General features: G+C 35.2%; 1 pseudogene; it reads right to left on the bottom strand.

The window, feature by feature from the left end:
• Positions 1-69039: 69039 nt before the first annotated feature.
• Positions 69040-70916, bottom strand: LOC137223074 (transcriptional enhancer factor TEF-1 pseudogene; annotated as a pseudogene).
• Positions 70917-144179: the final 73263 nt, after the last annotated feature.

Here is a 144179-nt window from a genome sequence, read left to right as displayed (position 1 = left end):
CTCCTAAGTTGAGAAAACTCCACTCAATTTTGATAAGCCTTCACACTGCTGATGGGTGTCTTACAATATGAGCATGTAAAAGAAGAAGAGACACAGTAACGCTGAGAATACAGCAGCTATGATTCCTACTTCTTGGTGTGGCAAGGGTACATGCGTTTTTCTGAGGGGCAGAGGGGGTGAATGAGCACTGTGCACCTGCAGCAGGTAGGTATGAAATAGAAGAAAAGTTATGAGAAGGGGGTCAGAAAAGCATCTCCACCTTGATAGGCACAACAAAATTAGAGAACTCTGTGGTGGGGGTGGGGCAGTATTGGGAGACAGCCTAAAAAACAACAAATGCACCACATGGGAGAAAGCCTTTGGATACCAACAGCACTCTGAAAGCCAATGGCAAGGCAGTTTGAAGAAGAATATACCTATCCCCAACAAGGAAGGGGCCCAAAAATTTGCAATCAATGTGTTTTTCTTATCTAGGCGAATATTTTCTCTGTCATTTCCCCTCAATTCCCTGCTTCTGCAGACACCAGGTACATGGGGAAAAAAAGTGGAGATGAGAATCAAGAAAGAAAGTAGGTCTGACCATACTCCCCATCTTTGCCCTTTTAGTAGCTTATTGAAGCTAACAATAAATAAACTGTCTCGTGGAAAAGAGTTCAATGTGACAGAGGCAAGAGATAATATTTAAAATTTACTGAATATCCAAAATGAGAGTGTTTTAAAATCTGAAAAATTCCTGGAGATAGCTATATTTTTTTGTTACATAATGAGATTCCATTAGTTAGCACACTGAAGTTCCTTTGTACCTACTACATAATCAATGAAGTTTCAAATATTAAAATTGATCACAGCTACTGGTTTAAGTACAATGGCATCACTGAATTGAAATTACTTAATTCGTATCTGTTAGTTCTTCTTCAAAAAAGCCAATGTATGTGATTCACCCCCTTGCTTAAACGTCTTCAATGGCTTTCTACTGAAGTTATGATAAAATCTAAGGCTCTTTTGTCTTAAAAGCCCCTCCACAGTTTATCCCATGCCTTCTTCATTAGCTTCATCTTCCCATATCTCCTACTTGCCTGTGTGTTCTAACTTTACTGGTTTCTAGTGCCTTGAATATGCCTTCTCCTCTTGCCAGCAGCTATCACACACTTCTTCCTTTCGCTTAGAATACCACTTTTTATCTAGCCTACTCTTTTCCAATTTAAAGGTCTTTCCTTATTTTCACTTATACAAGAAGGACTTCCCTGAAACTCCAGGCTAGTTTAATTTCTCCTTTTAAGTGCCCCTATAGAATGAAGCACATCCCTATTTGTAAAATTCATCATATTTGAAATTATTACAGTGTCTTTCTTCCCAACCAAAGAATGAAGCAAAGGAATAGTGTCAGCCTTCTTTATTATTAAATGCCCACTGTCTAGCACAGTTTCTAGTAGATATTAAGCATTTAATTAATCTTCTATTTAAAAAATTCATTAACTGTGGGTACTTGAACAGTACTACTCAACTTGGGCTATCAAAGATCATGCAACATACAAGCTGAGACAGAAAACAAAGCAAAACAATCAAACACAACCATTGGAGGTTCACTAATGAGGAGTTGCCCAGTGAATATACATTAAAGCAAACTTGTAGAGGAAGATTGACCATATTTCTTAACAAAGTGTCACTTATCTTCTCAAAATGAAGGTATACAGAGTCGCTAGCATTCCTATTGTTGTTTTAAAGGATTGACAGGAAAATGTCCAAGTCATACTAAAAAGAAATAACTAAAATTTTCCTAGATGTTTGTACACACATACATAACAGAGATTTGTGGATTTTTTCTCTCAAGTCTCTTTATTTCTAGGGGTTCCAAGTTTTGACTGTGCATGAATAGTCCCTATACATTATTTTGCTTAAGTCTACCTGACTGATGTCTCTTTATCCATGAGGCCATCTGAGAACAGAGCTTATATAGCTACAGGGGACTAACTCCTCCATGGGAAATAGTGGAACCAGTCCCTTTAGCTCTTCCCTTAAGACGCTTTTTCTAAAGGAATACATATAGATATATATAGATATAGACATAGGTATAGAGAAATATATATGATTTTGGCAGCAAATATATATGCATATATATTTGCATACACACACACACACACACACACACACACACACACACACACACACGATTTGGAAAGCAACATCACAATGCCTCTCTAGTTCTCTGTATTTGCCCTGTTTGCCAGAATATACAATCCTCTAAAAGGTCACTTCTTCTCAAGCCTATTATATGGATATCTAGAGCTGCTTATTGTGATAACTCACCTAACAAACTAGGACACAACTGAATCTTAGTTTTACTCAACTGTAACTACCTACCACATTAGAAGTGTTAAATTCATAAACTGCACACAATCATAGAGATAGAATTGAAAAATAAATATCCAAAATCTATTTATTGAACCTTGATTTAATGCAAAAAATACCTTCACTGAAAATAAATATCAAAGGAAATATTAGCTGAACATTATTTTTTATATTGGATATTGGGTCTAATCAATCTATTTTTCCTTTCTGACATGTGACATTCATGTAGCTTTTCGATCTTGAAGATACTACATCAAAAGTTGAGATAAAAAGCAAACGTCCTCTACCACAAAGTGGAATTACCAGTTACCAAGTATCACTCAGCCTTAAGTATTCTGATGGGTACTTTTCACAACAATACAATGAAATAAATGTTATTCCATTTTAAAATGAAGAAACTGAAGCACAAGAGTTTTAAAACCCCGATATAGAGTGAGCTAATTCTCCAGGAAAATCTTTCCTACGGTTTATCTTCTCAAGCTACAGTTTTAGGACAACTTTTGATTAAAGTTCATTTTTCCATACATCAGAGGAGCAGGTGGGAGAAAGCTTATATATACTGAGACTATATTACACTTCTTTTGAGACATGGGTGGAAGCGGTTTTAAGCTTGGTTGATTTCAGGATATACTGTTCAACGCTCTGACCCAGGGTCCGCTCCACTTAATCATAAGTATCCCTATTTCTTGAGGGATTTGACTTTTTTCCCTTAATGAGTACTGCTCCTGGGAAAATGGCAAGGTCAGAAACTACTTGCCCTTTAAAGGTCCAATAAGGTTGTATACTTTATGACCTGTAATGTGAAACTTCACATCCCAAGAGATTTTACTGTTTTTTTTTTGTTGTTGTTGCTCTACTTTATAACCCCCTCATATCACTTTTATAAAATTTTGAGTTATTAATGATAACACTCAAGATTTGGTTTATTCTTCCTTATCATGCATGTGTGTGTCTATTTGTGTGCATGTGTGTGTGTGTGTGTGTGTGTGTGTATGTAGGCATGAACAGGAAGGAGGACCTCTGTGTCTTACATTGTTACAACTTTTCAAAGTATATGGTATAAAGATGTCCCTCTTTCTGTATTTGTAATTATAGATTTTATGCTTTCTGTTTTATTTTGTTTTGTTTTTACCTTTATTGGTGTGTGTTTGTGTGTGTGTGTCTGTTTTATTATGTATTATGGAAGAATGATTCAGTTCACTATCTTCACATTTATTGAAATTACATAGAAGACAAAAAATAGAAGAAATAGAAAAAAATTCAGAAATAACCTTGTGGAAGAGGAAAGAGGGGAAGGAGAGTGGGAGTGAGGGGGAGAAAGTAAAGAATTCCTTGTATAACCAGTTTAAAACCAATTTATGTTCTGGAAAAAAGTCACTATTGAATTGGCCAATAAAATAGAGGAAAGGAAAAGGCTAAGAGCCTTGAAGCTATTGTTAAATAACTGCAAGTTATATTAACATCTGAAGAGAGGTAAAAACCCCTTGATTCTGGATGTGAACAATTAGACTTAAAGGAGACTTTCCTATTAAAAGGGCCATCAAAAGGGAGATTTACCGGTAACACACAAACGTACATGGGAATAATCTCTGTCCCAGCTTGTTTCTAAAAGTCAGTTTTTCCTTTAGGCAAAAGAAGAAAAGAAACAGAACTGGAGAGTTGATTTTCAAGTTTAAATTAAGGATGGTCCAAGTTCAACGCAATGCCTTCCCTCAGTAAATTGTATGCAGACTGTTTAAACAGTTTTCTAAAAGCTTAAAACATTTTTAAATCATTTAATATATGAAGCTTTCCTGAAACACCACCACTGCCTCTATCCAAGATCCATGTAGGTACTTGTTATATTTGTGAAACCAAGGAGACATTTAAGAATACTGAATTTTTTTAATTTTAAGACTTGAACCTGGAAGGATACAAGAGTTAGATTAACTACTCAAATGGTTTTGCTTTTGCTAGCTGCATATATTCAATTCCATTCAATCATGAATTCCAATGACATGAAAAGCATTCTGTTCCATACTTTAGAGGAAAAACAGACATGGTAGGGGTATTTAAAAAGGAATTATATGAATCAAATGCCATTGTGTGTCATCTTCACAAATATCTTGTTTAATATCCTCATATTATCTTTTTTTTCTTGAGTCGTCCAGCACCTACAACCAAAAGTCCTTCCTGAAATTTGTAGAGAAAATTGGGAAGGGTGTAGAAAACATGAATAGTTAGGTTAAATATGAAACTCTACATTTTCTTTGCCTCTTTGTTACATTAATTGTTGATATCATGGTGTGCTCCTACTTTGTAGATTTCTACTCCATTTGAGATGATACCAGAATAAACATCTTCATTCTGGGGAGAATTTTTTTCAAATCCAAATCTCTTGCATGACATTTTGATAATGATAACAACAATAATGATAATAAAAGTAATAAAACTAACCTTTATTGTGTGCTTATTATGTACTAGGACTGTACATATTATGTCTTTGGATCGCCACAGAAACCTCATAGAAGACAGTTCTACTACCATCATTTTAGAAATAAGGAAACAGACTCAGGGAAGTTGTCATGCTTCCCTATATTAACCAGCCCTGACACACTTTTCTAATGTGTTTTTAACATTGCCAATCACAGAATTCTCAGTCTAGAACTTTACCAAGATCTCTTTATACCGACCTGCTGAGACCTTTTGACCATGTTACCCTTCCTTTCCTTCTTCTCATTATCAGTCATATGTAAACAACATATCCTGAAAGTCTCTTATTCCACTAACATGGACCAAAATATTAAGTTACATAAAACCTTCCCTTCCCCCATCTGATCCTGTAGATTCAATATTTTGATAATTTACCTGCAATAAAACACAGGGGATACTTATCACTATAAATACTAAAGGTATTTTGATATTAGACAGTTTATTTTTAGATGAAAACATTAATGTATGACTATGTATCCTTATTTTAAAGATTCAGCTTCTAAATACAACCACGCAGTATTTGCATTTGTATTTCAGATGAGTAGATCACATTACTGTTACATGAGAAGTTAGTAAGGTAACATAAACTTTGTCTTAAACTTTCATTATTTAATAAAGAGTTGAGAATTGGTAGCATTGAAGCAGCCCTTAACATATGGGCTTGAATAATAACTTTCTTCCTTTATTTATAGAAAATGTCCATTCAACTGCTATTGCATTAAACTTCTAAAGCGTGAACCCAATATGAAGCATTATGGCTTATTAATTTTAATTCAATCTCTTTCACTTTTGATGAATAATACAACTTCTTGTCTACTCTAATACACTTAAAAGAGAATCTGAAAATATTACAACAGTGAAGTTTAATTCTTTTACTTTATCAGATATTTTCCTAATTTGTATTTCCCTTTCATTTATTTTTCTTTGTTCATTTATCTTTCTAATACTGCTGAATGGAGTTTTAAAGTATTCCAAAATTGGTGCTTCAGTCAAAATCTGTTCTTCTTTCAGCTAATGCTTCACACGTACAACTTTCTAAACCAGCGTCCTTTTGCTTCAACTGTCACATTTTAAAATAAATTAGAGACTCACCACTCACTGGCTATTGAAGTTCATGAATTAATTGACTTGACTGTTTTGGCTTACTTTGATCTAAGCTATTTTCTCAGTAATACTGTGATTTACCTGACATTAAAGGGCAAACTGAGCAATGAGTTTCTGGAACTACATTCCTATAAAAACAGCACCAGTATACCAATGAATGGCATTAATTGCACTTGGGATATTTACATAGAAGGAGGATGCTAATATAACATTTCTACTATATATCAAATGTCAGATATTATAATCAGTGTTATTCCAATGGAAGACACAATCATTTGGTTCTATTCAGCAATATGTAGTTAACACCTACTATCTGCAGGCATTTTGGAGGATATCAGGAAGAGTCCATTAATTATACTTAAAGAAGATGAAGGTGAATACAGTCTGATTTTAAAATGTATCCCTTCCCATGCCCAAGCTCATTCAGGTTGCTGGCTGAATCCGGTCGGTTATAGAATAGTGATCACCATTTTCTTCTTGGCTGTCAACTGGGGGCTCACTCAATTCCTAGAGGCCTCTCTCTGGTACTTGCAAACAGGACCCCACATCTCAGAACCAACAAAGGCAGGTCTTATCTTTTTCAAGGAGATTCCCTTCAGCTAGAGAAAGTTCTCTGATTTTAAAGGCCCATGTAATTAGCTTGGAGCCACCTGGATAATTCAAGCTACTCTCCCTATTTTAAGGTCTGTAACCTAAATTACATCTACAAAGTCCCTTTTGCCATGTAATGTAATATATTCACAGGTTACATGAATTAAGGCATGGACATTTTGGGGGGATCATTTTGTCCACCACACTAGGTAATCTTCAGTTTTTTCTCTAACTCATACATTGCCAGAAGAATTTTTTTGAATGAGCATTGAAGCTATAACACTAGAGTACCTGGAAGTGAAAGTAGCTGTTGGTAAAGAATATATATAATATCTCTACTATGGGTTCAACTTTTTAAAAAACATTTCTGAGAAAAAGGTATGCCATTTCAACTGAAAAATAAAACTTGTTAATACACTAGAAAGATATTCTCTTTGTGAAGAAATAATGCCAAGTGGTTAATGGTATTTTAAGAAATTTTTCTAAAGATCTTCTTCTCAAAGTAAAAACTTACAGAATTAACCCTATAAACAGAGCTCGGTTTATTTTGACCAACATTTATTAAATGCCCTGACCATAGGGAAGAAAATACTAACATTCAGAGACATTGTTCTCAGTGAACACAATCTAATTATAATATAAATAGTTACAAAGGAAGTCAAGCAAAACGCCATTAGGGCCTTAATACCAAACAAAGGATAAAATATTCTTTATGCCTTTTTACATTTCCCTAAGCTTTCCTTTTCCTTCCTTAGAAGTACATTTATCATCCTCCTCTCCCATCTTTTATTTATTTTTTTTTCGGTACGCGGGCCTCTCACTGCCGTGGCCTCTCCCATTGCAGAGCACAGGCTCCGGACGCGCAGGCTCAGCGGCCATGGCTCACGGGCCTAGCTGCTCCGCGGCACGTAGGATCCTCCCGGACCGGGGCACGAACCTGTGTCCCCTGCATTGGCAGGTGGACTCTCAACCACTGCGCCACCAGGGAAGCCCCTCCATCTTTCATAAGTCCACTACTGACCACTGCTATGTTAAGAGCAGAGGATCTTAGTCAGCAGAGACTTTAGATCCTGTAGGTCCAACCCCTCAATTTAGAGGGCATGACTGAAACTTTTTCTAGCTTTTAAGTTCTTTAAAGAAAAAGTATCTAAGAACAAAAGATTTGCCCAACCTAGTCAGATTCAAGAGCTTTTGAACACATTATAACATCTCTGAAAAGGCAGTTTAAAAAGAACCTGAGCGCATTTCACAATTTCTGTATCAAAATACAGTCATGCCTATATTTCATGTTCCCTTAGTTATCCACTAAGTTTCTAAATTTCAAAACTTTGGGAAGATGTTACTTAGGGTACCATATTTTTTCATTTTAATTCAGCATATAATTCAACACTTAATATGCTTTAGGTGGATTTTAGTCTTATGGGGCTTCCATCTGAATTAAGGAAATTAAGAGAAATTGGGAAATTAAAATTGAGAAGGCAATTTTTCCTTATATTTTTTGTACATTTAATAAAATATTTAGCTTCCCTGAATCCCATCCAATAAATGTCACTAAATACACAAAAAGAAAAAAAAAGGGGGGAAAGAAATAAAAAAGAAATAGTGACCTATATATTTTTCCAAAAGTCCACAGGTAGATGGATGCTAATAATATCGATTGAGAATGACTGGAAAAGAATTTGTCTGTGTTTTACTATTAATGATTGAGAATATTTGGCATGAATAGAGAAAAATCTAACTGGGGTTCTCCAATATTTATTTAAATATGTCACTGAGAACAGAAACTAATAAATAAGCATTAAAGGGGGTGCATGTGACTAGTATTAATGAACTCAGGTTTAAGCTGGGCAAAACACTTTACTTAAAGTCGCAATGTGACTATACAATAGTCATTCCCCACTCCAGAAAGATACTTCAAGGATGCCAAATGTCTCCCCAAATATTATTTTGATATTCTTTTTTATCTACTCCTTTCTTACAAATTAACAGTGAGGAAAGAGCAGTAGTTTCTAGAGGTGAGATAGTTTAGTTTTGTTTTTTAAGGCAAGCATATATGATTTTTTGTTTCATGGCTTTTATTCACATCAAGTAGGTGCTTGCTGACTTGACAGACCATTCTAGCATAGCAGCCTATTCACAACACATGATTTTGAGAATCAAGATTCAAGATCAGAATGAAATCAATCATAAGGCTGCCTTTCTATTGAACCACCAAGCTGGTAGCCTAGGGCAAATAAAAGCCTAGTAAATGGACTAATTTCAGAGCTTGCTCTAAAGGCTGAATTAGCAGGTGGAAGCTTTTTGCTTTGTCTTGTTTATTTTTGTTGTTTTTATCTCAGCAGCAAGATTGGAAGTTTAGGGCATAGTGGCAGCCAATGTATTACAGCACTTGATTTTTCTTACAGTTGTTTCAGCTCTGTATGCATGTGTGTGGGCACACGTGTGTGTGTAGCTGAATATTTTGAAGTTTAATTTCCTTTAAGACTTAAGTCTCCAGCTTGAAGATCAATTTTCTTAATGGAGATGAAAGACCCTAAAACTCTGCTCTGTCAGTCATCTCTTAACAAAACAATATCTAGGCAGAGAACCTTCTTTCTCCAATCATCAAATAAAAGGAAACCAACACAACAAAACAACTCTCTGTTTTTGTTGGCATTTGTTGCAAACCCCAGTCAATTCTATGTCTCCTTCTTACCATTATTCTCTGGAGCTCATATAAAACCTTGGATTTTTTTTTTTTTATTTCTCTGTGTTTATGAATCTCCCCTTCTATAAGTCTTATTTAAAAAATCCACACTCACCTAAAAACCTCTCTTCCTTTTCCTTCTCATTGCATTAATGTTGTCAAGATTAATTTGTAAAAAAAACCTTACATTCCCATGAGTCACAGTGTAAAATGGCTTTTATTTTTAACTTAATTCCATCCAACAAGAAAATAATTGGTGGGTGAGAGTTTTTAGTGTTTGAATGAAGCTTTGATATTATCTAGTTGAATCCGAACATCTTATACATAAGAAAACTGAAGTTCAGAGATTAAGTGACTTGTATCAAATCACGTAGATAACATATGGACTTACACTCAGTTGTCTGGTTCAACATTTAATATTTCTGGTGAAAAAATTGTTATGATTGAGTCTCTAATAGAGATCGAAGGAAATACTAGTCAGAGTCAGAATTTAGAAAATCATATTTTACAAACTTGGGAAAACCTATATAAATATATAGATCTTATGTTTACAAATGAAAGTAAATATGGCAACTATTAGGTGGTCATTTTTAAGAATTATGGGAGAAATTTAAAATATTTTAAGAAATGGGGAAAGCGGTTAAGTACACTGGATTGAAAAAGAAAAAAGAGAGAGAAAATAGCATGGTTTTTACAAGTCAATAAAAACAAGTCTGAAGATCTATTATAGAGTTAATTCCACAAAAACTAACTATTCTCAAGACCATTTTGTGTAGACATATCTATAGTTTGATATAATTTTGCAGGCTGGGATTGTGTCTTTAAAGCACTTAAGCCAAACTAGAAAATTTCATACACTTGCATACTTGATTAAATGAAATTCCCATTTGCTTCTCATTAGCTCTGACATGAGCACACACAGCTACAGGATGTCTATTGTAATTATGATGAGAGTCTCAAAAATAAACAGGAAAAATTTCCATACTAACCAGGAAATGTTGAAAAACCATATGCTACAAAATTTGAGATATTTACCATTTAACAAAATTATATTGAAAACTCAATCCCAAAAGCTGTATTTGAGACAAAGATTGGTCCAAAATATGAGAAAAAGCCCTCTTTAGAAACCAAGTAAACAGGTCATAAAGTACTTTTAGAGCACACATGGACTCTAGTATGAACTTTAAGAACCTCTTGAGACCCCAAAAACTACACAGAGGGGCGAAGCCACGGAAAATTTACTCCAAGTTTATAGTTCACTTGGACAGCTACACAAGAATAGAACTGGAACATTGCTATACTCATTCTGAGCTTGGAAAAGTGAGCCAGGAGAAGAATTGGACCACTGTTTCACTTAATTGGTGGGATTCATACAAACAAATAACAAAGATGTTAAAATCAGGTACTGACTGACTTCAGCTCTGACTCATTCTTTGATCATCTGCAGGTTAATGGGTACCTGGGTTAACAAAGTATAATCTAGTAAATGTAAACATCATTTCTCTTTCTTTGATTGAAATGAAGTCTCAGAATAAAATCCAAAAATCTTAGATTGCATTCCAAATCCTAATACTGAACTATTTACAGAAAACAGAAAAAAATTCATACCAACTATATGAAAAAAAGTATTTCAGATGGAAGAGTCACTCTGAAGTCTCTAGATGTATTTTAAAAATAAAAATAAAAAACAGTGAAATAATAGAAGAAAGTTTCTATGACCTGAAGAAAGACTTAAGTATTCAGACCAATAGTATTCAAGCAATGCAAGAAAAATATAATTAAGAGAGTCACAAAATCATCCATTGTGTACTCATTCATTCAACTAATATCCTAGTTATTGAAAATATGTCAATGAACAAAATGGATCAAATTTCCTACCTCCATGGAGTTTAAATTCTAGTAAAGGCAGACATAATATATTAGTAAATTACATATTAGAAGATAATAAATGCTAAGGAGAAGAACAAATAAAATGCTGGAAGGGGAAAAGGTTGGTTTCTACTTTTAATAATATGGTTAGGGAAGATCTCCTTAAAAATGCAGTATTGGCACAGTGGTTGAGAGTCCGCCTGCCGATGCAGGGGACACGGGTTCGTGCCCCGGTCCGGGAAGATCCCACATGCCACAGAGCAGCTGGGCCCGTGAGCCATGGCCGCTGAGCCTGCGCGTCCGGAGCCTGTGCTCCGCAACGGGAGAGGCCACAACAGTGAGAGGCCCGCGTGCTGCAAACAAAACAAAACAAAACAAAAACAAAACCCCCACAAATTTATTATCTTTAAGGCATCTTAGTGGCTTAAAACAACACAATCTAAATGACTCTGCAAGGATGCAATCACTCTCAAGGCTCCAGGAGAGAATCCATTTCCTTATATTAATACTTCTAGCTTCTAGAGGTTGCCTAAATTCCTTGCCACGTGCTCCCTCTACCATATTTGAAGCCAGCAGCATAGCATCTTGAAACTCTCTCTGACTCTGCTTCCATCATCATACCTCCTTCTCTGACACTCATGGCTCCCTTTATAAAGACTCTTGATTACAATGTGCCCATCCAAATAATCCAGGATAATCAAAATCCTTAATTTAGTTATACATGCAAAATCCTTTTGCCATGTAAGCTAATATGTGTTCACAGGTTATGGAGATTAGGACATGGACTTTTGGGGCCATTATTCAGCCTAATATGTGTATGTGTTTGTGTGTACATGTGTATCAAATTATCCTAGCTGCAGCACGAAAATTCATCATTTAAGTCCTTTCTTCGTTTTTTTTTTTTTTTTACCATTATGCTATAGTCTATTTTACAGATTAATAAATGAACATTGATTTCTTGTTATCTTGGAAAGAACTGCCACTAGAAAATTCATATGGACAATTACTCAATGAATATGGGCAATTAGCTATTTTATACAGGATGCAACAGTTTTACAAATTTCTATTCTTGGAGTTAATTAATGTAGATGCATACAATACTCCAACTTTTATCTATGAAAGTAAAAACACATCTAAGCAATAAAAATCACCGAGAGCTTAGAAACGAATTTATCTGAGAGAGAAGATATAAAAATTTCAGAAGAGATTTTAGGATTTCTTTAGCTTTTAGAACCTCCAAATCCGATTCCAGCATGCAGAAAGTGCTCCTTGAGCAATTTCAACCTCTCAGATGCTTTCATCCAAGAGAATTTTGGGGAAATTTTTGCTTGTTGTCATTAAAAACACTAAATCCTTAGTACAAAATACAACTTAGGCTTCTGAGCTTTTCACCACTGTATTCAGGAAGCTCTCTCATTGAGTAGCGTTCTAAAATAACTTTAGGCAGGATGAGATATTATTCAAATACATATAGAAATTGCTGTTTTGTAAAGCTTTCAAAAGCAGCTAACTCTAATTACTAACACCAACAAAGTAAATATTACCTATAATCATGGGGATGTTTGGTAAAAGGAAATAGGTACCAAGACAAATACTGCTGTAACACCAAGGGGAAGCAGACTACAGAGCAAAGGAAGATGTGGTTTAGCTCGATATCCTCAAACACATATAGATTATTATTGTCATCATTAGGATTGGTGGTGATATTACAGATCAATTTCCTGAATGACAATTACAGACAATCATGAGCTAGAGCCTGAAAGCTTGAAACCTCTCCACAGGCATGTGTAGTGAATTGTGGAGAGAGGATATTACACCAATAGCCTGCATTGTTAGGGCAACACTGCAGCATTTTCTGTATTAACATAAGCTGAAAGTGGTTACAAGTAGAGACTGGAGTGCAGGTACTGGAGGAAAAATAAAATGAAAAGAATGCGTTCTAAGCACACAGTATGTCTGCATTATGTGCAAAACTGAGGAAAAGGCAGAAGCTTAGAAAATAGCAGTAAATGTGTACATGTAGAGTTTTCTTTATGTTTGGGGAAAGGAATCTTTTCTTTCTTTTTATATTTTGTAGAATATATGAGGGAAAAAAGCCCAAGGGCAGGTAGAATAAATGAGAAAAATGAAATGACAGAAAGAATTAAGTCTCAAGTGGCTTGGCTAAGCAAATTTAAACGCCTGGCTGTGTTCTTGAAAAATATAGGTTTGTTTTGTGTTTGTTTCCTCTCCTTGGGATTTTGATCACTACTTGCTGCTTATTTCCTACTACTGAGCACAGTTTTTCTTTGCTTATTTTTATTTAAATGAGTGAATCATTTTAGGGTCAACCTTCAGACATTTACATTCATATGTCCAGTGATGCACCGATGACTTTTTCCTAACTCATACTGCCAGATGAGCATTTTCTTTTCCTTTAGGTCATTTAATAGTTACCTTGTAGAATTAGATAGTTCTTAACACATTGTTTGGCTCTCACAATGTAACATAGTAAGATTTGGGATCATTCACTAAGAAAACTGACTGTCAAATTACATTCTCCTATGATGTCCCTTATTCATTTTACAATTTTTGTGCTGAATTTTTTAGCACAACCTTTTCTAGTACTGGTGAGCTTGGACATGAGAATAATCTGACTTCCTACTTGTATGCATACCATCTGACATCTGATTTTCCTAAGGGGATTCAAGATTGCACAAAGCTGCCATGTTATTACAGTCCTTAATGAAAGATTGCCTGAAGTAATGTCACAACATCAGACATTCAGCTCTAGTTGACACTGAAACTTCACCTACAGAAAACAGTTGCTTTAGGCATATTTTTATTTGAGCTGTGACAACTCCATATAATCATCTAAATAACATACCTGTGGAAATAACATCAATCAATATCTTAGTCTATTACTCTTGCTATTTATGTAATTATTCATTGCCTATCGACTTTTCTACTTCATTTTTCAGATCGCCACTTTTGGTATTTATATTGAAAACTGATACAGAATGATTTCATTCCTTACCTTCAATTGCAGAGTAATAAAAGAGTCTTCGTTTTCAAGATCAACATAAATACCATATGAGAGAATTTCAAAAGCTTCTTATACCTATTATAGTTTAAATCAACGTGTATAACAAAAAAAAAACTAGCATACATTTCAATGATCAAAAATAAACGTTTGCAAGAGCAATATAAAGGATTAAAGAGGAAATTTAGAGGAAACAAATCAAGACATAGATGAAGAGAAATAAAATTTTAAATGTAGCATATTTATTTATATACTGCGATAACCGCATTTGCATTTCTTGTCATTACTGTAAGACACAAGGAATGTCGAGGCAATACTCATGAAATACTGGCCTCCCAAACCATTTCTTACCGGCTTTGCTTTGTCTTTGCTTCCTTCAAAAAGCTATTTTTAAACAACTCAGAAGTGTACTGCTGTACCAGTTCTTACTAAACAAATTTTAAGAATATTCCATGCAGTATTGTTCCTTATGATTGTATTATACATCTTCTAGGTGAAAAGCCCTCAACTACATCATTCTAAGGAAGAGAAAAAAATTTCTGACATCCCCATCACTATCTCTCTTTCTGACAGTCCCAATAGAGCCTCACACTGCTGCCTGATTTTCTCTCCTGACAGCAAGCCAAGCCAGCCACCTAGTCAAGTGACAGAGAAAGAGGTGGAATGGGGGAGGGGGAGTGGAATGAAAGGTAGATTTAAATAGTAGCTTGAAAATATTTCTCATAGCATAAAATAAATCATAGATCAAAACAACATATTCTAAATGGTTTGGCTAAAATTTCCAATTCTAGTCAACCTTAATCTAATTCTAATTATTATTCCTCCATGGAACCTCAGATTATCTCTTTTTCCACTGTCTTATATAATTCTACCTATTATTATTTGACATTACAGGTATCATCACTTCATTTCAGGAAGAAATAAATTACAGAATGTACCCATAGGATTTTAATTTATGGAGGTGACTGAGTGATGACATGGAGAGGCCAATGCCATTGAAAGCTTTTTATTTATCACGTACATTCCCTGAGAAAAGGAGGCATGCTACACCATGCAGGGTCACATAGAGATTCACTGACTTTAGTCAGGAGGCAGAAGGAGGAGCAAGGGGGAAGATGAGGTCAAAACTTTCAGTACTGGGGTTTCTGTGGAAATGCAAGGCAGAACAGAGTATACAGTTTGGGGTTGGCTAGTTTGAATAATTCCTTCTGGCTTTGGGCTAGAGGGGTGGTCTCTAGTTGCCTGGTACCTGGCCCTCTAATGATTTAGGGCTGGGTATAGTATACTGACTCATGTATGAAAGTTAGATAAGGAGTTGGTTGGGGCTATGGACTCAGGATTGACAGGTTTGTATACGAACAGCTTGCTCACAGACAAGTTGTTACTATCTTTAGGAATTACCTAGCCCTAGGACGGGCATCTCTCCCTGGGTCTATAAGGTTCCCAAATGCCAGAGTATCAAGAATACAGAAACAAAAAACAAAAAAATTGTTAATATAATTGACTCTGTGATGAATGGATGTAAAATAGGTAAGTACTGAATGTAAGAAATCATAGAAGACAGGACTAAGGAAAAATCAGACATTGAAAAGATCTCTATGAAAGGCAGGTTTTTGATTGGTTATTAAAGCCAGAGTTTGTGGCTTCTACAGTGATCAACATATCAGGCAAAATAAGGATTTTTTTTTTCTTTTTCACATTTAAAGGAGGCATAACTAAAATAAGAGAGTAAGTTACCTAAAAATATTTGCCTATGTTAAATGGTTACAATTGGAAAGCATATGTATTTCACTTCATGAGTATTTTTTTTATTTGCATCTTTACTGGAGTATAATTGCTTTACAATGTTGTGTTACTTTCTGCTGTACAACAAAGCAAATCAGCTATATGTATACATATATCCCCATATCCCCTCCCTCTTGAGCCTCCCTCCCACCCTTCATGAGTATATTGAATAAAGTCATGGATGCAGGAACACTCATTTCCAGGTCTTAAAAAAAGAATAATATAAACAAAAATCTTTACACTAATCTCCGAGTTTAGAACTGTTAATATACATTAGGGAAAATTTTTCATTTAATTTTATAATTTTAAAGTACTAAGTCCCTCAGCTTTCTGTTTTTCCAGTGTCATACCTACAAATACCTGCACATACCCACTGGTTCTTTTTTATTCTCTTCCCTCTTAGAGAAAGAGGTAAACCTTCATTCCAAAGCAACCTTCACTATCTGTGCTCTAGATCTCATCAGGATTTTCTCTGGTGGTAACTTCCCCTCTATTCTGAGTCTCATGTATCATTCATATATTCTGCAAATATTTATTCAGTGCCTACTCTGTTATTGGCTCTGTCTAGGCTTTGGGAACATGGCATCTGTAAATATGACCTTGTTTGGAAAAAGTGTCTTTGCAGATATAATTAAATTAAGGATGTCAAAATGAGATTATCCTAGATCACCAGGGTGGGTCTTAAATCAGATAACAATTGTCTTTACAAGAAGAGAAGACACAGGGGAGGAAGGAAAGACGAAATGAAGAAGGAGGCAGAGATTAGAGCTATGCTGCTATAAACCAAAGAATATCTGGAGTCACCAAAAGCTAGAAGGGGCAAAGGAGGATTCTCTCCAAGAGTCTTTGGAAGGGGGTGCATATCTTTAGATTGAACCATACGAATATGCTGATTTTATCATTTTTTGTCTATAGAAATGGCAATTTCTTATTGCTTGAACACAATACAGGCTTGCATTAGATTTGTCTAGATATATAAAATTTTTGAATCATCAGACTGTCTAAATTATTTAAACACAAAGGGAAAAATTCATAAAGTGAGAAGAGGGTTGGAAAACACAGATATTTAAGGTGCAAGTAGAGGAAGAGATAGAGCTACCTGGGAGGCTGAGAAGGAGAGTCAACATCATGAGCCAAAACAGAAATATAAGTGACTTAACCAGTCCCACAGATAGGTTAAAATAACATGGATTGTGAATATTCTAGGTGTCAACAACTTATCTGCATTATACAAGGAAGTGAATGCATTTAACTTATTATGAACCAAAGACAAATTATAACAACAGAAAATAGACCATTTTGCCAACTTACAAAGGAAAAAAATCTGTGCATAAAATCTTTACATTTGGGCTTCCCTGGTGGCGCAGTGGTTGGGAGTCCACCTGCCGATGCAGGGGACACGGGTTCGTGCCCCGGTCCGGGAGGACCCCATATGCCGCGGAGTGGCTGGGTCCGTGAGCCATGGCTGCTGAGCCTGCGCATCTGGAGCCTGTGCTCTGCGGCGGGTGAGGCCACAGCAGTGAGAGGCCCGCGTACCACACACACACACAAAAATAAATAAATAAAAATAAAAAAAATCTTTACATTTTACAAAATTAAAGATTTATATTTAGAAGATATTAGCTATTTTAGGCAATACACACATTCTTTTAAGATATAGACCACCATATGCCTAGTAGTGTGCTATCTCATATATGGTTATGCTATTGATATATATCAATATAGATATGCATCAATATAGATGGTAGCTAGAAGTTATTCTTTCAGCAAGTTCTGTTACCCATCCCCTTATTCTTTTCCATCTCCATCTGATAACCATTCACCTTCTCTATGATCAACTTACCTACTAAGGAATACAATTCATTTAGCCAAGTAATGGAATAAAAATGTAAAATCATGAAAGGAGATTTTAACATATAAGGTTCTACAGTATTTGTGGGAATACTTTCTTAAAGAAACCAGAAGTCTTCAAAGTAAAAATGATCAAGTACTTTTTACATATTTTATTTAAAATATACTTGAATTATTTATTTTTATAATATAATAACTACATTTTAAAGATCTTATGCTTTTTAACAAAGAAAAAAGTTTTGAATTATGTATTGCTGTAAGAGCTGATGTTAATGTAATTCCATCAAGGTTACTGGTGTTCAGCTTTTGCAATGGGAATCTGAAAAGCTGAAGGATTAACAAAGAACATTTAAGAACAAGTTGTCAGAGATCACCTGAAAGCAGGTGGAAAAAGATCTCAGAGAGAGTCACAGCTTTAAAGCAAGGGTTAATAAAACAAACAAGCAACAAAAAATGTCCCTTATAAGCTCAGAAATCAGAAAGGAATTAAGGTGAGAGGAAACCCACCTCACCACCAACTGGGAACCAGAAAAATCACAGAATTGATTAGGTTACAGGTTCAAATTTTATGTCCAGACATTTTGCCTCTAATTTGTGGATTTCTCTAGTGTGGATTTCAGATGAATTGAGCCCTATATTATGTGGTATTCTGTGACTGGCTTCTTTCACTATGCATAGCGTTTTCAAGGTTCATTCATGTTGTAGCATTTATCAGTATTTTATTCCTTTTTATGTACAAATAATACTCTATCATAAGGACACACCACATTTTTCTATCCATTCTTCTGTCAATGGACACTTTGGTTGTCTTCACCCTTGCCTATTGTAAATACTGCAACCATAAACATTCACACACAAGTTTTTGTTTGGAAACATGGTTTCATTTTTCCTGGGCATATACCTAGCAGTAGAATTGTTGAGTCATATGGTTATATCTAGGGTTAATAATTTGAGAAACTGCCAGACTGTTTTCCAAAGCAGTTATACCATTTTACATTCCTACCAGCAGAACACAAGGGTTCTGATTTTTCCATATCTTTGCCAATATTCTTGTTTGTGACTTTTTGATTCTAACCATCCTAGTGGGTGTGAAGTGGCACTACACTGTGATTTTTATTTGCATTTCCTGCTGACCAACGATCATGAATATCTCTTCCCAAGCACACTGACCATTTATATATTTTTCATGTAAAAATGCCTACTCAGATCCCCTGCCCATTTTTTAATTGGGTTATTTATCTTTTGATTATTGTGCTATAGGAGTTCTTTATATATTCTAGATACAAATACCTTATCATATATACAATTGACAAATATTCTCTCCTATTCTGTGGGTTGTCTTTTCACTTTCTTGATGGTGTCATTTGAAGCTCAAAACTGAAATTTTTATTAAGTTCAATTTATCTATTTTTTCATTTGTTGCTAATTCTTTCAGTGTCATAGCTAGGATACTTTTGCCAAATTCAATGTCATGAGTTTTACCCCTATTTATTTCTAAAAAGCTTACAGTCTTTGCTATTACATTTGGGTATTTGATTCCTTTCGAGCTATTTTTTTGTATGTGGTGTAAGGTAAGGGACCAATGTCATTCTTTTACATGTCTATCCAGTGTCCCAGCACCATTTGTTGAAAAGAATATTTTTCCCCATTGGATGGTCTTGGTACTCTTGTGCACTTGAAAAAAATGTATATTCTGCTGTTTTGAGATGGAATGTTCTATAGATATCTATTAAGTCAATCTGGTCTAATATGTCATTTAAGGCCAGTGTTTCCTTATTGATTTTCTGTCTGGATGACCTAACCATTGATGTTACTGGGATATCAAAGTCACCTATTATTACTGTATTATGCTCAATTACTCCCTTTATGTCTGTTAATACTTGCTTTATATATTTAGGTGCTCCTATGGTAGGTGCATATATTTACGAATGTTATATCCTCTTCTTGGATTGACCCCTTATCATTATGTATTGCCTTTCTTTGTGTTTTGTTATAATCTGTTTTAAAGTCTATTTTGTCTGATATGAGTATTGCTACCCAGCTTTCTTTTGGTTTACACTTGTATAAAATATCTTATTTCATTCCTTCACTTTCAGCCTGTATGCATCCTTAGCTCCAAAGTAAGTTTCCTATAGGCAGAATATAGCTGAGTCTTATTTTTTTTAATCCATTCAGCCACACTATTTTTTATTTTTTTGATTGGGGCATTTAGTCCCTTTACATTTAAAATGATTTTTGATAGGTATGTACCTATTCCATCTTGTTACTTGTTTACTGGCTGCTTTTCCAGTTCTTCTTTGTTCTTTTCTGCTTCTCTTGATCTCTTCCCTTGTGGTTTGATGATTTTTTTTAGTGTTATGTTTCGATTCCTTTCTCTTTGCTTTTCTGTGTATCTAATGTAGATTTTTGGTTTGATGTTACCATAAGGTATATCTATATCTATAGCTGGATTTATATCTATATCCATGTTCTGAACTGATAGTCATTTAAGTTCAAACACATTCTAAAAACTCTATATTTCTTACCCATACCCCTATGTTTTGTGTTTTGACATTATATTTTACATCTTTTTTGTATCCCTAACAACTTACTGTACTTATAATTTATTTTACAACTTTTTTCTTTTACCTCGTACTAGCTTTTTTTTTTTTTTTTTTTGCAGTACGCGGGCCTTTCACTGTTGTGGCATCTCCCCCTGCGGAGCACAGGCTCCGGACGCGCAGGCCCAGCGGCCACAGCTCACAGGCCCAGCCGCTCTGTGGCATGCGGGATCCTCCCGGACCGGGGCACGAACCAACGTCCCCTACATCGGCAGGTGGACTCTCAACCACTGCACCACCAGGGAAGCCCTCATACTAGCTTTTTAAGTGGTGATCCACCACCTTTACTCTATAAAGGGCAGCTAGAGCACCAGGTGCTTTTCAAACTGCTGCCTCTTGTACTGGGACTCAGGTGAGTAAATTTGTGCCTTTTAAGAGCAGAGCCTTAGGTTTCCTACAGCCCTCCAGCTCTCTTGGTCATAAGCCCCACTGGTTTGCAAATCAGTAAGGAGGTTCATCTTCTTGGGGCCAGGGCCCAGGGCTGGGTTGCCCAATGTGGGGCTTGGACCCTTGCTTCTTAGGGAGGATCTCCAAGTCTGTGATATCCCCTTCCTCTTTTAGGTCACCCAACAGGGGTGTGTCCTGACTAGATCACTCCTCTTCCCCTCCTACCTGTCTTAGCATGGCTTTGTTTTATATCCTTAACTGTAGAACAACTGTTCTACTAGTCTTCAGGTCATTCTCAGAGAGGGTTGTTCTCTATGTAGCTGTAGTTTTGGTGTGCTCATGAGAGGAGATGAGCTCAGTCTTCCTACTCTGCTATCTTGATTCCACCTTTCTATCCTTTCATCTGTTGCACAATGACCTAATTTTAAAGCACAAACCCACACTCAGCTCTCTTGATCCCCCTTTTTTCTCCATATCATTTTGCTGCATATAACACACTGGTTTATTATGCTATTACTAGTTTATTATGCTATTACTGATTTTATTTGTTTCTTTACCATTTCCATCAATAGAATAAAACTCCTTCTGTTTTTTAACTTTTATATCTGAAATGCCTAGAACAGACCCTGATGCAATAATCCTTACATATCTAATGACATAATAAATGGAGTAGTAAGATCTATCCCTCTACCTTTGCTCACAATTCCATTTATCTTATCTCCCACTGTGACTGTATTACACTTTGTACTAAATTTTGTACCTGTCCCATTCTGTAGCTTCTATTTCTCCCTTTGTGCTCATTCTCATAACTATTCACAGCTCAAGTGTTCATGATCTTAAAAATAACTCAACCGTGACCTTAAGCCAACTTTATCTTCAGCATTAGCATTTTCCTATACTCTGATATCAAATTTTTTTAGAGAAATATCAATAATTGTTGACTCCATTTCCTCATCCTTAAACCTCTATTCCCACTACTTGCACTGAACTTCCTCACATTTACTTGGAACACTTTTTCCCATGACTTCTAAACCACAGGTTCTCTTGAGTTTCCTACTACTGCACTCTCATCCTGTTCAGGAAAAACTTCCTATACTTGAGCCCTTCAAAAACCTTTCCTAGACCCTCTCACATTATCACTCCTCACTTTCTCCCTAGACATCTTGTCCACCCCTATACCTTCAATTGTTAGCAGATGCCAACAACTTCTGAATTTGTATCTCCAGCCCAGACCTCTCTCCTGAGGTCTGAAACCACACTTTCCACATAAATGCACCAAGGTTATCTAAAAATATGTTACACTAATTATTCATCTTCTCTTGCAAACTTCTGCTCCTTCTTCCATGTTTCCTATCATAATGTACCATATAGTGAATCACTGGCTCTAACGTTCAATCAGTGAGAACTGTCAATTCTACATGTTTAATTACCTTGTGACACTACTCTTTTATTTCCCAATCTTCATTACCACTATCTTTCTCTGTGACTAGCATCTCCTGACTGGATAATTTTTAGGTTTTTCTCACTATAATTCATTTTACAACTCTATAAAGAGCTATCTTAAACATCCAAATCTTATCATTATATTCTCCAATTAAATTCTTTTAGTGACTCCATATTCCCCACTTGGTGCAGTGTAAAGGACCATTTAGATTAGAATCTGTTCTCTGCTTCAGTTTCAAGCATCATTTTTCTTAATTACCTATACTCCTCCCTACAGTGTTTCTCTCACACTGAACTACTTGCAGTTCCCTGGATGTAATAGATTTCCTCACTCTCAACTCTGGTCCTTAGCACATAATCTTGCCTCTTATGGAATACACTTCCCTCAACATTTGAACTCCCCTAGTACTCTCCATCTACATTTTTATTGAATTGACACATTTTCCTTCATGTCTTAGATAAGGCATCATTTTACTTGTGATTGTACCACATTGTACCAATGCTATTGTACCACATTGTACCAATAATCTATCACTTTTCACATTAATTATAATCATTTTATGAGATGTGTTCTTTCTCTACCTGACAAAGCAAACAGAAAATGTATACGTATGTAGAGTGCCTAATATATTACCTGGTACATTTACTTTTTGTTTATTCATTAAAAAATTTTAGTATGGTGATTATTATGCTTCAAGTATAGTAAATTAATCATCATAAAAATACTATGAGTTAGGTAGCATTATTATTGTAATTTCATAGGTGAGCAACCTGAGGCTGAGAAAGGTTAAGGAACTATAAAAGATCAAACAATTATTAAATGATAGAGCTAAGATTAAATATTATTGGCTTGCAATTGTTACTCAATAAATGAAAATATAGATAACTTAGGGAATAAGGGCATAAATTTCCCTTTTCCCAGATCACTAAATATTTGTTACCAGTGACTGGGGTACACTTTTTATAACTCAGTCTCTCTTCCCTTTGGATGATTTTTTTTTTTTTCCCAGGAAGTTAGTCTCTCAGGCAAATATATTTCTGGCAGCCCATCTGCCAGTGTGTGTCTTAATTTGAACAGTACACACAATAGGCAAAACTGAGACATTGGTTACATTAAGTTGAAGAGACCCCTTAATTACTTTAAGAGATTTTTTTCCTGTGAATAGTTGTGCAGATTGTGTCCACAACAAGGGCCTCTGGCCAAGGGGGCTAAAATCCAGCCCAGAATGTACTGTCATTTTGGAGGAAAAAATGACATTTTAACTAATTAATTTTCCCAGCAAGCAGGGCCATATTTTCCAATTAGTCTGCCAGATTGTGTGATCCTTTTTTTTTTTTCCTAATTCTAATTTTTTTCTACTTTTGTATTTTTTTTTAACAAAGTCACAACATATGCTAGCAGACAGCCTACCCAGGAGGGTCTAGATATTGAGGTATATATTCTTTTCCTAGCCACATGATCTTGGAAAATTTCCTCAACATCAATTTTCTCATTTGTAGAATGAAGGTAATATAATATCTAACTCAAAGTATTGTTAAGAATATTGAATGATATAATTCATACAAATCACCAATACTTTGTGTTGCGTATAGTAACTACTCCATAAATATTGGCTTTTTTTGTTATTATTTTTATTCCAATTAATATCATCATTATTATTTTCTTCTAAAAATTTTCTTATAGTGATTGCATCTTAGCTTTGGATTCTAATAACTAAGGAAACTTAATGAGATAAAACAACCTCTGAAGTTTTGATAGACCAAATGTTAAGACGACAATCTCTCTAACACCATTCCCTAAATACTAGAACAATACAAGAAAAACTGGTTTTGCCTGTCCATTTTCTACTCAAAATTACCAGAATTACTATGAAACTATCATACAAAATCAAAGATTTTTTAGCATGGACTGTAGTAAAAAGTGAAGGTAATTTCTGTTCCCAAACTTGCAAATTTAGATAAATTTCTGAACAATACGTCATAGACCGTTCTAGACCAAGGGTAGTTATCAAGATGAATCTGTAACAAAGTCTCGGTGTAGGTAATTTATTCATGACATGTGGTAAACTGAATATTCCTCAAAAATGTCTAAGACTTAGTTCTTGGAATATATGAGTATGTTACTTTATGTGGTAAAAGACACTGGCAGTTTTGAGTAAATTAAGTATCACAGGATAAGGAGATTATCCTGGATTATCTGGGTGGGCCAAATACAGTCACAAAAGTCCTTACAAGTAGGAGTCAATGGAAGAAGATATGGCAATGAAATCAAGAGGATAGAGTGATGCTAGTTAGAATATCACCAGTCAAGGAATGAAGATGACCTCTAGACAGTAGAAAAGACAAAGAGGGCTTCCCTGGTGGTGCAGTGGTTAAGAATCCGCCTGCCAATGCAGGGAACATGGGTTCGATCCCTGGCCTGGGAAGATCCCACATGCTGCGGAGCAACTAAGCCTGTGTGCCACAACTACTGAGCATGCGCTATAGAGCCTGCGTGCCACAACTACTGAAGCCCATGTGCCTAGAGCCCGTGCTCTGTGACAAAAGAAGCCACCATAATGAGAAGCCCGTGCACTGCAACGAAGAGTAGCCCCTAATCTCTGCAATTAGAGAAAGCCCGCGCACAGCAACAAAGACCCAACACAGCCAAAAATAAAAATTAATTAATTAATTAAAAAAAAAAAGGCAAGGAAACATATCTCCCCTAGAGCCCCCAGATGGAACAGACCTGCCAACACCTTGAGTTTAGTCCAGCAAAACTAATTTTGGATTTCTGACTTCCTGACCTATAAGATAATAAGTCTGTATTGTTTTAAGTAACTAAATTTATGATAAGTTGTTATAGCAGCAATAAGAAACTAATATAAGCAGGTGATCCTAGACAGAACAGTAAGTGAGTGGGGAAGTGAGATAGGAAAAGAAGAAAAATCGGTATCATCATCAATTAAATATATAGATAAATATATATATATATAAACATATATATATTCTTTTGGATAAATTTGGGAGCAGTGTAGAATATATACATACCTCTAAATTTTCTACTCCCACCAAGCTATGAAAAAGCTAGGTTTTATCTAGCAATTTCCATCAGTCATCTGTTGAGGGCTGATTCTGAAAGTATTAGTTTCCTGTCACTTCTGGACTGCCATGTGGGCAAGCAAAGAAGACTCTAGTGGGTAGAGAAAGCCCATGGGCAAAGAACTGCAGTGCTGATGTTTGGAAGTCTACCTGTTGTACACTGAAGCATAACTGAGAGGATGTGAGCAGGAAACTGACAGCATCTGCAGAGGTTTCCAATCTGTGTTTACTCATAGTGAGCCAATAAACTCAATGAAATTAGGAACTGCTTATATATTTTAGTGTTGCTTACACACATATAGACATTACACACACACACACACACACACACACACACACCACACACACACATATCTTTGAAATATAACACAATGTATGGAGGGAACTCCTTATGAATTTACCAAGGAGAAAAAGTTCTCATCAATTGATGAAGTAAAGCACACAAAAATAATTGTATAATGTTATGTCTTTTATCCTTACAAATAAATGGTAATAGGGTATGTCTACCTCTATTTACTCCAAAGGTAATAAGTTTTGTATAGGAGGTAATGTTATTTAAAAAAAAAAAATATGAAATTCTAAACTTATGATTAGTGGAATATGAAACATGACTTGTGAAAAATCAATGACTCATGTAGGCAATATATGAAGGCAATATGATGAACTAAAAGTAAGCTGAATGATTCGTTTCAAAATTAGTAACCTAAAGGGAAAAGTGAAATATTCATCATTAGTAAAACTGAACACAATCTAATCAATCTGAAATGTAAACATTCAAAGACTGGCCAAACATATAGTCATGTACACCTTATTGAAACATGATCCTAAACTCAGAATATTTTAATATTAAACTTTTCCCAAAGTACCTCACAGAAAGAAATTAAATTACCAGCTTAACAAATAATATTTTAAATATTAGATAAATATGTTGTGGTAAATTATGTGCATTAATAATATACCTATTCAACAAATATGGGTTTTGATCCCACAGCTGAATGATTTATTAATCACTCATTAATTTTATATTCAAGAAACATTTTTTGAACACATCTTATATACCAGACACAACTCTGGGTGCTGGAGATTTAGAGCTTACATTATAGAACAGACAGACAATAAAGAAATAAATAATTAAACAAATAACATGTAAAACAGTGATGAGTTTCATAGAGAAATTTCATGTCCACAACAGTGGACATAATGTTCCAGGGGCAGGAGGAGATATAAAAATTTTATGTGCTGTTCAGGGAAGCTTTTAATGAGTGTAGTTCAGGGGAAAATTTGAGATTGGACTTAACACATTTGATATTTGTCAGTGAATAAGTTTTATTGAAAGCCACAGACTGTAGGAAATCAGCATATATATGAGTGTATATAGAATATGATATCCTAGGACTGAACTCTGCAGCAACCAAGATTTTGTATGTCGGGGGAAATGAAGAAAGCAGTGAGATGGAGAAGCAGCAGTCACAGAGGTAGGAGGAAAACCAACAAATTGAGGTATCCTTAAAGTCAAATTAAAAATGAAAAGCCCCGGTCTGGGAAGATCCCACATGCCGGGGAGCGGCTGGGCCCATGAGCCATGGCCGCTGAGCCTGCGCATCCGGAGCCTGTGCTCAGCAACGGGAGAGGCCACAACAGTGAGAGGCCCGCGTACCGCAAAAAAAAAAAAAATGAAAAGAGTCTCATGGAGAAGTGAGAGACCGCTCGCATGAAATGCTGATTTCTTCCAAGGGATGAAGACTATTCAATGGATTTACCAATATACATTTTAACAGTGCTCTTGAGAAGAGCTGTTTGGTTGGAAATAGTAGAGGCACAGCCTTACTGGAGAGGATTTCTTAGAGCGCCAGGAAAGGAACTATACTTCAGTTCTATTTCGTATATTCTTTACTGTAATTTCACTCATAAAACTCTTCTCCATTGGACACCATGTAGTTCAGACCTCTTTTTGCAGACAATTTTGTCTTTTTCATCCATTTCTTTTCTGAGATCCATCAGCTATCTTTTCATATCTTTCTGATCGTCATATCTATTTTGAAATTATGAATTTCTGATTTCAGTGTTCTTTCCTATCTTTGGCATTGGTTAAATTCCTTTGGATTCAAGCTGGGGTGAAGATTCCATTTTCCTCTCCTTCATGCCTTCGTGTATGCATGTATGTATGTTGGAGCAGGAATATATTCATTAACTAAAAAGTTTTAATTCTTTTTTCTTTTTACACTATTTTTTAAATGAGAGCTGTGTTCTTTTTTTTTTTTTTTGCGGTAAGTGGGCCTCTCACTGTTGTGGCCTCTCCTGTTGTGGAGCACAGGCTCCAGACGCACAGGCTCAGTGGCCATGGCTCACGGGCCTAGCCGCTCCATGGCTCACGGGCCTAGCTGCTCCATGGCATGTGGGATCTTCCCAGACCGGGGCACGAACCCGTGTCCCCTCCATTTGCAGGCAGACTCTTAACCACTGCGCCACCAGGGAAGCCCGAGAGCTGTGTTCTTTTAATTCATGTTTATTTACACTGAATTGTCCTAAAACAGTAGGCAATTCAAAATAGAGGGAAGTGTAGAAGTTTTGGGTAATTAATTTGGTTTTTAGTTTGTGTATGTTTTATTTTATTTCCACCTCTATGTACATTTCATTAAAATATGATTTCACTTTGGTAGTACATTATATATTATGCACGTTTCTTCTGAATCTCCGATATTATCATTCTTTAGTAGCATTCATACTTTACTGCTACAATGCTTATGAGGAACACCTTGCCCTCTATGTTTCTACTTCCTTTTCCAGAAATAGTGCCTATCTAAGAATGACAATAGTCTATTGTCCACCAGATCTCAGAACTATTTTTAATATTTTGATCCACCAGATCTCAGAACTATTTTTAATATTTTACAATCAATGTGGATTGATCCACCAGATCTCAGAACTATTTTTAATATTTTACAATCAATGTGGAAACTCTCTCTTGGGATAACCCTGGTTAAAGTTTTCTGTTTTCATCCACCATCAGGATTCTGCTCCCCTCTCTCCTGCCCAATCCCTGCCTAATTCTCCACTCTGGCTTAGACTCAACAGAGAACTCTGCTGATCAGAGATCTGCATTTCCCCCCACACACAGAAATTAAAATTTGTTGTGTTCTCTGTTTTGTTGATAGGGGAGAGTATAGGCTATAGTTGGTTTGATTTTGTTTCCTGTTTTGATTTGTATGTGGGTTGTTTTATTTTTCTTTGATTTGTTGTTTGTTTGAGAATGTGTGGAGAAATTTGTTAATTTCCATAATCCCCAGAGTAGTTAAAACTTCCTCTTAATGTAGTACTGTTGGTCCTTCCTCCTATTGCTATATATTAATGTAGATAAAAACTTTGTTGAAAAACTGGGAGGACATTACTGTGGTTTATTAATGATCATATTCAATTGTAAATAAACAGAACTTGAGATTGGTGTTCCAATTATAGTCTACGAATCTAAAGGATTCAAGGGAAAAGTAACAAACTAAAACAAACAACTTCTATGTAGAAATGTAAAGAAACAACTCTTACTTTGTTCAGAAAAATGAGGATTTTCCGAACAACTGATACTTCAAGGATATATTAAAGGATGCTACAAAGAATTCAAGTTAACTTTCACAATGATAAATTTTAATAATCTGCACAAATATACAATTTATACATTTGGATAAATGACTGTGGGGAGCAATGTGGAAGCTCCATTTCTAGAAATCATCAGAAGATAAAGTAGTTCTTGTTTGTTTGTTTTTACGGGAGACTTAAATGATGTATTTCTTAACCAAGAAGAAATGAGATATTTTACTGCTCAGTGTTCTTTTCAGCCATAACATCAGTTACTATGATCCAACTGTATTTCTCACCTATTACCTTGCTACCTTTATCTTTTTTGGTATAATGTCCCTTTCCTTTTTCTACAGTGTGAGAAGAAAGGTACAACTTGGAGTGCTTACACCTTCCCATGCACTACATTTGCCTCCCCCACCCGCCCAAAAAAGCTGAAGGAGTGGAGGAAATACTATAGAAGTGTTGAGCAGCTGGAAATATAAGAACAAAATTTCCTGCAAATGTTCACGGCTTCAATTTCATACTTAATTTATCTATATGATTCAACAAAATCACTTAACCACAGAAAAATACTTAACATTTGAAATTGGAAAATTACTGCACTAATATCATTAGTAAGAACTATCATCAGCAACATAGAAAACACTCAAATATCTCTAATCCAGAAAATTTTAATTACCTAGACATGCTAAAAGTAACAAAATCATTTTCCCAGCTGCTTTTCTATTGCTTATAAAATAAGCCCTTGAGTACAATGATAAGTTAAATGCTACTTTTGTATTCATTAAAAAGGAAGCAGACTGAAAAGAGTGCAGCTGCCCCAATACTTTCAAGAAAACATTTTATCTTTTGCAGAATCACACACACATTCATATGCATGCAAGCGCATGTGTGTATGCACACACACACAGATCTCCACAAATTTGAGGAGGTAAGAAAAATTTTTATCCTGTTTTACATTCTATCCACTAAAATACTTTGGTGTATCAATTGATGATAAGTAAATTGACAGATGGAACAGAAATACAATTTTGGAATAAAAAACATCCTTTTCTAGTGATTACATAATTTTAATATTTGACCTCATTTTTAGGATATTCAAAAGACAGCAGATATTTTTATTATATTTTTTATATTTTATTATTATTTTTATTATAAGTATCATGAGGTGCTATGAATGTAGTATTTTAAAAGTCTCATCTAAGTTGCACTAATATTTTCACTGCACTCAACCGAAAACAATCACTTATCATTAGAAGCCAATTTATATTCATCTGTGTCAAGGTTTATAAAAAGAAAGAAATATTGCTAAAGTTGTTGCTGTCCAAGTCTACAAAAATATCCCAACTTTCAGCTATAAAGTTAGGGACAATGTGTTTTAAGTATGTTACTTTTTGTGATTCCTTGTCTAGGAAATTTTCCCAATGTCTTGCCCCAGAATAGAATTCATCTGTCAGACAGCTTTTTATTTTTATTTAAAAATAATAACTAATTTTCATCTCTTCTTGCAACAACTTATTTATATACAAGCAAAACATATGTAAGAAATTACTTGCAACTAAAAAATTACATAGCTTTAAAGTTCTATAATATTTAATATATTATGAACATTCATAATTTCATTCCTATGAAATCCTCTCCTTACTTGAATTACTTGTTTTATTTCCTCTTTAATGGCTTTTCCCAGTGTTTTACTTCAGCGCCTTTATTCTGGTTACTCTTGAGGTGTTTGTATTCTTTCTGCCTCCTACCTTTCTAGAACCTAAGTATTTTTATCTTAGGTTCCATAGCTTTGTTTTGCCCCCAACATCTCCTGCTCATAAATATAGTTACTAGGGCATTAATAAAGTTTAAGCTTCAGAAATCATTTATAAAGGCCCTATTTACAGATACTATACAAAGCACTGTATTACAAAATTTATATTTTTTAAAAGACCTCCAAAATTGTACAAGTTTCCAGCATTGTAAAACTAGCATCAGCTCCTGCTCTTTTTTTTACTATTACTAATTTTTACTGGAATACAGTTGCTTTGCAAAGTTGTATTAATTTCTGCTGTACAGCAAAGTGAATCAGCTATACGTGTACATATATCCCCTCTTTTTTTGGATTTCCTTTCCCACCACAGAACATTGAGTAGAGTTCCCTGTGCTATATAATAGGTTCTCATTAGTTATCTATTTTATACAGAGTAGTGTCTATATGTCAATCCCAATCTCCCATTCATCCCAACCCCCCTTCCCCTATTGGTATCCATACGTTTGCTCTCTACATCTGTGACAAAAGACCCTGAATAGCCAAAGCACTCTTGAGAAAGAAAAATGGAGCCAGAGGAATCAGGCTCCTGGACTTCAGACTATACTACAAAGCTACAGTAATCAAGAGAGTATGGTACTGTCACAAAATCAGAAATATAGATCAGTGGAACAAGATAGAAAGCCAAGAGATGAACCCATGCACCTATGGTTACCTAATCTTTGACAAAGGAGGCAAGAATAGACAATAGAGAAAAGACAGCCTCTTCAAAAAGCGGTGCTGGGAAAACTGGACAGCTACATGTAAAGAATGAAATTAGAATACTCCCTAATACCATACACAAAATAAACTCAAAATGGATTAAAGACCTAAATGTAAGGCCAGACACTATAAAACTCTTAGTGGAAAACATAGGCAGAACACTCTTTGATATAAATCGCAGCAAGATACTTTTTGACCCGCCTCCCAGAGTAATGAAAATAAAAACAAAAATAAACAAATGGGACCCAATTAAGCATCAGTCCCTCCTCTTGATTGTATACATCTGATCTGAGTCCCAAATGTGTATCTGTGATTTCCTTTAGATATATTCACCTAGATATGCTTCTCAACAGGAAGGAATTTGAACAGGCATCCAGAACACAGTATGTACAATCTGAATTTATACCTATACTCTAACATTCTTTTCTGGCAATCCCTATATTAGTAACTTAATTTTCACCCAGCTAGTCATCCAACTAAGAAATGTAACAGGCATCCTTAACCTCCCACATATTCCAGCTCAAAGACCACAGAATGAAATTCATTTTAAGCATGGTATACAAAATCCTGAATGTGACCACCCCTGGCCTGTCCTGCTCACCTACCATACATACATGTACTATAAACCATCCACGTTATTTACAGATCCGTTAAACCTGTAGCAACTTTGAATTTACTATGTCTTGTGCTTAAGATAGTCTTTCTCCATCTTTCATTCTAATTTAGTCATCATTGAAACCTGGGCTTATATTTATCACCATTTTCTGTGAAATCTTTTTAAAAGCTTCTTTCAAGAGTATTCACTCATTCTCTTGGAAGGTACACATTTTCTCCTAATGATAGCATTGGACTTTGAATCTTTTTAAAAGTAAAATTTATTAAAATGGATTATGCTCACTCCTAGCTCCACAATGCGACTTTAATCCCCATGATGAAAACACTACTTTATTCGTTTTTATATACTCATTTTCCTATAAAATAATGGCACTAGCACCTGGTAAGTATGTTGAATGAATGAATTTACCGATTTATTTTGGATGAACCATTTATGTTCCAATCTAGTACCAAACCCTCCACTTGTACCCATGACCATGTCTACTCCTTCTACTTATTCAGAAGCTCACTTGAATAGTTGTCTCATCTCTTTCCTATACCTCTTGCATCATTTTTCTCCTCTCTACTAGATTATTTCTATTGTCATCATACAAGGTGTAATATTTCTCATTTTCCAAAAGTCCACCTCTCACTATACCTGTCCTCCAGTTATCACCCTATTTATTTGCTTCTTTTTACAACAAAACTCTTAGAATACAATTGCTGAAATGTGTCTCTAATTCCTTTTTTGTTATTGTGGTTTGAATCCTGTGTATTCAGACTTTGTTCTTACTTTCCACCCCACCATTTCTGTTCATGTTAAAGGCACCAGTGACATCCATTTTGTTAAATGTTCACTTTTTGCCCTTATCTTCCTGGATTTATTAAGTGCATTTCACACAGGTGATGAGATTCTCCCTCCTTAAAATACTTTTCTTCACTTAGTTTCTCTTCCAACCTCATTAGTTGCTCCTACTTAGTCTCCTTTGCTCTGACTCTCTGCCCTCTTAATTTGGAAAAATCCAGAGCTCTTTGTTTGAAAAGCTTCTAGTATTTTGCCTGTGTGTATGTATATATGTTATATTAGCCTTTCTTTCCCCACACTGCCCTGCAATGCCCTGGAAAACTTTTTCTGCTTCTCAAAATGCCCTTCATCTATTCATCTTCTGACCTTAAATCTTACTATTTTCTGCTTTTCATTCCATTCCAACCACTCTGCTCTGGTTGCTATTTCTCAGTCATGCCAAGTCTGTGCTGACTTGGGACTTTTACATCTGCTGTTCCCTTGACTAGAACTTTCCCCCAGATATGATGAGGAACTCTTCCTTAGAACTCTTTCTTAAGCTCTCTGCTCAAATATTACCACATAAATGAGAATATTTTTTTAACATATTATTTAACTATACCCTCCTCCACCATTAGCATTTCCTATCTCACTCTCTCCTATAGATTTACTTCATAGTGCTTATTACAATCTTTCATACCAATTATTTACTTCTCTGTTATTTTCCCTTGGATTAGATTAGCCAAACAGATTCAAAGAAAAATCTTCCCAAAATAATATTCTAAGATCCTTTTGAGAACATCTGACTCTACGTGAATTAGTTTACTATCTTTTATGGATTTTCTCCCTGATATTTTCATTTCTAGCCATAATTATTTACCTTTAAAACATTTCCTAACTCTGCTTTCCAGATGTTGAAGTTAAATTTTACCTATTTTTTCTACTGTCATTGCATTTTCCTTTGAGAATATGTCACTTTATTGTTTCTCTTATAATATTCAGTTAAATAATTCTCTTATGCTTTCTCAAACTTGGAAAACTGTAGTTTATAATGTTTTCTTTAATTACTTCTATTGCTACGTTAGTGTGTTATTTAGAATGCATAAAGGACACCATACTTTAAAACACTATTATATTTAAGTAGCCTCTAGCTATTCTAGTTTGTTTTATAGACTTTTTCAGGGACTATATTAAGAAGAAATACACATGCATATTCACACACATACACACACAAGGTAATTTTTGGGAAAGCACCTTTTGACTTTCGCACCATGCAATGTTTCTTAAAATGTTTGTACCATAAGGTTTGACAAATGCCATATAAAATTACAGCTTAATAGAAATATTCCTGATGATCACATTTAATTAATTTCTACCAAAGCCACCCACCATTTTTTACTGATGTGTTTTTGAAAAAAAAAATGTATTTCCACATGTAATAATTTAGCTACCCAATAACTGGTACAATGGAACAAATACATAGAAAAACCAAATAAACTAATATGTATAAAAAACAAATAGGGCTTCCCTGGTGGCCCAGTGGTTGAGAGTCCGCCTGCCGATGCAGGGGACACGGGTTTGTGCCCCGGTCCGGGAAGATCCCACATGCCATGGAGTGGCTGGGCCCGTGAGCCATGGCCACTGAGCCTGCGCGTCCGGAGCCTGTGCTCCGCAACAGGAGAGGCCACAACAGTGAGAGGCCCGCATACGGCAAAAAATAATAATAATAATAATAATAAAAACTGTGTAAAATTAAAAACATAACTCAACTTTATGCTTAAAAACTGGAAAAAACTTAATTTATATTATATGCAGTCAACAGCAATTTAGAGTATGGCTAACCACATAATGTTAGTCACTGACACAAAGATCTCTAAAGGGAGAATCTGAGATCTCATGGGTGCATAAACTATGAAAATAGAAGTATATGAAATGTTAAATTCATATTTTACAATGTGCTTTAACAATATGTTTTATTACAACAATCATTCTGGTCTTCATTCAGTTCTATACAGAGTCAAACAGTGGTATATATATATATATATATATATATATATATATATATATATATATATATATATATAAACTTTGAATTTAACTCAGGTGAATGCTGGTCTTGGTGAATGCTGGTCTTTATTTATCATTCCTTAATATTACATTGTATGTCCATAGATGAAGTGCAGGACTCTTCCCAAATAGAGGCCACATGTTTGTGGAATGTCCAGGCCATATTCCTGTGCCACAAGTGATAATTACAACAGTATTTATCAAAGTGGTTGTCCTCAAAAGAGCCATGTGTACTTTCTCCTTTCCAATTGTTATAATGGAAGGAGACCAGAAAATTAAAAAAATAAAATTTCAAGGATGAAGGGGCAGAACAAAATATTAATCAGTTTCCAGCTGAGTTAGTATAACCACTGTCTTACTTTAAAAGTAAGTAAAGAGCCTATCCTTGGGGAGAAAAGAATGAACATAAAGGGAGCATTTAAAAGTCTCTCATCTTTGGAATATTTGTTTCTTGAATTACCCATTCTCCTTAGTATTAGATTTTAAAGGCTTCCAACTAGGCTTTGAAACTGATATGCTCTTGAAGCTGTTAAGCTGAAGTGGAGGAGTTGACATCTTTATTAAAGCATTTTTTGATTATGATAAACAATTCCTATAAATTGCTCTGGTACCTCTATAATCAAATATCTACAAATATATTTCATTTCTTTATCTAAAGCATTTTCCCTGCCAAATATTTATATTTAACAGAAGTATTCACCTTTCAAATAAAAATTTTTAATTCAATGCCTAATGTCAAGATATTATTTAATATTTTAAATATGTAGATTATTGAATTAAATAAATAAAACATTCATATTCAACTATCTTGTTTCCCAATTTACAGTGAAGTAACTTTTGCTATTAATCAAAAAAGTGATGCATTTTAAAAATTGCTTTGCCTATGGAAGTTTAAATTATCAGGAAAATAATTCTACAGAATATTTTTTAAATGATTCTAATTTTTTATATGCATAACCCTTATTGTAAATTTATGACAAACACACACAAACCCAATAATAGACACTTAGTGCCTAATCTCTCCTCTATTAGTGTTTTTGTTTGTTTTCGGGAGAGGATAAGATTTTATTTGCTCTTTAAAATTAGAGCTAAACTGAATTCTTTGCCTTTCTTTTTTTAAACATCTTTATTGGAGTATAATTGCTTTACAATGTTGTGTTAGTTTCTGCTGTATAACAAAGTGAATCAGATATATGCATACATATATCCCCATATCCCCTCCCTCTTGCATCTCCCTCCCACCCTCCCTATCCCACCCCTCTATGTGGTAACAGAGCACTGAGTCGATCTCCCTGTGTTATGCAGCTGCTTCCCACTAGCTATCTATTTTACATTTGGTAGTGTATATATGTCCATGCCACTCTCTCACTTTGTTCCCGCTTACCTTTCCCCCTCCCCGTGTCCTCAAGTCCATTCTCTATGTCTGCGTCTTCATGTCTTTATTCCTGTTCTGCCCTTAGGTTCTTCAGAACCGTTTTTTTTTTTTTTTTAGATTCCATATATATGTGTTAGCATACGGTATCTGTTTTTCTCTTTCTGACTTACTTCACTCTGTTTGACAGACTCTAGGTCCATCCACCTCACTACAAATGACTCTGTTAGTATTTTATATTACCTCTATTGTATAGATTGCATTTGACACTTAAAATCATATACTCACACACACACTTCTTTATCCTATAATTGGAGCTAAAGTAATCTAATTATACGATCAAATTTAAGTGGACATGTTTCTAGTAATTAGAGTTTGAAAGTTTAATTACAAGTATATGAAGTATTCATTTCAATTTTCATCAAATATTGGCGAAGTTCTCTCATTTGAATGATGCTATTGTTTTAAAGAGGAGAAGCAGCGGCCAAGGAACTGCCCTATAATAGGGTAAGCACTCTGTCTCCTAACATCTCTGTGGCTTGTTGAGGTGGGCTAGATGAGCTCTGAAATTAAATCAACAGAAATGATCATGTATATTTTACTTACAGGCTTTGGACATTTATTAACCCCTTTTTTAATCTATGAAATAAAAGAGAGGTTTTTTTTGAATTTTTAAAATTATGTGAAATTTGCTGTCAGTGTTTTTTTTTTTTAATATACAACAATTGGTTTTTGTTGTTGTTGTTGTGATTCTTGTGTTCATTTTTGTTGTAAGTGTAGGTCTGTAAAATACAATTGCAGTATTTAAAGCTTTAGCTTTCAGGAAAAAGAAAGTAAGAACTCAGCGTGTACATGACAACTCCTGTGTATGAGAGGAGGGATTTGAAGGAAGATGCCTTGCAGAGTGAGCTGGGTGGCAAATGTCTGATTGTGGGACTTTCTTTTCCTATGGGGTACGTGATGTTTTCAAAAAGAAGTATTTCTTCCAAAATTTGGAGTAGGCAAGCTACTACTCAGTTTAGCTTTGTGTTGTAGGCTAGTTTAAAAAAGAAAATATGTAATATAATATTTAAAAAAAGCTTTTATGATGGATTTTGTAAATAGATATGTTACAGTGTAACCTGTTCTCCAGCTGTGATCTTACCACTTCAAATGGGTATAATTTGAATAAATTTTTTATGGTGAGGGATCAATGAAATGATTTTTTTAAGAAAAAAAAGAATTTTAAGAATTTTAAAGATTTCTACATGCAAATATTTTATACTGTTTACAAACTTTATAAAAACCTACATACATGTCCTTTTCCTTTCTTCTTCTTCTTCCTCATTTATTAAAATCTTCCTCTTGGGCTTCCCTGGTGGCGCAGTGGTTGAGAGTCTGCCTGCCGATGCAGGGGACACAGGTTCGTGCCCCGGTCCGGGAAGATCCCACATGCCGCGGAGCGGCTGGGCCCGTGAGCCATGGCCGCTGAGCCTGCGCGTCCGGAGCCTGTGCTCCGCAACGGGAGAGGCCACAGCAGTGAGAGGCCCGTGTACCGCAGGAAGAAAAAAAAAAAATCTTACTCTTAGGCATCAGTCTTGTAGTAAAAGAGAAAAGTGAGATTGTTATATCTCTCCATTTGATTCCAGTTTGTAACCTCAGACATACTAGCATGATGTGACTAAGTTTAACTACCTTGGTTGGTGTGTAAGAATATTAACACTTATCTATGTAAAAAAATGAAATACCCCTAACATATTAGGATTTTTTAAATATTTGCCATGTTACAATCAATCCTGTTTTGAAAATATGGAACTAGTAAGTTTTAATTATTGTTTCTAAAGCCACGTATACAGTAAGACTCTATCCATTCCTTTTCAGCACGTCATCATTATTGAAATACTCATGAGAACTTTGTGCAATAATTGTGCTTGCTTGCAATTTTATTATTTTTAATAGGTAACAGGGAAGATGGGACAATAAGCCTTAGTGCCTTGAACAAAGTGAAAAAGTGCTGAATATTTATTACTATGGCCCATCTTTTCTCCCTCAGTGAGGGTAATAAAAGAAGTCAGATCACCTTTCTTGCTTTTAAGTATTCCCAAGTAGCTGTCATGGAGTTTGGCTATGAAAAGCACTCATGTGTCCTAAATAGTTAGACATTTGGACAAAAAAGAAACATTATAAGCAGAAGGCTGCAGGTAATATTTGAAATTGTTTAACACTGTCTCAGGTAGAAAATAGAAGGGATAGCAAAATAACTTCTGTAAAGGTCTCTTCATGACAAGAAACTTTTATCTCACTCTTTAAAAAACAATAACCCATTTAAACTTAACTCAGTAAAAGACATTTAAAAAATTTTTCACAAGGTTTTAAAATACTATCTCTTAGGGTTCTTATGGATAGCTCATGATATAAGTGAAAACGTCTAACTTATACTTGAAACATAGAAGGCACTCAATATTAGTTTTTCTCTTTCAAGAGAAACTACTGTCTACATTTTTTGTACATTCAGGGCATATGAGTTTTATGATTTATTTATTTTAAAATGTATGCCATCATTTTACTCTAGAGTTAGAAATCACCTTAAAGCTATATGGTTTGAGCCAATTATTTTATAAATGAAAGAAAAAAAAGTAAAGCCAAGAAATCTTAGGGGAACTCTGAGTTAGAACAACACTTTTTTTCTAATTTTCAGCCTGTGTTCTTTCAATCATTTTTCAGTCTTGTCTCTTTACCTTGATTTACCAACTCCATGACCACAGGAAATCTTTCTGTGTCTGGACCTCCCACAGTGTCCAGCACAGCTGCCAACACATATGTCCACCTGATATTTTCTGGTAAGTTTTAAACTAATGGAGTCTACCATAATGCTAAGTTGGGCATAGAAGAATTGAGCAATCGTCATTAATGAGTGGTGCGGTAAAAATGGGAACATCAAGCCAGTTTGAAAAGAAAACAGTGCTTCTGTCCTAACCTCGTGATATTATATGTATTATTGGAAAATCTGGGTATTCCTCTTTATGCTTCTTCAGTAAATAGAAATGTCTCTGTAAATAACACACCCAGAAGTATTCCATTATTCCTATAATACTCTTTTTTTTTTTTTTTTTTTTACGGTACGCGGGCCTCTCACTGTTGTGGTCTCTCCCGTTGCGGAGCACAGGCTCCGGACGCGCAGGACCGGCGGCCATGGCTAACGGGCCCAGCCGCTCCGCGGCATGTGGGATCCTCCCGGACCGGGGCACGAACCCACGTCCCCTGCATTGGCAGGTGGACTCTCAACCACTGCGCCACCAGGGAAGCCCTCCTATAATACTCTTTAATAAAGCAATAAACAAATGAACTAAGGAAAATATATTAAAGTTTTCATTAGACCCCCTACTTGATCCTCATATATAATCTTCCCTTGTTTTTTTTAAGCCCTCAGCATGAGCTGCCTTGTTGATTTTCTTATAATGGAAAATATTTAATTAAAATCATCATGGTCAAGAAAAAGGGAATTCATACCTACTCACCTATATTAGCATCTGTTTAACCATTATTTTATTTTTTATTTTTAAAAATTTTATTGAAATATTGTTGACTTACAATGTTACGTTTAATTTCTGCTGTACAGCAAAGTGTCTCAGTTTTATACACACACACAGACACACAGACACACACACACACCAGTAAGTCCCTACATACAAATGAGTTCCATCCTGAGAGTGCATTCGTTAATTCCAATTTGTTTGTAAGTGCAACAAAGTTAGCCTAGGTACCCAACTAACAAATAGGCTATATAGTACTGTACTGTAATAGGTTTATAATACTTTTTACACAAATAATTCATAAAAAACAAACACAAAAAATAAAGACAACATTTTTAATCTTACAGTACAGTACCTTAAAAAATTCCTTTTTTATGGTTGAGTAATATTCTATTGTATCTATATACCACATCTTATTTATCCATTCATCTGTTGATGGACATTTAGATTGTTTCCATGTCTTGGCTACTGTAAATACTGCTGCTATGAAATAGGGGTGCAAGTATCTTTTTGAATTATAGTTTTGTCTGGGTATATGCCCAGGAGTGGGTTACTGGATCATATGGCAACTCTATTTTTAGTTTTTTGAGGAACCTCCATACTGTTTTCCATAGTGGCTTCACCAATTTACATTCCCACCAACAGTGCAAGAGGGTTCCCTTTTCTCCACACCCTACACAAAAATAAACACAAAACGGCTTAAAGATTTAAACATAAGATACCATAAAATCCCTAGAAGAGGACACAGGCAAAACATTCTCTAACATAAATCATACCAATGTTTTCTTAGGTCAGTCTCCCAAGGCAATAGAAATAAAAGCAAAAATAAACAAATGGGACTCAATCAAACTTATAAGCTTTTGTACAGCAAAGGAAACCATAAACAAAATGAAAAGACATCCTATGGACTGGGAGAAAATATTATGTGACCGACAGGGCTTAATTTCCAAAATTTACAAACAGCTCCTACAATTCAATACCAAAAAAATAAACAACCCAATAGAAAAATGGGCAGAAGACCTAAATAGACATTTCTCCAAAGAAGAAATACAGATGGCCAAGAGGCACATGAAAAGACACTCATCATTGCTAATTATTAGAGAAATGCAAATCAAAACTACCATGAGGTACCAGCTCACACAGATCAGAACAGCCATAGTTAAAATGTTTAACCATTATTTTATACTCACTGGACATTAAAAACATTGACTTAAATCACTTTGCATTTTTTCTAGTAAACAGTAATACTCATCTTCCTTTAAATATTTAAAACAAGTCCAAATTACCTAGGAAGAGTATAAGTTCTTTGAGGTTGAAGAGTTTCATAAAAGTCTTTAATGGCTCCACTGGTTAGAACAAAGTTATTTTCTAAATATTCAATTATTACAGGATGGCAGAGATTTCTGAAGAAATAAATGCCAGTATTCTGATTCAAATTGGTGGGAAAGTAGCTTGTGCTTTGAAAACCATGCCTAAGTGATTAGGGGAAAAAAATGGTATTTTGTATTGCTGGCTCTCTGTGATTCTCTCAAATGAACATATGGAACTGAATATGGGATTAAATCAAATACTGAACGCTTGAACTCTCCTCTACCTCAGTTTTTCCCTTTCAATTTATTTTTCTTCCTTTTAACCCAGATCAAATCTCCCCATATGTTGGTTCCTATTTAGAATAGCAACAATTTTCCCTAGATTGCTTTTATGTTACATTAAAACCCTGGGGTAAATGTCATTAACTGTAGCTTTAGCCATTAGTCTCAGCCCATCATTATACAATTGCCTTTTCATAGAATCTTCTGTGTATGTGTAATTATGACCAATTCAACTCTCAATTTAGAAAACTTTTCAGAATCCTTTAAATGTAATGATATCTCTTAATCAATATAACCAGCAAGGGGAAATCTAAGGTTGAAAGCAAGCCTAAAATTAATTTTCTTATTTATATTTTTTAAAAAATGGTAACAAAAAGAATTTATATTTAAGAGTTACATCTCTGTTTAAAGTATCAAAATCTGTGAGAAGAAAGTAAATATAAACAAGGAGCACAAAAAATTTAGTTATTTTGAATATTATATGTAAAAATAGATCATGTAACATTGAATTAAAATTAGCAATTTTGAAAGTATTGTCTGAATATATAATTTTGCTACATTAATGTAAAACACAGATTATATATGTTATTCATAATATTTCTACATATTTGTTAGTAGTATAAACATTTAAAAAGTATATTTTAAATGTTTACTACTTTGAAAAACATTTACAGCTACTGTCTCCTTAAAAAGAAACAAACGAGTCTTTATAAATTTAAGTCCTCCCACAGATGTTAAAAGGGGACCCAGATTTCAGGGTTCTTCCACAAAAACCATTTCTATCTAGGCCTCAGATCTTGTAAATATCAGCTCCCAGGAGCACAGAATAAAATATAATCTATTGAAATACCAGACCCAGAGAGCTAACTAGAAAAGTTCCATGGAATTTGTTGCTCAAACAAAGGCACATACCAGCATAAATATCAAGCAAACGATCAAACACTCATGAAATACTGACAGTAAACAAAACGCATGAACTTATTTGGCAGAAATGACAGATTCTTTAACTGAATAAATAAATTATTCTAGAAGGTTCATTCATTGGCTGAAGGAATCCGTAATAGGTGAAGCAGCTTATGTCACTCTTCTTTAATCCATCTACATAGGCCAGATTGAGTACTCAATACCAGACCTTAACAAATAAACTCTGGCCTACACTTGGGTGCAAAAGGAAAAGGTAAAATTGTAAACACACACCTGCATCTTTTATTCTTGATTTCTTGATCCAAAGGCAAGAGATACTCAGGCTTGACTGCAATGTTCCTTAGAACTGAGATCTGTGGAAAACAATGATATGTTAACAATGTTAGGTTAATTAATTTCATGACTTGGAGTATAACTTTTCTGCTACTGGTACCACATTTTTCAGGAGCTGGCTGTGCAGTGGCAGAGTTAGATTGATTTTTGCCATCAAAATTTACATGCTGCACTCCATAGCTGCTCTGTCTCCTAACCAGCGCTCAGCCCTCTTACAGGTTGTCCTCTCCTGTCTGTCAGACTACGGCACTGCCCCCACTGGTTGATACCCCCAGATGCTATTACCTGGACAGGAGCCCAAACCGACTTCTCTTTGGCTTATTTACTCGGAGGAGCAGACCATGTGGCTGCCTGTGTGTGTCGTGTATGTCTGTGTAAACTAAGGTTTCTATTCAAAATTTTCACAATGCTTAAAGATGTAAAGTAATTCTAAAATATCAAAAGGTTTTTATAACCAGAAAACTCTACCTGGTATAAAATTAATTCTAATTGTAACAATCCATTACTGAAACATACTGGCATCGCAGTATTAATATATTTAGTATGTTTTTCATTTCCAAATTGAAATAATAATAAACATTGTTCTGTTGGAATGTATCTGTGCCTAGGTTGGTGTGGGCATTCCTTTTACTACCATCTAAGATGAACTCATCAGAAACAGAAGTTAAAACTTTTTCCTATTTTAATAAGTGCACTTTGAAAAATAGATAAAAATATCACTACTTAGTATTAGATTGGGAAAAATTCTCATAGAGAAGATATGTAACCCCTTATATCACATGCAACTAAAATTTTAAAGTCATGTTTTGAGAAGAAAGTATGGCAATAGAAAATAGAAGAACAAACCATTAGTTCAAAAGTATTCACTTGACTGGAAACCTAGAATTACTGAGTTAAATGCTTCCTTTTGGGGTTTACCAAGCATACTTTTTCAGAATTCTAAATTACTTCCATTCTCTGTATATGATAAAACTAGCTTATCACACAGAGCCACTCTAAAGACAAACAGCAGAACAGATGCATTCTGTCTTAAGGCAGGATTTTCTTTTCTGATCAATAAATAATTATAAAACCTTCATCATGTTCTTATAGAAGCCATTAACAATGCTGAATATTTTAGAATCAGAAGAGTCTTCAGGAAACCTTGCATCATTTCCAAAATTACATTCGAGAGTACTTGTTCTGCAAAATATTCTAGGGAAAAATAGTGATGGTGATGGTAGAGGAGTTATATGGTTGAATATGTTTGGGAAGCTGCAAATTATATCTCTTGGCAATTTATAAAGCATGTTAGTATATTAAAACTAAAAATTTATGTAGAAGAGAGTGTTAGACATTTAAAAACCAAAGTTTAACAAAATATTTTCCAAAATAATCTGCCTTCAAAACAACCTGTGGTGATGCTTATATACCCCAAATCTATTTTTTAAACAGATTTGGCCAATGTCTTACTCAGTGAGTCCCAACTTCTAAGTCAGGACAATTATAAGTTGTGGGAAGTCTTCCACTGTTAGTGTTAAAAAAAAAAAAAGAAGGCTGTGAATAATTTACCTTAAAATAAACACAAGTAAAGTAGATTTAGGGTTTTCCCCTCATTTTCATTTCTATATTATTTCATTTCTATATCTTAATCTGAAGAGAAAGGAATGAAGTTACATCTAAATTGTAAATTGTGCACAGTCTTCCAATCATTCATTGGCATGGCTGAGAGACGGTTCTGCAGTACAGAATACTGACAGTCCTCTGTGTTAAGCCAAAATTGAAAACCTCTGGTTCCAATACCTAGCTTAATGGTCTAAGAGTAAACTATATTTCATGTGCAAACATTTATATACTTCTAAGAAATGTGTATGGTATACAAACATTATTGCTGGCAATTATAAAAACTGCAAGAAAATTTGATAGTCTCTGGAAAGACGTACAAGGCAAAGGGATAAGCAAAATAACTCCTTTGTCTGAGAAAACCTAAACCAGAATGATCTGACATTACCTGAGGGGATACTAATGAAATTTTAACTGGTGTTTACAATTAATTTGAGATGTTGCTGAACTTTTAATCTTTCCTTAGTGTTTTCTAAAGTTTCCTGGTAGTCAATACTGAATTTCCAAGGCATTCCTCTTAGAGTTCTTCTTCAGAAAATATTGCTTTTACTATGTCAACAACATTTATACTATTCTGAATATGAATAGTACAAATCTTGTTCAAAATCAGTGTTTTATTTGTTTTAAACAAAAATGGAAATGTTCTACATTTTGAAATTTAATGATTTTTTTTTTCTGGTAAAGTGAAAACTGGGCTTCCTGGGCTCTTATTAAACATACACAGGTGCGCACGCACGCGCGCGCACACACACACACACACACTAATCTATAGACATGGATTAGTTTGTTTGATATTTGTGTGTGTGTGATAGTATTCATTTCTGTATATAGATGTGGATAGTCTCTTTTTTTGCCTCTTCTTGTCTTGGCCTATATATACCACCATAAGCTAGAACCAGGATATTTAAATAGCAATTAGCTTATCTAAGTCTAATTTAAATAACCAGACTCTTATCTATAGTTGTGTAACTGTATTTGTATGTTAAGAGTTAGGGGTCAGATTAAGGCTTAGATGTTTGCTATCAAACCTTGCTACAAAATATATTGTTAAAACATTTGTTGAGTAAATGAGAAAAAAAACAATAAATCAAGCAGTTGGTTTCTTTTTGATCCAAATAAACAAACAAAAAAGGAAAAAACTAATAACACTTTAATCTCTTTTCATTTAATTTATTCCTCATTACACTGATGAAAAGGTAAGAAAATTGGCACTAAAGTTATACTGATTAATATGAAATAGGAGACCTTCAAGGTAGGGGAGGAGTAAGATGTGGAGATCACCTATCTCTCCACAAATACATCAAAAATACACCTACAAGTGGCACAACTCCTACAGAACACCTACTGAATGCTGGCAGAAGAGCACAGACTTGCAAAAAGGGAAGAAAAACCCCACATACCTGGGTAGGGCAAAAGAAAAAACAGAGACAAAAGAATAGGGATGGGACCTACCCCATTGGGAGGGAGCTGTGAAGGAGGAAAAGTTTCCACACACTAGAAGCCCCTTTGTGGGCGGAGACTGCAGGTGGCAGAGGAGGGAAGCGTCAGAGCCGCGGAGGAGAGCGCAGCAACAGGGGAGCAGAGGGCAAAGTGGAAAGAGCCCTGCACAGAGGAGCAGTGCTGACCAGCACTCACCAGCCTGAGACATTTGTCTGCTCACCCACTGGGGCGGGTGGGGGCTGGGAGCTGAGGCTCAGGCTTCAGAGGCTGGATCCCAGGGAGAGGACAGAGGTTGGCTGTGTGAACACAGCCTGAAGGGGGCTAGTGCACCACGGCTTGCTGGGAGGGAGGATGGGAAAAAGTCTGGACCTATGGAAGAGGCAAGAGACCACTGTTTCGGGGTGCTTGAAGGGAAGGGCTCCTGTTCCATGTGCCCACAGGTGACAGAAGACCTAAGTGAGCTTCAGAGATGGAAGTGAGCTGTGGCTATCATCTAAGACCCCAGAGGTGGGCAGAGACTGCTACTGCTGCTGCCGCTGCCACCAAGGATCCTGGCTGCAAGCGCAGGTCACCACCTACACCCTCCCAGGAGCCTATGCAGCACACCACTGCCAGGGTCCCGCTATCCAGGGTCAACTTCCCCAGGAGAACACACGGTGCAACTCAGGCTGTTGCAACGTCATGCCAGCCTCTGCCACCATAGGCACGCCCCGCATTCCAATTGTGACTACTGTACCCCTCTCTCTCCCCAGCCTGAGTGAGCAAGGGAGCCCTGATGAGCTGCTACTTTAACCCCCTCCTGTCTGGGCAGGGAACAGACACCAAAGGGCAGCCTACATGCAGAGGCAGGGCCAAAACCAAAGCTGAGCCACAAAAGCTATGTGGACAAAGAAGAGAAAGGAAAACTTCTCTGTGCAGCTTCAGGAGCAGTGAACTGAATCCCCACAATCAGCTTGATAAACCCTGCATGTGTGGAATACCTGAATAGACAATAAGTGGTCCCAAAATTGAGGTGGTGGACTTTGGGGGCAACTGTATACTTGGGGTTTGCTTTCTAAGGTTGATTCGGTTTGGTTTTACGTTTATCTTAGTTTAGTTTTTAGTGATTGTTTTTATTTGTGGGTTTGTTTATTCGTTTGGTTGCTCTCTTCCTTTTCTTTTCTTTCACTTTTTGTGTGTGTGTATATGTTTCTTTGTGTGATGTTGTCTGTTCAGTTTTGCTTTTACCATTTGCCTTGGGGTTGTCTGTTCTTTTTTTCTTCTTCTTCTTCCTTTTCTTCCAAGCTATGTGGCTGGCAGGGTCTTAGTGCTGCAGCCGGGTGTTGGGCCTGAGACTCTGAGGTGGGAGAGCCGAGCACAGGACGTTGGACCACCAGAGACCTCCTGGGCCCATGTAATATTAATCGGTGAGAGCTCTCCCAGAGATATCTGCCTCAACACTAATAAGACCCAGCTCTACCCAACAGCCAGCAAGCTCCAGTGCCGGACACCCCATGCCAAACAACTAGAAAAACAGGAACACAACCCCACCCATTAGAAGAGAGGCTGCCTAAAGTCATACTAAGTTCACAAACACCCCAAAACACACCACTGGATGCAGCCCGGCCCAGCAGAGGGACAAGATCCAGCCCCACCCACCAGAGCACAGGAACCAGTCCCCCTCACCAGGAAGCCTACACAGGCCACTGAACCAACCTCACCCACTGGGGGCAGACACCAACACCAGACGTAAGAGGAACTAGGAAGCTGCAGCCTGCAAAAAGGAGACCCCAAACACAGTAAGTTAAACAAAACGAGAAGACAGAGAAATATGCAGCAGATGAAGGAGCAAGGTAAAAATCCACCAGACCAAACAAATGAAGAGGAAATAGGCAGTCTACCTGAAAAAGAATTCAGAGTAATGATAGTAAAGATTATCCAAAAACTCGGAAGTAGAATGGAGAAAATACAAAAAATGTTTAACAAGGACCCAAAAAAACTAAAGAGCAAACAAACAATGATGAACAACAAAATGAATGAAATTAAAAATACTCTAGAAGGAATCAATATCAGAATAACTGAGGCACAAGAACAGATAAGTGACCTGGAAGATAGAATAGTGGAACTAACTGCCACAGAGCAGGATAAAAAAAAAACGAATGAAAAGAATTGAGGACAGCCTCAGAGACCTCTGGGACAACATTAAATGCACCAACATTAGAACTATAGGGATCCCAAAAGTATAAGAGAAAAACAAGGGTGTGAAAAAGAGAAGAGATTTAAAGACATTATACTTGAAAATTTCGCTAACATAAAAAAGAAAATAGTCAAACAAGTCCAGGAAGCACAGAGAGTCCCATACAGGATAAACCCAAGGAGAAACATGTCAAGACACATATTAATCAAACTATCAAAAATTAAATACAAAGAACAAATATTAAAAGCAGCAAGGGAAAAGCAACAAATAACATACAAAGGAATCAGCTGATCTTTCAGCAGAAATTCTGCAAGCCAGAGGGGAGTGTCAGGACATATTTAAAGTGATGAAAGGGAAAAACCTACAACCAAGATTACTCTACCCAGCAAGGATCTCATTCAGATTTGATGGAGAAATTAAAACCTTTACAGAAAAGAAAAGCTAACAGAATTCAGCACCACCCAACCAGCTTTACAACAAATGCTAAAGGAACTTCTCTAAGCAGGAAACACAACAGAAGGAAAAGACCTATAGTAACAAACCAGAAAACAATTGAAAAAATGGTAATAGGAACATACATATTGATAATCACCTTGAATGTAAAGGGATTAAATGCTCCAACCAAAAGACACCAGACTGGCTGAATGGACAGAAAAACAAGATTCATATATATGCTGTCTACAAAAGACTCACTCGAGACCTAGGGACACATACAGACTGAAAGTGAGGGGATGGAAAAAGATATTCCATGCAAATGGAAATCAAAAGAAATCTGGAATAGCAATACTCATATCAGACAAAACAGACTTTAAAATAAAGACTATTACAAGAGACAAAGAAGGACGCTACATGATCAAGTGATCAATCCAAGAAGAAGATATAACAATTGTAAATATTTATGCACCCAACATAGGAGCACCTCAATACATAAGGCAAATGCTAACAGCCATGAAAGGGGAAATTGACAGTAATGTAATTATAGTAGGGGACTTTAACACCCCACTTTCATCAATGGACAGATCAACCAAAATGAAAATAAATAAGCAAACACAAGGTTTAAACAATACATTAAACAAAATGGACTTAACTGATATTTATAAGACATTTCATCCAAAAACAACTGAATACTCTTTCTTCTCAAGTGCACAAGGAATATTCTCCAGGATAGATCATATCTTGGGTCACAAGTCAAGCCTTGGTAAATTTAAGAAAATTGAAATCGTATCAAGTATCTTTTCTGACCACAATGCTATGAGACTAGATATCAATTACAGGAAAAAATCTGTAAAAAACACAAAGGCATGGAGGTTAAACAATACATTACTAAATAACCAAGAGATTGCTGAAGAAATCAAAGACGAAATCAAAAAATACCTAGAAACAAATGACAATGAAAACATGATGACTCAAAACTTATGGGATACAGCCAAAGCAGTTCTACGAGGGAAGTTCATAGCAATACAATCCTACCTTAAGAAACATCTCAAATAAACAACCTAAACTTACACCTAAAGCAATTAGAGAAAGAAGAACAAAAAACCCCCCAAAGCTAGCAGAAGGAAAGAAATCATAAAGATCAGATCAGAAATAAATGAAAAAGAAATGAAGAAAATGATAGCAAAGAACAACAGAACTAAAAGCTGGTTCTTTAAGAAGATAAACAAAATTGATAAACCATTAGCCAGACTCATCAAGAAAAAAAAGGAAGACTCAAATCAACAGACTTAGAAATGAAAAAGGAGAAGTAACAACTGACACTGCAGAAATACAAAGGATCATGAGAGACTGCTACAAGCAACTATATGCCAATAAAATGGACAACCTTAAAGAAATGGACAAATTCTTAGTAAAGCACAACCTTCCGAGACTGAACCAGGAAGAAATAGAAAATATAAACAGACCAATCACAAGCACTCAAATTGAAACTAAGATTAAAAATCTTCTAAGAAACAAAAGCCCAGGACCAGATGGCTTCACAGGTGAATTCTAAAAAACATTTAGAGAAGAGCTAACACCTATCCTTCTCAAACTCTTCCAAAATATAGCAGAGGGAGGAACATTCCCATACTCATTCTAGGAGGCCACCATCACCCTGATACCAAAACCAAACAAAGATGTCACAAAAAAAGAAAACTATAGGCCAATATCACTGATGAACATAGATGCAAAACTCTTTAACAAAATACTAGCAAACAGAATCCACCAGCACATTAAAAGGATCATACACCATGATCAAGTGAGGTTTATCCCAAGAATGAAAGGATTCTTCAATATACACAAATCAATCAATGTAATACACCATATTAATAAATTGAAGGATAAAAACTATATGATCATCTCAACAGATGCAGAAAAAGCCTCTGACAAAATTCAATACCCATTTATGATAAAAACTCTCTAGAATGTGGGCATAAAAAGAACCTACCTAACATAATAAAGGCCATATATGACAAACCCACAGCAAACATCATTCTCAATGGTGAAAAACTGAAACCATTTCCCCTAAGATCAGGAACAGGACAAGGGTGCCAACTCTCACCACTCTTATTCAACATAGTTTTGAACTTTTAGCGACAGTGATGAGAGAAGAAAAAGAAATAAAAGGAATCCAAATTGGAAAAGAAGGCTTAAAATTGTCACTCTTTGCAGATGAACTGATAGTATGCATAGAGAATCCTAAAGGTGCTACCAGAAAACTACTAGAGCTATTAAATGAATTTAGTAAAGTAGCAGGATACAAAATTAATGCACAGAAATCTCTCATGTTCCTATACACTAGTGATAAAAAATCTGAAAGAGAAATTAAGGAAACACTCCCATTTACCATTGCAACAGAAAGAATAAAACACCTAGGAATAAACCTACCTAAGGAGACAGACGACCTGTATGCAGAAACCTATAAGACACTGATGAAAGAAATCAAAGGTGATACAAACAGATGGAGACATAGTCCATGTTCTTGGATTGGAAGAATCAATACTGTGGAAATGACTATACTACCCAAAGCAGTCTACAGATTCAATGCAATTCCTATCAAACTACCAAGGGCATTTTTCACAGAACTAGAATAAATAATTTCACAATTTGTATGGAAACACAGAAGACCCCAAATAGCCAAAGCATGCATGAGAAAGAAAAACAGAGCTGGAGGAATCAGGCTCCCTGACTTCTGACTATACTACAAAGCTACGGTAATGAAGACAGTATGGTACTGGCACAAAAACAGAAATATAGATCAATGCAACAGGATCGAAAGCCCAGAGATAAACCCATGCCCATATGGTCACCTTATCTTTGACAAAGGAGGCAAGAATATACAATGGAGAAAAGACAGTCTCTTCAATAAGTGGTGCTGGGAAAACTGGACAGCTACATGTAAAAGAATGAAATTAGAACACTCCCTAACACCATACAAAAAAATAAACTCAAAATGGATTAAAGACCTAAATGTAAGGCCAGACACTATAAAACTCTTAGAGCAAAACATAGGCAGAGTACTCTATGACATAAATCATAGCAAGATCCTTTTGACCCACCTCCTATAGAAATAGAAATAAAAACCAAAATAAACAAATGGGATCTAATGAAACTTTAAAGCTTTTGCACAGCAAAGGAAACCATAAACAAGATGAAAAGACAACCCTCAGAATGGGAGAAAATATTTGCGAATGAAGCAACTGACAAAGGATTAATCTCCAAAATATACAAGCAGCTCATGCAGCTCAATATCAAAACAAGCAAACAACCCAATCCAAAAATGGGCAGAAGACCTAAACTGTCATTTCTCCAACGAAGATATACAGATTGCCAACAAACACATAAAAGAATGCTCAACATCACTAATCATTAGAGAAATGCAAATCAAAACCACAATGAGGTATCACCTCACACTGTTCAGAACGGCCATCATCAAAAAATCTACAAACAATAAATACTGGAGAGAGTGTGGAGAAATGGGAACCCTCTTGCCCTGTTGGTGGGAATGTAAATTGATACAGCCACTATGGAGAAAAGTATGGAGGTTCCTTAAAAACCTAAAAATAGAGCTACCATATGACCCAGCAATCCCACTACTGGGCATATACTCTGAGAAAACCATAATTCAAAAAGAGTCATGTACCACAATGTTCACTGCAGATCTATTTTACAACAGCCAGGACATGAAGCAACCTAATTGTCCATCGACAGATGAATGGATAAAGAAAATGTGGCACATATATACAATGGAATACTACTCAGCCATAAAAAGAAACGAAATTGAGTGATTTGTAGTGAGATGGGTGGACCTAGAGTCTGTCATACAGAGTGAAGTAAGTCAGAATGAGAAAAACAAATACCGTATGCTAAGACATACATATATAGAATCTAAAAAAAAAAAAATGGTTATGAAGAAACTAGGGGCAGGACAGGAATAAAGACACAGATGTAGAGAATGGACTTGAGGAAACAGGGAGGGGGAAGGGTAAGGTGGGATGAAGTAAGAGAGTGGCATGGACATATATACACTACCAAATGTAAAATAGATAGCTAGTGGGAAGCAGCTGCATAACACAGGGAGATCGACTCAGTGCTCTGTTACCACATAGAGGGGTGGGAAAGGGGGGTGGGAGGGAGATGCAAGGGGGAGGAGATATGGGGATATATGTATGCATATAACTGATTCACTTTGTTATACAGCAACAACTAACACAACATTTTAAAGCAATTATACTCTAATAAAGATGTAAAAAAAGATATGAAATAAGCAGGTGTAGATTTTTTTTTTTTTTTCGGTACGCGGGCCTCTCACTGCTGTGGCCTCTCCCGTTGCGGAGCACAGGCTCCGGACACGCAGGCCCAGCGGCCATGGCTCACAGGTCCAGCCGCTCCGCGGCATGTGGGATCTTCCCGGACCGGGGCACGAACCCGTGTCTCCTGCATCGGCAGGCGGACTCTCAACCACTGCGCCACCAGGGAAGCCCAGGTGTAGATTTTTAATGGCAAAATTCCTTCTGAATATTTTATGCTACTAATCACCAAAAAAATTGAATTAACTGTAGACCTTTAGAAATGTATTGATCATTTCCTCTGTACAACACTTTAAAAAGTTTTTTTTAAAGTTTAAAAAGTTTTTAAAGTTCATAATAATGTGACTTTGATAATTATAAAATATTTGATACATTTGAAAAATATGTATTTATATCTGTTCCAAGATATTATCTATTTTTATGATTATTCCATGGACAAAAAAAAAGAATTTTTAAGAAATATATTATCACTATTATGAGCATGCAGGACAAACATTTATATTATATTTAGATTGTAAGGTTATTTGTTCATATTTTCATTACAGGTCTTAATTGATTTAAATTTTATAAAGACTACCTGAACATCTTACATTGCTTATGAGATAATATACAGTATTAAAATGATACTTATTTATAGGTAAATTAAAAAGAAATAAAATTTTCTCATTTTTATATACTCTGATATTTTTTAAGGTACTAGAATTTTAAGATTGTCTCAATCTTAAACTGAACTTATTATTATTATGTATTTACTATCTTTCACAGCATGCAGTCCAACTGGGACCATCTTTTTGTAGATTATAAATTCTTGCCTTAATTTGTACTTTAGTTTCTCTAATATATATCTGGATCCTACTACCTGGACCAATTAGGCTACTAAAACAAGACAACACAAAACTTATTTTGATTATTTGTTATTGTTTAACCAACTACACCAAAGCTTAGTGCTTTAAAAGAGCCACCATTGTATACTTCACGTTTTGGAGGGTCAGGAATTTGGGCAGATTTCAGCCAGGTGATTCTTCTTTTCAATGTTGCATTGTCTAGAGTCAGTGGTATTCAGCTGGCATCTGGACTGGTCTGAAAGACCCAGCTGAGCTTCACTCACATGCCTGATGCCTTGGTGGCAAGGCTAGAAGGCTGAGCATAAGTAGGGTTCTTCGTTTCTCCATACATCTTAGGGTCTCTCTCATGATCTCCTCTGCAGAATGGCTGACTATTTACAATATATGTGGTGCTTCTTAGAGACTAATTCTGAGACTAGCGTGATGCTACTTCTGCCATATTAGTCAAAGTAGTCCCAGACTAGTCCAATTTCAAAAGGAGGGGAAACAGAACCACTCCTCAAGTAGGAGAAAGAATCCTTTGTCGCTGGTATTCTTTCACAGCACCATTGCCAAAGAAAGTGATGTCTTACATTTTTAACTTTGTCTTTTTGCTATGTATTGCAACATTTGGCTTGGGAAAATAATGAATATTTAACATAGTTTTTGTTATATATCATTTAACAACAAAACTATACATATAGATCTGAAAGTGAGGCTCTGCACACTATAAAGTATATGAAACAATTTTATGAAGATGTTGATCATTAATCAGATTGCTTTTAATAATTGTAAAATAATAGTTCCTAATTTAAAAAAAACAGGCAACATTTTAAGTGCTTTCTATTCTTTTCTTGTTATTTAATTCTCCAATAATTTCCCAAGAATGCACTATTATAATTCTTGTTTTATAGATTAAGAAACTGAGGCACAGAAATATTGAGACAATTTCTTAAAATTACAGAGCTAGTAAATTGTATACCTGGGATTCAAATCTCATCAATCTGGCCTTAGAATTTATATTGCCTTTCTACTTATCCTTTCAAGATATAATGATTCCAAAATATTTCCACAGAAAGATTTATAAAATCTGGCAAATATAAAGAAATTACCAGGATTTTAGTATCTCCTAAGTGGCTAGTGACACAGTAACAATATCAGCAATTTATTCTCAGTGTCACTCCCTTTATAGATTATTTTGGGATTATTATGTTTTTACAAACACCCAGACAGGAGTAGGCCTCTGAGACTTTATGAATTAATCAGTTGAATGGCTGTTTAGAATTAAAATAATTCATAGTAAGGTAGGAATTGTTATATTATTTCTCCGAGCTCTATAGATTGTGAATTTATGCTGATATCCATGACACTTCTCTTTGAGTTGTTATATGTAAACAATCCTAGCTGTATGTATGTTAAACATGATTATCTTCAAGTCATAAAATATTTTTTACTTATACTTTTATTACTTATAATTTTACTTACATTGTTCATTAAGTGCAATTTTACTAGTACTATATTAGCACAACAGAAATATATTTTCAAACTGTCTTCTAAGTGTGTACTTTAATTATAAAGTCCTTCAGAAGGTAATTTCTCATTGATAGTTTGTAGAAATATGTGACCTAAGTGGAAATATCATTATTTAGAGAAAGTTAATTTCCTTGTGTATTTTATAATTTGAGAACATATAAAAATGATCTTTAAAATTCTCAGAGATGATATTTAATCTCTTTTAGAAATTAAAAAGTGTTTCTGGTTAGATATAAACATCTGGGATCCAAAGACACGCAATGAACTTGAAGTCATTCTCTAATGTTCTTATTTATTTATTTTTTCGGTACGCGCAGGCTCAGCAGCCATGGCTCACGGGCCCAGCCGCCCCACGGCATGTGGGATCTTCCCGTACCGGGGCACGAACCCATGTCCCCTGCATCGGCAGGCAGAGTCTCAACCACTGAGCCACCAGGGAAGCCCCTAATATTCTTATTTCTTACAAAGCTGTTTTGGCATTTGGAGGATAATCTGAGCAGAAAAGAAAAGCATAGGAATTCAATGAAGTCATTGATTAGTATTCATCCAAGTCATTACAGAAGTAGTTCTAGACCTTCTGAATGTGAATTCCTATATATATATATATATATATATATATACACATATACACATATATAGATGTGTATATATATATATACACATCTATATATGTGTATATGTGTGTGTGTATATATATATATATATATATATGAGATACCCATTCTGAAATAACTCAGATATCTAGTTTGTTGTAGGGAATCATGCTTATTGCAGAAAATCTTAAGTAGGACTCTTCTGACTTGTGTCAAGGAAAAAAGGAATACATTAAGGAGCCTTCTCTAAATATTCACAGAACACACTAGCTTGATAAAATCCTTATAAGACATGTTGTTTAGCAACCTTTTAAAAGTTGTTTAATCTAACATCTCCCAAACTCATTTCCTAAAACTTACATTTTAAGCAAAATCTCCTGATGCCCTGATTATTAACAAACACTTTAGGAAATACTACCTTAAAATATAATTTCTGTAAGTATTTCAGGACCTTCTTGTGTATTTGGGAATAGCACTGCTATATTTTTAGTGGGATTATTTACCTTTTTCTAAATGTATAGCTAGTTGCTTGGTTAAAAATACAAGTCAAATGGTAATCCAAATAAAATCCAAAGGAAACAGATGAAATAATATATACAATATCTTTTTGATATATTGAATATGAATAATATTGAATACTGATTGAATGATATAATTTAATTTACCTAATATATCCAAAATATGAGTTAAATGTGAAATCTATATAAAGTGATATTAATGAAATACCTACAATTGTTTTTCTCACATGAGGTCTTAGAAATCTGGTGTGTATCTTTACATCCACAGAATATCAATAAGGAATACTCACATTTCAAGGTTTTGATAGCCACTTTTGGCTAGTGACTACCAAATTGGGCAGCCTAGCGCTGATTCATGAAACTATTTTATTTACACACTTTTAAATTTTAATTTCACAACTTCTCACACAGTCACACTTATTTGTTTCAATAAGTAGAAAGTTGGTGACTTCAGAAGTCTGTCTAGAATTTGATATACATTTTAAAATTTTAATTAAATTTGTGATATAATTATATCTACAAAAATGCACCATGCAAAGAGTCAGAAACATTGACAATCTGTCCCTAGTGATAGATGTTTATAGCTATAACCAGCAGAGGCAACTCCCTTCCCCTTTACCCCCTATAAAGGAAATGAAAAATATTTCTGTAGTTGCTATAAAATTATTCACTTAAAGGAACAAGAAAGTTTGAATACAATACTATTCTCAAAGTCCTGATGGGTGAAACAGCGCAATGAATGGAACTTCTGGTGTTTATAGTAATAAAATCCCTTGGAGAGTGTCCAAAATCCATTTGCCTAATACTGAATTGTGTGTTCCTAATGCTGTGATAGTGGCATTTCAGTCTATTCCGGAAGAACAGATGCCCACTGTTTTGGTTTTGCAGATTTTCACAGGAGATTGGCTATGTCTACTCACTAAATGGCAGAACAATTTAAAAAATACCTCTGGCCGTAACTTCATTTACATTGATTAAGAGTGCAACCTTTGTAGTAACATAATCAGAACTATGTATAATCCAGCCTTTCTAAATTGCACTGCCAGCTGATGAAGAATCTGAATTAATGCGACTAAAAGCCAAAACCAGAATTATTTTTATAATTTTATAACTGTGCGTGCCAACAAAATTTAATTTTTATTAATTTTGATACATATTGAGAAATAGATGTTAAAACTTAAGGCATGTAAAGTGCCCCATTTCTTTTTAAATCTCTGTCATGATTTTTTTCAAAATGTCAGTGTTTAAAATAATGTTTTTATACTACAATAGTATTATTTTCTGATTTAAATACAAAAAGACCATATAAAGTTAATTTTTATGTACCCATCAGTGATAGATACAATAGATACGTGTAAAGGTTCTGCTAGTAATTTGAGATTCTGATTCTAATCCAAAAGGGCATAGATCTGTTGGAAGGAGCAGCAGCCCATGGTGACATTTAATTTATTGCTCAAAGAAGTTGATAAACAGTGCAAAACTGATAATTACAAATTCAATTCCATTCAATTTCAATTGTTTTCCTGATGCTGCTTATCAAGCCTATAATTAGTTTCTTTTTGATTTCCTAGATAATTCACCATATGAGATTTTCTCTCTTCCCTCTTCAGTGCCCTAAGCTGGGAATCACTCCCCCTTCTATGCAGTTTAAAATAGTAGAAAGATTATACAGTTTGGTTTCAGGAAATCAGGGTTTCAGTTAAGGTTTTACATTTATTAGCTGTACTGTTTTGTTTAAGTCATAGCACTGTGTCTCTCTGTTCTCATTTATAAGTAAAAATAGTCCCTAACTCATAGCAACAATGTGAAAAGAGAATGTGAGCATGCACATTGAAATTTCACGGGTTGCCTGTTGTGAATAAATCATTGTTTAAGACGGTGGTTCTCAGCTTGGTCCTGGAAAGAGCAGCATCAGAATAATGGAGAACTTGTTAGAAATGCAAAGCAATTAAACCCCATTCCAGACCTACTAAACCAGAAACTCTAGGGGTAGAGCCTAGTGATCTATTTTAACAAACCCTGCAGGTGATTTTGGTGCTTATTAAAGTTTGAGAACCAGCAGTATAAAAGAATCCTACTTGTCTTTCAACTCGGCATCAGAGTCTTGCCTGATATAGTCTTCTGACATCCCCTTGTAATTTGTGTTTAATGATTTGTCAAGGTGTCACTGATAATGACATTCGACTTTCACACATGGCTTTATGACATGAATTATTCAATATTTAATATGTAATGAAAATCTCTAAGTAGAAGTTAAATATAATTACATAAAACACAATATAACTCATGTAGGTATCTATTTGGATATTAGTTTTAAATTTCACCTACCTATGGAATTGGCAAAGACATCATATATCACAACATGTTAGAATCTAGGAAATACCATTGCTTTACTCCAATTTGTATTTTTCTTCTTACATTGTTCAAATTCTGGTGATTTCTTTCCTCCTCTCCTCTCCCCCCTCTTCCCCCTCCCTCCCTTCCTTCCTTCCTTCCTTCCTTCCTCCCTCCCTCCATCCCTTCCTTCCTCACCCCCTTCCTTCCTTCTTTCCTTTCTTTTCTTCTTTCTCTTTCTTTCTTTCTTTCCCTTTCTTTCTTTCTTTCTTTCTTTCTTTCTTTTCTTTCTTTCCGCCCTCCCTCCCTTCCTTCCTTCCTTCCTTCTTTTCTTCTTTCATAAATGCCATTATAACATCTTCTGCCATGTTTGCTTTCTTTAAATAGTGCTGTTGGTACTATTGCAACTGCATAGAATGGCTTCATGCATTTGTTTTTAGTTCAGTTTAGATAAACAATTTCTTTTAGAGTAGCAAAGAAGATGAATAGAAGACAAAGAGAAGTATAGAGGAGAAGAGCAGGGAAAACAAGCAATAAAGGTGTTATTTAAGAAAACCTGTTGATTTTTGTGCATCTGTGTGTTTAGTTACAATGTAGAATATTTTCTTACTCGGGGTTGAAGGAGAAAAAAACTGCCATGTATAATGCCTGCCTTCAATACATTTTTTTTTCCTCTTTTTCTCTATCAATTCTAATACTTCTGTGTTCTGTCTTCTGCCAACACTGCTTTAATGGCTTTGTGTTTTATGCTTCATTCCTTTGGGCAAAAAGAATAAATCCAAATTGTTTACAAGCTACAACGTGGACTTCCTATAAGAAAGAAATATATCTTTATTAAGCATCTCTGGCTACAGTTGTTCAAGGTTTTACTACTTAGCCATTCCTAGCCCACTGCTTGGTGATTTGCAAAAATATTCTTATACTATAAAAAGTATATATATTTTTGCAGTTATGATTATTTTATTTCCTATTTTAAGAGTCTTGTTGATAATAACATAATGATTTATTATAAGCATAATGTGATTTATGAAATTACTTATGTGACAGGAAAAAGCTCTACATGCTTTAATTCATTTAATATTAATTATAACTTTATATAAGTACTATTATTATCCCCATTTTAGAGATGAGTAAACTGAAAAAAAGGGAGTTTAAAGATGAACATATACACGCTACTATATTTAAAATGGATAACCAACAAGGACCTACTGTATGGCACAGGGAACTCTGCTCAGTATTATGTAACAACTGAAATGGGAAAAGAATTTGAAAAAGAACAGATATATGTATATGTATAACTGAATCACTTTGCTCTACAACTGAAACTAATACAACATTGTAAATCAACTATAGTCCAATATAAAATAAAAACAATAGATGACCACTAATAAAAAAAAGTAATAATAAATAAATAAATAACCTCTTCAAGATCACATACTAGAAGTCGTAAAGCAGGGATTTAAATGATGGTGATCTTGTTACAAAGTGCTTGGTATTAGCAGTTTCAAGGTAACACCAAAGACAAGACTTAGGAGTAAAGTCTTAAACAATTCCACTTCAATCATCTCAATCTGTTTTTATTTTCTTTTTAGCAGGGCTAGGGGAAAGTGTCAGCATTAGCTGAGTTTTACACAATTTTGAATTTTAATTTTTGAACATTTGAGAGAGGTAGGAATGGGAGACTCATCTCTTCAATTGTCAAGCTACTATTTTTGAAGAAGAAATATACACTTTGCATGAAAAACCTCAGGAAAAGATGAAGAAGGAGGTGACTTCCTTCTCTTTTACCCCTCACTCCCCAGCCCCCAAGTATTTCTGATACTGATGACTCCATGATGGAAAAGCTTCTTAACTCAGAGGTGCCTGCTCTGACACAGATGCAGAGAGAATGCCCAATTATATTTATTTTGATTGAGGATATAATTATCTACTTTTTCCCTTTAAAATAGTCATGGCCTTCCTTGGGAAATTTTATTTTGCATGATCTTCATTTTTTTTTTTTTTCACTTAGTTTGCCTTTGAATTCTTATCACATTTTATCTTTTTTTTTTCATTCTTCTAGTTTATGATTTTATGTCTTTGGTTTCTTTGGTTCGCTCTTGTTTTATGTTTCTTTAATTATTCATATTTATTTTAAAAATCTGATATTTTCCAAGCAGGAATGAAGTTAAGTTCAAAGAGGTTTTTGCCTTGGGACACAATATTTAAGAGGACAGGAAAACTCAGTAATCAAAATATGTAATATTTTCATACAATATCTTTTAAAAAATCACCAGCAATCTGTGGCTCGTGGGCTGGTCATCTCTTTTTGTAAATAAAGTTTTATTGGAACAAGCACTGGGATTAGATGAGATGAGTGAGGCACAGTTATGCAAGTGCAGGGTCAAATTCTGTCTTTATTTAAATTTTTGCTATTTTTTTATTATGGGTTTTGAATTACTTTTATTTTTTTAAATACTGCATTAAATATTATTTACATTGATTATGTACTTACTTTGTGCCCCCTTGAATTTTCCACCCTGAGGCAACTGTCTCCCTCACATTACCCTAGTCCCAAACTGAGAATATGAGGTTTTTAACTGCTGTTGTTTTAAGTAATCCTTGGAGCCCACTTTCATACTCTCGTTATTGTTTTCTCCATGAGATCCACAACTAAAAATCTTTCCCCCCAAAATGATTATTTTTATACATAACACTTATGGATTAGTAGATTTTAAGTCCTTAACATATGTCAAGCTATGTAAAGAATGGCCTACTATGCAAATTCAGAGTACAAGTTCTACAGATCTCTTATTTTTCAAATAAAACATAATAAATCTTACACAAATCAAATTAGGGTGAATCCAAGTATCTAATTCTTGGTATACTTTTCAGATTTTCCAAAACACTGGAGGGTTATGGAATCCATGATGGTGATCCGAATGACTTCCACACTTAAACTGGACCCAATTTGCCTAAAGAGTAAAAATCACTGATCTTTCCTCTATTGCCTTTGCTCCTTGGTGTCACGTGGTGTCCCTGTTGAACTCTAGCCCTCCACAAACAACACCCGTTGCTGGTCCTCTTTGTAATAATGTCTTTCTGGTCTGAGATCTAGCACAAACTGCCATCAACCTCCACAGCAAAGAGGTCTTTACTCTTTGTAGGGCAAACACAATTAAGTTTCTTTGTGTTAGCCTATTCCCAGTCTTTATTCTTAGAAATCAAGCTATGCATTAGGTCTTCTGGCATCAACCTCATGCCAGGAAGATGGTAGCTATCCTCCAAAGAAACTATACTCCTTGTCTTGAGATTAGTTCAGCAGCCTAGACTCCCACTGCCTTCAGGTAACTTGGCATCAGGATTCTTGTTGCACTTTTATGCTCAGAGCCAACCCCCCACCAATACATGTCTCCTAACTTTGATTCCAGTGATCTGGTGGAGAATGCTATTTGTTTCCCTCCAGGAAAGTACTTAGATATTTATGTATATTGGATCCCCTTCTTCTCTTATAATTTATTTTCTGTTTTAGCAATGCCGGGTACTATAGAATCACAAAGGAAAAGAAATTCTAGGATAGTAGTTTTCCATAAAGATTTACAGAACCAAGAAGGCGAATCTCTCCAAAGGGAATGGATGAAAAGTAATTACTTAATTAAATTTGTTTCCTGTAGTTGAGGAATACTTTTTTTTCTTCCATTGTTTACCTACCTCAAACCATAGAAAAAAGGAACTCAGTATATCTTTCCTCTAGGACATTCTATTTCCCGAGGTTGGAAGCACATTTCAGCTAACACAGGGACTGATATTGAGCCATATCTTCTGGAGGGTGTCAGTTTCCTGTTGCTTTGCTCTTTCCTCCACACAGACACAGTTGGCTCTCATTACTGGCTTTTTCTTTTTTATCAGTCTTCAAGTATTTGTCATCTCCTGCCTGTCTCTACCCTTCCACCCACTGCTAATCTTTCTTTCTGTGCCCAGACTGTAGAGGATCTTTAGTTTAGCATCCATAAGGTTAGATTTGTAGACCACTGGCCGGGATCAAAACCAATTTGGGGAGAGAATTGGAGGCTTAGGCTTTATATGTAAGGAACAGTTGCATTTACAATTTCATAAGATATACACTTGGCCGTTTAATATTTTGAATGCCATTTATTTAATTTTCTATTTTTAAACTTTCTCTATTGGTTAAATCCCAAGAAGCAGCAAGACGAGGGGTTTTTTTGTCTTATAACTTTCAAAATACTATTATATATGATCACATATATAATTCTCATAAAATTTCTATGGATTAGGTGATCAGTTGTTTCTTAGGTGAGTAATTAGAGATCTTAAATAACATTTATAAAATTGCATGGATTGGTAGTGCTAGGATTTGAATCTAGGTTTCTTGGGTCCAGATGCTGGCCTCTTAATCCCTGTGTCGGAACACATTAGCCTTTCAGAAGCTCCTGCAAGGCCCTCTGACACTCTGGCATCACTTCACCATTTCATGACTCCATATAGCATTTCACTTCCAAGACAGGCTCTAAGTTTTGTCAAATAAAAAGTGGGTGAGGATTTTAGGATTGAGGACTAAGGCTTGTTCCCTTTTCCTCTTTTACTGTCTCTCAAGAGCAAGAATCAGATGAAAATCAGGGTCTGTGTTACAAGAATCATTGTGTACAATTACATAAATATCCTCCAAATGCAATAAGAAAGGGGCCAATTTTCTGAAATGGTTCATTTACGAACGGTGTAGTAATAACGGTGTAGTAATACCAGTAATGTTAAATACAAAGGACAAAAGCATGGAATACACAAAAGGAATCAGAAAAATCATTCACTTTTAAGTTAAAGAAGTCCTTTAAGCAATTATTTTGCCTGAATTTTAATTATTTTGTATGTCAAATTTCCATGTCGGGTAGAAGCAGCCAACAACTAACACGTCAGAAAGTTATGCCAATATTCCCTTACAACAACTGTCAAACTAAGGATATTTCCCTGAGGAATAATTTAAAATGGCACACAGTCTAGTACAATCAAGGTGAAGTTTAGCCAGTGACTGGAGCAAACTATAGGTTTCAGTGTGACAAAACTTGTGTGAAGATATTTCTAACATTACTATACAATGTCTTGAATTTGATTCGATATTCCATCACAGGTATGAGAACATATAATTGGTCTAAATGTAAAAAGAATACAAAGGAAGGGGCTAAATTCCAACTTTTTCTGGTTACTGTCTTGCTTTGTGGATTATATCAATACCGTTTCAATGCAGGATAAAGGACGTCCCTCCTAGCGTGGGTTCTTCTTTTTAACTCCCTACAAACATAAGAAAAAAATGGCAACAAACATAAAACCACCTCAAAAAAGTGACAAAAGAATGTGATCCATCAATTTGTAAATGCCTTCTAAAGCTTTCCTTAATAAATTAGACATGTCAAGGTAAGTAAGCCACTGGCACAAAAGATTACCATGTGTCTTATAGCCCAGTCACTAATTAGGACTGAATTTTGCCTTTCCATTTGAAAAAATTACATTACTCCCTTTTTCCTTCATTTCTGAAAACAATTTGCTAACCACTGTCATCAGGAAGTTTGTTTTTCTTTTAGTGAATCTTACACAAACAGTGGTTTGTGCTAGTTTCCCAAGGTCTACAAATATTTTGGTCCTGCTGCAGTTTTGGCATATGACCCCACAATCAGCATCAAACTAAGCCAAATATATGTACATGGAAAGGCAATACAATTTTTTCACTTATTTTTCTTTGCCATTCTGAAAATAGTGTTGCCCCTCAAAAGAAAGAATTATTGGTTTGTTTTATAACTTTAGTGAAGAATATAATTTTTGCAACCACTTTTTAGTCTTTTATCTGCTATCTGCAGTGATAATATAATTCAAGAAATATGGACCCCAGATATAAATATTCTATGATAAAGAAATTTTTTAATAAAGTCAATTAATTTGGAATGTTCTTATTGGCAGAGAATTTTGTCTTTTAAAACCTGGGGTTTAGTCTCAACTAACCATTTAATTCATGGACCAAAGCCAGCCTGACACTTGTTTTGTATGGCCAATGATCTAAAAAGGATTTTTATATTTTTAAGTGTTTGAAGAAAAATTTAAAAACAATACTTAGTGTCACATTAAAATTACACAAAATTTAAATTAGTGTCCATACATAAAGTATTGCTAAACACTGGTGTACATAATGTCTGTTGCTGGTTTTGCATTACAACAGCACAGCTGAGTAGCTGAAACAGAGACCCTATGACTCACAAAGCCTAAAATATTATGTCTCTTTACAGAAAAAGTTTTCAGACCCCTGTTCTAGATGAATTGAGGGAAGTGATTAACCCTGCCAGGGAGTCTGCTTCATATATTAAATGGAGACAGAACCCCTCCTCTAATTGAAGAAGGTGGTACTATAAAATGGTATCCCAAGTTAGATGGGGGTTCTTGGATTCATGAAGCTAGAAATGGCTAACATGTACTTACCCAATCAATATTTCATTTTATACATGAATGATTAGATAAATTACCTAAGTTTACACAGCTTAGGATAGTAGTTGTGAAATATGAAACCAGATCATATTACTAACAGATGCCAGTTTTATATGCTTAACACTTATTGGTCCTTGCATCAAAATTTTATATACATTTTTGCACTTAATCTTCACAACCTTGAATCGTAGGTATTATTATCAACATTTTATAGCTTAACTGAGCCTTGCAGAAGTTAAGTAACTACTTCATTGTTTAAAATTAGTAAGAGGTAGAGACATTATTCTAACTTGGGTGTCTCTGACTCCTAGGATTTTACATTTAATTATAAACTGATGCCTTCCTTTGACAGAAATCTTTATTTCCTTTTACTAAAGTTATAAGAAAGTACACATATTGTGAAAGAAATGAGTATGGTCCTTAATGATAATATTACGGAACACTGACTTGGAACGCCCTTTGCATGGAGGAAACTAATGTTAATTAATGCACAAGGGGAAAATGTTTCAGTTCTACATGTAGTGGCATTACTTGTGCATTTGTTGGGTGAATAGTTCTGAAACAATATTGAACAGTAACATAAAGCAGGTGGAAATAGGCATGTTCTACCCAATTTCAAGGTATGTTTCAAGAGCATGTGTTTTGTATTTCAGTTTAAAGAGCAAATTGTTATGATTATCTTACATGATTTTGATGGTTTTCATTTTATAAAAAAAATTTTCATATATATTTTACTGTACTTTCAAATCAGATAGTTGGACATTTTTATTCTTCATTTGCAAATGAGAAAGTGGGAGAGAAAAGTAAACTAATTCCCAGAGAGTAATGAGCAGAGGTAGAGCCAAATATCATGGCCCCAAGTATTAGTTCTGGGCCTGTTAGTGTATTCCAGGCAGAAAGCTACTGGTAACACCACCATACTTTTGTCAGTGGCCAAGAATAAAGAGAACTGTCTGGGTTTGAGGGACAGAGAGGCAAAAGGAATTTTTTTTTCCTTTCTCATATTAGTAAATAAACCTCATTAACTTTTTTAAAGATGTGAAGCATAGAATAAAACTGGCTATTATTTAGTTCAAATTTACTATATTGTTTATATTTTTAAATTTTGCTTTGGTTTATGGTTGAAGTTTTTTTTTTTTTTTTTTTTTTTTTTTGGCGGTGCGCGGGCCTCTCATTGTTGTGGCCTCTCCCGTTGCGGAGCACAGGCTCCGGATGCGCAGGCTCAGCGGCCATGGCTCACGGGCCTAGCCGCTCCGCGGCATGTGGGATCTTCCCAGACCGGGGCACGAACCCGTGTCCCCTGCATCGGCAGGCAGACTCTCAAGCACTGCGCCACCAGGGAAGCCCATATGGTTGAAGTTTTCTATTTAATTCAGTATTTAGTGAGTAATTCTACTGTTTATAATTTATTGACTTTTCTTCTTCTGAAAAACACAGGGAGGAGATTAAATCAAAGTTGACAGACCTATTTTTCCTCCATTAATTGAATAGTATGATTTATTCAAATATGAAGACAGTAAACATTTTTATGAGTATTTACTTTTCATGCCATTCATGAGACATTCCTATTAAAGTATGAACATTTTCAAATGCAAAACAAATATGTCTTTGATTGGCTGAGTGAATTCTATAGAGAGAATTTCATAGAACAGGCCGTTTCATTTTGTGTTGTTAGGATAATCTGATGAACACCATTGTTCCCTTTATTCAAGAACTAGTGGGCTTTGCCCAGAACAAAGATGCTATGACTGCAGCTACAATTTTATTTTTCAGATTATAGATTGTAACCATCCTATTACACTAATATGTTATATTCAAATAGATTTCATTGCATATTACTGTCTATCAAGAATAGAGAAAAAGTATTTCCCTGAATGAATCCAAATTATGCTGAAATCACACAAATGTGGAATTAGCTACCAATTTATTCCATAAAGCAACTGGGGATTGTAGCCTATTCTGTATTGAAACAAGAACCTTAAGGTTAGGATTTAGCATTTTAGAAGTTTTATCCGTGAGAGTGCCTATTACATTTTTAACCTTATTCCTCACATAGGTGCTAAATTATCTACTAAGGAATCTAGCATAAGGAAATTACAAAATGATTTTTCTTTTTAAATTTTTTGTCTTTTCCTACCTTTCTATTTTTGTTCAAAAAATTAGAATAAACAGAATTAGTAACATCATTCTACAGTCATGCAAGCACTCTGTCGGAGACCTAAAAAATACTGGATCCATGTTTAACTATTATAAAGACATACAGTTCAGAAGAGAACTGGATTCAGAGAAGAAAAATTTTATTCTAGTGGAATGATCTTGGAAATATTGGAATATTTTTCCTCAAAAGAATGTTCTGCTGAGTAAAATCCACATTTCATGTTTCAAATGAAAGCAATAACAATAGTAACAATAAAAAATAAATTTATCAGGGTATACGCATATTGAGGTCTCTGAAAGTCAGGGGTATTCATCAAAAGAGACCGTAACTGGCAGTTACGATTTGTGCAAGTGGCATGTATTTATACAATTTTCGTATATTTTCTCTCTGAAGTAGGAAGCGAGGTGACCTCTTCAGAGGGAATGGGGAAGAGCAGGACTAGCGGGTTTAGGAGAGGAGAAAAGGTTTAAAATAATTAGTGCAATATACACACCCTCTGCACACAGTGAACGCTGTCCAACTGACTTGAAACTATAGATAGATTTGCAAAGCCTAAGACTGTTTGTGATCCTGCCATTTCAACTGAACTCTTGAATCAGTTTGGTCAAGCACCATGCTAATAAGGTCAAAAAGGAAGTCAATCTGGTTGTCTCACTTGAATGATTGTGTGACTAAAGTGACTAGTGGAAACAGCCTTAAACTCACATTCACCCCCAAACCTTGTCTTCTGAAAAACTGTCCTGTTTCTGTTTCTGTATAGTCTTGCTGTCTACATTAATGTTTCTCAACATTTTAGAGCACATACTTCCTGTAGAAAGCATATTCAAGTCTATGCCCTCTTTTAAAGTCTCTCAAATTCTAAACAATTTATTTAAAATCCCAAAAGACAAAAGGACTTTCAACTGCTTCTTCAAAATAAAGATACCTTTTCTTTATCTTTATGCATTAATGCCTATTGTACAGGAAACTGTAAGTTGAGCACGGGCTCTGAAACTTCACTTCTCCTGTTATCTCCGTAAGCCCATTAGGGAAATTGTGTGCTAGTAAACATCTTTTAATAATAAAAACCTTCCTATTTTCTAACATCTAATTCTTGTTAACTGTACATTGATACTTAACTTTATATACTGAACTCACTGGGTATTAATTCTATATTTACCAAACACCATCCACCACAGTTATCATTAGTGCAGACACAGTGGAAAGTAGGTTATGGCATTTATAAAATTGAGTCAGTAAAGTCTCATTTGTGGCTTCCACTGTTTATACATTAAAATCAATCTTTGTATAAAGATGATGGGACAAATCAAACCCAGACCTACACTGTAATTTGTTGTTTTGGGGTATTTTTGTAGGGCAACAAGGATCTACTTGAAATTCTTTTTTAGTAAAACTATTAACCAGTTGAAAGGACCAAAAGTATTAACTAATTGAAAAGACTCAATATAATCACACATGAAAAAATATCATACAATGAGCATCTTTCAGTGATCCCTTAGCAACTTTACAGAAAAAAAATTGAAATTTGATAGTGTCCATACAAGGAGACTAAATTTCAGCATCTTATGTTCCCTCCTATGAATCATGCGCATGTCCTAGGTGGGCTCCCACTCGCTTTTGCCCCATCTAAGAAATGTACCTGATGCTAAGTGTCCTTGAGGATTTTTTTTTTTACAATATAATTTTATATTTTTTAAATATACTATATATGTTAAGGATAAGGGGTGAAGTTTTCTTCCTCTGTAATAGCTGTTTCAAGAGTTTAATGGATTAGGAGATTAGTTTTAACCTTGAGGAAAAATGTACAAATTTGTCTCATTAGGATATTTCTACCAAGCATTTTTTAAGGCTATATTTTAATGTTGGTTTCAAAAAGAAGGAAAAGTTTCATTTAAAAAATAATTTAGTGAATTACGTTCTTTCATAACTTCCACCCTAATTTGTTACAAAGATAAGTCTAAAGATTCTTAGTTTTGTGTACTAATTTACATTTATATTTAAAGATTAATTTTACTTGTATCTTAAAACAAGATTTTTATGTTGAAAAAAAACACTTAATACATTTGTATAAAGGCAGTAAATGTCCAATGGTAAATGCTCTGTCAATTTTTTTTTCTACCACAACGAGAAACAGGTCTCTGCAAACAGAGACTTGGGTTCTTAAGGTTCAACTTTCTGAGGAACTGTGGGCTGTGGATCTGAATAACACACAGAAACACTTGATTTCTCTTTTTACAACGGTACCAGAACTTCACAGCTACAATGAGTATGAACACATGAAAAAATGACTTCGCTCAAACAGGATTTAGAAAAGTTGGGGTGACCTCAGGGCCAGGGCAGCATCCCTGCGTGGTGAGGTTTACAGTCAGTCGTTCAGTCATGGAGAGAGTGTGTGTGTGTGTGTATACAGATATCTATATATATAAATAACCATGGCTAGTCATTTACAAGCCTGTAAATGTGATACTGTGCTCCATGTTCACTCTTTGAAACTTCAAATACACAGGCCATGCACAGGAGAGTTTCTTGTGTATCCCTGTTTGTTACCACAATAAAACTGTGAAGTTTTTCAAAACACTGTTCATCATATATTTCTCTGGTAAGTGTTCGAGCTTGTGGATGAAACTGATCATATATTCACACATCAGGGACCGGTTTATTTGGTATACAAATCGGCCATTCTCAAACCTTGCATATTCCCTCTCTACTTTTTCTACTACTTGCTTCCCAAAGAAGCAAACTTTGGTGGAACAGGTGACTGTCATATTCTCAGAACTCTCATACTGACTGGTCACGCCGTAAAAAGTCCCGGCATCATCTTGAATACCGCAGTTTAAATCAGCCCAGAATTTTATGAAGAAGAAGGTATTTTGAAGGCCGTTTCCAAACAGTTCCTTTAAGACACCTTTCTTTTCAGGAAATTTGTCATAAATCTGACGAATGTCCACTGATTAGAGCAATGGGTCACTGTAAGAATGGTTGGCATGCCCAACGTGCACGAATAGGTGTTTGTTGTACGAGTCTGGGTCTCGCTGCTGTTTGAGGAAAGCTGAGAACTCCACCAGGCGGAGTTTGGTCGTGCCAACGGAGCGGCCCTGCTAGGCCGGGACCGAGGGAGCTGGGGCTGACGCAGGCTCAAACCCTGGAATGGGGGCTGTGACCGCTGGCTGGATGGGGTAGGCCTGCTGCATGAAGGGCTTGACGTCTTGCGAGGATCCAGGCTGTCCTGTTTGTATCATTCCCGACCAGAACCCCGACGCCCCTGGGAAGGTGGGGCGTGGAATCCCTGGCAGCCCCAGCTTGCTGTAAATGGCAGTGGCTGATACGATCTGGGCTGAGGACATGGCGGCCACGTGCTGCTGAGCCTTATCCTTTGCAGTCTGATCCTTTAGCTTGGAACGAAAATCACAAGATTTCCTTCTGGCAAGAACTTGAATGTGACTAGAATGTGACACCTTAATGGCGGCTTGAATTTCTCGAACTTTCTTTCTTGCTAAGAACTGTGTATGACTAGACACCTGTTTTCTGGTCCTCGTCTTCCCGGTCATGGGTCTGACGTATCTGGCTATAAATTCATTCCTACCATACATCTTGCCTTCATCTGATAAGATGATTTTCCTCCTCCCACACGGTGGATATATAGCCAAGGCTTCCTGAAAGCACTGCTCAATGTCGGGGCTCCAGACCCCTTCTGCATCATTGTCAATGGGCTTATCTGCTGAGTCACTCATCCTTTCCATATTTTCGGCAGGGATCTCACTGCCACTCCAGCTGCTGGGCTCAATTTTGGCGGTTGGATTTTCCAAGCCGAAGCCTGGAGTCTTTTCAAGAAAATAAACCGAAAGGAAGTTTTCCAGGGAGAGTCTACTCCAGGGTTTGGTGGTAACTGCGACTCAGTCTTTTTTGGGCACAATGTTTCTGCTGACTCCTGAAAATTTTCCTCATGAACGTGCAATGAAGCAGCGGCGGCGGCAGCAACAGTGCTGCCACAGCGCCCAGTGAGTCAGAGGCAAACTTCGGTGCCGCTTCCTCCGCCTTCAGCTCGAGCCCGGTTCCCATTCCCCCGGCTGGGCCACCCTCCCCCGCCCCCAGCGCTGCTCCTGCCCCTGGGCCGGCTGGACGTACTGGGCTGCTGCTCGCGGCTCTGGGCAAAGGTGGACGGGGTGGGGTGGAGGGCTTCACTGCATGGCCTGTCCCCGAATGCGGCCGCCCTGAGCCCGGGCCCCTCAGCGCGGACTGGCCCGCAGGGTGGAAGCGAGTCTGCAAAGTGCTTGGTGGGCGCCCGCAGCGGCAGCTGCAGAGGCTCAGCTGGGCTCCAGCCGCCTTGAGAATTTTAATAGCAAAAAGAAAAAAAAAGAATTTGATCTTCTCCCTATTCTCATATAAGTGAAGGCAGTCAAGACGGGTGCAGTTTGGAGAGGGAATATTGCACTAAAACAGGGATCACTAAGAAGGAAATAATATTGTTATAATTTATGTCGAAGAGTGTTCTGCCTATGTTTTCCTCTAGGAGTTTTATGGTTTCTGTTCTTACATTTAGGTATGATATCATTTATATGTGGAATCTAAGAAATAAAACAAACTAGTGAATGTAACAAAAAAGAAGCAGACTCACAGATATAGAGAACAAACTAGTGGTTTGTTCTGTGAGTCTGCGGGGAGAGGGAAGCTGAGAGGGACAAGATAGAGGTAGGGGATTAAAAGGTGCAAACTACTGTGTATAAAATAAGCTACAAGGATATATTGTACAATGAAGGGAATGTAGCCAATACTTTGTAAGAGCAATAAATATAATACAATCTTTAAAAATTGTGGATCACTGTATTGTACATCTGTAACATATAATATTGTACATAAACTATACTTTAAATTTTAAAAAAGTATACAGGATGATGTGTGTGGGTTATATGCAAATACTACAACATTCTATATAAGGGACTTGAGCATCCTTGAATTCTGGTATCTGAACGGGCTCCTGGAACAAATCCCCAGGGATACAGAGGGACAACTGTATTGGTCACAGTAAATCAAGGGGAAGGCATATTCACTCTATGTTAAGTACAAAATAAATAAATATCATTTAATCCTCACCAAAAAAGGGGGGGTAATAATGGGTTAAAGACCACGAGTTCAGTATATATTAAATGAATTCAAGATAACTGTGAGACAGCTAACTATAGATGTTGAGTAACCTGTTACATACAGGAGTTGGAGGTTATGAACAGTGTTTTGACTTGGAAACACAAATTTCAGAGTCCTCATAGTTATTACTATCCATGGAGGGCCACTGTCAGAAAGCTGTTACGTATAGCTTAGAATCATAGTCTCCTTTGCAACAAGCTCTGTCCCATTGAAAAATCCTGGTGTTATAACGTCCAATATGCCTAAAATATACCAACTTCTCTCTATCTCCCATTCAAATCATTGATATCTGTCTACTAGTCTTCAGAAATAGCCCTCTATGCTTCTAATTTCTACTATTGCCTCCTTTCCTAAGCATAGCTTCATGGTCTCCAAAAGATATGTCTCCCCAAGAATGAGACCTTATAAATCACAAGTTTGATCCTGTCACCCTAAATGCTGTATTTAAAAGGCACTGTTCATTGCTCATAGAGTAGTGCCCAGGCCCTGCATGTTCTGGCCCTAGCCGATAGTCCCCACTTCATCTTGTTACTCCCTCCTTCTGTTCTCCATCACTATTGCTTTCAGTGCTTTCCTTGCACCAGTCTCCTTCCCTTGAAGGGATTTCTGTATATCTTCCCTAGATGAGTCATTCCACTACCTTCCATAAAATATGATCCAACTATTTACAATAGCCAAGACATGGAAACAACCTAAATGTCCACTGACAGATGACTGCATAAAAAAGACCTGGTATATATACAATAGAATATTACTCAGCCATAAAAAGAATGAAATAATGCCATTTGCAGCAACATGGATGGATCTAGAGATTATCATACTAAGTGAAGTCAGAAAGAGAAAGACAAACACCATATGATATCACTTATATGTGGAGTCTAAAATATGACACAAATGAACTTATCTATGAAACAGAAACAGACTCACAGACATAGAGAACAGACTTGTGGTTGCCAAGGGGGAGGTGGGCTAGGGGAGGGTATGAGTGGGAATTTGGGGTTAGCAGATGCAAACTATTATATATACAATGGATAAACAACAAGGTCCTACTGTGTAACACAGGAAATTATATTCAATATCCTGTGATAAACCAAAATGGAAAAGAATATGAAAAAATGTATATATATTTATAACTGAATCATTTTGCTATATAGCAGAAATTAACACATTGTAAATCAACTATACTTCAATAAAATTAAAAAACAAAATCCATAAAATATGGCCCAGTACAGTTTCACCAAGTCAATCATTTTGAGTTAACACACACATTCTCTAAAGTGCATTGCACAAAGGGAGAAAAAGGCAAGAGTAAATAAGAGGAAAGCATCAAATATGAATGAAAGAGTCTCAGTGTAGACACAAAATAAAACAAAATAAAACGCTTTGAGAAGATATTTCTAATAGCCTGACAAGAAATTATTGTACTCAGTTACATCTTCGGAACACTAATTTTCTTCACTGGGGAAACAGCCATGAAATAGTCTCTGGTCCTTTATTTTTGGCTCAATTATCCAGTTTTATTTATCTTTTAGTCTTTAAATTTTGGGGTTTTTTGTCATACATAACATACTATTTTTCTTATTATACTTCACTTGAAAAAGATATCTATTTCATCTAATTTAAGACATTCTTTTCCAATAGAAATAAAGTGAAGGTTCCTTTCCTAATTATGTCCCTTGATCTTTAGGTAGACAAGTAAAATGATTTCTAGATTACTTTAATGAGCAAAACTAGATGTAATTGAAGAGATTAGATTTTTTAAAAAATCTGAGCTAGTTGTGTCTGCTTCATGGATTTTAGATGTCTAAATGGACAGAAGGACTCTTGAACCATTTATGTTTTTCCAATTTGGAAACTTTACAGCTTTCTTACCTTTTTGTTAAGTACTAAAAGCCTGTGCTTACAAGCATTATGAATAAGTTTAATTTTCAAGCTAATAGTTTCAGGTATTACATGCTGAATATTTAAAAAACAATTCCAGTATACTAATAGACTAATAATTTGCAAATACCTGGTAGGATTCTTGGAAGCGTTTGCTCAGAAAATTTAGAATATATTTTAATTATGATAATGCTAAATTTAGAATATGTATTGATTATGATAATTGGATAGATGTTAGTTATCCAAGATAAAGCAATATTGGTTATTTACTGTTTCTCCTACATTTTCCCCTATTTTACTATGTATGTCCAAAATCCGCAAAGTAGAAGTTAGTCACTGAAAATAGAAACCACTTATAAGAACTCTAATTAACATATCACTATTTTTATGGTGTTTCTCAGTCTCCTGAGATTCTAATTATATCTATCATTTGGGTAGTACTTTGTAATTAATTGAAAAGCTTTTCAAAACTCTTCTCCAAAGCTGCTGCTCCATTTGGTACAGACCTGACAGTGATATGGGAGGAACCCACTATAATTTTGCTTAATGCTGGATCCACAGTACATTGCCTACCCACTGAAAATATTAAAAATGAACTAAATTATTTATTTTGCTTAATTAATTGCCTATCTGTGATGTAGCTACCCAGGCAACCAACAATAGGACAAAAATAAAGTATCAAAGTATTATTTCTATTTATACATATCTATAGACTTATTTTGAGCAAAATTTAAAGAAACAGCTTTTCAGTTTATTGAAAGAAGAGGATGGTTATAGAAATTTGATTTTCACTTTCTAAATAAACAAATGCTGAAAACGTATTTGAAAATAGCCACTGATTGCCTTTATCAATTATCTTAACCTGTGGATATGAAAATAATGGCTTCTCAGTTCCAGACTGAAGTGATTTTTAGTGCACTCTTTATACATTAAACTTTGTTGATCATTTTAAAACTCATAGTTTTATATATATCAGAAATTAGTAAGGTGTATCCTTACAGAATATTTTGTGATCTCATGTGGTAATGAACTGAGTGCCTTTTTTCCAACTGCCAAGTATTCATCAGCAAAACAGGATGAGCATAGTTTATGAGGCCATTAATAAACATTTCAGAATATTTTCAAAAGCCTGAGATAGCCCTGGGCCTTTTATAAATCACCCCATAAAACACAGTCTGAGGCATCTTTAGGATATTATAACATGACAGTTGAACTTAGTCATTTAAAAAGAGAAGGCAATAAAATTTAAACTTATTTGTGATAAATAAGAATAAATAAATATACATATATTAAAATAAGGAAGAAAGGAGTTCTAATTGCTTTTCCTAATCTTGTCCACTAGATATACTCATTGTCATTTAAAATCAGGGCAAGGCATATAGATAATGTTCCATTTATACAATTGGACACATTTTAAAAATAAGCTTTGGTTGTCATTTTTGTTTTTGTTTTGTTTGTTTTGTTTTCAATTTAAATCCTTACTTCATTGGCATGGCTGTTCTTTTGAATTGCCCTTTACTGACACCAAAGCTTTTTTATTTTGTATTGGAAAAATCCAGTTCAGACTGGTAGTGACAAACTTCCCATTAAAATCAGTAAGTCATGTGAATTATTTTTTTTAAAATGCAAATTATGTAATATGAATCTTCTGCTTAAAATCCTTCAGTAGCTTTCCATTGTCCAATGCATAAACATCCTAACTGCTTAGGCTCGCCCTTAAGTATACCTGAACCTTGCCTGCTTATTCTTCCTCCTTATCCTCCAGCAACACTGCCCTCGTTCAGTCCCATTTCAGAGCATTCCACATACATTTCCCCTTCCTGCCATACTTCACCTGGAGTACTAAGGTTGATCTGTTTAATGCCTTCTGATACCATCTCCCTCCTCCCATTTAGCCATTGCCATCATCTTAAAGGTTCAGCACCATGAAAGCAAAGATTGTGTCTCCTTTGTTCAACATAATGTAACCAGTACTTAGCACAATACCAAGAGATCAACATATATGTATTAAATGAATGAATGTACTAATGAGTAATGCTGGCAATACACCATTCAGCCTGGCGGCAGCAACAGCAACTGTATTACTATCTTCATTGTTGTCACAGGTCCACTTCTCTCTTGTCATTTGGTATAGTTCACAAAACCCCTTTGCATATATGCCCTATTTTGATCTTGACAGTAGATTTGTGTGCTCAGCAGTGTTTTTCTTATTTTTTCAACAGAAGAGTTGAGATCTCAGGATAGTAGGAAAGGTAAAATGAAATATGACTGAAAAAAAAGCTAAGACCCAAGCATTCTCAGCCTAAATCAAGCCATTATTTCAGTTACCCAGCAGAAAATGCATTTATTATTCAATTCCTGTATTTGTTAAACATCTGAGACAGGGGTCTATAAACAGTGACAATTATTTTTACACTTTAATTAAATATGATAAGTATTTCATAAACTCAAAAAAATCACAATTTTCTCTATACATTATTGGATCTATCATTTATTATGTTTTTCTAAAACTTGCCTGAGTGTCCTCTCCTTTTACTGTTGTTATTCCTTTCCTCTAGTCATTGCTGATGGCTTGCTCAATTTAATACTGATAAAAATTATTTTCAAATGATAAAAAGATACAAAAATTTTTTATATCTGTTTAAAAACTAGGCCATGTTCATTGGTTATTAAATTGAACTGACTGCTACGATTTAGACATAGGTAAAAAAATATTTCAACATATAGCTCTTTTTCAAGCTTACATTTCTGCAAATAAAATGGAAGAGATGTTGAGAATGCAGCTAAACTACTCCATAATATTGTGGCCTTGGCATCCATTTTGTGTGGCCAAACTGCTTGTGGGGGTCCCTTAAACTATCTCTCCACTGCCCTTGTGATAAGCATTCTCCCCCCAAGGCCCAGGACCTTCTCTTTGTGCACCTCTCAGATTAATGCCTCCCCCACCCCCCACCAAGCTTACCAAACACCAGTCCTTTTGGTTTGAATTAACCAATCCAAGCTTAGCCTGGGAACCTCAAAGCATTCCACCCTCGGACTCTACTAAAGGCATGTGCCCCTGTCACTCTCTCTGCCTGAGTGTTGCCCTGACTTCGCCAGTGTACTTCCTCCAGGAGATGTGAGTAACAAACTTCCCTATCTCCACTGCCTTGTGTTCTTGTGTTAAACGTGACTCACCATCTGACACCCGGGGTCGGGGGGGATGAGGGGGCTCTACTTAACAAATGTTAGGCTAACGAAGTCAAAACATTAGATATTAAACTTCTATTATATATAATCTAATTCTTTTATGCCTATGTACATGGTTAAAATTATTTTCTTTAAAAAGTATGACTAGACATGGCATTTCACTTGAAGTAATTCATGATGTGAGGGACAATCAAAGTTAAGTAGACATTAAACAGAAAATATTCAATCAATGTTGGATTTACAAATGTATATACCACAAATATTCACAAGATGGAAGCAATAAATGGAGGCTCTTAGAAATGCAATGCATAATGACTACCACACTTGATCAACTCTAAGACAACTTCAACTGAAAAATGTATCTCTCTTGCATATAAGATCACACACACACACAATGATACTACTGCCAGTTAAGCAATGACACAGTGCCTAATAGGAATTTGTCAATGTTTTTGCCTTCGATTTTATTGCCTGGTATGTTCTGTCCAATCCCTTTAGAGATATGTCAGTAACAAAACAGACAATGCTTTCAACTACTTCTTGGTATCTTCCTTTTTAAGTCCTGTAAACCACGTTGTTGCTTTGCAAGTAAATATGGAATTGTACTTATTATCCATGGGCATGTATTTTCTTCACTAATATACCAAATTATATTGTGCTACTTTTTCCCATAACTTTATGTATACCCAATAATTGTTTGAATGCCCAGTCATCGTCCATAAGACATTTAAAGAGCAATTAAATCTAAAATTATGTCATAAAAATTGCACATAAGTTACCTGAAGTGAAAAAAGTATGAAAATATTATGACTAATTTTATATATGTACAGGCAATTTCAAGTATTTCATAATGGTTGCCCAGCAAAAACAATTATTAGATGTCATCAACTGTATGTGTCCCAAATTCAGAAAATTCAGAGGTATTAGAAAGAGAAAGAAGTGTGGCTTGAGAAAATTAAATATTATATTAAGGAAGGAGTGGATAAAAAACCCAGAGGCAAAAGTGTTATACATATATCCTATGATGCTTTTTTCTTCTGTACACTGATGCTTTCAATTGAAATATGAATAACAAATAATAAAAATAAATATTTGAAATATTTTGCTTTTTCACAACATATGTAAAAATCATTTGAATTATTGAGCTAATGTCATATACAATCAGATTTATAAACAAAGACGTAAATTTGACAATAATAATAATAACTGCATCAACTTTAGCTTTATAAACTAACAGTCTACATTTAGCTCATAAAATATACAGGTGCAAACACTTGCATAAAATTCAAAATCTCATCAGAAGAAATTAGCTAAAAATGTACAATCCAACATGCTAACATACATTTTTTTCTGAAGGGCAAATATGGTCTTCAAATATGCAAATTCACATTACTCTGATTACTTTGTTGCATGTTCACTGAAAGAATTTATGAGGCAATTAGGGTAACTTGTTTGCATTATTCAAAACTCAACACGTATGACTAAACTTTATCATATCTTTGATTCTAAACAGATTATTGCCTATTGATAGTGAATGACTGTGGTACGCTATTTCATGAAGAGTGAATGCTACACACTATGCTTGCTGATTGCTAGCATAAATATATATATATTTGAACTTACAAAACCAACTCTTTCAAAGGAGATGGCTTCCTTTCATCCTTAACTCTGTCTCATAAGTCACATCTTTGCTTGTCTTTCTGAGAATTACAGACCTGAGCTCTCTTTCATTGTCTTCAGTGAGACCAAGTGACTCAAACTTAATATTTAATATCTCTGTCAAATAAGGTCATATCTTATTGCTTATTCTGAGATATGTTAAATATATCCTATTGCCAAGAAAGGAAACAAAGTGTTAACTCTTAAAACATGGGATAAAATTACTTTTCTAAATGCTTCTAGAAAGTATGATGAAGCTTAACAAACACTTTAAAAAATAAACCCTTTTTTTCCAAAATGCTTCTACTTTATTATTCCCTTTTACAATATCACATACATACGTGCAAAACAATTTTACTTGGATTTGTATTCCCTTTTTACAACTTTTATTTTGGGGGAACATTATTCAAACTGTTCTATCCAGTAGATCAAAAATATTAACAAGTACTGAAAAATAATCCAGCATCAAATAATTTTTGCAAAATATTTAACCTCAACAAATGGATTCTTTGCTGAAATATTTTTCACGTTTTATATTATAATCTCAACTGTGAATATCTATAAAGGGTATGAAATGATATAACATTTCTGAAATACTTTTGCCGCAAGATTCCTTCTTCATTGGTAAATCTCACATACAATTTTTCTTTGTAGTGTGGTATGAAAATTCTAACATATAAGTTATTTCTGAAATACTGAACATTTAAAAATAGATTATACCATTGATCATCTGTGAAATCTAATCTAAAATTTGCAAAGACATTTATAGGTACACTTGGAAGAAAATTATTTTTGTTTCCAATGAGGTATTTCAAGAGTTCATTTTGAATCTTATTTATCAGTTGAATAATAAGTCATGTTTCATAAATATATAACAATTGAAAAAGAATAAACAGTAGTAAAAATAGCAGGAGAAAGCCTGAGAGATTATGTATATCTCCAATAATGCTGAGCAAAATGGAAAGCAGATGGCACATCAGAAAATATATAAAATAGAGAACAAGCTGTAATATCTGATATATAGCTAAAAGGAGTTCCATAATGAAAGAAGTGATAAAATGCAGACTAGAAAAATAACAATGAAGGAATATTTTCCAACTTACAGAAAGACTTGAATCTTTATAACAAAAGACAGGCTGGTATCTATCACGATGAATTAAACGACACCAGTATTTTCTACATACTGTTGAAATTTCTAAATACCTGCAACTAAGAAAATCCTCACATCTCTCAGGGATGGGAAAAATATATATATATCACAAAACAAATAAGAACTGGAGTGGCATCAGACCTGATATCAGACAAACCAAACATTAGGGGTAAAAATGAACTAAAGATCTAAAAGAAAATTATTTTAAACTTAAAAGTCAATACCCAGTCAAAATAACAATCAAATACGTGAGAACAAATCAAGATATCTTCCGACGTGTAAGGCTTAAGTAATGAACTTCTATAAGATGCTTTTCATAAACAGAACATGTGGATCACAAAAGATGAGCACCTGAACTGGAATGCAATGCAATGAAATCCCAGGATGACAGCTTTGAAATAATCCTTAAAGTAATCTTTCCAAATTAGAACAAGAATATAATGGACAGAGAATTCTATTTTTTTAAATGTACAATAAAATAAATTGCATTGACTAGATATACTAAAGTTAAATTCTAGAAGATTTTCATAATATGGTGAGGAAAACATATGTTTCTTTTCTCAACAAAGGAAAAGAAAGTCAACTGGAATTCCACTGGAGGACAAAAAAAAAATCATACCACCAAGTTATGGTCCAACCATAAAGCAAATAGTATGAGACACGGTTTTTGAACTTTTGAGAATTCAGTAAATGGATATGTCATTTATACTTAAATAATTTTGAACTTTTAGAATCAATATCTAGAAAAGGAAACCATGGTAACTGAACCAGTTTGCGAATACTGTAATCACTGACAATTTAAAGGACAGCGCATTACTATCCTCTTAGTCTTTGTTATTCCAAATTCACATGACCATTGAAGGCAATTGCAATATTGCTTAAATAACATTTTTGTATGTTTATGATGACTTTTTTTTTTTTTTTTTTTTTTTTTTTTTTTTGCGGTAGGCGGGCCTCCCACTGTTGTGGCCTCTCCCGTTGCGGAGCACAGGCTCCGGCCGCACAGGCTCAGCGGCCACGGCTCACAGGCCTAGCTACTCCGCGGCATGTGGGATCTTCCCGGACAGGGGCACGAACCCGTGTCCCCTGCATCGGCAGGTGGACTCTCAACTACTGCGCCACCAGGGAAGCCCATGTTTATGATGACTCTTAAAACCACCAGCCTGATGAACTTAAGTCCTCTTCCCAGCCACCCCCTTGTCATCATCCCCAACCTCTCTGTAAACTCCCTCGGCTTCCGTGACCTATTGCAATGTTTTTCCTTTGTACTAATAATGAAATTATCATATACTAAATAATTATGATATGTTGGACAATAGAGGCTTTTCATAACACTTCCAAAACAAAGAAAAATAAATAACAGATTTTTCAATGCAGCATTGGAAATCGTATAGTAGGTATAAGCACATTTGCCGGAAGTTTACAGAAATGGTCAATACTTCCATTGGACCACCTCTGTAAAAGTGGTCGTAGCTTCTATTTATATAAGTAGTCCATAACCTCCATAATCCCCATTAGATCTAAATGGAAATTTGAATATAAACCCAGTCACTTATTACATACTTCATCCTGTCAGCTTGCATACTCTCTGTGAGCCTCAATTTCTTTCTTTGGAAAATAAGCTAAGACAGCAGTGATATAAAGTTTTTTGAAGATGTTATCAAAAAATGGTACCTGCCTTAGTGTCTGGCACCAAGTTAACAATTCATGAAATTTCAGTGCTTTTACCTCCACTACAATCATTAAGAAATTATAAGTTGCAGACATAAAGTGTAGAAAAACATTGTTTGGTACAAATTAATATTAAATATTTTTGAATGTGTTACATTTTGCAAAAAAACACCCTTAATATACTTTTCTATTTATTTGCCACAACAAAATTGTGGGGAAGATATTTTTTATCCACAGATCTAAGTAGAACATGAGTAAAATATTTGGAGTGACATAAAATACTTTGGCATGGTTAATTTTTTGTAGGTTACCTACATATTACCAGCTACCAAAAACAACTATGACTTAAGTTACATAATTTTTCACTGATATGGCTTTATCTTGACAATTCTGTCACTTTTTCAGACTTAGGTTTATTTCCCCTCTGGGAGGTTAATGGGAGCATGTTTGCACCCCAGTGGTTCCCCTACTTCAGCTGTTTTCCCTGACAGTGTACTCATGGTTGGTGTTTCTTTGGCCAGGCAACAAGCCAGAATGCTATTGAATCTCTCTTTAAAAATTATTCAAAATGGGGGGCTTCCCTGGTGGCACAGTGGTTGAGAGTCCACCTGCCGATGCAGGGGACACGGGTTCGCGCCCCTGTCCGGGAAGATCCCACATGCCGCGGAGCGGCTGGGCCCGTGAGCCATGGCCACTGAGCCTTGGCCACTGAGCCTGTGCTCCGCAACGGGAGAGGCCACAACAGTGAGAGGCCCGCGTACCGCAAAAAAAAGAAAAAAAATTATTCAAAACGGAATAGCATTCTGAAACCTCATTTTTAACATATGTGTTTAGCAGGCTTAATGAAACAAACTAAACATAATGAGAAGGCATAATGTTCAATTTGTGTTAAGACCCATATGTTTATACACATTTTTATTTTTAAGATTTTAAAAACTCTTCCTATAGTGCAACAATTATGTTTTCCTTAGATATTTCTCTTAAACCTTTTCTGCTTCAGCTTCTCCTGTGTCTGATGTGAGATCAGCCTTGTGCACAGTTGACCTCAGGGGGCAATGGATATGTCAGGGATGTCACTATAATGTTTTGACACTAGTGGTGAAGAGAAACAACACCATGAATTAAGATGAGAGGATATACAAATATATAGCTTTCTTTTCATTAATATCCTTTTGTTTTATTTCATTAGAAAATATATGTTTTTATGTGAAATGAAGTTCTTTATGTACTTATTAAGGCAGAGCTGATGTTATTACTAATTAAAATACTAAGAGGCTAATAACTCATTAGAGGTCAAATATATAATACTGACAAGTTAACAAATTAAATGTGAATAGCTAAATCACATTAATACAGACATAGGGAGTGTAAATAAATGAATTCTGAATTTCCCAATCCTTATAGCACACACACAAATAAACACAAAACACTAATTTAGATTTCCTATTCTGGTGGAAGAAATAATTTTCACAAAGAATAAAGCAATTGTTAAAAATATTGCCTGAAATAGCACTCTAAAATACTTACTAATTATCTATTAACAACAGGAAAAAGAATATGTTAAACTACATCAGTACAAACTATTCTGACAGTGATCAGAATCTGGAAAGTATTTTTGCTAAATGTAAGACTGACATGCCAAAAATGATAGTTAAATTAAAGAATTTATACATACTTCACTCTATAACACAGAGTATGACCTTAAGTCTAGAAAAAGATAAGAGATTTTGTCACTTCAAATGGTATAGTGAAAGTAGCCCAAAAGGCCATAAAGATTATAAAAAATGGTGGACTGGCAAAAATCAAAACTGTGTTGAGATAATAATAATTAGGATTGATACAGTGCTGAAAAGTACAAATTTTAGAATCTCTCCCAGAGTGGAGAGAAATATTATAGAGACTACTCCTAAGATTTTTCTTGGGAAATTGATGACATCAAAATTTTTGTACCTAAATTTCTCTTACTGTTTGAAGGCAAATAAATCACACATTCAGCTATTTAAGACCAAGAGAAATGTGTGATTTTTCTAACTTTTAGAAAAATGTTAAAATCTTAGAGATTGAGAGACAAATGCGATTCTGTAGTAGACAGTCTCTAAGAAAGTCCCAATGGTCCTTGCCTCCTGGTACTCATGCCCTTGTGTAATCTCCTCCTATCAAGTGTACGCAGGACTTCCACACGTCTAGTGAAAAAAATCCTGCAGATATGGTGTTATATCATTACCAAGATTAGGCTAAGAAAGACTGTGGTTTCTGTATTGAGAGTTCTCTAAATCTCTCTTGGATCCTTCATGCTAAGGAAAACAAACTGTCATTTTCTAAGCAGATCTCTGACTATAGAGAGGCCCAGGTGGCATAGTGAAGAACAGAGGTCATAAGTCCAAAAGCCTGCAAGGAACAAATATATGCCAACAACCATGTGAGTGACTTTGGGAGCTAATTCTTCTGCTCTTGTCAATCTTCCAATGGCTGCAGCTCTGGCCAACAAATTGACTACAACATCATGAGAGTTCTCAAGTGAGATGTATTTAGCTATGCTGCACCCAGATTCCTTGTTCACACACAGTGTGAGATAATAAATATTTGCTGCTTTAAGCTGTTAAATTTTGGAATACTTTGCTACTCAGCAATAGATAACTAATATAGGATCCCACAAGGGGCTCAAAATTGTGGTTATTTTCAAATAAAATATTTGGCAGTGAACACTGAAACCAGTTAATAATACTAAGTCTACTTTGTAGTTACAATTGTAATTAAATAATTAAACAAGTATTTCTTTCAATGCACAAACTCTAATTTTGCCCTATACCTCATGCATTTAGATTGTATGTGAAAATACAAATTTTAATCACTTAAGTAGTTCTCTTTAAAATTCTTATAATTATGTATTAATTTAATTATTTCTACTTTAATGAGCAGTTTTCATCTTTATGCATGTGCTTAGTTCTTGAAAAATTTCATATTTTTACTACTTTATTTTTATAGATGCTATACAAACACATGGGCATATTTATATAACACGCACATGTATTTGTAGTGGGACAATACTTCTTGAATTTGGTTAAATCATCTAAATTTCTAATTTGAGGTTAGTAATAATGACCAATTGGAAAAGTATACTCCATATCTTTTTAAATTAAGAAATTCAGGAATCACTTAGTATTTCACATGGAAAGATTTTAACTATATTATCTTAGACTGCCACTGTTCTGTTAGTATATATGAATGACTCAAAATAATGCTTATTCAAAATTCTAAAATATACAATATAAAACCCCAATGGATTGATGGATTTAAGCATTTGTGCACCAGTTTTCTCCCACAAAAATAATAAACCTAAGAAATATGGGCATATTACAAAATACATATTACAATAATTCAGCATTATATTGAATTTCATGTAATAGCTCTATTTTAGCTTATTAGCACTGTGAATTGAGAGCTATCATATAGCCATGTAGTTATATTACAAGTCTGTATTACATCAAATTGTTTCGTATTTTACAGTAGATAACCTCTTGCATAATATGTATCTCTTCTTAATATCTCGTGTTTACTCTTCTGTATAACATTAAAGAAAAATATTCTTATATGCTTTCTTTACTATTAAATTATTGCATGCTATTTAAACATCTTTAAGATGTTTGAATATTTAATGATAAAATGGTTTTATGACCAAACTTATGCATTTCATTTAAGCATGAATTAAACAGAAAGGAAAACAGAAAGAAAAAAGTTATACATAATGGAAGACTAGATTGACTTTTTTTTCAGAAAATTATTTAAAATCATTCATAATTGCTTCAAATTGCCCCTCCTAATATATTTATGAATAACATATTTGACACTGGATATGAAAAATGTACCATAAAATGAAGTTCACATATTGACTCATAACCGGTGACCATTTAACTAAAGAAACATATGCTTTTAATCCTAACTAATAAAATTTCTTTTTATATATCATTTTTAACCTAAAGAAAAAAGTGCTTGGTATAAGTGAAAAGAGCTCACTTTATCAGTTGCCTAATCAAATTACAATAATCAATGGATTAAAATATTTATTTAAAAAAAATACTATATTGCTTTAGAACACTTAGACCTAGTATATGTTATCAATAAAAATAATTAAGAATACTAAATCCTGAAATAGTTCTGTAGCCATGAAGTTGGAAAAAGTAATGTAATAACAATTTGATGAGTTGTATTATTTATTATTTAAGGTATGACTATAATTCTTATGGTCAGAACCATGGGAATGAAGTTGAAATTTAAAATCAAAAGGAGTTAACCAGCAAATTTGAGTTTAGAACATTATTTTGCTTGAAAAACCTATCTCTATATTACACTTTGTGATGCAACTGAACAGTTAGCAAAAGTCCAGAACATTGATTCTATCCATTTCAATAGTGAAATTTAGAGAAATATTAGTAAAAGGAAAATGAGGTTTTAAAAGAATGTTGTAGGCTCTATCTTTTCCATTTTCATCAGTTTAATAAAGTTTTAAGGTTATAGGAAGGGCAGCATGTACAATAGAAGTGACATTTCTAACAGGTTTTGAAAACAGGTAAACAAGAATGTTGCTTTTATCCAGTATTCAGATGAGCCCTAAGTGAGAGGATGATAATTATTTTATAATCAGTGGATATTCATTGCCACTGAGACATTACTCTAGGCTTTAAATTATGCTTTTCACAATATCTTTCTAGAGATTTATCTACATAACAATTGTCTCTGTATCATGTCCTCTCAGCACTTTAATTCACAAACAATGGCAAATCTCCTGCCATAACAATGTGATAATTTTGGTTTTGTTGAATATTTACCCCAGCCCCTTTTCAATACAATAAATTAAAACACTTTCATAAAGGATTAAATACATTTAAATAATCAAAAGCATAAAAAATAAATGATAAAAGACTTGAAAGTCTTCTTTTACCTTTTTGTATTTACACTCACTTCCCCAGAAATACTGTTAACATTATTATGCATTTTTCAGTCATTACCACTGCATTTACTCACATTTATATGTGCATATACAAAACTCATTATTATACAAAATAGGTTTTACTATATATTTATCTGTGACTATGTTTTCAAACTGAAAATTTCTTTATGACCTTTCTGTAAAATACCTCCTTTCATCTTAAAGTCTGCATGGTGTTTCATGGCCATTTTTAATGAATTTGCTTATTCAATATACACATAAATAATGAAACAAATCTTAAGTATACAGCTCAGTGAATGTATACGAACTGAACACATTTATGTAATCACTATATATGTATCAAAATAGAAAACACGTCCAGCTTTCCAGAATTTACACTCCTGCTCCATTACAGTAGTATACACTTGATATAAATTGATATAAATCGATATAAATATAATTATACTGATGTGTTATTTTATGTTAGGCTCTTTTGACTAACATCGTATTTGTGAGACTTATTGAATTTAACAAAATTTATCTTAATTGCTTAAGTGTATTCCATTATATAAATATACAGTTATTTATTTAGCCATTTTATCATTGAAGGGTATTTCTGCTTTTCCTAGATTCTATCTATTATGAATAATGCTCCTATAAAAATTCTTGTACATGAATTTTGGTGCCCATTTGTAAGCATTCTGTTGTGTATATACCCATGCACAAGTAAAATTGCTAAGTTATATGGTCAGCTTAAATAGATATTGCCAAAGAGATTTCCATAGTCATTTTATTAACTTATACTCTCACCAGCATTGTATGATAACAGTGATTTGTAGAAATTCTTTATTCAATTCTGTATGTCTTGGAAATAGCAATTATATATACATTGGAGTATCTGATTTTGTAGCTTGCTTAGTCACTGACTTAATGGGGTTTTTTGATGACCAATTTTTTTAATGTAATGTACTATAATCTCTTCCATTATTTTTTTTTCCTATAATAGTATAAATCTTTGCCTACCCTAAGGTCAGGATTAAGTCCCCATATTTTATTTTCTAGAACAGTGGTTCTCAACACACACACACACCCAAACTCAGGTACACTTGGCAATATCTGGAGACATTTTTGACTGTCACAACTGACAGTTTGTACTCTTTGTATCTAATGGGTGGAGTTCAGGGATAATGCTAAATGTCCTACAATGCACAGGGCCATCTCACAAAAAATAATTATCCATTCCAAAATATAAATAATGGTGCTGTTCAGAAATCCTAATGTTCTGCATTTCAGCCTTTCATAAGATAGATTAAAAAAAAAAAATCTGGATCTTATTCTGTGCCCAGATACTTTTGGTGCCCCTGTGTGGATATGCAGTCATTTACTCAGTTGGCCATACTTTCTCCACTTCTCTCAAGTTTCACCTTTGTCTTAGATCAAGTGTCTGCCTATTGGAGGGGGCCTGTCTCTGATTTCTAAATTTTTATCACTTTTCTATTTCTCAAAGCCTATACCAATGACACTCTGATTTAATTACAATAGTTTTTTTTTTTTTAATTTTATATGTGGTAGTGTATGTCTCAAATTTCCTTCTCCTTCTCTCACTTCTTCTCCTTCTTCCCTTTCTTTACTTTCCCCTTCCCTTTCCCTTCTCCTTTTTCCTGTTTCTCCTCTTTTTCATCTTGAATGTCTTTATTCCTTTCACCTTTTGCACTTACATGAATGTGAATTTTGACAACAGCTGGTCGTTTTGCTCCAAGAAAGCTGAGATATTAATTGGGATCGCACTGATTCTACAGATCAAATAGTGGAAACTGATATATTTCAATAAGAATCTTTCCATGAATATGGCATTTACCTTCATTTATTTAAGTCTTCAATTTCTCCCAGAAATGCTTTATAGTTTCTTTTTTTGTGGGGAGGGGGATGGATCACAGACTTGCACAACTTTTGTTTTTCCTATTCACAGATATTTCAGGCTTTAAATATGATATTGTAAATACCAAATGGAAAATATCATTTTCCATTGCACCTTTTAATCATATGTTGTTAGTATACAGACATATAATTAATTTTATATTGATTTTATATCTAGTTACCTTACAAAAAATGTTTATTAATTTTGGTATTTCACCTGTAGAATCTTTTTGGTTTTCTTTGTGTACAACTATCAAGACAGTAAATACTAAAAATGCTATTCTTTCCTTTCTGAACATTGTGTCTCTTTTTTTTTCTTTATTGTCTTGTAGCTTAAAGGTTCCAATCACCAATTCCAGTGTGTGTAGGGGGTGGTTTCCCCACACCACCAAGCAATTCATGGATACAAGCTGGGTGTCCTACAGTTTAATTCAGTTGATATTACCTCCCTAAAGATAGCCTCAGATTCCAAAGTTATCTGCTCTCCCTCTGGCTCGCCACTTCAAAAGCCAGTAGCAAATTCCAGGTTATCACCTGTGCTTCTGACCCACTGTAGATCAGGCTACGGATCTGAGGTTCCAAGGACCCTCTCTTTGAGTTCAACTAATTTGCTAGCTATATAAAAGGATATAACTCAGGAATAGCCAGATGCAAGAGATGCATAGGTGAAGATTTGGGGAAAAGGCATGGAACTTCCATGCCCTCTCTGAGTGAGTCCCCAAATCTCCAGGTGTTCACCAACTGGGATGCTGTCTGAACCTCCATCCTTTTGGTTTTTTAAGGAGACTTCGTTACATAGGCATGATTGATTAAAACACTGGCCATTGGTGACTGATTCAAACTTCAGTCCCTCTCCTTTCCCTGGAGGTGCGGGGCTGGGACTGAAAGTACCAATCCTCTAATCTCCTGACACAGCCTCCATATTTAGGTGGGGTCCAAGAGTCACCTCATTAACAAAACAAAAGACATCTTTATTGCTCTCCTTAGGAGATTAGATTCCAAAGGTTTTAGAAGCTCTGTGCCAAGAATTGGGATGAAGATCAAACATATATTTCTTATTATAAATCACAATGTCACATACCTTCAGTAGATTTTTGAATAGAAATAAGTATTGTCATTTTTATTTTGTTCTCACATGAAAATTTCTGGATATTTCATGATCAAATCAGTTATTTGTTGTAGATTTTTATAACATTTATCACATTTTAATATTTCTCCTCTATGAGGTGGATTTAATATTTTATCAAATCCTTTTAAAGCATCCATTAAAAAGAACATGATTTTTTAATCATGTAATAAATTATAATGCTGTATATAATTAAACTTATATTTCTGGATAAAACGCAACTTTGACATGGTATATTATCTTTTTTATATATCGATAAATTTGTTTTGTTACTTTTTAAATTATTTGTGTAGCTCTGTACATAAATATTTATTTTAATATGAGGTTTGCTCTCTAGATTGTGTGGGTTTGATAAAATGCATTGAAAGTATTTCCTTTTTTTTTCTCTTCTATGGAAAGGTTTATGTGATTGATGTTATTGTTACTTAAATGTTTGCTTGAAATCATGAGTAAAACTATATGGGTCTTGAGTTTTCTTTATGAGATTTTTTTTAACAGCTTCAATTTCTTTAATAGTTATTGGATTAACCATATTATTTTTTTCTTTGTTAGTCCTGTTTTTCTAGGAATGGTCAATTTTATCTAAATTTTCAAATTTGTTGGTATAAAGTTATATAAAATATCTGCTCATAATTTTTAATGACTGTAGTAGTTATAGCAATGTTTCTCTTTCTTTCATAGTATTTAATCACTCTTTTCAACAGCTTATCAATTTTTTTAGTCTTTTAAAAGAACAAATTTTAGTAGTACAATGGTCCCCCATTATCCATGGGGAAAATGTTCTAAGACCCCCAGGAAATGCCTGAAACCTCAGATAGTACCAAACCCTATATATATAATATTTTTTCCTATACATACATACCTATGATAAAGTTTAATTTATAAATTAGGCACAGTAAGAGATTAACAACTAAAAATAAAATAGAACAATTATAATAATGTCATAATAAAAATTATATGAACGTGGTCCCTCTCCTTCCCGCAAAATATCTCGTTGTACAAATACATTTTCCATCTTAACTAAGCACTTATCACACACATTGGTGCTATAAATTTTGCACTTTGAAGATCAACAGCAAAACTAGCACAAATTTCTTTTTCCTTCTTCACAATTTCAAATAGAAGATTCATTCTTACCAAAGATCTTAGCAATCACAGCATGCTTTTTTTCCTTTGTTAAGTCAAGAACTTTCACCTTTTCACTTAAAAGAAAGCACTCTATAGTTTCTCTGTCATATCCAAATTGCCAGCATCACTATTTGTGCATTTTGGGGCCATTATTAAGTAAAATAAACATTACTTGAACTGCATACAAACACTGCATACTGTGACAGTCAGTGTTTTAACCAAGAAGGCTACATGGTGGCTAATAATTACTTAATTATTATTAAGTAAAATAAACATTACTTGAACTGCATACAAGCACTGCATACTGTGACAGTCAGTGTTTTAACCAAGAAGGCTACATGGTGGCTGATGGGCAGGATATGCTGGACAAAGGGATGACTCACATCCCAAATGGGATGGAGTGGGCCTTAGCGCAACTGCATCATGCTATTCAAAATGGCACACAATTTAAAACTTACAAGTGATTTATTTCTGGAATTTTCTACTTAATATTTCCAGACTGAGGTTGACCACAGGTAACTGAAACTCCAGAAAGTGAAACCACGGATAAGGGGAGACTACTGTATTTATTATTTCTGTTGTATACCTATCTTCTATTTTATACATTTCTGGTTATATATTTATTATGTTTTCTTCTGATTTTTCAGTTTCGTTTATCATTTGTACTTTAACTTATTCAGCTAGATGCTCAGATATGTGGATTTTTACACTTTCTTCTTATATGTATTTAAGGGTATACATTTCCTTTAAAGGCATAGTTTAGCCACATTTACTAACTGATATCTTACTTTTCTGATCTAAGAGTTATTTAGAAATGCATAGCTCAATTGATAAACTTTTAAAAATTGTCATTTTGCATTTATTTTCTAGTTCAATTCCACAATAATCAAAGGGCATATTCTGTAAGATTTCAATATAAAAATTACTGTAATTTACTTTATAGATTTGGGGAAAATAGAGAAAATATGTGTTTGAGGTTAGTATTCCCTCAGTAAGGCTTTGAGTGCCAAGAAGAAAAATTTAATTACAACTCTATCACTGCAATTGAAATGCTCCACACAGATGTTGGAAGTGATGAGAGTACCACATATCGTCTTTGCCATAACAATTTAAGTCTGGCATTGTAGTGTGAAAGCAGGCATAGATAGTATGTAAATAAATAAGCTGACTGTTCTAACTGTTCTAATAAAACCTTATTTATGAACACTGCTATTTGATTTTCATGATTTTTATTTTTCACAAAATACTATTATTCTTTTAATTGTTTTTAATCCTTTAAAACTACAAATACCATTCTGAATTTGTGGATCATATAAACACAGATGGCTATCCAGATTTGACCCATAGTTTGTAATCTGTCAACCATTAATTTATTTATACTTATCTATTTTTTTCTGTTTTGTAAGTTACTACACAAGCTGATTTAAAACTTTTATTATGGTTTTGATTTGTCTTTTTTTGCTTTGTCAGATTTTGCCTCATTTTAAGGCTATATTAAATATACATAAAAATGCAGACTTCTTGTTGTTGATCTTTTACCATTAGAAAATGTTTCTGCTTATCTTTAATGCTTTTTGCCTTATGTGGTACTGATCTGATATTACTATAGCTAAACCACCTTCCTTTTGGTTAATATTTGTATGGAATATTTTCTCTATCCTTTTAATTTTAGTATTTTTGTATTCATATTTTATATTACTTTGTAAGCAGTATATAGCTGGACTTTTTTGTGAAATACATTTGAAAGTTATTTAATTGGAGTTCTTATTCCTGCTATATCACAACTGAGCACTAGTTTTACATTTAATGTAAATAATGATACATTTAAGCATGGATTTGAATTTACCACCTTACTATTGTTTCACTATTTGTACCACTCATTCTATGTCCCTTTTCTCTCTTTTATTGGCATCTTTTGTTTTATTAAAGTATTTTATCAATCTGTATTCTCTTTTAGCTTGTTAGTGTTATTCTTTTAGTGGTTGTTCCAGAAAATTTAACAAAAATCTTTGTATTAGAAGAGTCTAATATAAATTAGTATAGCTATTACTTCACAGGTGACGTAAATTCATTAGCACCCTAACACTATCTCTTTAAAGGTATCTATTTTGTTTTGCTTTTTTTCTTCCATTGCTTCTGCTGAACTCATACCTTTCAGTCTTATTGCTGCTCTGTTAAAGATAATATGTCTTTTTTGTAATTTGGCTGTTTTTAAGATAGTTTCCCTGTCTGGCTTTTTTGCCGTTTTAAAACAATGTGTCTAGATAGTTTTCTTTGTATTTCTTCTAACTGGGGGTTTATTGAGCTTTCTGAATCTGTGGCTTAACATCTTTCATCATTTTCAATTTGGGCTAGTTTCTGTACTCACATTGCCACTGTCCCACATTCTGGCTTCTGTCCTTCTGGGTTTCCAAATAAATATTAATACTATCTGTTTTTCATATTCAACTTCTGCTTCTTATTTTCTATCCATGCCTCCATCTGAAAAATTTCCATCATTATATACTCTAATACTATAATCCTCTTTTCTGCTGCTTCTAATCTGCTCTTAAGCTTTTTCTTCAACTTTTAACTGCAGGTAATACTCTTTTCTAGAATTAAATGCATCATTTGATTCTTCTTTTAAGTTCTGTCATGAAATATCACATGTTGACTCTACTTTCTTTATATGTTAACCACAATAATTTTAAAATAAGTGTCTGATAACTCCCATACCTAGATTACTTGCAAGTCTATTTTTTCTCTTATATTTTATAAATTTGGTCACATCTCCTACCACTCCTGAAAATGTTTTCATTGTATGGTGAATACTGTGTATGAAAAACCGTGTAGTTAATTTGAGGCTCAGATGAATTGTCATCTTTCAGAGGGTATTTACTATTTCTCATGGTAAGCAATTAGAGTAGGGACATAGCTCCTATTTCAGTCTCAAATAAAGTTGTTTTGAAACTTGTTCTAATTTGTGATTGTTCCTACTATGTTTCTCTGAGGCTCTACTTGGGATTTTTAATATGACTTTTGTTCCTTGGGTTGACCTCTGATTTTCGTCTAACCAGGCCCATGTGCCATCTTGGTGTTCTTTCCTTTCTGATTCTTACCTTCTTGGATGCTTATGAATTGGATAATGTTTTGAAGTTAAAGGTAGTACAAAAGGTTAGAATCACTTCAGTGCACTTTCTTTCTCTCAAGAATCATGGCCTCTGAAGTGCTAGCTACCTCGGTAGTTATGAACACTAAATTTGCCTCAGTCCTGTGAGGCTGCTGAAAGCTCAACTAAGTTTCTCAGTTCCTTGTATGCTACTTTCTGCTCAACTTTTTAGTCACTCAGTCGATGGCACATTTAATTTGCAAATACCTTGAGGGAAATTGCCACAGGTTGTTGGGCTTATCTCAGTCTATTTCCTTACTCTTTGGGACCCTGGTTCCTCAAGTCCTGACTTCCCTTCTTTTTTCGTGCTTAAAACACATGCTGTTTGGTATATTTTTCAATGTTTTTCTACTTGTACTTGGGGGCAAGAATGATACTCTGTGTTCCTAGAAGTTAAACCAGTGGTTTTACATAAGTGATTTTTACATAAGTCTGTAGGGCATTTACTACACTGTTCAAACAGACTGAACAAATTTTACAAGTCTCAATTCCTTTCCTTGGTATAAACGGAAAACTATCTTAAGAGAAATAAACCAGTGGAACTAACATGAGGGCTATACGAAAATTAGATTCCTCTCATGAAGAGTGTGCACACACTTGCCTACCCCTGAAACAAGGCAGAAGCAGACTGAAACTGCACGGACTCTGGCTAGTTTACCGTGATCTCCCTGGCATGTGCTCCAGCCTAAGCTGAGTGCCCTCTCTGGCTCCACTTGCTCTGTAACACAGCTCCACCCTAGGGTAAAGGCTGCCACAGCCAATGGGAAGGCTCAGTTGTTAGGGACAGAGCCAGCTCAGATCCGAAACAGTATCTGAATGGGGTGGTGTCTGACTAGGGCTGGGACTGCCACAGCCTACACCATGGTACACATTGAGTGCCCAATCCAGCCCCTCTTGCTCCAGGACTCTTCCACTCTGGGTGTGAGGGTGTTAATACTGGGAGGGGGGAGAGCACACACTTAGAGGGAACAGAGCCAGCTTAGACCCAACCCTCAAATCTTCTGCTCCAGCAACTTGGGATATACTCCCAATAGTCTTGGTCAATGAGCAGAGGAGAAGCCCTTGCTCACACCTGGCTCTGGCTTTAGCCCCTCCACCTCCAGCCCCACCTCCTACCAATGTGATAGCTGCCAGCACACCCTAGGGAAAGATGTGACTCCTGATCCTGTCAGATCCAGCTCTCCCATCAGTCTTTGAACAAACATAGATTAAAGAGCGATGCTCTCACACAAGGACACCACTTCAAGACTGGAATAGGTAACAGTTTCAACTGATTTCATAGAGACAGAGAAAGTTAAACCAAATAGGAAGACAGAGGAATGTGTTTCAATAGAAAGAATAAGGAAAAAACCTGAAAAAATGACTAATGAAATAGAAAAAAATAATTTACCAGATAATGAGTTCAAAGCATTAGTAATAAAAATGATAACTGAATGAATTAGGGAAAAGAGTAGATGAACACAGTGGGAATTTTAAAAAGGATCTAAAAAATATAAAAAAGAACCAGTCAGAACTGAAGAATACAGTAACTTAAATGTGAAACAGACTAGAAAGCACAAAATCAATGTGAAATGCTACACTAACATTTTGAAGAATAAAAACCACATGATCATCTCAAAAGATGAAGAAAACCTTCCGACAAAATTCAATATCCATTTACAATAAAAACTCTATTGCAAGTGGGCACAGAGGGAACATTCCTCAACATAATAAGGCCATATATGACAAGCTCACAGCTAGCATCACACTCAAAGGTGAAAATCTGAAAGCACTTCCTCTAAGATCACGGACAAAACAAGGATGCCCACTTTTACCATTTTATTTAAGAAAGTATTGGAAGTCTTGGCAACAGCAATGAGACAAGAAAAAAAGAAAGGAAAAGAAATCCAAATTGAAAAGGAAGATGTAAAACTGTCACTGTTTGCGGATGATATGATAAGATACATAGAAAATACTAAAGATGCCACAAAAACAAACAAACAAACAAAAAACTAGAGCTCATCAATGAATTCAGTAAAGTTGCAGGATACAAAATTAATATACAGAAATCTGTTGCTTTTCTATACACTAATAATGAACTGTCAGAAAGAGAAAACAAGAAAACAATTCCATTTAAAATCCCAACAAAAAGAATAAAATACCCAGGAATAAGCTTAATCAAAAAGGTGAAAGAACTATGCTCTGAAAACTATAAAACTGATGAAGGAAACTGAGGATGATACAAAGAAACAGAACAGTATTACATATTCATAGATTGGAAGAATGAATATTGTTAAAATGACCATACTATCCAAAGCAATCTACAGATTTAATGAAATTCTTATCAAAATATTCATGATATTTTTCACGGAACTAGAACAAATAATCCTAAAATTTATATGGAACCACAAAAGACCTTGAATTGCCAAAGCAATCTTGTGAAAAAAGAACAAAGGTGGAGGTAATATGCTCCCTGACTCCAGACTATACTATAAAGCTACAATAATCAAAACAGCATGATCTTGGCACAAAAGCAGACACACAGATTAATGGAACAGAATAGAGAGCCCAGAAATAAACCCACATAATTATGGTCAATTAATCTATGACAAAGGAGGTAAGAATAATCAAAGGAGAAAAGACAGTCTCTTCAATAACTGGTGCTGGGAAAATTGGATAGCTACATGTAAAAAAATGAGATTAGAACATTTTCTCACACCATACACAAAAATAAACTCAAAATGGATTAAAGACTTAAAAGTCAGACCTGAAATCATAATCATAAAACTCCTAGAACATAGGTAGAACACTCTGACATAAACTGCAGCAATGTTTTTTTAGATCTGTCTCCTAAGGCAAAAGAAAAAAAAAAGCAAAAATAAACAAATGGGACATGATTAAAATTAAAAGCTTTTGCACAACAAAGGTTTGTGTAACAACTGACAAAACAAAAAGAGAATATACTGAATGGGAGAAAATATTTGCAAATGATATGACTAATAAGGGGTTAATACCCAAAATATATAAACAGTTCATACAACCCAACAGCAAAAAAACAAACAACCCAATTAAAAAATAGGCAAAGACCTGAATAGACATTTTTCCAAAGAAGACATACAGATGGCCAAAAGGCACATGAAGAGATGCTCAACATTGCTAATCATCAGAGAAATGCAAATCAAACCCACAATGATATATCACCTCATACCTGTTAAAATGCTATCATCAAATATGTCCACAAATAACAAATTTTGGCAAGGATGTGGAGACAAGGGAAGCCTTGTACACTGTTAGCAGGAATGTAAATTTTTTCAGCCAGTATGGGAACAGAATGGAGTTTCCTCAAAAACTAAAAATAAAACTATCATATGATCCAGCAACTCTACTTCTGGGTACATATCTGAAGAAAACAAAAACACTAATTCAAAAAGATTCTTGCACCCCAATGTTCATAGTAGCATTATTTACAATAGCAAAGATATGGAAGCAATTGAAGTGTCCACCAACAGATGAATGGATAAAGAAGATGTGGTACATATATACGATGGAATATTACTCAGCCATAAAAATAATGAAGTTTTGCCATTTGCAACAACACGGATGGACCTAGATGGTATTGTGCTGAGTGAAATAAGTCAGAGAAAGAAAAACACTGTGTTACCTCTTATATGTGGGATCTGAAAAATGAAACAAATGAATATAGTAAAACAGAAACAGACTCAGGTATAAAAAACAGATTGGTGGTTACCAATGGGGAGAGGGAGGACATGGGAGAGGCAGGATCAGGGTAGGGGATTGAGAAGTACAAGCTACTATATATAGAATGGATAGGCTACATGGACATATTATATAGCACAGGAAAATACAGCCATTATTTTGTAGTGACTTCATGTGGTGTACAAATTATAAAAATGTTCAGTTGCTATGTTGTACACCCCAAACTAATAAGACGTTGTAAATCGACTATACTTCTCTTAAAAAAATCATAGCAAGTAATCCTAAGATTCGGATTCTTTTAAATGTCTCTTCAATAAGGAATATTATTAATTTAATAAGGAATAATTTAAAAACAAAACAAAAGCAAAAACAGTACTTGCCTTTCAGAAAGAAGCGAATACATGGACTTGGGATACCAAGTAACCTGGGGATATAAGTTTACATTATGTTCTCAGTGCTTTTTGATCTGCCTAACTGTAAATTTGTACATGAACAAAAGTACTCCACTATTGTTTGGCAACAGTATAAGTGAAACAGTCCCTAACACAACCCAAAGGAACAAGTGAGTAATATAAATAGGTTTACCGTACTCTCATGGTACCATATCTTGTTAGAGCAACTTCCCTCCATCAACCTCAAACTATAAGTGATTATCAATAACCAGATGATGAAGAATTAAAACTTGCAAATATAATACATAATATATGTACATTTCTATTCTGTAAGTCAGCACTAAGTCTTTCTCTCTTGGGAGTGGCTGGGACCATGAATGGAGGAGGGAAATTCTTGTAAGAGGCAGAACTCTGAACTCTGCTACCAGTAGGTCTTAGAAGGAGTGATGCCTAGAGTAAGAATCTATGTTCCTGGGCAATGGTTTGGTTGGATAACTTGAAGAGAAAATGATTAAATAATTGGTCACTGAACACAATGTGGATGAATCGTACAAACATAATGTTGAGCTAAAGAAGTCAGGCACAAAAGGGAAAGCACTGTTTGATTCTATTTATATAAAGTTCAAAACCATGCAAAACAAATCTATGGTAATAGGAATCAGAGGGTTATTACTCTTGTGTTTATAGAGACTAGCAGAAAGCGTGCTGGGGGCCTTCTGAAGTATGCGTAATATTTTATTTCTTGATCTCAGTGCTGCTTATGCAGATGTGTCCAGCTTTGTGAAAATGCACTGAGCTGTGCCCAGATGGTTTGTGTAGTATTATAAATGTGTGTTATTACTAAATAAGAAGTCAAATAATTTAAATAAATAAATAATTTATCCCAAGAAATTTTTTTGCAAGAAGCCTGTAGTTGGTACTCTGGGAATGGGCCCAGAACATGAAAATATATTTGTCCCTACTGTAGAAAAAATATCCTAATAAGCATGTTTACAACATAATAGACTTTTTAGATGTCAGCTAAATTATTTCCCAGGTAGCCCAGAACTTGCATAATGAGCTCACAATCAAAATGCGCATGGTGGTCGGGAGAAACTTTAAAAAGTTAGTTTTCCTCTCCTCAAGGTGACTTAGCCACACTCATAAAAGTGCAATTACTAGCAAAAATAATTAAATATTATTCCTCAGTACAGCTCCATACTTTAGGTGAAGAGCCAGCTACCTGGTGGCTTCAAAATATTTACATTAGAACTTTTCCCTGGGTGAGAGCTGTGGTGAAGATTTTTCTTCAATAGACAAAACTTTATTTAGATGTGGATTTTCTTTTCAGACTAATTGTGCTTGGTCAGGGACCACCAACCTTGGACTACCTAAATGCCTCAAAAATTAAAATACTATTCCACATGCACTGTATCCAACTAAGAAATTTTCTTGAAATAAAAGAAACAATGGGGCTTCCCTGGTGGCGCAGTGGCTGAGAGTCCGCCTGCCGATGCAGTGGACACGGGTTTGTGCCCCGGTCCAGGAAGATCCCACATGCCGCGGAGCAGCTGGGCCCGTGAGCCATGGCCGCTGAGCCTGAGCGTCCGGAGCCTGTGCTCCGCAAAGGGAGAGGCCACAGCAGTGAGAGGCCCGCGTACCGAAAAAAACAGAAACAAAAAATTTAATGCAGATTCAACTCTAGCTCCAGGAAAGAGACAACACCCCATGAAGTTGGCTTTTCTGTACAATGATGGTATTTATAACCTAAACCCATGACAAATACATGTTGCTCTCCTTTCTTTAGCCACAATGCTAAATCTATGGACAGATGAATCCAGAAAATAAAGGGTAGAGGAAGGTTTTGGTACTTCTCATTCTTACACCTAATATTACATCTCAAAATCTAGTTTTCTGCACTATAGAATGATTGCTTATAGTGTACCAGGTTTGTTTTTAATCCAACAAGGCAATATTTCTACAAGCCTATCTTCTTGATACTCCTAATGATGGAGCACGGTTACATATTTTGTTAGAATGACTGATGTGGTAATCAAGGAGAAGGGCAGATACTGCTACAGAAACATGGGTGAAATCCAAGGAATAGCCTGGATTGTTTTCACATACTAACATACCTCATAATAAATATTAAATAAGACAATATGATAGAATAACAGGACCCCGGGGGAGGCTCAAATATCAAGGAACAGATAGCGTAGTTCAACTCACAAGATAAAAAATAAAGAAATATGAGCTGAGACCATTCTGGCCAAAGATAAAATTATATGAAATAGATATTAGAAAAAAAAATAAGGGATAAATCTCTTTCTCATGATCATTTGCAGACCTGCTTACTTTATTATATATATTTCCTTTCTGTTTCTTGCTTCTGTCCACTCTCAAATATAGAGTGCATTGGTTAATTTAGTCAATAAATCACAGAACACTGAGATGCTATGATGACAGAAAAACAGAAGACATAGACATAACCCAGAGAACACAGTTATCATCTTTAGAAGCAACAGCCAAAAATCACTTTCGGTTTTCTCCTACTGTAAATGGTATAAGATAATGTTCAGTTGTATGTGAAGCAGACACATTATGTAAAACAGGAACATTTTAGGAATTGTATATATAGAAAAAGGAGTAGGTTAGTACTTGCCTATGATTTTGGACAGGTAGGGTAAGTATGATGATTTCTATTGTTTTTGCTTGCCTATTACCCCTTCACCTGGGAATAGATCCTGATCTCTATGGCAACAGGGAGAGGTAGTAGGTGACGGAGACTAACTTAAATCAAAATATCTCAAGCCCCTGACACTCAGATAATGTTCATTCTTGTGAATATTAATCTATAATGAAGAGGCTAGGGTTCATTAAATTACATTATTTTAAGGCTGGTCAGAACGCCCTGAATTCCTGCTGCCAATCTCAGTGTTGCCTTGATCTGTGTTTCCTCAGACTGGAATGTTTAGCTTTAACTACTTCACTCTCCTTTATATAAATCCTTTGTTTGTTTATTTATTTAACTTAGCTGAATCTGAGTCTTTTTTTGGTGGTTGTTAATACTGCAACCAAAGAACATAAGTGCTACCAAATTAGAGCAATTCCACAGAAATTTGAGTTTAACATTTTTCAACCAAGAATTTTACCAAGAATTAGTTTTTCAAATATTTATGAAGGCAAAAAAAATTCAGGTACACAAGTCTCACTGAAAATTATTTTCTGTTTCACTGGAAGATAAATCAAAATTTGATATCACTGATGGCAGTCATTATGTTGGAGAAATTTCGGTCATCAACACTGAAAACAATTTAAAAGATTGAAATAAACACACATGGTTTCAGATACAAACTACAATTCTACTACAGTTAATGAGTAAATAAAAGCTATTTTACTACTAGCTTTCCATTTACCTGGAGTAGTGGTTAGAAAAATATAGTGATTATTTTAATTAAGCAGACTAAATGTCAAAATGAAAGGATTATTAATATTGTTATGACAGAGGAATGATGGAGTACTTTGTGCATAAGAATTCTTATTTAGGAGTAAAGAAAATCTTTCTAAAGGCTTAACACAGTTCTAAGCACACAATGGATACTCAGTAAATATTTTCTGATTGTGTAAATGGAAAGAGTTAATACAAATTAAACCTTGTAAGACTTTCTTTAGTGAGATATGATAAAAAAAAAACCTGAAATGAAAGATTAATTTGATTATCTAAGGAAAATTAGACCAAAAGGAAAATATAAATTTTTAAGGCAAATAATAGTATTGAAAAAAGAGTCATAGGCAATTTAAGAGAAAATATCTTTAAGAATACATGATTACATAATCCTTTCCCCTTTCAGACATTCACTGATAAGCAGGAAATGGATTTTGTGTTATAAAAAACAACTGAGAGACATACTGGAAAATGTTCTATCTCTACATACTGGAAAATGTTCTATCTCTATGTTCTCTGATATTCTATCAGTGTCAGAACAAGGAAATGCAAATTAAGCCAACAGTGAGATTGTGATTTTTAAATGCTTTTTACAATAAAAGTCTCAAATAATGATAATGAAACGACAACACTGCTTTGGAGAAGATTTTAAAAATTTAAAAATCATCCTTTTTTATTCCTTTTCCCTAGGCGTCCTCTTCTAAACAGTAGTTAAGTGCAATTCATTCTGCCTTTCTAATCTCTACTCTGCTCCACTGCCCACAGCTGCCACTCTAGCTTAGTTTAACATCATAGTTACCTGAATTCCCACATTTACCTTCTATTTTGTCCTTCAGCCTCCAGTCTTATTCCCCTCGATACATTCTCCTTATTCAGCCACAGAGCAATTTTGATCATGTCACTCCTCTGTTTAAAACTATTGTAATAGCATCTCTTTGCCCTTACTTAAAGTCAAACTGATTAATATGTTTTCAGGACACTTCATTTACTTTTATGTTGCTGTTCAATTACTTATCCAACTTCAGTTTCCCTTTTCCCCTTCCTTCAACCCCATCTCTCATTCTATAACTCCCAAATCGAAGTCCAGGCAGCTCAACCTTCCATTTCCCCATGTTCTCACTTACCTCTTCATCACCTTGGCCCAGATATTCTCTTTGCAAAACATGCTTCCTTTAGTCTGTCTAACCTCTTAGCATCCTAGACATGGGCTCAGTTTTGATACCAATCACTCCATCATTACAACTAGTTCCCTTAGAAACCTATAATTAACCTATTACAATCTTGCACTGCGGGCAAATGGCTCTTCTTTTTCCTTGAGGGTTTGCTTGTTTTGGTATCTGCAGTACAATTATATTTGAGGATTGAAATAGTCAATCAATCAAAATTCATTTAATATGGAATGTCTGGCATAGTATTATCAATCCTAGGACCCTTTCCAAAATATATAATCCTGAGAGTAAAGCTACATGATAGTATTTATAGTAACACTATTTATAATAGGGAAATATTAGAAAAAATCTACAAGTTTAAATATAGGATGTTAGATAAATGCATTACGGTGGCAGCAGTCACTTGCTATTTGTGTTTACTTTCAAAATTCATTCTCCTCAAAACATCTCTCCCTTTTTATCCTTATGGTTTATAAGGAAATGGCCCCACTCTCTCTCAAGGAGTGGACCTTGATTGGCTTAAACTAATCAGCATATTGCATTAGTCTTGAACCAGTAATTGGCTCAAAAATTAACTAAGAAGACATCTAGAGACAATGTAGCTCTGAAAGATAATTGCTAGAGATTCAAAAGAAGGAAAAGTCATTTTCCTTTTCCACTAGAAAGTACTGATGTTATTATAGTTTAAGGATATGAGGTCTGATACACAGACATTTTTAATTAAACTTTTTAATGAGATAATTGTGGACTCATGAATTTATAAGAAATAATCGAGATCCTATGTGTCTTAGTGATAACAAAATATCATATACTGGGTGCTTATAAACAAAAGAAATTTATTTCTCACCGTTCTAGAAGCTCAAGTCCAAGATGAGGGTGCCAGCACAGCGGAGTTCTGGTGAGAGCCCTCTGCCAGGTTGCAGACTGCCACCTTCTGGTTTTATCCTCACATGGCAGAGAGCAGAGAAGAGGAGGCAAGCTCTCTTGTGACTCCTATAAAGGCGCTAATCCCATTCATGAGGGCTCCACCCTCATGACCTCATCTAATCGTAATTACCTCCCCAAAGCCTCACCTCCTAATACCATCACATGGGGGTTAGGGTTTCAACATATGAATCTGAGGGGTTGGGCACAGACATTCAGACATCCATAACACTACACCACTTTTATGGATGCACAGACATCCATAACACTACACCACTTTTATCTAAGTTCCCCCAATGGCTCATCTTTCAGAAAGACGACGTCTTAAGAATCCACCTGCCAATGCAGGGGACACAGTTTCGAGCCCTGGTCTAGGAAGATCTCACATGCTGTGGAGCAACTAAGCTCATGTGCCACAACTACTGAGCCCATGTGCCACATCTACTGAAGCCTGTGTGCCTAGAGCCCATGCTTCACAACAAGAGAAGCCACCGCAATGAGAAGCCCGCGCACCACAATGAAGAGTAGCCCCTGCTCTCAGCAACTAGAGAAAGCCTGTGTGCAGAAACAGATCCAACGCACCCAAAAATAAATTAATCAATTAATTTTAAAAAAGATCACAGTATATCATAACTATGAAATTCACATTGACAGAGTTAAATTACTGATCAGTTCCATTACAAAGCTTTTTGATGTTGTCCTTTTATAATCACACCAACTTCCCTCTTACCCTAGCCATATGACACTAACCCTAACCCCTGGCAACGATTAACTAATATGTTCTCCACTTCTATAATTTTGTCAACTTAAGAGTGCTATATATATTGAATCATAAAGTTTATAACCTTTTGATATTGGCTTTCCCACTTGGCATAATTCTGTGAAGATTCATCCAAGTTGTTGAGTGTATCAGTAGCCCATTCATTTTTATTGCTGAGTAGTATTCCATGTTATACATGTACCATAGTTTGTGTAAGCATTCACCTATTGAAGAACATCTGAGGTTATACTTTATGGCCATTAAAACTAAAGCTATTGTATATATTCATATGCAAAGTTTCTGGGTGAACAGCATTTTTTATTTCTCTGGCATTAACGCCCAAAATACAATTGCTGGCTCGTATGGAAGTTGCATATTTAGTTTTATAAGAAACTGCCAAACTGTTTTTCAGAGTGGCTGTACCCTTTTACATTTCCACCAGCAATGTGTGAATAATCAAGTTTCTCTGCATCTTGCCAGGATTTAATATGGTCACTATCTTATATATTAGCCTTTCTGCAAGGTACCTGGTATTATCTCATTTTGATTTTACTTTATGTCTCCCTGTTAGCTAATGATCTTGAACATCTTTTCTTGTGGTTATTTGCCATCTATATTCTTTTCAGCGAAACGTCTTCTGCCTATTTTCTATTTGGACTCCTCCTTCCTTTATTCTTGCTTCCTTTTTTCCTTCCCTTCCTTTTTTTCCTTTCTTTCATTCTGTTTACTGTTGAGTTGAGAGTTTTATATTTTCTAGATACTAATCTGTTGGATAGTGGTTTGCAAATATTTTCTCCTAGTGTCTAGATTGTGTTTTCACAATTTTAACAGAGTTTTCCACAGAGCAGACCTTTTAATTTTGATGAAGCACAGTTTATCACAATTATTCCTTTATGAATCATGCTTTTGAAATCAAGTCTAAGAACTCTTTACCTACCCCTAGATTCCTAGGTTTGTTTCATTTTTCCTCTAAATGTTTTCTAGTTTTATATTTAAGTTCATGCAGTTGGAGTTATTTTTTCATAGTATGTACTCAGGCATGCATTTTAGTCACACACCAACTGTGAAAAGCTGGTGGGTCAATGGGAGAACCTGTGAATGAGGCTAACACCACAAAGGAAAATGAAAATACTACTTATGCCTAATTATGAAGATCATAAGCTAGTGAGTTTCATTATATTGGCTTAAACAAGTTTAAGTTTTGTGTGCTAATCATAAAAGAATTCTAACATGCCAATATTAGAATGAAGAATTCTACAGTGACATCTGGAAGAAATATAAATTAGTAAAAAAAATTGTTGCTGTTATAAAGAGAAATGTTTGGTAAAGGAAACAAGATATATAATCTTTTATGTAGGATGATCACACCTGTGTATAAACAAATAGAACTCCCACATATGCTAATATTTAAAAGGAAATAAGTGAAACATTTGCATGTCATTGAAGTTTAGCTGATGTTCCTTAATACATAATATTCTTTTAAAAAATATATACACTTACTGAATGTCATTTTAGTACCACAATCTTTCAAATATTGAAAAAATATACATGAGATAACTGACATATTTCACTACAGTTACAGTTTAAATTGTCTTTATGGTTAAATTTTGATTTAAAGGAGAATGACATACTTTGTCTTCTAAATATATCAAGCTCATATTCTGAGGGCTCTGAATTTTTGTTTTTGTTTTTTAAGATGATGAAGTTTCTCCTGAAATGTTCCATAAAGAACACTATCAGCTAAATTTTTCCCATTGAGATAAGGTTATATTATACTTTTATTGAGATAAATTTTAAATGTTAAAAAAATTCTTAAATCAGAAATTTTTAAAATGCATGGTAAGATTCTATTCAGATTTAAAATGTTAGGTGTTACATAGTAATTCTCTGGTATAGGATCCATTAGGTGACATGGTGTGGGGATGAGGAAAGGGGTATTTAAGATTATAATCCCCATTTCATAAGTAAAACAATGGAATTTTGGAGGATTTTCATCCTCCATAGAGTTAGCTAGGTATAGAAGTAATATTCAAACCTGTATCTGTCTAGTTCTATAGCCTGTGGTTTGAAAAAACATATTGTACTTCCCACCAGTGCTTGCACACGTAGTAATTTTATTGTAACACTTGACTAAAAAATCCCATGCATATTTTATAATGGTATTACCATATTATTAAGAGATCCTCAATGGTTAGCTAATAACTTCAAGGAGTATTTAATTATCCTGGAATGTCTAATAGAAATTCAAAGCAAATAAGAAATTAATCAAAACTTTCCAGGAAAAAAAATAAAGTAAAATTTCTGAGACTGCAATGTCTAATTAGTGTGTCTGGACACAATGCTGGGTCACAGGCAAAGGACCAGCAAGGAAATGGAGTCCTGCAGGCAACCTGTTGCCTAGGATTTACCTTTTGTTCTGTATGAAAGGGAAACCTAGAGATTTTGTACTGGAGACACCTGTTTGGTAGGAAGGGCACTCAGGGCATTTGGAGAACTGGCTACTTACCAAGGGAAGTAGGAAAATTTTAATATTTTAATAAAGGATGTGCCTGTATAAAAAACATGCTGAATCTGTATCCTGGTTCTAGGTGTGATGAGACACTGGCCCTCCCAGAGCTTGTGGTGGTCAAATAGAGCCTGGTCAGGTTACCTCATTGAGCCTAGTAATGTTGTTTTCTATGTCTCTCCTAGTCTCTTAAGCTGTGAAGCACTTTTCTGAGTCAAAGTAGAGATATGTCACCCACTTGCCTGTTTCCACTTACTTTACACAATCGTTACTTTTTAAAATAAATTAAGTAGTATGCTTTATTATATTTATATTTGTGGTATTTTTGTTGTTGTTGTTCATTAATAACGTTAACTAGAATAGAGCCAGTTGAGGCAGGAAATTCAGATTCTAAATTTGGCTTCCATAATGTACTGTGTGAATGTGGAATATAATTTGAATTTCTTTTATAGCCACAAGTTGCCTCATCAGTAAAACGATGGGACTGGAAGAGATTCATTCATCCAATTAACAATTATGTGTGGAATGTAGCTAATCTTCAGAATACCTTCTCTGTGAAGTCAGAAACTTACACATTTGGAAAACATGGCTAAAGGTAAAAGAGGCATTTGAAGAAAACGTTCAAACTCTTATATTAAAAAGTGTCTGCAGGTGAGCTGGATTATACTTGAAGAATACAGTAAATCCCCTATATAGCAACAAGTTCCATTTCGAGAGCACGTTCGTAAGTCCACTTTGTTTGTAAGTCCAACACAGTTAGCCTAGGTACCCAACTAACACAAGAGGCTATATAGTACTGTACTGTAATAGGTTTATAATACTTTTCACCCAAATAATACATAAAGAAGACACAAAAAATAAAGAAAACATTTTTAATCTTACAGTACAGTACCTTGAAAAGTATAATACAGTACCAGCTACATTGCCGCTGCTTTCATGCTTGCTTCTAGACATCCTGGGCTTTTAATAAAGATACTGTACTCTACACAGTACTGTACAGTAAAGTACACAAAAGCACAGCCACTTGTAGAGGATGCACTCATGTGCCAGACACATTAACTAACTTACATGATTGGACATGCCAACGCACGTTTGCATCTTTGAAAGTTTGCCACTGGAAGGTGCGTATTAGGGGACTTACGGTAGAATTAAGAAACCGAGGTGCTAGAATCAAGCATATCTCAAATTTGAATACAAGTATGAACACATATTCCCCAGAGGAAAAGATTTCGTCTAATATTTGATTTACCTGGAAATAAACTGATTAAAATAGCACACACCTGTCGCTGTCTGGGCCAACGGTCTGGGCCGGCTGACGAGCCTCGCCTGGCGTTCGCAGAACAGAAAGCGCCCCCGGTCCAGTGAGGCGGCCAGTCCATGCTACCTCCTTCCCTGCAGCCCCGAACCTGGTGGCCCAGTCAGGCCAAGCCAGCCCCGTGTGGCCGCGGCACCTTCCACTGCAGCCGTGCCGGCCTCAACTAGCGTGCCTGCGGCTCCGGGCTCCTTCTGGTGATTGGCGGGCTGCGGCGCGAGCTCCCACAATGCAGCGCGCGGCGCATGTGCAGCTTCGGAGAGAGGTTGATGAGCTGAGGCTCTGGCGTTACCTCAGATCTGGGTTCACCGCTCAGAGCGTGTCGGAGCCAAAGGACACAACCAAGGCAAAGAGCGGGACAAGGAAGGCTTTATTACTTGCAGTAAGTAAGAACACCCGGGATTTTTCCTGAAGCAGCGTCTCCCCGAACGGAAAAATTGGGGAGGTTTTAAGCTAAGGGTACGTGCATGTTCATGAAGGGGCTTGAGCTGAGGAGAATTCAGCATAGAATTGGGGCAAAAGTTGACAGAGTCCAAGCTTTAGTTGATTCAAGTCAGGAGGGTCAGAAAAAGTCCACACCAAAATCCTTTAGGTTCTGGTTGATTCGGTGGTTGAGCGCTCGAGGGTGTTTAAATTCTGCAAAACAGCTCAAGAAAGTGTTTCAGGCTAATCTTTAATCTTTAACCATTTAATCTTTAACCATTAAAGCAGAACTGGGAGTCTTTACAACTGACAGTGTCTTTACTGTTGTTACTTATCTGGCCTGATAAAATTGTTTTTGTGTTGTTGTTATTTGTTCCCTTAAGATTATTATTTCTGGGACCTGTGCAAGGGCAAGCATTGGGGCCAGGCTTAGATCACAAAATGGCTTAGGCCTAAAATGGCTTCTCGTGTGTCAGAAAGCTGTATCTGGTTCTTTTCCTCCAGTCGCCCCCTACCCTAGCTGCATACACTGGGGGCCCCGGAAGTGATGGCTCAGCTGGAGAATGTGGTCAGGGTTCTGATGGCACCACCTTCCGTGGTTGACAATGAACAGTGCCAGCATGTAGTTTTCATTAGTTTCATTTAGGAAATCAGAATTACCATTTGAAGTTGGCAAGCATATTTCGGGTTCTTTACGCTTTGGAAGTAATAGTTGAAGACAGGTGAGGAACGTTTGTGAAAATTGTGATTGGTGATTAACCACCACCTGCCTGAGGTGTCTTCTAAGAGGAACTAACGTTTTTATGGTGCCAGGGTCAGTCACTACATTTAAAAACAAAAACAGAACCGAATAAAGTGGGCTGTGTCCTCTGTCAAGCTGCCACAGCCATAACAAAAGCAGTAGTTGTCTGAAAATGGATTCTCTTGGAAAAAGGTAGCATCAAGTCACTGTGACCATCCCTTCTAACCTACGTTTTAGAAAGGTCAAACCTCCAAAAGTATGTTGGGAAGAGATTCCATTAATGGTAGCAGTAATTGTAAAAGGAATATCCTCAGATAAATCAATGGACAGCAAAAGCGTTTTTCGTGAAGACAGCCAGTTGATAATGTTGACGAAAAATTAATCAGTTGATCTAAGAGAGAAATAGACAGTTTTACTCTAGCCAAACTGAGGATTATAACCCCAGGAATAGCACCTTGGAAAGCTCTGAGAACTGTTCCACCTATTAGAAGTTAAAACACAGTTATATAAGTTTTTTGAGACAGAGGAGTGTACATTAAATGACGTATTACTGACAGTTTACACAATCTGGCAAATAGTGGGTTATGGGTCATCCTGGGCCATTATAAGATTAAGAAGGAATGTTATCTTTGAAGGAGTTGTCTTGTTGGTGCTAGGAGAATGTTGCTCTTTATGGTTGAGCAGGTGTTTCCGTACATGGGGAGGTTTGGTTGATGCATATTGCTGATGCACAATGCACAGTAGAGGGAAGAGAAGAGGCCAAAGGGCAGAGAAAAAAACGTTATGTTTAAATTTTTCTTGTCTTGCCGTAAAATATGAATTTTATTTCAAAATAAGTAATGGCAATCTCAATGTGCAAATTATGGCCTGTTCTAACTGCACTATTGGTTGAATTTTCAAATTCAAGTAAAACTAAAAACATTTGACTATGTTGCATATGGAATTTCATGGTAACTGCAAAAGAGTTTTTCATGAAGAAGGCCTTCAGATCTTCATGTTAACTGTTGAAGTTCTGCAGTTCACCTGAAAGGAAAATCTCAATGCTCGGATATCTTCAGTATTTCATCATTACCTTGCACTTGCTAATCAAGCCTTGAGCTGGAACATTCTTCCTCTTGCTCCCATGGAGCAAATAATATCTATTCACATTCCCTGGAGAGTTTCCATGTTGGAATCTCCCGTCACTTGTGTTGCTTAAGAAAAGAGCTAAATGTAAGCTTGGTAAATGAAAATATCTCAATTATGTGGTGGACCCAGCAATATTAGTTGTCTCACTGTGCCTCAATTCCAAACAGCCTTCTTAAATGATCTTTAAATGAAGTCTGCAAGTAGAGGCTGACTTAACCTTTAATCATGAATAGTTACATGAAAAATTAAAGTAGCTAAACTAGACTACATAAACTCTTAAAAGGAGATGTAATAACTTAGAGTTATCACTTGACATATTTTAATACTCCTTTCTATTCCCAAGAGGTAATTACTCCATTGTAATGTTAAAATTCAGGCTTATAAATGCTGTTTATAAGACTGGAAAGACTCTTTTTCTTTCTGTAATCTGTCTCCTTTGTCTTGGCAGCCAGTTCAGTCTCTCACTGTGAAAAAGACAGACATCAGCAATATGTGGTGAAACAAGATTTAAAAAATAGAACACTCTCTAAAATTAAATAAGATTTAGTGTTAATTACTCATAATTACTCAAACTTTTCATTGAAATTCATCCAATGAATTGAAGAATTGTTGGCTTGAAAATACACAGTGTTTAAGTGTTCTATCTTAAAAATTATAGTTATTGTGTGTATGTAGTTATATATATATATATTTCCGTAGATTAGATAGGCTGTGTCTAAATTTTACCAATGTAATTTGGCCAAAAACGTGCTAAAATGATTTTCTCATTATAAATCATACCTAGATTGTCAGAAGTTTCTCCCACCACACTCTGCTGCCCTTCTCTGCTGGGTTACATGAAATTGACAAAAATCAATCTGCTGAGTCATTGTGCAGATGGTCGTGAGAGTTTTCAAGTTGAGGGGGATGGTTTCTGAGATATGAACAAAAATACCATGAAGATTTTAAGTTCCAGCACTTACTAGCTATGTGGATTTGATTAAGATTAAACTCTCTGAACCTCATTTTCCACATTTTAAAAATAGAAAATAAACTTACTGCACAAAGATGATATATAGATTACATTGGATGATGTCAATGCCTGTTGCATGGAACCTTGTACCTAGTAAATACTGGATGTTTCCTTCTACTGATGAGGATACAAGTAAGCCTACGTCTAAGAGGGAAGTGGGTTAAGGGCTTTTAAGGGTGGATATCATTACTACTATGGTTGTTGATTATATTCTTAATAGTAATTGGAGATACTAAGCAGGGGTATCAGCCACTTCTGACGTGTGACATGGATGGGGTGCTTAGTTTTCATGTTTAGCTGTGCTATTGTTTAATGTTATAGACAGAATTAAATTTGTTAAGTGGGGTACCCACTTAACTACCCAAACATATAAGAGACTGATTTAAAGTGAAATCCTAATGAATGCTTTAAAATTGAGAAATAGCATAGATCTATATCGATTACTAAATTAATATGAATTTACTGGTTATCTTCCACTAAGCACCTGCGGTCGATTATATAGAAAATGGCACTCTGTGTTCTGGAGAACTATGAAAATTGTATTATCTATTTATTTTTTTTTTAAATCAGGGACTAAAAGAATTATTACCTCACCAGAGAGTTATATAGTATTGAGTATATTATAACCGTTTATATTCATTGAAGCTATACAATTCCATCTCCAGATCAGTATTTTCTTAGATGATATCCTTGATCCCATGAAGATATTTGAAAGTCATTCTTATCTTAAGAACACCTGCAATATGTGACTGTGGATAATTTTTGTGTATCAATAGCTTGTTCTTTCTATTGCTGAGTAGCATTTCACTATGGGCATCCCACCATTTGTTTATCCATTCCCCAGGTGAGAAGCATTTAGGTTGCTTTCAGCTTTTGGTGATTTAATTAAAACTGTTATATAGATACAAGTATCTGTGAACATAGATTTTTATTTCCCTTGGATAAATATCTAGGAGTGAGGTGACTGAAATGCATAGTAAGTGCATATGTAACCTTATAAGAAACTACCATAGTTTTTTCCCAGTGGCTGTATTATTTTGTATGTTGGCCAGTTATATGTGAGATTTCCAGTTTTGAATTCTTTTCTAGCCCATAGCACTTGGTATAGTCAGTTTTTCACCCTCATTCTAAATGGGTGTTAAGTGGAATTTTAGCATGGTTGTAACTTATTTCCCTAACAACTAATGATTCTGAGCATCTTTTCATATACTTATTTTCCATCTGTGTATCTTCTCTGATGAAGTTTTTGGCAAGTCTGACAATTATTTGGTTATTTTGTTTTCTATTGTTGAGTTTTGTGAGTTCTTTGTATATTCTAGATACAAGTCATTTATAAAATATGTGATTAGCAAATTTTTTTTCTAATATGTGTTTTAATATTTCAATTCTCTCAGATTTTTTCACAGAGCAATTTCTCAATTTTTATTTTGCGTATAACATCCTTTAGCTGTTCTATCTAAAAACACTTTGTATAACCAAATGTCACAAAGATTTTCTGGTGTGTTTTCTGCTAAAAGTTTTATAATTGTGTATTCTGCATTTAGATTTATAATCTTAGTTGAATTAATTTTGTATAAAGTTTGAGGTATAAGTTTGAGATATAGGTTGAGTTCCATTTTTCTTTTCAAATGAAAGTCTAGATGTTCCAGGATTGTTTAAAAGACTATCCTTTTTACTTTACATTTCTGTTGCTTTTTTGTCAAAAATCAGTTAGCCATATTTGTGTGGATTGAAAGAGAGAGAGGAAGGGAGGGTGGGAGGGAAGGGGGAGGAAGGAAGGAAGGAAAAAAGGGCGGGAAGGAAGAAAGGAAGGGTGGGAGGGAGAGAGAGAGAAGAAGAAAAGAAGACCCGTGTTTACGTGGAAAATAAGTGATTAAGTATCTGCATTAGGACTTTCTGAAAATGATTCTAATGCACATTATTTTATACTCTTGAGCATGTACACAAAACAATGAAAACAAAGTAAGATTACAAATTTGTACAGGTAATTTGACAAATACAAGCTGTCTTGCACATATAGATAACTGAAGGTAAATTGGGCAATTCGATTGTGCTGTTTCTTGTGTAACATCTCTATCTTAAATAAGAGATAAATTGCACTTTCAGGTTTTTTAAAATGTTCTAGGTTTAAATTTTACTGAAAGATTGAAATTAGTGCATTACTTTAAAATTATTTCACATTACAAAAATCTCTCCTGCAAATATGCAGAATGGCAAGTATGTCACATATTTTACACATCATTTCAAGTCTTCTTGGCATCATTTGTGTCCTGATCTTTGGCCCCTTAGCTGAAGAGTAAGGTAAATAAGGCTGAAATCATACTCCTAGACCAAGTCTGTTTGGGAAGACAGAAAAGTAAACAGATAGTAAAATGATGTAATTCATCCCACAAGCAACTATTAAGTGCCTACCACACTTAAGGCTTCTAAGATACATCAATGAACGGAAAAGGCAAAAAATATATCAATAACTGCCTTTGTGGGGCTCATACTAGAGCAAGGAAAACATAATAAAACATGAACATAATAAAAGAGATAATTATATTGTATGTGAGAAGTGGATAAGGACAACAGGAAAAAACAGGGCAGAGTAAGAGTGTCAAAGGTGGCAATTTAAATTATGTTTGTAAGATTTATTTGATAAGGGTGGTTTTAGCAAAGACTTGGAGAACATGATGTACTTAGCTACATAGGTATCTCAGAAGAGGGTATTCCAGGACAAGGAAAAAGCCAATGCAAAGTCTCTAAGGCATGATCCTACCTGGAGAATACTAAGAAGGTCAGGGTAACTGTAGCAAAATGAACAAGGGGAAGGAAAAAAGAAAAAGGAGATGAGATTGTGTAACTTGAGGGCAACTGTAAGGCCTTTGGCATGTGCTTGGATTGAAATGGAAGACATCGTGGAGTTTTGAGTAGAGTTGTGGCTTTCTGACTTTTGTTTTAAAGTGGCTGCAGTATTGAAAGGAGACTGAACAGCAGCACACGTAGAAACAGAGGACAAATTACGTAGGCCCATATAGCTGTCGAAGCATAGAGAGGGTCATGGTTCTTAGGCTGGCAAAGTCAGGGAAAGCCTCCTGATGGAGGTTACCCTTGAACTGTCATGAAATCTGGATTGAATTTTGGTGCCTCTGGGTAGAAAATCATTCCCTGGTAGATGAGTTCAGTAAGACAGATGAGGTCACTAGGCCTTTAGTGGGCTTGCTTACAAAAGGAGAAGTTTGAGCTATCTTCACTCTAAGAATAATAGAAGAGGTTAATACTGGGAGTCTGCAGTTTGATATCCTCAAAAGAGTCAGAAACCATAGTCAAGAACTTTGTATAAGTTTTGCTAAGTTTATAACTTGTTTACTTTCTTTCTACCATTATTATTTGGAAACCTAGCATCAGCTAATTTCATCCATGTTTCTTCTCCTTAGGCACTGAACAAAAAAAAAAATACAGTGTCCCATCTGTGCTTCCTTTCACAGCTTAAATTATTCCACTTATACCTTTCATCCAAACGCCACCACATTAGTCTTTTCAAACTTCTTTTTTATTACAAATAAATTACTAAAAAAAGCTTGTAGCATGAAAATGTTTCCATGATATTTCCTTATTGAATCGTAGAAATCCCCTAAAACTGCTACTTACATTATAAGGCCCTCATTAACAGGGAGTATTTATTCACCCACACCATCATAGTAACCAGGTCAGGAGTGTGTTGAGGCGAGGAAGAAATCAGCATTACCTTTGTTACTTAATACCACCTCCAAACCTTCCTCTACTCTTAGGTAAAATACCATCATGCTTTTGAAGCTTATCATCTAGTTTGGGCCACTAATGTCTGTCCTCCTAATAATTTTTTTTTTTTTTTTTTGCGGTACGCGGGACTCTCACTGTTGTGGCCTCTCCCGTTGTGGAGCACAGGCTCCGGACGCGCAGGCTCAGCGGCCATGGCTCACAGGCCCAGCCGCTCCGCGGCACGTGGGATCCTCCTAGACCGGGGCACAAACCCGTGTCCCCTGCACTGGCAGGCGGACTCTCAACCACTGTGCCACCAGGGAAGCCCCTCATTTTTTTTTTAATAATCTTTATTGGAGTATAATTGTTTTACAATGTTGTGTTAATTTCTTCTGTATAACAAAGTGAATCAGCTATATGTATACATATATCCCCATATCCCCTCCCTCTTGCATCTCCCTCCCACCGTCCCTACCCCACCCCTCTAAGTGGTCACAAAGCACTGAGCTGACCTCCCTGTGCTATGAATCTGCTTCCCACTAGCTAGCTATTTTACATTTGGTAGTGTATATATGTTCATGCCACTCTCTGACTTCATCCCAGCTTACCCTTCCCCCTCCCTGTGTGCTCAAGTCCATTCTATGCATCTGTGTCTTTATGCCTGTCCTGCCCCTAGGTTCATCAGAAACTTTTTTTTTTTTAGATTCCATATATATGTATTAGCATACGGTATTTGTTTTTCTCTTTCTGACTTCACTCTGTATGACAGACTCTAGGTCCATCCACCTCACTACAAATAACTCAATTTCGTTTCTTTTATGGCTGAGTAATAGTCCGTGGTATATATGTACCACATCTTCTTTAGCCATTCATCTGTCGATGGATACTTACGTTGCTTCCATGACCTGGCTATTGTAAATAGTGCTGCAATGAACATTTTGTTACATGACTCTTTTTGAATTATGGTTTTCTCAGGGTATATGCCCAGTACTGGGATTGCTGGGTCATATGGCAGTTCTATTTTTAGCTTTTTAAGGAACCTCCATGCTATTCTCCCTAGTGGCTGTATCACTTTACATTCCCACCAACAGTGTAGGACAGTTCCCTTTTCTCCACACCCTCTCCAGCATTTATTGTTTGTAAATTTTTTTGATGATGGCCATTCTGACTGGTGTGAGGTGATACCTCATTGTAGTTTTGATTTACATTTCTCTAATGATTAGTGATGCTGAGCATCCTTTCATGTGTTTGTTGGCAATCTGTATATCTTCTTTGGAGAAATGTCTTTTTACATTTTCTGCACATTTTTGGGTTGGGTTGTTTCTTTTTTTGCTATTGAGCTGCATGAGCTGCTTGTATATTTTGGAGATTAATTCTTTGTCAGTTGCTTCATTTGCAAATATTTTCTTCTATTCTGAGGGTTGTCTTTTAAACTTGTTTATGGTTTCCTTTGCTGTGCTGCTTTGTTTCATTAGGTCCCATTTGTTTATCTTTGTTTTTATTGCCATTACTTTAGGAGGTGGATCAAAAAGGATCTTGCTGTGATTTATGTCATAGAGTGTTCTGCCTGTGTTTTCCTCTAAGAATTTTATAGTGTCTGGCCTTACATTTAGGTCTTTAATCCATCGTGAGTTTATTTTTGTGTATGGTGTTAGGGAGTGTTCTAATTTCCTTCTTTTACATGTAGCTGTACGGTTTTCCCAGCACCACTTATTGAAGAGGCTGTCTTTTCTCCATTGTATATTCTTACCTCCTTTATCAAAGAAAAGGTGGCCATATGTACGTGGGTTTATCTCTGGGCTTTCTGTCCTGTTCCATTGATCTATATTTCTGTTCTTGTACCAGTACCATATTGTCTTGATTACTATAGCTTTGTAGTATAGCCTAAAGTCAGGGAGTCTGATTCCTACAGTTCTGTTTTTTTTTCCTCAAGACTGCTTTGACTATTCGGGGTCTTTTGTGTCTCCATACAAATTATAAGATTTTTTTTGTTCTAATTCTGTAAAAAATGCCATTGGTAATTTGATAGAGATTGCATTGAATCTGTAGATTGCTTTGGATAGTAGAGTCATTTTCCCAATGTTGATTCTTTCAATCCAAGAATATAGTATATCTCTCCATCTGTTTGTATCGTCTTTAATTTCTTTCATCAGTGTCTTATAGTTTTCTGCATACAGGTCTTTCGTCTCCTTAGGTAGGTTTATTCCTAGTTATCTTATTCTTTTTGTTGCAGTAGTAAATGAGAATGTTCCCTTAATTTCTCTTTCAGATTTTTTGTTGTTAGCGTATAGGAATGCAAGAGATTTCTGTGCATTAATTTTGTATCCTGCTGTTTTACCAAATTCATTGATTATCTCTAGTAGTTTTCTGGTAGCATCTTTAGAATTCTCTATGTATGGTATCATGTCATCTGCAAACAGTGATAGTTTTACTTCTTCTTTTCCAATTTGGATTCCTTTTATTTATTTTTCTTCTCTGATTGCTGTTCCTAAAACTTCCAAAACTGTGTTGAATAATAGTGGTGACAGTGGGCAACCTTGTCTTGTTCCTTATCTTAGAGGGAATGGTTTCAGTTGTTTACCATTAAAAATAGTGCTGGCTGTGGGTTTGTCATATATGGCCTTTACTATGTTGGGGTAGGTTCACTCTGTGCCCACATCCTGGAGAGTTTTTATCATAAATGGCTGTTGAATTTTTTTGAATGCTTTTTCTGCATCTATTGAGGTTATCACATGGTTTTTATCCTTCAGTTTGTTAATACGGTATATCACATTGATTGATTTGTGTATATTGAATAATTCTTGCATTCCTGGGTTAAACCCCACTTGATCATAATGTATGATCCTGTTAATGTGCTGTTGGACTCCGTTTGCTAGTATTTTGTTGAGGATTTTTGCATCTGTATTCATCAGCAATATTGGCCTGTAGTTTTCTTTCTTTGTGACATTTTTGTCTGATTTTGATATCAGGGTGTTGGTGGCCTTGTAGAATGAGTTTGGTAGTATTCCTCCCTCTGCTATATTTTGGAAGAGTTTGAGAAGAATAGGTTTTAGCTCTTCTCTAAATGTTTGATAGAATTCACCTGTGAAGCCATCTGGTCCTGGGTTTTTGTTTGTTGGAAGATTTTTTTTTTTTTTTTTTTTTTTTTGCAGTACACGGGCCTCTCACTGTTGTGGCCTCTCCCGTTGTGGAGCACAGGCTCCAGACGTGCAGGCTCTGCGGCCATGGCTCATGGGCCCAGCCACTCCACGGCATGTGGGATCTTCCCAGACCGGGGCACGAGCCCGTGTCCCCTCCATCGGCAGGCAGACTCTCAACCACTGCGTCACCAGGGAAGCCATGTTGGAAGATTTTTAATCACAGTTTGAATTTCAGTGCTTATGATCAGTCTGTTTATATTTTCTATTTCCTCCTGGTTCAGTCTCAGATGGTGTGCTTTTCTAAGAATTTGTCCATTTCGTCCAGGTTGTCCATTTTTTTGGCATATAGTTGCTTGTAGTAAGCTCTCATGATCCTTTTTATTTCTGCAGTGTCAGTTGTTACTTCTTTTTCATTTCTAATTCTGTTGATTTGAGTCTTCTCCCTTATTTTCTCGATGAGTCTGGCTAATGGTTTATCAATTTTGTTTATCTTTTCAAAGAACCAGCTTTTAGTGTTATTGATCTTTGTTATTGTTTATTTCATTTCTTTTTCATTTATTTCTGATCTGATCTTTATGATTTCCTTCTGCTAACTTTGTGTTATTTTTGTTCTTTTTTCTCTAATTGCTTTCGGCTTAAGTTTAGGTTGTTTATTTGAGATGTTTCCTGTTTCTTGAGGTAGGATTGAATTGCTATATACTTCTCTCTGAGAAAGGTCATCATGTTTTCATTGTCATTTGTTTCTAGGTATTTTTTGATTTCCTCTTTGATTTCTTGGTTATTTAGTAGCGTATTGTTTAGCCTCCATGTGCTTGTATTTTTTACAGTGTTTTTCCTGTAATTGGCATCTAGTCTCACAGTGTTGTGGTCAGAAAAGATACTTGATATGATTTCTCTCTTTATATGAATCTTTTCCTCAACCAAACTTCTAAATGTTGACAAATCTTGATCCTAAGACTCTCTTTTACATGCACTATTTTCTAATTTGATCCAATTCAGGACCGTGTGTTATAATAGATATCCAGATTGTTATGTTAAAAAAAAAAAAGTACCTGACGTGTCCATTTCAGAGCCTAATTAGTATCAAGGTATGAATGTGTTCAAATCAGAATTGTGAATGCAGATGCCCAAATTCTTTCTCTCCCAGTCATTCACATAAAGATAAATAGCGCTAATGGCCCAATTGTACAAGGCAGAATCTTTTTTTTTTTTTTTTTGCGGTACGGGGACCTCTCACTGTTGTGGCCTCTCCCGTTGTGGAGCACAGGTTCCGGATGTGCAGGCTCAGCAGCCATGGCTCACAGGCCCAGCTGCTCCGTGGTATTGGGATCTTCCCAGACCGGGGCACAAACCTGTGTCCCCTGCATCGGCAGGCAGACTCTCAACCACTGCACCAACAGGGAAGCCCAAGCCAGAATCTTTGAACAGAAATAGACCCAAAAAATTTGGAGTTTGGGCTTTTATATTTGGATGTTGGTCTCTCTAGGAAATAACATTATACAAAATTATGAATATAAAATTTAGATATAAAAGACAGTATTTGTTTGCAAAGAGAAAGTAATCACAACAAATTATAAACTTAAAGAAGTTGATGAATACCATAAACACCATCCTGAAATGTAGATGTCATCAGGGCAAGAGGCATCAGATATAGATGTATTCAAACATTTTTAGATGTGCAAAACGGGACTTTGGACTCAGACATAAACATTCTTTATAGTACTGAGAGATTGAATATACAAAAGGACAATAGACTATCTATATAAATAAAATTTTGACCCATAATCTGCAGTAACGAGACCAGGAAGCCAATTTACTATTTACCATAACCAGACCAAGAAGTCACACTACTCTCCCTAGCAACCAGTCCAGGAAGTCACACTACTCTCCCTAGCAACCAGTCCAGGAAGATAAATGATAACCCCTATATCATTTGACCCCGGACAACTGGTTCCTTATTTATAGCTGACAGCTCCTAATTTTTGATCCCTTTTCAAGATTGGGACCAACTGGAAAAAGCCAACTATGTACCCCCTAACCAATCACAGAGAATGCCCTGCATTTATTTAGCCTGACTGTGGTTTCTCCACGTCAGTAGCCTACAGTAAGGAAATAACTGAAGTCTTTCCACTATAAAGCTTTCCTACTACCTTTGAGTCTCTGCCAAACTCAAGAATGGTGGCTGATGCCCTGTTATTGTAATATGTGAATAAATAGCCCATGCTTGCTCTCATTTGAGTGGTCTTTATTTCTGTAGTACTGCTACCATTTTGTTCCCTAAAAACACAGAAATTCTAAACAGAAAATTCAGTTTCACATGCTTCTAATTAAAACAAAACAAGACAAAAACAATGTATGTTGTTTTTAAATTCATTCATAACAATACCAAGTATATTCCTTACAAGTGGAAACTTCACATTTGATTATTCATTAGCGAGAACTGTATACATATTCGTATTTTTCTGATGATTGGAAGACTTTTTCACTGGCTACCTTCTGACTCTGTTTATCTCAAACTTGTTTTTCTTTCATAAGTTCATACCTCCTGTGCACCCCTTGGCACAATGCTAGGTGACTTGGCACAGTGGGAATTGGGAAGTTCCTAGAAGTTTTTCCACATGAATACAGCCAGTGATAAATATATGTGTAAGTAGCACTAAGCTGAATCTAAATTAAATATATCTTCTACTCAATTTCCCCCAAGCTAGCCCACCCAAAAAAGGCCTGTTATTTTCAACACCACCATACATAAGAAGAGGTCTGATAGAGAAAAAAAAAAAATAGAGTGGAGAGTGGTGTTGGATTTAGTCAATTATGGTTAAAACATTTTTTGCAGTTGTTACAGAAACTTTTGGACATATTGCTAGAATTCTTCCCCAAACCGTGGAACATGAAAGAAGGTACCCAAAGGCTTAAACTTCACTACTTTCATAGTAAATACATCACTTACATACATACCACAGTCATCTTTAATATTTGCCTTTCTTTCCTCGACTGCCATGCAGTCCCCAAGACTTGTCTGTCAAAGAGGACTCACATAGATCTAAAATGGAAAATTCAGACTGGTGAACCTATGGGCAGAAAACTGGAGACATTCTTCTGGAAAGAATGCATAAAGAAGGCAAAACTTGAGGTAGTGCATTAGCCTAGATTTGGACTGGGAATTAGAAGTAAGGATTTCTGCAGAAGATTTTGCCCCTGAACTCAGGGTTTAAATCTTTACCTTACAGGTTTTCGTTAGAGTTTCTCTTTGTAGTACTCTTCCTGCCTTTAGCACCAAGTCCATGATAACTATGTAACCTGCCCTTTGGAGAATTAAGGAATTGGATTGATATCCTCCCTGGAGACAGATTAGTGAAGCGTATGGTTTTTCTCACCTCATTTCTTTGAAGCCAGCACACTGGGGCACTGTTCCTACATCTCCAAGAAGTAACTAGAAGTGCTGCATGCAAGAGGTGTTACATCCATCTCTAGTACTGAGGCAGAGAAAAAGGGATATTCAGAGAAAATAAACAAACTGACAGGAGAGACATAGGCAGGGGAGAACATAGCAAGAGAGGAGGTGAGAAAATCTCTCTTTTGATGCAATATTCTATGGAGTTTACTGGGGAAACAAGAAATCAAGACCCAAGGGAACATGCTGATTCTAAGTATAGAATTATCTAGGCTTATTGTTGATAAAAGAAATCACAGTGCTTGTATAAAGGTAGCCCACAAGAGACTATAAAGTCATAATGGATTTTCTGTACAATTTATCTGGAATTAAAGCTACTGTTAAACTTTCAGCAAATTTCAGGAGTTATTCAGTTTGCATCAGTAGATGCATTAAGTTTACTTTGATATTCTGCTTTATATATTTCTTTTTTTTAAAATTAATTAATTAATTTATTTATGGCTGCGTTGGGTCTTCGTTTCTGTGCGAGGGCTTTCTCTAGTTGTGGCAAGCGGGGGCCACTCTTCATCGCAGTGCGCAGGCCTCTCACTGTTGCAGCCTCTCTTGTTGCGGAGCACAGGCTCCAGACGCGCAGGCTCAGTAATTGTGGCTCACGGGCCCAGTTGCTCAGCGGCATGTGGGATCTTCCCAGACCAGGGCTCGAACCCGTGTCCCCTGCATTGGCAGGCAGATTCTCAACCACTGCGCCACCAGGGAAGCCCTGCTTTATATATTTCTTTATCAGAACATCCTGTGGTTGCCCTTGAGAGTGCATTTACTTGATAGTACATATGATTAGTCACTTTTTTCAACATTCATCAGTTAGGTTAAGATTAATTTCACACACATTACTATATTCTACCACAATGAGCATCAGCACTTGGGAACTTGTTAAAAATGAAACTTCAAGGGTCTAATTTCGGACCTACTGTATCATGATTCTGAGGATGGGGCCCAGCAACCAAGAATTTACCAAGGCTTCAGGTGATTCTGTCACACTCTTAAGTTTAAGAACCTTTGGTCTACCATAACTATTCAGACAGAGGTATTTAACTACTACCTTTATTACTGTATTATTTCAATAAATGTCACACTGTAGCCAGCTTGATTTTTCCAACGTGACAATTTAATCATATCACTAACCTGAGGGCTCTAAGCATAAAGTATAATCTTCACATCAGGTTACACTCCATTGTCATGAATGCAAAAGTGCATGGAAACAGAAATAGTTTTTCAAAACAGATAAATTTTCTTTTCTTTTTTTTTAGTCAGCTGAAAAAAATTTGGTAAAAGAGTTTCTGTATTATAACTTGATTTAAATTTAATATTAGAATACAAACAAATTTTCATTAGAGCAACATATACAGACTTTAAAATATTTTGAAACAAGATTATCCTACTTCTGGCTCTCAAATGGACCTAAATATCAAAGTATGTGTTTTTATGTGCCCAGGGCAAAACAAGACCAAGTTTAGGGTATATGTAGGTGTAATGGGGAACCTCCAATCATGAAGCAGAGAACACATGGGAATACTTTATGGAAGAGAAAAGAAAGCCTTTCTGAGAAATCTCATTGTATATCTCTTAGTTTCCCCAATTTTCACTATCATTATTTTGGGGTCCCAGAAAAAGATCAGGTGCACAATGACATTAGTTTGTCTTCCAGAAGGTACTTAGTTTCTTTTGTATATTGGATTTCTTTCCATTCTTATCATTTATTTTCTAATCATTTAATCACTTCCCAAAGACCTCACCTGCTAATACCATCACACTGAGGGTTAGGATTTCAACATATGAATTTTGGGGGCACAGACATTCAGTCCACAATAAGACTAAAATTAACAAGTATATAGCTAAATCCTGCCAACACTGATTTTATAAAACAATAAAAAGTGTTTCATGGAGTATAGTAAAAGAAGTCACAATTTAAATGTTTGAAAACAATATCATGTAACTTTAAAAAGATCTTAGTTTGTGTTAAAATACTCTGAGATATTTGTGTTCAAAGAGGACACATATATTAACCATGAATGAAAACACAAGTCTTCATGCTAAAATTTCCAGAACCACAAATCGATAAAGGAACAGAAGAGGATAAAAAATTAATATAATATAAAAGATAAATGGGGCAAATAGGAATGACAGAATAACACTGTATGTTTAAATCCAAATTTATGTCACTATGATAAATGTATATGGAGTGTTATAACTCAAAACCAAAAATTTTCAATGTATAAAACCAAAACAAACAAAAATGATTACATAATATTAAGGACACCTATACAAATGGAAGATGCTAAAAGTGTGAGAGTAAAATACATATATTTATATATATGTGTGCTTGTGTGTGTATATATATATGTACAGAGAGAGAGAGCGCAAATATCAACCATAGCATGCTGAGACATTAACATGAGACAAACTTTGTTGACATAATTACTATAAATAAGGAGGATTATTATATATTAAAAAGACCAATCAAAATAAACTTAAGACAATTCTAAACTTGTATGAGCTAATAATACAGATTAAAATACATGAAGCAAAAATTAACAGAAATATAAGATTTAGACAAAGTCACAATTCTTATTAAAGAAACAGATATACTCTTCAAGTTATTATTAAAGCAGATAAATTTGTTATCCCCACAATGTGCTTGATTGAGGAACTGAGCACAGCACACTGTGGCAGTGAAGTGAAATGAATGGTTCACAGTGGACTGGCCTCTTGTGGGTAGTTTGGCTGGACACCAGTGTCCCACTAGACGCTGAAACTCAAGTTAGAAAATTGGAAGAAAGTCTGAGATTAGAGAAGGACATGTAGTTTTCCAGTACTCTGCTAGCTTCAGGACTGGAATATAAGGTGGGAGGGCAGGAAAAGAAATTGCAGAACTTAGTGGGCTGTTTTGCAAAGCTGGGGGGGCACAAGCTGCCATGAATTAAGGTTTGAGCACCTGTGACAAAGCCTGATTAGGATACTAAGAGGTAGAATCCCCAGGAAAGTGAGGAGAGCAAAGGGGGGGATGTTGTAGTGATTGACAATGAAATGGACAGAGTGCCTCATGCTGTCCAACCCCTAATACAATAAAAAATTTTAAGCAGCAATTATCCTAGACTTTCGATAATAGAGAAATATACTCCAAACTCCTAGCAGAAAACTTGTATTCTTTCTCTACCTCTTGAAGTTGTAAATCTTATTATGTCTTTGAAATGTAAAAGACACTGCCTACACTAAAACTGAAACACTGCCTACAAAGACTGGAAAGAAAAAGGGGGAAAGAGGCGTTTTAAAATACAGACCGCTGTAGAAGTTCCCTTGCCCCCAAAATCTAGTCCACAGCCTTTATAAGATCACAAATATCAGTAAAAATGTAGCCATCTGAGTGGTGATTCATGCTTTAAGTTTTAGAGTGAAAGCCATGGGGTTTCTATTTGTGTCTGCCTGTATGTTTATGTATGTCTATAGATGTATGTTGTGTGTATGTGATGTTTTTTTACCTCCAGATGGTATCGCCAGCATTAATATTTATAAAAGAGCTAAGCTTTTTTACATGACTACTAGAAATAATAAGGGTGAGAGAAAATGACTACATATGAAAAGTAAGGAAAATAGAATTCTTTTTCACCTAATGAAAAATACGAAGGACATCAGATAAAAAAGTAATTCTGTCCTAAAGTAAAATTATTGCTTCAGAATGAAAAAACAACAAAAAGATTGGACAAAAGCTGAATGGATATAGGATGGGGTACACAGGTTTGTGAAAAAGAATATTTATTGTGTAGTCAAGCTTAGATTGGAATGGATTTATTTAAGTTAAAAAGAATTTCAAAAAAGGAGAGTCTTAATATCAAAAGTACATTGGTACAAAATTTGATTTTGGTTTTCTCTCTGTTAAAAGGACAAAGTTATTTTTAGACTATTGGTCTGCTCTTAATAAGAAATTGTTAAAGAAAAAGTTTTTCTTTACCTTTAGTGTAATTTGCATAGAAAATGAAGATTCTGCATTTTTTCTTTATCAGGTCTTTGATTACTTAAGAAAACTTACTCTTCTCTATTAAAAGAACTAAGTTTTTCATACAACTATGTGACTTTCTGCATTTGCCTTTGATGTCTCTTTAATTGTCAGTTTGGTTAAATGGATAACTAAGCACTGTTTCATAGTGATCTGTGATCTTATTTAATCAAGTGTTTTAAAACTTTTGATATTTTTGACAAAATTCCCTAGAATCAAATGCTATAAATGAAGTCTTGTTGACCTTGAACTAAATTTGGAATTTTCCAGAGGTCCCTGGAACATCGCAAAAGATGTGTTCTCTCTCCATATAAAAGAGAGATATTAAACTAATTTGGCTTATTTGGTATGTTTAATCACATGGGAAGTATTGGCAAATACCAAGTCCTGCTAAACTTTCTTTAGGTTGTATTTGTATGAAATTCCTAAAAATCTGATATGTCATGGTATAATGGTATCAGTAATAATTTTAGAATGTACATCACAGAAGAAAACAAATTTCCTTGTTATTTGCATTATAATGAAGTCTCATCAGATCTTTAAACATGGCCGTTTTTAAGTCTTTTGTCATTTATAGACAGTTATTAACTTATTCTTATTAATTAATATATTGCTTTATTTTTTAAAAAAAATTGGAGCTTTGCAAACTAAACATAAACTATATTTGAGAAAAGATTTTATAAATAGTATTTCCATCATACTCAATGAGCAGTTCTTCTGAGTTGAAGCAGTCTCTTTATACTTTATTTTCTTTCTTAAGAAAAAAAACTAGGTTCTTTGTGCAGTTTTCAAAAAGTAACATTAGCCTTTTTGTTTTTTCTTAAGCTTCAGCCATATGCCATTAATTTTCATTGAGGCTAGTTTTTAGCCAGGATCATATTAAAGTATTGATTTTAGATGTTATCTTATTATCTTGCCAGATGGCATGAGAGTGAAATCTCATCTTGGGATCTTAAGAAATGAAATAACCTATTTTCCAGAGCTAGAAGGCTGTTGCATGAGGATGCTCTTTATAGATGTTTAATTTCTAATGATGTGAAAACATGAATAAGAAAAATACAGTTTAACTCTACTAAAAATAAAGTATTTTAAATACATCGCTGTCAAAAGCTATGTGATAAGTTGAAGTGACATTGATGCTATTCATTATAGCATTCAGAAGCTTAAAAACATAAATGATATTATTTTACCATAGGACAGCAAAGTCAATTTGACTACCAGTTTAAAGTGGCATTTGACTTCAAGACCCTTCAGAGACTTTTCTTTTTTAACATTTACCTAAATACACAGACGTAAAGATTCAAATATGCCCCAGGCTAGCATTGATGGTATGCCAGAATTTATTCAGTGTTTCCCATTAATATAAGGAAGGAGATGGGCTTCCCTGGTGGCGTAGTGGTTGAGAGTCCGCCTGCCGATGCAGGGGACACGGGTTTGTGCCCCGGTCTGGGAAGATCCCACATGCCGTGGAGCGGCTGGGCCCGTGAGCCATGGCCGCTGAGCCTGCGTGTCCGGAGCCTGTGCTCCGCAACAGGAGAGGCCACAACAGTCAGAGGCCCGCATACCGCAACAACAACAACAAAAATATATAAGGAAGGAGATGACTATCCACATAAAACAGAAGCAGGCTAACCCTTTGGCAGGAGAGCACTTCTTCTTTGTGTGTTTGTAATCACAGATTAATATATCAAATGCTAATATTACCTTAAATTTAGGTTCTTAAAGGAGTTCATAGTTACCTCTGCTGTTCCTGTATTTTAAGATTCTGAATAGAAAAGGGTAGGAAAAGGGGCAACTCATAGTGGGTGCTTAAGTTCTTGGGTGTATAGCGTTCCAAAGTAAAATGATATGGGGTGTTAGCAGCATGTTTGGAATGTACCTTTTTATTAACAGTTCAAATGGTCAAAAAATAAGAAAATCCACTTCTGTAAAGCAGAGGCACTTTAATAGCTTATATTCACCAAGAAAGTGCTTACAAGGTACTGCCAACTTTTTGATTAAATTAACACATTTGCTCTTCTCAACAAATTTATGAATTAAGTACTACTTCTATCACTGGTTTACAGATGGGGAAGATTATGTAGAGGTTGCATAATTTGTCCAAGGTCTCACAACTCATATAGATTCCTGTCAAATACTGAGAATTAATGTTTGTATACAGATCAAACTCTTGTCCAACAATAGATCTGATGTAGAAATAAAGCCAGCATCCAAGTGGAGAGAGCATAAAGCTCTGATGAAACCACATAGATTAACTATTGGCAAAAGTGTGTCTGAATAGAAAAATAAGTATTTATAAAGGAAAAGAGATTTTCATTCTGAACATTCCAAAGTGGAGCATCCCTCTGGAAATGTATATAACAAAAGAACACTTAAAATTGGTGGAATCCACTTGGAGGTGCAAGAAAACATAGCCTCTTTGAAACAACACAAAGATCTTAACAAAATCAAAAGCCTTAGTTAATGTGTATGTAATTATTTAGTAGAAAATGCTCTAATTTAATGACAATATAAAATGTATTATTGTATTTATGACATTTTAAGTAATTTCCCAAGTGCATTTGCAATAATAGTATTTTCTTTATCTTCTTACAGCTCACAGTCTTTCATAATACTGATGTTTTTGGATAATTCTCTCATATATAAAACACTGCATATTATCCAGCAATTCTGGATTAATTGTTTTTAATTGATAAATTTTGGTACTGTTTTATTGACAGGTGCTTCAAAAGATTATTATTGATTTATGCAAGAGATATGTAAATTCTAAATAAACAACCCTTTAAAAATATGAATAACTTTGAAAAGCCCACAGCAGTCTTCTGTTAACAAGACTGTTTTATACAGACAATATTTAGATAAACAGGTAAACATTATCACTCATATTTTCCCTTTCTTATTTGTTCCCTGATCATATGCCCTTGAACTTAGTAATTAGAGACATCTGCTTACTCGTATAACTTTTCATGTATTTCTCAGTCATTCTTAGCTTCAGCTTTCTCATCTCTAAAATATGTCTACTTCTTAAATCACTGACCTGTAATCACCACTAAATGATACAATAGAAGTGATTTGAGATTCAGAGACCCTCAACTTGGCTGTATCCAAGAAAAGCAATGATAGCATAGGTCCTTAGAGTGCTCTTGTGAGGAGATCTTTTGATGCCCCAGAGTAGAACATCTATAAAGTAAACATGTGTTACCTCTATAAAAAACGAGTGCTTCTCATGGGATTTTATCAGATTTAAGGTAGAGTCTTCCTACCAGGATAAGAATTGGCAAAGGTGAAAGAATCCTATCTTGTTATAATATATGAATATAAACTAAAGGGTATGGGATTTCCATGGGGGTCCAGTGGTTAAGACTCCACACTTCCAATGCAGGGGGCACAGATTTGATCCCTGGTGGAGGAACTAAGATCCCGCATGACGCATGTGCAGCCAAAGGGGGGGGGGAAACAAACGGTAAAATAGCTTTTAGAATTCATACAGGTTAGATCTGATATTTTGTATTAGAAGAAGAGAAGCTGATGAAAATAATGATATGTTATTAAACACTTATTTTGTGCTAGCTAATATGTAATCTCATTTCACCCTTAACTAAAAAATACAAGGAGATATGATTGTTATTCCATTTTTGCCCGTCATAAAATTGAGGCTCAAAGAAGTTAAAAACTTGCCCATGAAAGCACAACTAGTAAGTGGGGGAGTATGATTTATATGCCCATCGCCATTACCCAGTCTGTACTTTCCCTAATTCTCAACTGAATAAGCAACAATGAAAGACAACAATATCCAGAAGTTTTAGGACACAATGCCATCAACAACACAAGCATGATAACAGCTTACTCAAGAATGAGAGTAAGATTTTTTTCGGTGATAGGAGTGAAAGACTATCTGAGAGTCTGGAGATGCAATTGAGTTAATTTAAATTATTTTTCTCCCTAATGAACAAGGAAAATAAAAATGTATTCTTGATTAGAAAACATAACATAATAAAAGAGGGATGAGGTCAAGGCTGGAAGTCAAAGAAATGTGAATACAGCTGAGAATAATGGATTAGCTCATAAAAAAATAAAAGTTTAAGGATTGAGCAATAAAGAGCATGTTCATTTAAAAAGATGACTAGGCAAATTCAAACAATTAGAGTTTGGGATCAGGATGGAAAATCTAAATACTTTGCCCTCTTATAAATTTCTGTCTTTTAAACCTCACTCGTCTAGTTAACTCTTGCTCATGCTTTAGACTCAGGTTATAAGTCACATCCTGAGGTCAGATTTCCTTGTAACCGATTCCATTGAATATTCGTCTATGGTAAGTTTACCATAGCTGTAATTAAATAAGTCTCTGTGTAATCAAATAAACCTTTGGGATATTACATATTTTAAAAGTTCTCTTTTTTTAAAGAGAATAGGAAAGAGGTATCCAAATAGCCTTGACGCATGGTTTCTTAGCCTAGTACCTGACACATTGAACATCCGAAAACTTTATTATTTTTTATTCAAGAGCCATAAACGTTATTTGCTGAAAAATGGAAAGATCACATAAGAAAGGTAGAGGATAAAAATATTTTAAAAACTGACAAGTAATAGCATCTAATATCTATTGAGTGCTTTCACTGGATTGAGCATTGTTTCACAAGTCTATAAGAATGCTAGTTTTATTCTCATTATGCAGATTAGGAAACAGGTGAAGTAACAATTCATTGCAGGCAATCTGTCCACAGAGAATGGCCTCTGAACCACTGTGCTGTACTGTTTCTGAGACATGTAACTCTAAAGGAGAACAGTGGTCAGATCTTTTAGGCTGTATATACCAGGATAAAAAGTTGGATTTTATTGTATCCAGTGCCAGCCACTATATATAGGAGAGTGGCATTATTCAACTTTCATATTAGTAATATATTATTCTAGTTAACATTTTGTAGAATATATGTTAGAGTAATTATTTAGGAATTTATACTAAGGTAGTGGTTTTTGGCTATGTTTAAAAGTGGTTGAATATAAAAAAATACTGAAGGATAAATCTGGACTGGCAATTTCTTTTATTTAGGTGATAAGAGAGAAAAGGAGGAGTAAAAATGTCCAGTTTAGGCAATACACGTTAGTTTCTTTCACTGTGATCATGAAAAAGGCAGATGGTACTTGGCTGGGGACATTATGAGCTCAGGATTAGACATACTGAGTTTCTAAGGCTTGTTTAACATCTGAATATAGAAGCTACTGGCAGTTTGATATATATCTGAAGTTATGAAGACATTTCTGGATTGGGAATTGTATTTATGAATCCTTAGAATATACATTGAAGTTGAGCCTTGAATGAAAAGAAACTTGTGCAAAGTTAATCTGCGGGCAGGTAAGAAAAAGAGAAAGCATCCCATATAGAATACTAAAAATCAAATGAAAAAAAGTGAAATAAAATAATAAAATAGAAGAGCAGGAGTTTAGTCTGAACAAGAGACTGAATAGAATCAATAGAAGCATGAAAAAAATTAAAAGGGTGAGAATCTCTTTTTTTTTTTTACATCTTTATTGGAGTATAATTGCTTTACAATGGAGTGTTAGTTTCTACTTTATAACAAAGTGAATCAGTTATACATATGTTCCCATATCTCTTCCCTCTTGCATCTCCCTCCCTCCCACCCTCCCTATCCCACCCCTCTAGGTGGTCACAAAGCACCGAGCTGATCTCCCAGTGCTATGCAGCTGCTTCCCACTAGCTATCTATTTTATGTTTGGTAGTGTATATATGTCCATGCTACTCTCTCGCTTCGTCACAGCTTACCCTTCCCCCTCCCCATATCTTCAAGTCCATTCTCTAGTAGGTCTGTGTCTTTATTCCTGTCTTACCCCTAGGTTCTTCATGACATTTTTTTTTCTTAAATTCCATATGTATGTGTTAGCATACGGTATTTGTCTTTCTCTTTCTGACATACTTCACTCTGTATGACAGACTCTAGGTCCATCTACCTCATTACAAATAGCTCAATTTCGTTTCTTTTATGGCTGAGTAATATTCCATTGTATATATGTGCCACATCTTCTTTATCCATTCATCCGTTGATGGACACTTAGGTTGTTTCCATCTCCTGGCTATTGTAAATAGGGCTGCAATGAACATTTTGTTACATGACTCTTTCTGAATTATGGTTTTCTCAGGGTATATGCCCGGTAGTGGGGTTGCTGGGTCATATGGTAGTTCTATTTGTAGTTTTTTAAGGAAGTCCATACTGTTCTCCATAGTGGCTGTACCAATTCACACTCCCACCAGCAGTGCAAGAGTGTTCCCTTTTCTCCACACCCTCTCCAGCATTTATTGTTTCTAGATTTTTTGATGATGGCCATTCTGACTGGTGTGAGATGATATCTCATTGTAGTTTTGATTTGCATTTCTCTAATGATTAATGATGTTGAGCATTCTTTTATGTGTTTGTTGGCAGTCTGTCTGTCTTCTTTGGAGAAATGTCTATTTAGGTCTTCTGCCCATTTTTGGATTGGTTTGTTTGTTTTTTTGATATTGAGTTGCATGAGCTGCTTATAAATTTTGGAGATTAATCCTTTGTCAGTTGCTTCATTTGCAAATATTTTCTCCCATTCTGAGGGTTGTCTTTTGGTCTTGTTTATGGTTTCCTTTGCTGTGCAAAAGCTTTTAAGTTTCATTAGGTCCCATTTGTTTATTTTTGCTTTTATTTCCATTTCTCTAGGAGGTGGGTCAGAAAGGATCTTGCTGTGATTTTTGTCATAGAGTGTTCTGCCTATGTTTTGCTCTAAGAGTTTGATAGTTTCTGGCCTTACGTTTAGGTCTTTAATCCATTTCGAGCTTATTTTTGTGTATGGTGTTAGGGAGTGATCTAACCTCATACTTTTACATGTAGCTGTCCAGCTTTCCCAGCCCCACTTATTGAAGAGGCTGTCCTTTCTCCACTGTACAGAGAATGTATTTTCTTAGAAGCATAAGGAAGAGAATTGTTCAAGGAAAAACTAAACACATGTACGTGCAAGAACATTGTGATGAAAATCAAGTGAAAACATCCATCAATCAAGTCAAAGGAAAGTAGTGAAATGCTTGAAAGCTATTTGAGGCCAAAAGAGATGTACAAATGTGGAAAGATGAGTAGATATGAATTGTTTATATTTTATTTTGTTTTTAATAACGAGAATGCATTCACTTAGAGAATGTATTTATCAGTTTTTAAATTAAAGATAGAAAAGGTCAAATGGACTGAAAAGATTAATTGTACTTGGAAGCAAGAGCAAGTATTTTGCTAACCTTGATGATGGCAGTTTTAATGCTGTAGTTGGGAGCAGAGGGCAGAATGGAGTGGGTGGAGGAGTGATCAGAAGGGGAGGAATGAGACCTTACTAGTGGAGGTATGTTTCAAGAAGTTAGATAGTAAGTGGAGAAAAATGCAGAAAGATGAATCTAAAATTTCCTAAAATTAGTGAGCTATTTGGACTCCTATTCATTCCTGTAGATTACAAACATGAAGAAAATAATTGGTTTTGGAAACAGTTTCCAGTTACATACATACGTAAATCTATTTACTTAATTGCCAGTAAGACAATTTTTCAGGAGGAAGAAACCTCCTTTTGCTGTTTCTACAAAATACGCTATCCTGTTTAAAACTGTTTAAAAACTTTATTTGCATCTATTGAGATGATCATATGGTTTTTCTCCTTCAATTTGTTAATATGGTGTATCACATGGATTGATTTGCATATATTGAAGAATCCTGGCATACCTGGGGTAAACCCCACTTGATCATGGTGTATGGAACTTTCAAAGTGCTGTTGGATTCTGTTTGCTAGTATTTTGTTGAGGATTTTTACATCTATGTTCCTCAACGATATTGGTCTGTAGTTCTCTTTATTTGTGAAATCTCTGTTTGGTTTTGGTATCAGGGTGATGGTGGCCTCGTAGAATGAATTTGGGAGTGTTCCTGCCTTTGCTATATTTTGGAAGAGTTTGAGAAGGGTAGGTGTTAGCTCTTCTCTAAATGTTTGATAGAATTCACCTGTTAATCCCTCTGGTCCTGGGCTTTTGTTTGTTGGAAGATTTTTAATCACAGTTTGAATTTAATTACTTGTGATTGGTCTGTTTATATTTCTATTTCTTCCTGGTTCAGTCTCAGAAGGTTGTGCTTTTTTAAGAATTTGTCCATTTCTTCCAGGTTGTCCACTTTATTGGCATATAGTTGCTTGTAGTAATCGCTCATGATCCTTTGTTTTTATGCAGTGTCAGTTGTTACTTCTCCTTTTTCATTTCTACTTCTATTGATATGAGTCTTCTCCGTTTTTTTCTTGATGAGTCTGACTAATGGTTTATCAATTTTGTTTATCTTCTCAAAGAACCAGCTTTTAATCTTATTGATCTTTGCTATTATTTCCTTCATTTCTTTTTCATTTATTTCTGATCTAATCTTTATGATTTCTTTCCTTCTGCTAACATTGGGGTTTTTTTGTTCTTCTTTCTCTAATTGCTTTAGGTGTAAGGTTAGGTTGTTTATTTGAGTTGTTTCTTGAGGTAGGATTGTATTCTTATAAACTTCCCTCTTAGAACTGCTTTTGCTGCATCTCATAAGGTTTTGTGTAGTTGTGTTTTCATTGTCATTTGTTTCTAGCTATTTTTTGATTTCTTCACTGATCTCTTGGTTATTAAGTAATGTATTGTTTAGTCTCCATGTATTTGTATTTTTTACAGATTTTTTCCTGTAATTGATATCTAGTCTCATAGCGTTGTGATCGGAGAAGATACTTGATACTATTTCAATTTTCTTAAATTTGCTGAGGCTTGATTTGTGACCCAAGATATGATCTGTCCTGAAAAATGTTCCATGAACACTTGAGAAGAAAGTGTATTCTGTTGTTTTTAGATGGAATGTCCTATAAATATCAATTAAGTCCATCTTGTTTAATGTGTCATTTAAAGCTTATGTGTCCTTATTTATTTTCATTTTGGATGATGTGTCTATTGGTGAAAGTGGGGTGTTAAAGTCACCTACTATGATTGTGTTACTGTCAGTTTCTTCTTTTATGGCTGTTAGCATTTGCCTTATGTATTGAAGTGCTCCTTTGTTGGGTGCATAAATATTTACAATTGTAATATGTTCTTCTTCTTCGATTGATCCCTTGGTCACTAGGTAGTGTCCTTCTTTGTCTCTTGTGATAGTCTTTATTTTAAAGTCTGTTTTGTCGGATATGAGAATTGCTACTCCAGCTTTCTTCTGATTTACATTTGCATGGAATATCATTTTTCCATCCCCTCACTTTCAGTCTGTATGTGTCTCTAGGTCTGAACTGGGTCTCTTGTAGGCAGCTTATATATGGGTCTTGTTTTTGTATCCATTCAGCCAGTCTATGTCTTTTGGTTGGAGCATTTAATCCATTTACGTTTAAGGTAATTATCGATATGTTTGTTCCTGTTACCATTTTCTTAATTGTTTTGGGTTTGTTACTGTAGGTCTTTTCCTTCTCTTGTGTTCCCTGCCTAGAGAAGTTCTCTTAGCATTTTTTGTAAAACTAGTTTGGTGGTGCTGAATTCTCTTAGCTTTTGCTTGTCTGTAAAGGTTTTAATTTCTCCCTTGAATCTGAATGAGATCCTTGCTGGGTAGTCTTGGTTGTAGGTTTTTTCCTTTCATCACTTTAAATACGTCCTGCCCTGCCTTCTGGCTTGAAGATTTTCTGCTGAAAGATCAGCTCTTGACCTTATGGGGATTCCTTTGTATGTTATTTGTTGTTTTTCCCTTGCCGCTTTTAATATTTTTTCTTTGTATTTAATTTTTGATAGATTGATTAACATATGTCTTGGCGTGTTTCTCCTTGGATTTATCCTGTATGGGACTCTCTGTGCTTCCTGAACTCGATTAACTGTTTCCTTTCCCATATTAGGGAAGTTTTCAACTATAATCTCTTCAAATATTTTCTTAGTCCTTTTCTTTTTCTCTTCTTCTCCTGGGACCCCTATAATTCATATGTAGGTGCATTTAATGTTGTCCCAGAGGTCTCTAAGACTGTCCTCAATTGTTTTCATTCTTTTTTCTCTATTCTGCTCCGCAGTAGGTATTTCCACTATTTTATCTTCCAGGTCACTTATCCGTTCTTTTGCCTCAGTTATTCTGGTATTGATTCCTTCTAGAGAATTTTTAATTTCATTTATTGTGTTGCTCATCATTGTTTGTTTGCTCTTTAGTTCTTCAAGGTCCTTGTTAAACATTTCTTGTTATTTCCCCATTGTATTTCCAAGATTTTGGATCATCCTTACTACCATTACTCTAAATTCTTTTTCAGGTAGACTGCCTATTTCCTCTTCATTTGTTTGGTCTCATGGGTTTTTGCTCCTTCATCTGCTGTGTTTTTCTCTGTCTTTTCATTTTGCTAAACTTACTGTGTTTGGGGTCTCCTTTTTTCAGGTTGCAGGTTCGTAGTTCCTGTTGTTTTTGGTGTCTGCCCCCAGTGGCTACGGTTGGTTCAGTGGGTTGTGTAGGCTTCCTGGTTCAGGGGACTGGTGCCTGTGTTCTAGAGGATGAGGCTGGATCTTGTCTTTCTGGTGGGCCAGACCACGTCCAGTGGTGTGTTTTGGGGTGTTTGTGACCTCATTATGATTTTAGTTAGCCTCTTTGCCAATTGGTAGTGCTTTGTTCCTGTCTTGCTAGTTGTTTGGCATAGGGTGTCAAGCACTGTAGCTTGCTGGTTGCTGAGTGGAGCTGGGTCTTAGCATTGAGATGGAGATCTCTGGGAGAGCTTACGCTGTTTAATTGTACGTGGAGCCAGGAGGTCTCTTGTTGACCAATGTCCTGAACTCAGCTCTCCCACATCAGAGGCACAGGCCTGAAACCCGGCCAGAGCATCAAGAACCTGGAAGCCACACAGCTCAGAACAGGGAGAAAAAAAGTAAGAAAAAGATAAAAGAAAATAAAAAGTTATTAAAATAAAAAAATTATTAAAAATAAAAATATTTAAAAATAATAAAAAAAAGAAAGGAAAGATGAGAGCAACCAAACCAAAAAACAAATCCACCAATGATAACAAGTGCTAAAAACTATACTAAAAACAAACAAAAAAATGGACAGACAGAACCCTAGGACAAATGGTAAAAGCAAAGCTATACAGAAAAAATCACACAGAAGCACACACAGAAGCACATACTCACAAAAAGAAAAAAAGGAAAAAAAAATATATATTGTTGCTCCCAAAGTCCACCGTCTCCATTTTGGGATGATTCGTGGTCTATTCAGATATTCCATAGATGCAGGGTACATCAAGTTGACTGTGGAGTTTTAATCTGATGCTCCTGAGGCTGCTGGGAGAAAAATCCCTTTCTCTTCTTTGTTCGCACAGCCCCTGGGGTTCAGCTTTGGATTTGGCCCCGCCTCTGCGTGTAGGTCCCTTGAGGGCATCTGTTCTTCCCTCAGACAGGACAGGGTTAAAGGAGCAGCTGATTACGGGGCTCTGGCTCACTCAGGCCGGGGGGAGGGAGGGGTATGGAATGCAGGGCGAGCCTGCGGCGGCAGAGGCCAACATGACATTGAACCAGCCTGAGGTGCCCAGTATGTTCTCCTGGGGAAGTTGTTTCTGGATCACGGGACTCTGGCAGTGGTTAAAAGTCTAGGCTAGGGGAATATTATGTAAGGGTTCAAATCCTGCTTCTAATTTAATGGCGTAGATGCTAAGGAGTTATTTTTTTAACACTGGTTGCTTCAGTGTCCTCATCTGTAAAATGGTGACCATAATAGTACCAATCTCATACCATTATTATGAGGATTAAATGAGAAAATTTATATGAAATATTTAGGATAGTTCTTGGCAAAGGTAAACATTTAATGAATATTAGACATTATTATGTCATGTAGAGTAATAACTCTAAAAGACTGATACCTCATTTTCTTTTCTTTTTGTTTGTCATATAAACAGCCATATAAAGCCATCAGAAATTATTAAAAGATTAATCATAATCTACTGAGATTTATTCACATAAGAAATTAGTCAAATTCTTAACTTTGAAGAAATATTGCAATTAGCAAAAATTTTTGAAAGTATTAATGTATAAAATTATAAGCTCAAATTTTTTATATTTAGAAATAATATATTCTAATTCTACAACAGGTTTTTTGGATCCTAAAATAATTATAGAAATAATATAAATTCCCCAAACCTCAAAGTTTTGGAATAACAACATGCTATCATTGAGGGCAATGAAATATATTATGGTATGAATTACACACAGATCCTGCTGATTTACCTAACTCCATTATTACTATTATATTTCACTGTAAGAAATGTGAAATTGTATGGACAGAGGGAAAATTTAAGGGTAATCTTTTTTCCTACAGATAAAGGGTTAGTTTTCAAAACAAATTAATACTTTAAAAATATTCTTCTGGGGCTTCCCTGGTGGCACAGTGGTTGGGAGTGCGCCTGCCGATGCAGGGGACACGGGTTCGTGCCCCGATCCCGGAGGATCCCACATGCCACAGAGCGGCTGGGCCCGTGAGCCATGGCCGCTGAGCCCGCACATCCGGAGCCTGTGCTCCGCAACGGGAGAGGCCACAACAGTGAGAGGCCTGCGTACCACACACACACACACAAAAATTCTTCCATTGTCTGTCTAAAACAATTAGAAAATAAATATTTCTGAAATATCATGTTAATTTCAAAGTATGTTCTTTCTAATAAAACACTGATAATGTAATTACAAATTATTTCTATTTTTCCTAAAGATCTTTTGTAGTTTCCATAACACATTTTAAAATAATAAAATATTCTGTATGATATGTGTAAGACAGATTGCAATTTCAGAAACTAGTTCAAGAAATATTTTATTATAAAGGGAGATGAATAAGGAGTTGCTTAAAATAATAATACAATACAATTGAATAGCATTTATTCATTATTTTCTAGTAATGTACTGAATGAGGGTTTACAGTTTTAATTTTTTATTTTGATATTTTCAGTAGCATTAAAACATAGATATATATATATTTTTTTTTTTTGAAAATTGCTTTATTGAGATATAATTCACATTCCATACATATTATTCCTCCTCTCCTCCCCACTGGTAACCATTAGTTCTCTATATCTGTAAGTCTGCTTCTTTTTTGTTATATTTACAAGTTTGTTGTATTTTTTAGATTCCACACTAAATGATATCATATAGTATTTGTCTTTCTCTGTATGACTCATTTCATTTAGCATAATGCCCTCCAAGTCCATCCATGTTGCTGCATATGGCAAAATCTCATTCTTTTTTATGGCTGAGTAGTATTCCATTTTGTGTATATACCACTTTTTCTTTATCGATTCATCTGTTAATGAACACTTAGATTGCTTCCATATCTTGGCAGTTGTATATAATGCTGCTATGAATATTGGGGTGCATGTATCTTTTCAAATTAGTTTTCTTGGATATATATCCAGAAGTGCAGTTGCTGGGTCATATGGTAGTTTTATTTTTAGTTTTTTGAGAAACCTCCACATTGTTTTCCATAGTGGCTGCACCAATTTACATTCCTGCTAACAGTGTACAAGGGTTCACTTTTCTCCACATCCTCACCAACATTTGTTATTTGTGTTCTTTTTGACAATAGCCATTCTGACAGGTGTGAGGTGATATCTCAGTGTGGTTTTGAGTAGCATTTCCCTGGTGATTAGCAATGTTGAGCATCTTTTCATATGCCGTCTGCATGTCCTCTTTGGAAAAATGTCTATTCAGTTTTTCTGCCCATTTTTTAACTGGGTTGTTTGCTTTTTTGATGTTGAGTTGTATGAGCTGTTTATATATGTTGGATATTAATCCCTCACTGGTCATATCATTAGCAAATATTTTCTCCCAATCAGTAAGTTGTCTTTTCATTTTGTCAATGGTTTCCTTTGCTGTGCAAAAGCTTTTAAGTTTAATTAGGGCCCATCTGTTTATTTTTGCTTTTATTTCCTTTATTTTAGGAGATGGATCCAAAAAAAATATTGCTGCAATTTATGTCTAAGAGTGTTCTGCCTATGTTTTCCTCTAGAAGTTTTATAGTATCCGATCTTGCATTTAGGTCTTTAATCCATTTTGAGTTTCTATTTTATATAGAAACTTAAAATTGAAAAATTTTTAACATTTTGATAAATTATAGGTGAAAATGACCCTTTAGATCATTAAGAGTTAATGAGTTGGTACTAAAGTAAAATCTATAAATCTACATAGAGTCTATATCATGCCTTTCTGAGAGTTTGCTTAATATACAGAAGAAATTATGGTTATTGAAATGAACAGAAGGGTTGTGAAATGGTTTGGAAAATGTCTGAAAATTTGGGGCTTTCATTCTTCTTTAAATTATGTAAGGAAATTAATGAATTTCTGTTTCTTTAGTGTTTATAAATATAAAAAAATAGCTAAATTGTTTTCTTTTTTTTTAAAAAAAGTACTCAGTACTCACTTTTAACCTGTAGAGATAAACAAATAGCTCATGATAATAGAAAGTAATTATAACCTTATGTCAATTTTACTTTAAAAGCAGTAGGTTTTTGATATTTATTCTTTCCAGGAAAAGTTGTCCTTTGGCAAGTTTTGGTAGGACTCTTTTAAAAAAAGTTCCATTGAAATAACATTAAAAATGAAACTTTGATAAAACATGATAAAAGATATGATGATTTCATTAGCAAAGGAATCTTAGTCTGAGCACATAAAGCTATACACCTCTGCTGCTTCCAAATAATAAATCATGCCAAGATATGAAAAACATTTTATTTTTTGAAAATGAAAAATAATGTGTTTAATTTCATGCTTCATATATATGCACTAAATTTCTGTAATCAGTCATTTCAAATAAAGTGTGTCTTTAGAACATATCTTAAAGCAGACAAGCTTTATAAGACAGGATTTTGTTTACTTTCAAAAATTAGCACACAATTTAATTTAGGAAACTTTATAATTAGCATTTTTTTTTACAAATTAAGTAAAATATAGTGAATAGATACTGTCAGGCTCTCCAGAGATGAATTTTCACATTTGCTAAGGATTTCCATGAAAGTGATTAATTTTTAGACAAACAGCATGCCAGAATTCTCCCGTCATAAACACCCTGATTGTAGGGTATCCCAGTGTGATAATAGAGATAACCAGAGACAAAGGCATACAGAGTAGTAACAGTCTATAAAACTTTTCATTAATATTTATAGTCATGAACTGAGGCAATTTAGAAGTCCTGTGAATTCTTTGAAAGTATATAATAATGTTAATAATTATTTATAAGACACTTGAGAAAAAAACGTTGTTAACTGTTGAACTAATAAAAAACATACTTTTTCAGTTAATAGTAGGCTTATTCTTCAAGCTTTAAAATATGGATGTTGTTGAAGAATTTTAGAAAAGCATACTTCAAATTAATTAATTAGAAAAAATATCAAGACAAATAGCAGGAGTCAGGTTTTTCATTCCATTGTAGGAAAAATAAAAAAAATTATAATTGAATTTCTAGATTCAAAAGGAACTATTTTTGTTATAAGAAACTATTTTGTTATATAGAAAGAATAACACTATTTGGGTCATATGTTCTAGAACAAGTTCCAAAAGTGTCCAGAGAAGAACAGACATGGAATCTGAAGGGAAGACATAGCTGATAAATTTCATTTAAGATGGTTACTTCACCTGGTTTTAGAAAGACATATAAATGTTGACAAGTAATCTTTCAGGGAATAGGAAATTGAAAAAGCTAAAAAGTAAACTCAAGCAATGGGATTGTCTGGAATAAATGCTTCAATGCCCCTGAATGGAATAAAAGCAAAACAAAGCAAAACAACCAAACAAAAACCTTGAGCTGGAAGAAGGCTCCAAAGTCTCTGAAAGTTGAAAGAGAATAAATATGGTCTTCAAGGTAGTTTTCCATTTTTTTAATTAACCTTCAAAGATTTGCAAAGTTGTTTGTTTGTTTCCCCTTAAAATAACATCAGCCAGGAATATATCACCTATCCTTGCTAAAAAACACCTTGAGAATCATTGCTGACAAAGTGTCTTAGAGACGGTGGTAAGCAAAAATGTATCATACCATTAAATATTAACTCAGCAAAGGAATGAAAACAGTTAAGCAAGTTGGGCAGTTTTGATCATAAAAATGTAGCATTCTATTACATACAATGATCTGAGTTAATTGTGTGGCCTTGAAGCCAATATTTAACTTTTCAGAGGCTCGTTGATCCTTTTTTATAAACTTAATTGTGGAAGTCAGGATTAGGATAGGGAAAAGGTTAATCAGGTTGTCTTCTGTACCACAATGTAGATGCAAGATATGAATCTCTCTCACATATTATATAATTTTAAAGAGGCTTGAAATAGTTTTTTCAGTTTACAAGAAAACTGCTTTGACTCCACTCATTCAAGATAAGGTATGAGTAAAAATAATTGAAAATCCCTGGCCTGCTACAATTATATTACTCTTTTTCTTTATAGTTAAACTTTCAAAATGAATTTATTTTTCTCTTCCTTTCTTCTCATCCTGACCATCCATGGACAACCGTTTTCATTTATCAATGATCACCATATTGTTAAACCCAATGAGCATTTTCTTCTTTAACATCTCCACGCTCCCTATTTCTTAAAGATTTTCCTCCTTTCTCCTTTCTTTACATAAGCATGAAAACTGCCAAGATGAATTACTGGAATTTCTGCATGTACAGTATTTTAAAATCATGTACAAAAATATTTTTGTAGGACACTGTAGTTATTTGGGAAAGAAAAAAAGTACAATAAGCAGAGAGTGGTCACGAGGAGAGTTTAGCCATCAAGACTGATCTCCATAGGGAATCTTTTTTTTTTCCTGAATTTTCCACAAACAAGAGCATTGACTCATCCTTGTATCTCTGAAGGCATATTTTCCAGGTTGCAAAGAGCAGTTTTCTCTTAGCACAAAATTCATGTTTGTTGTTTAAACATTTTTCTACTACATTGATTACAGCATAAAATATAGCAGCTGAGGAGGAAATTCACTCAGACCATCTTATTTTTTACTTTTTCCTTTCCCAGAATATGAGATATATTGGAAATTCATTTTAATTAGAATGTCAGCTTTTAATGTAAATGGAGAAAAATCATTGCCAAGATGATTAGATATCCACATTACCTTATTTTATCCTATCAGTTATCTTCTTAGAGGGAACACTAGGCATACAATGGGAGTTTTTCTCTGATCTAGGCAAAAAAATTCATGTAAATAACGATTATATTAAAAAAATATATGTTACCTGTTTGATTTAAGAAATAGCATAGAATTTGAGTTGACAACCTAGTTTCAAGTCCTCTCTGTATTTTTTATTAGCTCTGTTACTTTGCCAGGCCCCTTAAATTGTAAGAGTAGCAGTTTTATTATGTGTGGAATCAGGATAAGTATACTCAGCCTGAATATATCAGCAGATCGTTCTGAGGATCAGGAGTAGCAACGTATGGGAAGCATCATGTAACCTAGAGGATGGTATACACATATGATGCTGTAGTTTCTTCCCCAAAGAGAAAGCAATTACTACTTTTACTAGTTAGCTAGGCTGCTGTAACAAAGATCACAAACTAGGTGGCTTTAACAACAGAAATGTATTGTCTCATGGTTTTAGAGGCTCAAAGTCCAAGATCAAAGTGTTGGCAGGATTGGTTCCTTCTGAGGGCTGTGAGGGAGAATCTGTTCCATGCCTGTCTCCTAGTTTCTGATGATTTGTTGGCAATCTTTGACATTTTTGGCTTCTTAGGCATATCACATAGCGTTCTTCCTGTGTGTATGTCTGTGTCTAAATTTCCCCTTTTTAAAGGACATCTGTCATATTGGAGTAGCTGCCCACCCTACTCCACAGTGACTTAACTTAAATAATTACATCTGTAAAGACCTTATTTCCAAACAAAGTCACATGTTAGGTACTGGAGGTTAGGACTTTGACACATGAATTTTGGAAAGACACACTTCAGCCCAGAATATCATCATATCAAAAATAGACTTAGTGTTCACTCTTAATCCTTTAGTCAGCAACACTCTTCCTGACTCATCAACTGGCAATCACAGATTTTCTATCCACCCTCTCTAAAACATTATTACGCATAGGAAATGGGTGAAAGAACTCTCCTAACTCCTTACTTACTTGCTAAACTTCCTACTTATAACATGGGGAGGGGGAAGGGTAAGCTGGGACGAAGTGAGAGAGTGGCATGGACATATATATACACTACCAAATGTAAAATAGATAGCTAGTGGGAAGCAGCCGCATAGCACAGGGAGATCAGCTCTGTGCTTTGTGACCACCTAGAGGGGTGGGATACGGATGGTGGGAGGGAGACTCAAGAGGGAGGAGATATGGGGATATATGTATACGTATAGCTGATTCACTTTGTTATAAAGCAGAAACTAACACACCATTGTAAAGCAGTTATACTCCAATAAAGATGTTAAAAAAAAACAAACACTTGGGGCTTCCCTGGTGGCGCAGTGGTTGAGAGTCCGCCTGCCGATGCAGGGGACACGGGTTCGTGCCCCGGTCCGGGAAGATCCCACATGCCG

This window comes from Pseudorca crassidens, chromosome 4, assembly GCF_039906515.1.
Source record: "Pseudorca crassidens isolate mPseCra1 chromosome 4, mPseCra1.hap1, whole genome shotgun sequence".
NCBI lineage: Eukaryota > Metazoa > Chordata > Mammalia > Artiodactyla > Delphinidae > Pseudorca > Pseudorca crassidens.
Note: the sequence above shows the minus strand (reverse complement) of the source record. Positions and strands in the feature narration are given on the sequence as shown.